Genomic DNA, 144,179 nt, shown 5'->3' with positions numbered 1-144,179 from the left:
GCATGATTCTCTCCAGAGTTGTCCATTAGGAGAAGTAAAACAATAGTTTCTACCCTAATTTTCGGAGTGAAAAATGAAGACAGATTCTGATTTGTCCAAAGTCAGTGTCAAGTCCATGAGTAGAATCCGGGAGTTACTAAGTCTTGGTTCTTGCCACCTTTTGATGCGTGTTTCCAGTTAAGATGAGTGACATGTAGTCAGTGGTCATGGTTTTTAAAAGATCTCTGTAAGGTCTGGCTTTTGCATCAGATCCTGGACTAAAATCATGTTTAAATTTTGTTTCCTCTCATCTTTTCCTGGTTTTGATTATTTTTTAAGAGTAGTTGATGGTCTCATGACACGAGCCTTCTATTTTGTGTCTTGTGTCTTGTGTTTTGAATTTTATGTGAAATTGTGGGTTTGATCTTTGACCCCTGTTTACTATAATACTGATTTGCCACTAATTTGATAGCAAGCCATAGGGACCTAGTGTAAACACGCTGCTCACTTTACACAGCTCTGCTTTACTCTTAAGTGAAGAAATATGTGCGTGGAATATAATTGAGAGGCTCTTGCAGAAACCTCTCAATTATATTCTACACACACAAAAACCACATAAATTTTCAGCTTCCCAGGTAGCACTCAGACTAATATAATCACTTTCTGCAACAGAAAGATCTAGTAAATCAAGAGGAAGTCATCAATGTACAGAGGTATAACCTCAAATTTAGTTGTAACTTGGTCAATGTACTCAGCCAGAAGTAGGGGGAACAGAATAGACCAAGAGTCCCCAACACTGTACCCCCCACCCCCTGGGGCTGCACAGCAGGAGGTGAGCAGTGGATAGCGGAACCAGCCAGCCTCATCTGTGTTTACAGCCACTCCCCATCACTCACATTACCACCTGAGTTCTGCCTCCTGTCAGATCAGCGGGGCATTAGAGTCTCATAGGAACACGGACCCTACTGTGCTCGAATCATCTCCAAACCATCCCCAAGTCCGTGGGAAAACTGTCTTCCACAAAACCAGACCCTGGTGTCAAAAAGCTTGGGGGCCCCTGGTATAGACCACATAGCCCTGCTGACCGGGCCGGGGCCCTGAATTCAGAGAATGCTGATCATAGGTGTGGTCTTTTCGTGCACCAGTCCTGGGGGTGGGGGTGGGATCAGTGCAACTGGGCAGGAAATGTGCAAAGTTGAGGGGGAATCACTGCACAAAGTAGGCTTCATGAAGGCTTAGCTAACCCTGCTCGGAGGCAAGTACCACCCACTCCCGTGAGGGGTCGCCCTGTAAACTGTATTTCCCATGTATCAGACCACAAAGAGACTATGTTAGTTCCCAATCTCACAACCAAAGAGAGATGAGCAGACTTTGGTGAAGCTCCAGGGAAGGTTTGCTTTGTTGCAGCTGCACCTTGGGTTCCTGGCCAGGAAAGCACAGAGTTGCACACACCTCCAGGAAGGGGGAGAAATGGCAAAGCCAGCCTTTTGGGGTGGAGGGGGGACCTGTTCCTGTTTCTTCCTGTTAGGTCAACTGCCTGTGAGTTGCTGGCCTTAAATGAAAGTTGTGAAAGAGTCGTCTTACCAGTGTGTATTCCAAGTCAGTTTCCTGTGGGGCTGGTTTTCCTTTTGTGCCCAGGTTAGGATCACTCAGCCCTTCTGAATCCAGGCCTCAGCTGAACATGGAGCGTCAGTGACTGTCCTTGGAATACTTTGATTCATTAGAAAATAATTTGCTGTTAAAAAGACAACCTGGTCTCCACTTTTCAATTTCATCTCATTTCTCTTCATCATATTCAGAGACAGCTTGAGAATGCAATGATTCATTTGTCCAACAAATATTTATGGAGCTCCCACCTTCTTGATGCATCACAGAAGGCATTGTGGAGGAGAAAAGGAATATATGCTATCTAGATGCTCCCTCAAAGAGCAGACAGTTCCATTGGAGACATGGGGCGTACACATGGGCAAAGCTGAAGAGTGATTCAAGAGTGTCAGTGCAGAGGACGAACACCCAGCAAAGGGGAGGAGCCATGCTTTGGCTTGGTAGGATCGGGAGGAAAAGGAAATGGTGTCAACGAAATGTATGTGAGCTCAGAGGAGGAGAAAGAGAGCACAGAACACTGGAGCTCAGGAAACATTTGCTAGCAGACCAAGAGAACTGGGGATTGAACCCACAACTCCTGCGTATCCTGCATTGCAGGCGGATTCTTTTACCGCTGAGACAGCGAGTAAGCCCCAAAGGGAACTGGAACTCAAAACGTGGCTTTGCACATGCAGAAGGGGGAGGTATTCCACGGCACAAGCAAATATCAGGCAAGCATCAGGCATGTTTCAGGAACTAGGCTAATCTAGAGGAAAAGATTCATGAACATGATGTCACACAGGGGACAGGAGTCCTAGCCCTGACTCAGCCCCCTCCTTCTGTATGGCCTTTAGCTGGGCCATTAAACCAGCTATGTGTGTGCTAAGTCATGTTCGACTCTCTGCGATTCTGTAGACAGTAGCCTGCCAGGTTCCTCTGTCCATGGGATTTCCCAGGCGAAAATACTGGAGTGGGTTGCCATGCCCTCCTCCAGGGGATCTTCCTGACCTAGGAATTGAACTCATATCTCTTGTGTCTCCAGCATTGGCAGGTGGGTTTTTTACCACTTGCGCCACATGGGAAGCCCCTAAACCAGCTATACCTGAGCTTAATTTATCTGTAAAATGGGAATACAAAGTCCCCTCTCTGACTTGCATGAGGATACTGTGAAGATCAAATGAGGTAGTAGGCATGAAAATGCTTAGTGATACCCCATAAGGGACATATTAGAGAAAGCCTGAAATACCAGCCGGGACTTGCCTTTAATCCTTTAAGTAATAAGAAGTCATTGAAGATCTTTGAAGAGGGGAGTGAATGACATGATGAACAAGGTGTAAGGAACCTAATTCCCTTCTCCAACTCCCTCCTACAGCCGGGCAATCAGTCTCTCTTCTCTGCTGACAATTTTCTGTGATGTCAGTTCAACATCTCCTGCAGGCACTGGGAGGAAAATCCAGCCCAGCTCTTGGGAAGGGCTGTGTGCACCTTGAAACAATCATGCTATGTAAATCAAAAGCCTTCCTGCAGCTCAGTCCTCCCATTCACTTGAGCATATCTATTGTTTTTGGAACTTCATCCAATTTATTCACATTTCAAGATGCTTCATACGGTATACAGAGCATTCTTGTATTGTATCACCAGAAAGCATCTTTGTTTTATGATGGCTGTCTCTGGCTCCTAAAGATCATTAGTCCTTTTCCTCATTTCACCGCCTTGCTGAATCCAAATGCATTTCTAAGCCCCTTTAATCTTTTAACATTATGCACCTTTTGAGATGAAAGGCTTATTTTTTCCTTATATTTGAATTTTATTTAAGCTGCTACTAAAATACATGCTATTACAGAGTTTAACTTGCCCATGGGTCCTTTTGCAATAAGTTGGAAAATCATTAAATATCCAAAATCTTAATCAAATACAGAATTTTTAAAAGTTAATTTTTAAAAAACATATTATTCAGCTGTTTTTCCTTTCTTTTTTGAAACAACTTAAAGGTTTGAAGAATATTAAAAGGTGATATCTAAAGTCATTTTTAACCCTCTCAGTGATTCTAAGAATTTTAGTTCCTATTTGTCCAGGCAAAGGAATGAATGAATGAATGAATGGGTGAATCGAAACAACTAGATCTGGAAAAACATATTTCTTTTTATATCATTCATCTCGCTCAGGAGTTGGCAAGCTTCCTCTGTGAAGGGACAGATAGTAAATACTCTCAGGTTTGTGGGCCATATGGTTTATGTCACAACTACTCAACTCTGTCACTGTATTGGGAACACAGCCACAGACAGTACAAAAATGATGGCTGTAGTCCTGTTCCAATAAAATGTTATTTACAAAAACAGTCAGTGGGTGTATTTGGCCTTTGGGCTGATCTTGTTCTCAAGTTCACTTGTTCTCAGACTTTGGTGTGCATCAGAATGACCTGAGCCACTTGTGACAACAAAAGCTGTCCAGACCCCAGATTCTGATTTCATGGATTTGGGCCGGGTCATGGAGCTCCCACCGTTATTCTGATGCCCCACAGTTAGAGAAACTCTGTTCTTCATCCTTAAGAAATGCAGCTCCCAGGTCTTATATTAACCACCACAATTTTAATGAGAGACTCATTAAAGGGAGGTTTAGACAAGAGAATGAAATTTGGCCCAATGAAGATTAGCATATTTTAAATTGTAAAAATACAACAATTTTGGCATTTCTGGAAATTTTAGGGACTGATCATTTAGTTCTATAATTCCAGCTAGCATCAATGTCTATACCTCATCGAAATGGTGACATTCAAATAAATTATATCATTTGGCAAGAGCCAAATGATACTTAAGGTTTTGTTCTTAAGGTATAAACTGAATTTAAACAATCTCAACTGGTCTTAAAAGGTTCATCAGCCTTCCACCCTGTAGAATAGTTTACTACTCTTATTATTAAAATTACCACAACCAAAAATTACTTAATAATAAGAGCTTTACAACCCATAAAATATCCTATTGTTTTAGCACAGCATCAGTTGATACTTTATAAATCTGGATCCAGACTTTTTCCAAAAGCTTGTTGAAAGCTACTCAGCAAAGCAATGAAAAGATAGAAAATATTTTTTTTCCATATAGAAATTGAGAGGCACATGGGTCCCACCCAGTACAAAAGCATTTCTCATATAAAGAAAAGACAAATTATAAACAGATGGCCAATCACATGGCAATCAATTAAAATGTATCAGGTGAGATCTGGTTCCAAATTTGAATTCCATTTTTGTTGGCTAACCCCAAGAGTTTCCTTCAAGTGGGATGTACTGCTACGTGGAACTGTAGGCTCCAGCCACTCCCTGTCCTCCCACCCTGGATGGCAAGGACAAAGATTGCTGCATAAGCAGAGAACTTGGCATCTACGCAGGAGTGCATTACTCTTGAGCCCATCTGCCAGATGGTGGTGATGGATGGTGGAGAGCCCTTCTTGGCTAGTGGATGAGTTTCCATTTGGTGCTCCTTTGTTATTTAACTCAAAGCTAATCATTTTTTGAAATTTTTTATTATTTTCCTTCTTTTCCCTTAACAGTAGGCTGCCTGCCTGGCATACTGTACAAATATAGGCCAGGTTAAAAAACAATCTGAGTTTGATTCTTGAATTTGAACACTGGATGGATGAGTACATATGCACAAATTGCTTCATTTCCCTGCACTTCAATTTTTGATAAATGACAGAATAACACTCTTTTTTTAATGCATTTAATTATAAGACAATAAACAGGTTAAGGCTGGCTGTGAGGCAATGGGCCATTAGAACAGAGGAAATTCAATAATCTGATATTTTAAATTGTTTTCGTAAGTGATGCAAAGCTGTTTTAAATATGTGGTTAATGATGCAAGACTTTAATGCCTGTATAATTAAGAAATGATTTTTATATTTGCGTTTGGCAAATATAAACTAACTTATAACTGCTTAATAACATAGTAATGATCTCTGTATGTGTCCAAATCCTCTTAAACCCAGAGCACCCCCTCCCAATGATGACACATTTAGTACTCTCTGGTTTTCATTTTGAAAAGCTGCTAATCCTCAGCTTGTCCTCAACTAAAGTGAGTGCTAGTGATCTCACTGGTTTCATTCAAAGCAAGGTGAACCACACTGAGATCATTTCTGAAGCCTCTGGTAATGCCTAATGAACAATTCTCAGCCACAGACAGGATGCCTGTCACACACTCTACTGCTGATCCAGTGCGTGGTCCATAAAGCCCATCGGATTCTGGAACGGATTCTGAGAGGTCAAATGTGTAACTGTATTTTCCCCAAAGATAGTGGAATGAAATGCCTTTATGTTTGCTTGATTTAATTTTCCCCCAAAGCACCAGCATCATGGCCCAAGAATGTTGGTTAACTACCAAACTGATATTTTATCTTAAAGTCACAATACTCTTAAACAATTTATTCCTCTGGATTGTATTCCCTCTGTGTCTCTCTTCAGTTTGCAATCAACTCCTGTTTTTCTCTATTACTGTGATCCAAGAAGATGCACTTTCATATCACGTCTAATATGCATCTCCCAGACCTCCATTCTGTGACTTTCACTTTTGATCTCAAAGTTAAATAAGTTGCTTATCTGTACCTCCAACTTGAAAAGTGAAGGGATCTTTAAGTGGTTGCTGAACTTTCTACATAAAGTACTGCTAATCTCCTTAACAAAAACATGATGCTAAGTCACTTCAGTCGTGTCCAACCCTTTGGGACCCCATGGACTGTAGCCTGCCAGGCTCCTCTGCCCATGGGATTCTCCAGGAAGGAATACAGGAGTGGGTTACCATTCCCTTCTCCATAACACTAACATAAGAAGCATCTTATGGAAACTTTTTCATGGTACATTTCTAAAATGAAAGTGAATAAAATGAAACATAGATTAACCCATTCATCCTAAAAGAAGGCTTGTCCTATATGTGCATACTTTGCTTTTTCTTCTGTATATACTATGGCACATCAACATTTCAAATACACAAGCCACATAAGTTCCAAAACAAGGAAAAGGAAAGCACAAAGATTCTCTTTTAGGAGAATTTTTGTCTTCAATTCTCTCTTCTACGGATGACAAACCCTCATTTTTTTTAAGTCACGTATTCTCCCTTCATTATTGTACCTGCCAAAATCCTATTCATCTTCTGACACTTCACTCAAGTTCTACATATTCAGTGATGTGCTCTGCCTTCCTCCGACCAGAAAGCTCTCCTCCCTCTGATTTGACATATTTCTGACAATATATTGCACACAGATTTTCCTGCAGCTGTTCTCCAAAGGCTTCATATCTGTGTTCTGTGGCTTACCCAAAGTCACATAACTAGTAAGTTCTTATGAGGAAATGAAAACCCATGGCTGCTGGCTCCAGATTCTAGGATCTTTCTCTCCACATCACGCATCTCCTTGAACATTTCTGTGTTATTTTTTGCTCAGAAAAAGAGAGGGAAGCTGTCCTTTCCCCCAAAGGACTATAAGTTAGTATTTCATGTACTGTCAAAGTTCCTTTCTTCTAACTGGTTCTCTGCTCCTTGAATGTCTCCTGCAAGGCTCCTCATCTCCCACTGCTCTTTCCAGTTTCAAAATTCCCCAAAGTTTATCTTGTCACTTTCTTCTATTGTGTTCTGTACATCATCGACTTAATTTATACCCATGAGTTCAACAATTGTTCCTATGTAGATAATTTAACTCAAGGCCCTAGGCCTGCACTCTCTCTGGTTCCACTATTATATTTTCTGATGCCTATTTAATATCTGCAATATGTTTTTTAAAATGACCTAATCATTTTCCTGTTTCAGCTCCTCCTCCTATCTTATCAGGTTCCTCTAATTGAGAATCTCAAACTAATCTTTTCTTTCTCCTATATCCACTCTCCGATCACCAGACAAATCTTCTGGGCCTCTTCCTGCTTTTACATTTGCAGACGCACCTCCCTGATTCGGGGCCTCCTCATCTCTCTTCTGAACAATTGCAATAGCTAGCTAACTCTCATTTCCCGTCCCCCCGCCCAATTGTTCCCATACATCACCAGAGTGATGCCAAAGCAGAGGAGGCAAGTCTAAGTAAGTACCTTGGCCTTGAACAGAGAGAAAATAGACCTAATTAAACTTAAAAGCTTTTGCACAGCAAAGGAAATCATAAACAAAATGAAAAGACAACCCTCAGAATGGGAGAAAATATTTGCAACTGAAGCAACTGACAAGGGATTAATCTCCAGAATATACAAACAGCTCATGCAGCTCAATATCAGAAAACAAACAAACTGCCCCCCCCCAAAAATGTACGGAATATCTAAATAGACATTTCTCCAAAGAAGACATACAGATGGCTAAAAAGCACATGAAAAGATGCTCAATATCACTAATTACTAGAGAAATGCAAATTAAAATGCAATGAGGTACCACTTCATGCCAGTCAGAATAGCCATCATCGAAAAATCTACGGACAATGAATGCTAGAGAGCATGTGGAGAAAAGGAAACCTTCCTACACTGTTGGCTGGAATGTAAACTGGTGCAGCCACTATAGAGAACAATATGGAATTTCCTTTAAAAAACTAAAAATAGAACTACCATATGATCTTGTAATCCTACTCCCGGGCATACATCTGGAGAAAACCATACTTCAAAAAGATTCATGTACCCCACTGTTCATTGCAGCAGTATTTACAATAGCCAGGACATGGAAGCAACCAAAATGTCCTTCAATAAACAGATAAAATATATACAATGGAACATCATCCATAGAAAAAGAAGGAAATAATGCCCATTTGCAGCAACAGGGATGGACCTAGACACTGTCAACTTAGTGAAGTCAGGCTGAGAAAGACAAACATCGTATGATATTGCTTACATTGGAATCTTTTAAAAGAGTACAAATGAACTTATCCGTAAAACAGAAATAGACTTACAGATATAGAAAACAAACCTATGGTTACCAGGGGATAAGGGAAGTTAAGGACATATTGGACGATTGAGACTGACACATACCCACTACCATACGTGAAATAGATAATGAATGGGGACCTACTGTATAGCACAGACAACTTACTCAATACTCTGCAATGGCTACATCAGAAAAGAATCTATAAAAGAGTGAATATATGTATAATTGATCCACTTTGCTGTACACCTGAAACTAACACAACACTGTAAATCAATCATATTCCGATTAAAATTTTTTTTAAAAACTGACTTTAAAGATTGAAGCAGAATAGAACAGTAAGTCAATATTTTTAAATATTGAAAAATATAGGAAGAGAGAGAGATTCTGAAAGGATATCTTGAAAGCCAAGGAGGAGAAGCAGGAAAGGGCCAAATACTGAAAAGATCAAAGAAGCTACTTCTTTATCTCTGATACATTCTACTTGCTTACCATCTATAGTCTTATCACTGCTGCTAAGTCACTTCAGTCGTGTCCGACTCTATGTGACCCCATAGACGGCAGCCCACCAGGCTCCCCCGTCCCTGGGATTCTCCAGGCAAAAACACTGGAGTGGGTTGCCATTTCCTTCTCCAAGTCTTATCACTAGCAATAAATAATTCTATTAAAGCATAAAATCCCCAATTGATAGCCACTTCATTTTGGTTTTTACAATTAGTTGCACCCATCAAAGTAATGCTTTCAAATAACTGGAATAGTAACTCAGAGCAGTATTAAATCTTGGGATATAAACCTAAATTCTGGGAATGTACTAAAGTGTTCTTTTTATGAGAGTAATAGTTACTACTGTACGAGTCTTAACACAGTACCTTTTATAAGGTTGTATTGTGTATATCTGGGCTTCCCTGGTGGCTCAAACCGTAAAGAATCTGCCTGCAATGTGGGAGTCCTGGGTTCGATCCCTGGGAAGATTCCCTGGAGGAGGGCATGGCCACCCATTCCAGTATTCTTGCCTGGAGAATCTCATGGACAGGGGATCCTGGTGGGCTACAGTCCACCGGGTCCCAAAGAGTTGGACACAACTGAGTGACTAAACACAGCACGAAAGAAAGAAAGTGAAGTCTCTCAGTCGTGTCTGACTGTTTGCAACCCCATGGACACCAGGCTTCTCTGTCCATGGGATTTTCTAGGCAAGCGTACTGGAGTGGGTTGCCATTTCCTTCTCCAGGGAAATTCCCAACCCAGGGATCAAACCCAGGTCTCCCACATTGTAGACAGATGCTTTACCGTCTGAGCCACCAGGGAAGTCCAAACACAGCATAGTGCGTATATTTATCCACCAGTGCTGGAGGGAAAGTGTTAGGTTTCATCAACTCCAGGTAAACATTTAGACTTTAACAGAGAAAACCAAATCAATCATATGTTTAATGTAATAATATACGTGTTGCATCCTTAAAACAGATCATCTGTCATTTGATTACACATTAAAATCATTTAAACTAAGCCAAGAAATAGCAGAATAAGCAGCTATTAAAGACTCCTGGATACATTTAGTCTCCAACCAAAGGTAATCAACCCTTCAGTTCATTTGCTCAGTCATATCCAAATCTTTGTGACCCTATGGACTGCAGTACGCCAGGCTTCCCTGTCCATCACCAACTCCCAGAGCTTGCTCAAACTCATGTCCATTGAGTCCGTGATACCATCCAACCGTCTCATCCTCTGTCATCCCCTTCTCCTGCCTTCAATCTTTCCCAGCATCAGGGCCTTTTCTAATGAGTCAGTTCTTAGCATTAGGTGGCCAAAGTATTGGAGTTTCAGCTTCAGCATCAGTCCTCACAATGAATATTCCAGATTGATTTCCCTTAGGATTGACTGGTTTGATCTCCTTGTAGTCCAAGGGACTCTCAAGAGTCTTCTCCAACACCACAGTTCAGAAGCATCAATTCTATGGTGCTCAGCTTTCTTTATGGTCCAACTCTTACATCCATACATGACTACTGGAAAAACCATAGCTTTGACTACACGAACCTTTGTTGGCAAAGTAATGTCTCTGCTTTTTTAATATGTTGTCTAGGTTGATCATAGCTTTTCTTCCAAGGAGCAAGTGTCTCTTAATTTCATGGCTGCAGTCACCATCTGCAGTGATTTTGGAGCCCAAGAAAATAAAGTCTCTCACTGTTTCCATTGTTCCCCCATCTATTTGCCATGAGGTGATGGGACTAGATGCCGTGATCTTCATTTTTTGAACATTGAGTTTTAAGCTAGTTTTTTCACTTTCCTCTTTCACCTTCATCAAGAGGCTCCTTAGTTCCTCTTCCCTTTCTGCATAAGGGTGGTGTCATCTGCATATCTGAGGTTATTGCTATTTCTCCTGGGAGAATTGATTCCAGCTTGTGCTTCATCCAGCCTGGCATTTCGCATGATGTACTCTGCATATAAGTTAAATAAGCAGGGTGACAATATACAGTCTTGACATACTCCTTTCCCAATTTGGAACCAGTCCATTGTTCCATGTTTAAATATTACAAAATGAAAGCATCTTCATTTAATGCAGGTTTTTGTCAACAGTAATTTCCCATTAGTGAGTTGCTAAAACCAATTTAATGGGTCATAACTAAAATTTTTTGAAAAAGGTGAAACAGAAGAAAATAAAAATGTTTTCGAGTTCATCACAAATTGTAAGGATATCTCATGAAAGTTTTATTTCAGTAAATATGTATGTATGTATGCACTGTTACAATGTAGAAAATATTTCTTTTGTGTATCATAGTCCCAAAACTTGGGAAAACCGATTTAGGGCAGTATATTATGCTTCCTGCTGCTTAAAAAGCAAACAGTAGCAACAACAAATTCCATCAGATTATACTGCCCTACATCATCCTATGTACTCCTGAAGTAGCTGCTTTAAAAAAAAATATCCTGACCCTCCTCTGTTCCCCGTTCAGTGCATTTCTTGTACCATGATTCTCAAAGTGCTGTCCACAGACTCCCGAGGTCTCTGAATAGATCTACAAGTTCGTTGTAAGATGAGGATGCTATTTGTATTTTCACTGTGCTTACATTTGCATTGGTGGAGCCAAGGTAAAGTGAATACAATACCTGGGCCTTTGCATCAGTTGAGGCAACGGTACCAAACTGTAATGACCAGTATATACGGCACTGCCGTGTAGTCCTGGATTTTTCTTAAAGTACCAATTTCACTTAGCAATGACCTTGATAAGGCAATAAAAAGTATTCACTGTATTAAATGTCAACCCTTGAGCACATAACATTTTAATATTCTGTGTGAAAAATGGGATGTTCCAACAAGACCTCCGTGTGTATCAGTTACAATGGGTGTGAGCTAAGCTGGCTGCCTTTTTAATGGAATATCATTTTTACTTGAAAACAAACTATGCTTATTCAGATGTAGGTATTTGGCAGACATTTTTTTTCTAAAATGAACAAAGTGAGACTATCACTTCAAGGAAAACAACTGAAAGTATTTATTGCCAATAATAAAATTCCAACTTTATAGCAAAAATGAAAATTTTAGAAAACTTGGCAGTATACCAATATCTAAAGAATTTTAGGATGAAATCGGTGGTGATATTGAACAAAGTGACTGTTTGATATTGTATAACAAAATGTGTCAACATTTGGAAGATTTACACAACTCAGTGAATCAATGTTTTCCAAACGACCAGTGCATGATACAAGTACAAGACAGACCAGTGGATTTTAAAGTAATGAAATGCAGGGACTCCCCTGGTGGTCCAGTGGTTAAGACTTCACCTTGTACTGCAGGGGGTATGGGTTCAACCACTGGTGTGGGAGCTAAGATCCCACATGCCTCATGGCTGAAAAACCAAAACATAAAACAGAAATAATATTGTAACATATTCAATAAAGACTTTTTAAATGGTCCACATTAAAAAAAATCTTTCAAAAGAGTCATTGATATAGTTGCAGAATCCATCAACTTCGAAGAAACCAACCTTTAGAGATCATCAGCTGTTGGTTTACAGTATCAAGTCAAAAAGCAATATCCACAATCATCTAAGAAGTCTATTAAACTACTCCTCCCTTTCCAGTTACATATTTGGGTGAGGCCAAACTTTTTTTTTTCATTTTTGCAACCGATGTATCACATCAGATTGGATGCAGAACCAGATATGGAGCTTCAGCTGTCTTCTATTAAGCTAAACATTTAAAAGATTTATAAAAACGTAAAACAATTTCACTCTTCTCACCTTTTCTCTTTAAAAGTCTCTTATTTATGTTATTATATCATGGGATTATTTTCAATGAATGTATAAATTAAAAAAAACTTTTTCTTACCTTTAATTTCTAAGACAATAAACATCGATAGATATAATACACATAAATAAAAGCTCTTTAGGATCTTTAACAATTTTTAAGAGTATAAAGAACACTGAGACTAAAATGTTTGAAAAACCCTATCCTAGACCTTATTTGATTCCTTTCTCAAGTCCAAAACTGTGAATACACTTTTGAGTTTCTGAGTCAACAATAAATTGTACTGTTTAAGAAGAGCTTGGGCTTCCCTGATAGCTCAGCTGGTAAAGAATCCACCTGCAATGCAGGAGACCCTGGTTCGATTCCTGGGTCAGGAAGATTCTCTAGAGAAGGGATGAGCTACCCACTCCAGTATTCTTGACTTCCCTGGTGTCTCAGATGGTAAAAAATCCACCTGTAATGAGGTAGACCTGGGTTCGATCCCTGGGTCGGGAAGATTCCCTGGAGAAGGGAATGGCTACCCACTCCAGTATTCTGACCTGGAGAATTCCATGTACAGAGGAGCCTGGCAGGCTCCAGTCAGTGGGGTTGGAAAGAGTCGGACACAACTGAGCGACTTTCCCACACACACAGGAAGAGCTTACTTACAGGTATGGATGGAGTAATACTTGAAGTCATTTTTTGATTTAAAAAATTAATTTCCTAGTTGAAGAGTATTTAATGTACATGTCATATAATAGGCAAAGAGAACATAGGGACCCAACTAAGATCCTTAGTGTTTTCTCTCATGCAAATCTTGATGATAAAATGTTTGTTTTTAGTTACTATACTGTCCAACTGGGTATTGTTACAAACATCACATTTATGTGTCAGTAGAAGTCACAATTCTCATCTGACAGTTTAAATGTCTCTTCTCACCTTATCCGTGTATCACATTCCATGCAAAATTCCTGCCACCATGCTCCAGTGTCAGAGCTTTTCCTGATGAAATGCCAGTATGAGAGCCCAAGTGCCCATGTCTCCAGAACACTCCGGAACAGGCATTACCCTGCAATCAAAGTTCATATGAAATCAGCATGACTTAACTACATCACACTGAAGATTCATCATACTGAAAATCAAATTCTATGCCAATGATACATGGCACTTGTAGCTTATTTTACAAACATTAACTAATTAAATTTGCAAAACATCCCTGAGCAGCAAGACATAATGATATCTGAGCTGACAACCTAATTAAGCCTAATTATTTCTAAGATTTCCCTCTTCCAAGTGGGTTCTATCTCCAGTTCAGAGAAGCGGGCTCGCTATGTGCTCAAACCAGATGTGGAAGTCAGCTATCACTTATTCCTTCCAAAATTCTCTTGCTATGAGGCGCCCACATTTCCTTTTAGGACAGCTCAACCTGTACCATTTTCCACTGGAAAGGCTCATAGAAACCCCAAAACCCCCAAACACTAATCTAGCCTTGAATTCATAGTTCTATATCTTAAATGACATTTTTTGCTCATTTTTTATCAGCAAGCAGTTTTGATTGTTATCCAAATTGCTTTGACCAGCTTCTCTCTACTGCCTTCCTTTTTTCCCCCCATACCGTCTTTTTCTACCGTGTGTGTCCTGATAGACACAGGCCCTATCTTCCACGCAGTTTCTTGCTTCCAAATTCTGTCATCAGGAAGTTGCCTTCTTTGTGCTTTTTTTCATATGGCCTCTCTGACTTGAACGCTCTCAGGTTTCCTCAAGTTCTCTGCAGTCCCTCTTTTCCATTCTGCTTAAAATTAGGCAACTTTGTTCCATCCGTTCATTACATATCAGCTTCTAAATTTTCTCTTCAGCAGCAAGCTAGGCCTTGAAAGTGAATGCCATACGTTTAAAAACATTGCTAGAAGACATATTGTGAAGGGGAATGTTACTGTTTGTGGGGGGAAAAAAGAAAAAGGTTATACAAGTATGCTTAAATATACACCTCGGGAGTGGGAAATAAATAATTCTTATGAGGGTTGTATTAGAATTCTTCAGAGAGAAGAGAGAGAGATTTATTTTTACGGAGTTGGCTCACAAGACTGTGGAAAATGGTAAATCCAAACCCAGCAGGGTAGGCTAGTAGGCTGGAAATTCCCCTAAGCGTCGATTTTGTAGCCTTAAGTTTGAAGGCTGAATTCCCTCTCCTTGAGGGGAATTTCAGTCTTTGCTCTTAAGGCCTTCAAATGATTGAAGGAGGCCCATTTATGTTACGTGGCATAATCTGCTTTATTCAAGTCTACTTATTTAAATGTTAATCACATCTAAAAAATTAAGGACTGATGCTGAAGCTGAAGCACCAATACTCTGGCCACCTGATGAGAAGAAGTGACTCATTAGAAAAGGCCCCGATGCTGGGAAAGATTGAAGGCAAGAACAGAAGGGGATGACAGAGGATGAGATGGTTGGATGGCAACTCTGACTCAATGGACATGAGTTTGAGCAAGCTCTGGGAGTTGGTGATGGACAGGCAAGCCTAGCGTGCTGTAGTCCATGGGGTCGCAAAGAGTTGGACATGACTGAGCAACTGATCTGAAACTGAAAACAGCAACATCTAGAATAGTGTTTGACCAAACAACGGGGCACCATAGCCTAGCCAAGTTGGCACATGAAATTAGCCTCATATGGGCCTACCTGAAGAATGCATTTAAAGTGACTGTATTTTTCATGTTTGTAATCTTACCACCTAAGAAAATACCTCCTATACTAAGTGTTCACTATTTAGTGGTGGAGTAAATGACTGTGTTAGACTTCTATTTCCAATAACACTGTGAACTTGAGGGACAATATTTCTCTTGCATTTCCTGTAACTGTGGCAGTCACATAACCCACATTTTCCAAGGTAACATTGATTTCAAACCCTCTGTCCCATTGTTACACCATGTGTCCTGATTTTAGATGTAGCAGACATGATGACCATACCTCTAAAAAGCAGTTTCATGCTGAGCACACTGCTTAAACCTCACCTAACACTTAACTGATTGAAATGGAATTTCCAGCCAGTGGACATTTTGTTTAAAATATGACAAAATACAACTGGGGGAAATTATCATTTCTCTTCTCATCTATTCCTGAGACACAAAATGCAATCTGGTTCTTGTGTTTTAAATTTTCTGTGTCCAGTTCTTAGGGTGTGGTTATAATGAATTGCTGAGCCGGTATGAAGTAAGATACTTGGTAATCAGGGCAAGTTTAAACAGTGTTGAACATTTTTTTAGGGTGAGTGAGCATTCAGGTTAATGCATCCAGGAAAGACCTTGAATAGAAAGGGAGGGACACAATTAGACAAGTAAAAATCCCAACTTCTGAATTCTCTATGCAGGTAATAAAAGCTTCAGACTCCAAGAGGAAGGTTGATGAATTTTTTTTAAAGCTGATGGTAGAATCCAAGCTAAATAAAACATTAAGAATTGCCTTTTTTCCAGTAAAAATTACTTGAGGCTTTTCTGGACTGCAGAAATTATTTTCCTACTTTATAATCTGATGTGATCTTTAAAACTGCTGCTTTGTTCCAGAATGATATCTCAAAGGAGTACAAGTTATACCACTTGGAGTTCAGATAGCCTTGGTGAAAATTTAAAGCTATTATAGAAAGATGAGTGATGAATTCAAGGAAGCCAGAAAGTGCTTGAACCAAAAGCTTTCAGCTATTCAATCAAAAAATTAGCGAGAGTCAGTGACAGCTTGGGTACCAGGGACGAAGATATAGAAGGGATGAAAGATGTCTTAGCTGGGTAGGAGACTAGAATTATGCTGATCTCATTATGAGGGATAGAGAAATTAGGACACAGAGCCAGTTTGGAATATTTAGTAGAGGAGTGAGGGTGATGAGTGATTTCTGAGAATGTTGATCTTACGTGGAACAGGGAGATATCCTGTAAACAGCTAGAAAATACAGATTAAGAAGGTAGGTGGAGAAATCAGAACCAAAGTTGAAGTTTCCAGTATCTTTACTGCAGAATGTAAATAAAGTCGAAACTGTTGACTGTGCCTTCCCTATATCTACCCAAGCCAAAGATGTACTTTTCCTGGACTCGAGCTGGATGGAATGATTTGCAGACCCCCTACATTGTCCTTGATCCTCTGGGACATGTTCCTACTCATTCCTCACCTGTCTGGAAGGCTCTCCTCCTTTCCCTGCCCCACACTCCCCAATAATTTACACCCCAACTTCAACCCAACCTTCAGGTATTTATCTTTTCTGGATATATGCCCAGGAGTGGGATTGCTGGATCATTTGGTAATTCTGCTTTTAGTTTCTTAAGGAAATTCCATATTGTTTTCCATAGAGGTTGCATCAATTTCCATTCCCACCAACAGTGTAGGAGGGTTCCCTTTCTCTATACTTCAGGCCTTATTTTAGATATTGCCTCCCTGACTGCCCCCTTGCACGTGCATGCACGCACACACACACACACACACACACACACACACTCCTCTGTTAGGTTAGCTGCTCTCCTATAAACTGTCAGAGTACTGAATATTTCCCCCGCTACTCTCTGTTATAAAATCCTGTTTCTTGATATGCTCATCCAACTTGAGTTTAAGGTTCCCAAGGGCAGGCCTTGAATCCTTCCTGCATATGATAACATTCCTAACTCCATTACACATGAGAGGCACTCCATAAATTGAATGAACAAATGAATTATCAGAGAAGGTTGAATGTAAGCCAAGATCACAGTAAATCAAGCTCTCCAAAAAGCATGTCTGAAAAAGAGGATGATAGTTGACATTTGATGATAGTTGATACTTCAAATAACAAGCTTGAAGGGCCTAGAAAAATTTATTCTCATGGTATACATGTATCTTGTGGAATGGATATTATGGTTATGGTGTCATGCTGTGATTTTTCTAGTAAGACATGTAAGACTGAAGCATGCCCATGTGGGTGGTGGGTATGTCTTCAAAGAAGCCCAAAGCCTTTCTCAGGACAGCCACCTGGGAAAGACCTGGGTTCTCAAACAGGATGTAGAACTGAGGAATGGAATGGATAGTGGAAGGCTAGGCTTCATCAAGCTAACCTGGAGCTACACCTTCCAATACAGCAGCCATTCATTAAACATATGTGCCTTTTGTGCCTTGAACTGTGCTGTCCCAACTGAGACGTGCAAATGTAAAATCCAAACCAGATTTCAAGCGCGTTATGAAGAAATTAAATATGTAATTATCATTTCCATGTTGACTCTGTGTTGAAATGGTAATATTTTGTATGTTGTTGTCGATTTTCAGTCACCCAGTCTTGTCTGATTCTTTGCGACCCTATGGACCACAGCATGCCAGGCCTCTCTGTCTTTCACCATCTCCCGGTTTGCCCAAGTTCATGTCCATTGCATCAGTGATGCCGTGCAGCCATCTCATCCTCTGATGCCCTCTTCTCCTTCTGCCCTCAATATCGTTGTATATAGTAGGCTAAATAAAGTGTTATTAAAATTAATTTCACCTGTTCCTTTTTACTTTTTTCACATAGCTACTAAGATTTTTAAAATTCCCATGTGTGTCTTGCCTTATAGTTCTTTGGGACAGTGCTGGTCTAGACTTAAGAGGAGATCTAGACATCTCTGAACATCCTCCTGGGTGAAGCCATTAAGGCAGCAGGTAGAATAGACCCGAAAGCTTGGCAGCTAAGCCATGTCTTGTAAAAGTAGGATGATGTATGAGCATGTTTGTGTTGGTTCCACCATAAGTAAAGGCTTTCTTCACAGTGACTGCCACATGCGAGCATACTGTGCTAGGCATTGGAGCTTCAGGATAAACCAGATGGACATGGCCCTACGCTCATGAAACGTACTATCTGGCCACATGATTTGGCCCTCTCCCCACTCAGGAGATTCTCCTTCCCCTACTGCCATCCCTGGAGGAGAGCCAGTGGAGGAGGGATCATGACATTTATTATTACTATTGTTATTTGTTATTGTGATTAAATTATTGAATGTTTACTCTGTAAGCGGGCTAAGCACTTTCGATGCCTTGTCTCCCTGAATCTTCATGAATAATCCTACACAGCAGGAACTATTATTTCCATAAAGAGGAAGAAACTGAGGCTTGGGGAAGGAAAATAAATTGCCCAAGGCCACACAAAAGGGACAAAGCCCAGAGTGAAACTCAGATCCACCTGCTCGGGTGCCCCACTTTTAACCACTGTACGTCACACCTCATCACCTCACAAACACACAAGTTACAGGCACCCTCGTGGCTTCAGTCTGTGCAGGTACTATTCTCAGGACCTAGCTTACATATTTAAGTGTGGCTCCTATTGTTCGTATTATTCCTATTGTGTGCTAAGTCGCTTCAGTCATGTCCGACTCTTTGCGACCCCATGGACTGTCATCCGCCGGGCTCCTCTGTCCATGGGATTCTCCAGGCAAGAATACTGGAGTGGGTTGCCATGCCCTCCTCCAGGGGATCTCTCTGACCCAGGGATCAAACCTGCGTCTTTTACATCTCTTGTATTGGCAGGCAGGTTCTTTACCACTAGCACCACCACAAAAAGGGAAACTGAATCTCAGAAAAGTGAGATAACTTGTCCAAGATCACAGAGCTACTCAATTATAGCATTATTGAATATTAGTTCTCCTTTATTTAAAGTTCTCTAAATATTCCATCTCTCTAAAATACCCATACAAGATATTATTTTAAGCGTGGCTGGTAGGTAAAAGCCAACCCTCTTTGGTTGGAGACTGTCAGACATCCCAAGACATCTCAGGGAGACGGATTAGTCCCTTCTCAAGTGGCTCTCTCTTCCCCTAAGTAGACAGAAGAGGGAAAAAAAAAAACGGTATTTGTTATAATCCAAGGAAGATAAAATTCTCCTGGACTCATCCTTCAGAGTTGGAAACATTCTGCACGGTCACCTAGTCCAAACCTCTGATTTCACAGATGAGAAAACGAGGCTGACGGAACTCAAATGACTTGCCCAAGATCATGCAGCTGATTCCTGGCAGAGCAGAACTGGAGCTTGTGTGGTTTCTCAGAGAAGATGACTCTCTGCAATCCACACTGCCTCCTGAGGACTGAGGGAGGCCTGGGGGAGATTCAGGGTGGGGGCGCCGCCTCACTGGCTGCAGGAGGCACAGTCTGCACTGTCTCCCGGCTCACACGGTTTCCGTCCCATCCCCCAAGCACTCACTAAGAACCGACAGTGATGCGGGCCCAGGTACACTGGGCTGACCGTGTAAAACCAGCACAACTGCACCTGCGAAAACAAGTTGAGGCTTTTGCTTTCATTGCTTTTCTTTCTTTTTAATCATGTGCAAATCCAGGAGAAGGGCTTTGCAGAGGGTGTGTGTATCACTCCATGCAGCAGCTTCAATGCTTGACCTGCTGGGCTGGTTTCAGAAGGCGTGTTCGGGAGGAGACGCCTCCGGGAGATGCAGCCGACACTCTGTGCTGATCCTGGAAAACTTCACACACAGTCAAAAGATTTTAATGAGCAAGCTGGGCCTAAAGCTGTTCCTGGAGGCTGCACCCCAGGCATCAAGCTGTTCCCTGGCGCCCTGTCGGTCCCCGCCCACACCTGCACTCTCCGCTTGCATCCGGTGGTCCGTACTCCTGACATAGTCTTTCTCCTTCCCAACACCCGTTTTGGTCACACTCTTCCCTCAGGCCCTGCCCAAGGATCATGACCTCCTTGAAGCTATTCCAGACCATGGTCAGCCTGCTGCTGCTGCTGCTTAGTCACTTCAGTCATGTCCGACTCTGTGCGACCCCATAGATGGCAGCCCAGCAGGCTGCCCCGTCTCTGGGATTCTCCAGGCAAGAACACTGGAGTGGGTTGCCATTTCCTTCTCCAATGCATGAAAGTGAAAAGTGAAAGTGAAGTCGCTCAGTCATGTCCAACCCTCAGCGACCCCATGGACTGCAGCCTTCCAGGCTCCTCCATCCATGGGATTTTCCAGGCAAGAGTACTGGAGTGGGGTGCCATTGCCTTCTCCGGGTCAGCCTGCTAAGCACTCCTTTTTCTGGAATCTAAGATGAACCTACGCATGCTCAGTTGCTTCAGTTGTGGCCGACTCTTTGCGACCCTGTGGACTGTAGCCCACCAGGCTCCTCTGTCCATGGGATTCTCCAAGAAAGAAGACTAGAGTGGGTTGCCATGCCCTCCTCCAGTCTAAGATGAATATCCTCCTGCACGTTGCACTTAGTTATCCAATTCATACTTGATTTGTACCTTTTATGTACATATTCTGGCTCCTAAACTGGCATTTAGCCACTCAAAACAAGGGACAGATATAGTTTCCCCTGTGGATTCCAAAATTCTTCCTACCACAGAGCCCTGTAAGCAGCAGGCACTTAAGAAACCTTGGATGTTGATGACAAGGACAATACAATGATGATAACATTGCTGGAGGAGGAGAGGGGGAGGACAAAGACAGAAAAGAAATTCTATCCAGGTAGAATGGCCTACAAATCAGATTACTACAGAGATCAAACTTCAGGCCAAAGGAAAACGGTAGAAATAATCAAATTTCTGCCTGGGAAACTTCTGCCTGCCACATTTGTCACTGCCGGCAGGCCATTTTATCAGTTTTAAAAGCAAACAGGACTGTCTCTCTTATTCCCTTTCTTGCGGAGCCTGCTATATATGGTATCTAACTTCATGTGTCAATTTGGGCCACAGAATAAGCAGGCATTTGGTCAAGCATTCCTTTGAGGGTCTCTGGGTGAGATTATCATTTGATTCAGTAAACTGAGAAGAGCAGATTGCCCTCCCTCATGTAGGTGGGCCTCATCCCATCAGTAGAAGAAGAGGGAATGATGCTGACTGCTGAGCTGGGATGCGGTTCTTATCCTGTTTTCAAACTTGAACTGAAAAATCAGCTCTTCTTGTGGTAAGATTTGAAGGAAAATTCTGCCTGCCCCACCTCCAACAGCCCCAATTCTTACTCCCTTGACAGAAATACTCTTTTGGATGAAGACATCACATTACCAGGACTCTATTTAAGAAAGCAAATAAGCAAAAAATAAGAAGAGCTGTTACTTTAATATCTTCGCATGGATTCATCCCCAGATGAAAGTAGAGAGCAAAGGAATGGGACCTGGGATGCTACCATTTACGATGAGACAGAGGGAGAGATGCCGGGGACCAGGCCTGAGGGGACACAGCCTTGGGAAGTTGTACAGAGTCCGACATCAGTGAAAGCAGGAGGGACAGGGAGCATATGGAGGACGGGGCATGCGGTGGGGCTGGGAAAGAGGTCTTAAAAGAAGTCAAGATAAAGTCAGACTCCTCCGAAGGGGTGGGCACTGGATGAACATTCCATCAGTTGGATACTTGTGTTACAAGGCTGGCTGTGTTCCTGTTTCTCCAGGCCTGGGACCAGAGACTCTTATCAGCCCTCCCCTCCCTTGGCCTCTACCACCTCCTCCTGATCTCTCACTAAACTCTGCTGTTTTAAATTTCCTATTGCTTGGATCCTGTCTTCACGTCTGGTTCTGCCCACAGGCCCTGAGGGTCAAGCCGGGACGGGGCCTCCACCTTTCCGCCTGGTTCCACCCTCGAGATACCTCTCACACCTTGAGAATCGTGTCTTGTCGAGTGTGGATGATCCCTGTCCTAAGCCTCCTGTGGCTTCCAAGTGATGCACAATTAAATAAAACTCCTAGCTCTCCCTTAACAGACTCCTAATCTGCTCCTATCGAAGGTCCTTTTTGGTTACAACTAGCATTCCTATAGTGGATTGGAGTTGACGGAAACATTATTGTGAGCTATAATCCGGCTGTCATCTGATACTCAATTGAAACTGCTCGAGCAAAGATCACCAATGACTTTTATCGGTTGTTATTGCCAAAACCAAAGACTCCGCTAGCCACTGCAGGAGACGCAGGAGATGTAGGTTCAATCCCTGGGTCAGGAAGATTCCCTTGGAGGAGGAAATGGCACCCCACTCCAGTATTCTTGCCTGGAGAATCCCATGGACAGAGGAGCCTGGTGGGTTACAGTCCATGAGGTCACAAAGAGCTGAACATGACTGAGCAACGGAGGATGCACAAGTGCACGTTGCCAAAACCAAGAAACACATTTTGTTTGTTGTCTTGGTGTTCTCTTTGCTGTTGGTGGAATTATTCACATACCCCTGTTTTTATTATTCTCTCCTGCCCGAGTTTCCATGGCACCACTCTATGCTGGTTCTCCTCAGCATGGTCTCCTCTGTTCAGTATCCCTGCGCCTCAGCTTGGTAAGTGCCCCACTTCCCTGAAGAATGGGCATGTGACCTAGGTGGGCCAATCATAATACCAAATCTCTCTGTCCTCACTGATTGGTTCAGAGATGGGTCACGTGTCCCAAATCAGGCCAATCAGAGTTTTTTGCCAGGATTTGCTAATGAAGCTGGTTGGAAATACCTTCTGGAGAAGGTAATGGCACCCGACTCCAGTACTCTTACCTGGAAAATCCCATGGATGGAGGAGCCTGGTAGGCTGCAGTCCATGGGGTTGCTAAGAGTCCGACATGACTGAGCAATTTCACTTTCACTTTTCACTTTCATGCGTTGGAGAAGGAAATGGCGACCCACTCCAGTATTCTTGCCTGGAGAATCCCAGGGATGGGGGAGCCTGGTAGGCTGCCATCTATGGGGTCGCACAGAGTTGGACACAACTGAAGCAACTTAGCAGCAGCAGCAGCAGCCGCAGCAGCAGGGAATACCTTCAACCAATCACTTTAGTTACATAACAAACACTCTCAAAATCTCAGTGGCCTGTGACACCCATTATTTGTTTTGTTGCCAATAGCCCACAGTCAGATGTGGCAAAGGCTGCTTTTGGGTATGTTTCACAGGTTTCTTTATTCTCTCTGGACCGGTGGCTACTTGGGACACACTCTTCTCAGGACAGGGCACCAAGCAAGCAGAAACATTTGACATTTCTTCAAGCCTTGGCCAGAACAGTCACACTGTGACTCTGTCCACACTCCCTAAGCAAGTCATGTGGCCACATCCACAATCACTGGGAAGATACCTCTTGTGGGAAGAATTGCAGGTGTGTCATAAAAATATCCCTGCGTGTAGGGGCATGAAGAACTGGGAACAATAGTCAGTCTGCGGCATTCCCTTTACCTTTCTGAGCCCAGGCTCTAAAGATGGACACTGGGAGCTGCTGTGGCCCTGCCCCCCTCATGTGAAGCAGATTTGAGGATGAAATATACACCCAAAAAATCAAGTTCCTCGACCCAGTGGTGTGACTCCATCCCCCGCTTCCCAGATATTAGTTATGAGCTATTGAATTTCCATTTGAATTGGTATTCTATCATTCACATGCCAAGAGGCCTGGAAAATATAGTCCCTTCCCTCTCAAGTGGTCCTTCTGGGCCTTGTGTTCTGTACTCAGCTCTTCTGTCTCTAGAATAAGGATCAGCAAACTACTGTTCATGGGCCAAATCTGGCCAGCCAACTGTTTTTGTGAATAGCTTTATTGCAACACATCCCCATGCCCTCACTTATGTATTGTCTGTGGCTGCTTTCACACTATAATATCAGAAGTAAATAGTTATGATAGTGGCCACAGAGTCCACAAAACCTGAAACAGTTACTACCTGGCCCTTTACAGACAAACAGCACTGAGCCCTACCCTAAAAAGGGGAGGCCATGTGCTCGCCTGGTCAGTCTCATTCACCTGCAAGCTGGTGAGTCCCAAATCTATCTCCCTGGCCCTGACCTCACCTTGCATCTTGGGATAACTCTGTACACCCTTTTCTGCACAGATGCCCCACAAAGCACCTCAAATTCAGTAAGTTTCTGACTTAAACCAAACTCATCCCTTTTCCCCCTAAATCAGCTCTTCCTTCCAATTTGCATCAGCAATGGTGCTGGCTTGGAACCCAGCACCCAAGCTAGGCTCTTCTCTCTGCCTTCCTCCTCTGCCCCATAAACAGTTTGCTCTGGTTTTTATGTCTAAACTTTTCTTAAACTCTCTGCTTCTCTCCAGTCTTTCTATATATCCTCACTTGAGCCATTGCAGTCTTCTCACTTATCTCTTTATCTCTGGCGTTTTCCACTTGTCCTTCCAGCAGAGGATCTTTTACAGCACCAATCTTGTCCTGCAGCTTCTTATCTAAAGTTACTCCATGGCTTCCATTAAGAATCAAGTCCAACTTTAATAAACCAACGTGTGAAATTCTGAATCTCCTGGCCCTGCCAGTCTCTCTATCCTTACTTTAGGGTACATCTCACCCAACCTGAGACTAACGTGAAAACGTACAAACTATGCTGTTTCTTGCTTCTGGCCTTTGCTTATGCTGTTCCTGCCCTGCTCACCCCCACCTCTCTCATTCATTTGGCTAACTCGTCCTTCGGGATTCCAACAGACATCATCCCCCTCTAGGAAGCCATCTCAGGCTTGCACCTGCCTTTCGGAGCTGAACTGAGTGCATCTTCTTTGCTCTTTCCTAGCTCCAGGCAGAGGTTAATTCAAGTTTACCAGCTTCCCTGCCTATCTGCTCACTACAGTGCAAGCCCCAGGGACAGGGCCCACGCTTCATTCATCCTTGTGTCCTTGGATCCTGCACAAAGTGTTTGGCGAACTGAACTGAACTAAAAGATGTTTTTCACCAGCATTACCTACCACTGAATTTTTGCAACAGTCTTTGAGAGAAATGTTATTATTTTTGCTTTATGAATGAAGAAACTGAATCCCAGAGAATTTGTCCAAAACCGTGTAACTGATGAAGAGCAGAAGACTGAACTTAAATCCAGGTCTAAGGACCCTGAACTTTTGGAAACTTTGACCACAAAACTGTGTGCTTTCCTGAATTATTTATAAAATATACATAGAAACATAAAAAATACATAGAAAGTTGTGTCATATTACACATAAATGTATATCTTTAATAATAAAATGAATGCCCGTGCCCAGTTTAAGAAATAGAACATTGCCAATACCTTTGAACCACTATCCAAATTTTTTCATTCCCTTGCTTTTCTTCAAATTTTCCCACATATGGATGTACTCAATGTATTGTATTTCATCATATAAATGTATCAAAGTTCATTTGCCCACTAATTCTGTTGATAGACACTTGAGCTGCTTCCAGGTTTGTTTGCTGGTTTGTTATTACAAAGTGTCCTGTTATCCTTGTACATTTCTGCTATCCACACACAGAAGTTTCTCGGGGGTATATTTATAAGAGTGAAATTTATACGTGCACCTTCGTCTTTACCAAACAATGTCCAATTTCCAGTATCTATAGCATCAGCAATGAATAGTAGTTTCTGATGCTCCGTATCTTCACCAGTATTTGGTCTAAATGCTTGTGTCCTTCCAGAATTCTTATTTAAAATCCAACCCCCTCAAAAGGGGCTAGTATTAGTAGGTGAGGCTTTAGGAGAGGAACCCTCATGAATGGGATTAATGCCTGATAAAAAGGCTCCAGAGGGATCCCTAGCCTCTTTCAATTCACCATATGAGGGCACAGCAAAAAGGTGCTGGCCATGAACCAGCAAGAGGGCTTCCCTGAATATGACCTTGCTGGCTACTTGACCTTGGACTTCCAGTCTCCAAAACTAAGAGTAATAAATTTCTGTTGTTTATAAGCTACACAATCAGTAGTGTTCCCAAATGTACCAAGACAATTTGTAAATTAAAAAAATTTTTTTTTCTTTTGCCAAACCAGCAGGTATAAAATGGTTCTTATTGGGATTTTAACTTGCCCTTTCCTGATTATTGATGAGATGGAAGCATTTTATATGTTTATGAGTCATTTGTATTTTCTCATGAAAAATGCCCTATTTATATTTTTTGCCTGTTTTTCCATGAGGCTGCCTGACGTTTTTTGTTATTTACCTGTTATTTATATTTTCTGGATATGAATCATCTGTCAATCACATGTGCAACAAGTAAACATTCTTAGTTTGTGACTTATCTTTTTATACTTTATGGTCTATTGATGTATAAAAGTTCTTAATTTTATCTTAATGGTATGCATCAATTTTTTCCTCTGTCGTTTGCATTTTTTTCTCTTTGTTTAAGGAATACTTCGCCATCCTAAGGTAATAGTAGTACCCAAGGTAATAGTAGGGCTTCCCTTGTAGCTCAGTCAGTAAAGAATCTACCTGCAATGCAGGAGACCTCGGTTCGATTCCTGGGTCGGGAAGATCCCTGAAGAAGGAAATGGCAACCCACTCCAGTATTCTTGCCTGGAGACTCCCATGGACAGAGGAGCCCTGTAGGTTACAGTCCATGGACTCACCAAGAGTCAGACACGACCTAGTGATCAAACCACCATCAAGGTAATAGTAAACACCAGCACTTACTGAGTCCTTTCTTTCTTTTTTATAAGATTTCTTGGGGGTTTGATTTTACTGTGTTTGTTTTTCATTTAGACTTTTTATTTTATATTGGAGTATAGCTGGTTAACAATGTTGTGATAGTTTCAAGTGCACAGAAAAGCCACACAGTCATACATACACATGTATCCCTTCTCCCCCAAACTCCCCTCTCATCCAGGCTGCCACATAACATTGAGCAGAAGTCTATGTGCTATACAGTAGGTCCTTGTTGGCTGTCTATTTTAAACATAGTAGTGTGTACATGTCCATCCCAAACTCCCTAACCATCCCTTCCCTCCGCCTTCCCTCAGTAACCATAAGTTAGTTCTCTAAGTCTTATCCATTCTTCTGTCAATGGACATTTAGGTTGCTTCCTTGTCTTGGCTATTGTAAACAGCGCTGCAATGAACACTGGGGTGCACGTGTCCCTTCAGACCATGCTTTTCACTGGATAGATGCTCAAGAGTGGCATATATTTATATATTTGGCTCTGTTGGGTCTTAGTTGTGGCATGCAGGATCTAGTTGCCTGACCAGGGGTTGAACCTGGCCCCTTGCCTTGAGGGCTTAACCATTGGACCAGCAGGGAAGTTCCATACTGACTACTATGTTTCAGTACTCTTAACTCCCTTTCATGGATGATGAATGTAAGACACAGAGAAATTAAGCAACGTGATCACTGTCACACAGTAAACACAGCGGTGGAATAAGAATGTGAACCTGACCATCTGCCTGTAGCATTTGCATTTTAAAAACTGTTCATACTGTCAGCTGTAGAGATCATCTGGTGAGTCCAAAAGAATTAAGAGATTTACCTTTCTCATTATTTACTCTGAGGCTGGCATTTGTATATGATGTAAGATACCTGAATTAATCTTTACCCTAATATCTACCTCATCCCCTTAGACATTCATCATTAGTGAAACTATCATTGACTGACTCATGCTAAAGGGGAATTAAAAAAACAGAACTATTTTGTAGAGGCTATAAGCAAGTGATCCTAGGCAAGGCGGGCAAAATGTAACCTTGCTCGCTAAGTTCACAGTGAAGTCCAGCTTCAAATGATGTGGCTCCAGAGTGGAATCCTTTGAATTAACTGAGGAAGGCAGACCTCCACTGTTCCAGCGCTGAGGACAGGAGGTTGATCAAAGGCTTCTGGCATCTTGTAAAGTGAACAGAACAGCCCCTGAAGAAACCCTGCAGGAGGCACAGGCCATCACAATGCCCGGAACAGCCTCCGGCGCTGCCTACACTCCTGGGACCAAAATAGCTCGCACGGCATTCCTGCTGCCTCCTTGTGAACTGTGTGGGAAGGAGCGCTGGTCACGAATCCTTTGTTTCAACCACCCCCACACGCTAGGACAGTCACAGCAACTGCAGGGACATCTTGGCTTCTAGAGCAGAGCACATCACGGGCTATATACATCATACCTATTCTGCACCAAGTGCCATCATCCTCCAAAAGTAAAGGTTTAAAAAAAAATGCCAAGAAACTGAAAATGATTTTTTTATTTCAAAAATAAAATGAGCTGAATGTAGCAGAGAATGGGGGCCAGATCATAAAGGGTCTCCTACTGATAGACTGAAGAAGTGTGAACTTTATTGTGGCAGTGGGCAGGTTAGGAAAGTAACACGATCCATTTATTAGTTTGCGCATTACAGACCCTATGAGTTGTTGCAATCTGGCTGATAGAATACACTATAGAATGGTTGTGCCAAGCTCTGCCAGTGATGCCCTCCCACCCCATCCCACTCCTTCCTCACCAGCGGGGCTCACCTCCACTCCCAAGGCTGGAAATGCCTACCAGTCACTTTCCCAGCCTCCCTGCCATGTGATCCAGTCCTGGCTAATGGAATCGGAGAGGGGGAGGCAGCTGGGGGGATTCTGGAAAAGCTTTCCTGTCTAGCAAAAAGATGCCTAAGGAGAAAAGGCCCACTTCTTTTCTAAATGTGATCATGTTTGCATGCAGTGTCTGGAGCTGCCACCACGAATAGCACAAGGCCAAGACCTCAGGGATGGCAGAGCAGAAAGATGGAGGTGACAACGTGATAGAACCGCACAGAGCCACCCTCCCGCTGGAGATAACAGATGGTCATTGCTTAAGCCACTTTTACTTGGATATTCTGTTACTCGTACCCCAAACCATCTCAACCGAAAGGAACATTAATAAAGTCCCGGCACAAAGTAATATAACGTTATAGGAAATATTAAAAATAGACACTGTTCCCTTCAGATACTTAATGGAAATAAATGAGCCTCGAAATTGGAAATAGTTAGCTACCATATTAACTGTTCACTGAATATTTTGAGTGCTGAAGCAGGAAACGACAACTTCAGAGATGTCCCGTTCTTCTTCTATCTGAAATTACTTTTTTTCTCATTTTATTCTCTCATTTGCACATTTCCCTGCTAAGCAGCGATTCTCTCTTCTTATAGGTCTATCTTTGATGAAGTCAGGGCAGTCAAAGCACCTTATATAAGAAGACTCAGCATTGTGCCAATGAAAGAGTCGCAAGTTCCAGGGCAACAATAGAGAATCATAGAGTTCCCAAGGCCAGAGGGACCTAACATCAGATGTAGTAACTCAGTATTATTTGAATACAGATAAAACCAGAACATCTGGTTAGAGTTCCTTAAGCCCATTACGAATTATCTCCCAACCTAAACTGTTACACGCAATGGTTGGCAACTTTCCAGCAAGTTCTTCTGGTTCCATCGGAGGGAAGCCCATCCAGTCCCAGATATGTACCAGAGTCTTCCAGCTACCACTGGAGAATCCTTCTTTCCTTCTAGGAAATTTGATAAGGTTCAGTCAAGTGTTGGCCCTGAGATGTAATCTCTCCAATCTTTATTCTCCTGTTGCTTACAACATTTGCTGGGAACTCCTGAATTTTCCATATGTAAACAGTTTTAAAAACATAAGTGAGAAACACTGCATCTGAGATAGACAGCTGGATTGCCAGCTACTGAAGAAGGTGGCTGCTTTGGGTTCACCAACAAAGGTCTGTCTAGTCAAAGCTATGGTTTTTCCAGTAGTCATGAATGGATGTGAAAGTTGGACTATAAAGAAAGCTGAGCGCCAAAGAATTGATGTTTTTGAACTGTGGTGTTGGAGAAGATTCTTGAGAGTCCCTTGGACAGCAAGGAGATCAACCAGTCTATCCTAACGGAAATCAGTCCTGAATATTCACTGGAAGGATTGATGCTGAAGCTGAAACTCCAATACTTTGACCACCTGATGCGAAGAACTGACTCACTGGAAAAGACCCAGATGCTAGGAAAGATTGAAGGCAGGAGGAGAAGGGGACGACAGAGGATGAGATGGCTGGATGGCATCACCGACTCAATGGACATGAGTCTGAATAAACTCTGGGAGTTGGTGATGGACAGGGAGGCCTGGCTGCTGCGGTCCATGGGGTCGCAAAGAGTCAGACACGACTGAGTGACTGTACCGAATTGAATGTCTCCTTTCACTCCTGTTCACTTTAGTTTTAAGTGTTGACTCGGCGCTCCTGGGCTTGGAAGCGTTTTGGCCTTGAGCGCATCCCGACCCCGCGCGCAGAGGGGCCCGGCCCGGGAGGCCGCAGCGCGGGAAGGCCCCTGGGGCACCTGGCACCGCGCGGGGGCGGGAACCAGGTGGCCCGGGCGCGCCCGCTTTGCCCGGACACCGAGCAGGAAGTGGCTCCGGCGCGGCCCGGGCGCGGCCTCCGCAGGGCGCGCCTCCTCCGCGGCGCCTGGCGGGTGCGGCTGGGCCGGGAGGCGGCCGGAGCCAGAGCCCCGGCGAGCGGGCAGCGAGTGCTCATGGCGGCGCCGGCGCCGGGGGAGCCCGGGGCCGCCGCCTCGGCCGTCCTGGACGAGCTGGCTCGGAACTTCACGTATGGGGCGCAGGGCGCCGGCAATGGCTCCCTGTCGGGCGCGTGGTACCGCCGGAACCAGGTAAGGTCCGGCCGCCCCGCCGCCCGGGGGGGGACCGGGTTGGGGCCGCCCTCCGGCCGACGGTCCCGAGGACACCGGGCTGCCCACGTGGGCAGAGCTGACACGCAGTTTCCACACGTGGACCTCACTGCCCGGCGTTCGGGAGAGCGGGGAAGCCCTGGGCAGCAGCCCCCGGGAGTGGGTCACACAGGCCGGCGGTTCTGGGCCTCTGTGTCCCCACACATCCCTCCTCTCCAGCCTCTTCTCCCAGATGGACTCTAAGGCGTGTGGGGGCAACCCTCCTCCACCCGTATTCGCCCCCAGGATCATTTTACAGTTAAAAACATGAGTGACACTGTTTCTCAGAATCAGAGAACTGGTTCAAGGCCACCAGATAGCACCTCTGTGCAGATGCTCTGAGCGTGACTGTGTGTGTGTCCCCAGCGTGTCAGCTCAGCTCCTTCCATTTCCGCACAAGAACACTGACATTCTCAGGTTGCAGTTGCCAGACTCTCTCCTTGCTCACCGGCCCTGCGGGAAAACGTCGTCAGCCTCAACAACGCCCATGTACGCTGGAAACACACATTTAACAAGATCAAAGGGGATTGGAGCTGCCCATTTATTTCAGGCTTGGTTTAAGAGCAGGAGGGGGAAAAAAAGCCCTTCCTCTAGCCACATTTATATTCTTTCAAGAACGAGCAAGTGATCTTGATATGGTGGATTCTAGGCTCCCTTCTGTTTTCATAATGTGTTACTTTGTTCTTGTTCTTTAACAAATCAATAGGTCTTTTTATTTTACAACAGTGTAATTATAAAATATCTGTTGTTGGTCTAAATCAGGGGCTTTAACCGTAATCAAACACCTGGAAGCCTTTATGCTTGCCAAGTGTTTTGAATGTTAGTTTCTGAAATGTTAGAATTTTGTTTTCGAAAATTTAGCTCAGAAGATAACTTACTTATATAAGGACAAAATAAACGTGTCCACCTTATTAGTTTTCAGCAGAGGAGAGAATGTCACTTTGAGTGTGCTTTACCACAAAACATACTAAAACAGGAAAAGTGAGAGGGCACTGAGCCTATTAGATTCCATTTCTCCTTCCTTCTACCAAGAAGAGTTACAAAGACTGCTTTTCATGGGGAGTTCTTTGAGCATATCTGTTATACTATGCTTATGCTAGCTTATGTTATAAAGCATATTATAATATGCTAATGCTAGAAACAGTCCCAAGAAAAGTCAACTGATTTTTTTGGTCTTTTTGGTAAAGGGATTAAAGAGTTAGTAAATGTGACCTGAGATGGCATCATCCAAAACAGGAGAAAACATTGTTTGCAGAACGGAAATCTCTGTAGACATTAGTTTTCTTTAATGGTTCCTGGAATTCAAGATTGTCTTGGCTCTCTGACACCGAACATAGCTTATCATGTGACGTAAATGTGAAAACTTAACTTTATGTTTGCAAGGCTTAACTTGCCTTTGACAGTATAGGTTTGTACAGGTTAGAAAGAGTGTATCAGGAATATGCTAATTGAAACTACTCAGTTGACACGTGAACCATAGCTAGTTTGAGGTAAGACTGTATCAACTTTTCCCATTATTATGCAGATTTAGACTATCTTATAAGATTTTGGGATTTTAACTTTTCATTGATTGCATTTGTTTTTAAGCAAAAGTAAAACTTGATTTTTAAAAATTCATTCAGCAAAAATTTTATTGAGTGCCTCTTGTGCTGAGCAGGCCAGTAGAAATAAAATGGAATCTAATTTTTCTTTTCTTTTTAAACATTAACTGATTATGTACTGTGCTTAAGTCGCTCAGTCGTGTCCAACTCTTTGTGACCCCATAGACTGTAGCCATGGGGATTCTCCAGGCAAGAATACTGGAGTGGGTTGTCATGCCCTCCTCCAGAGGATCTTCCCAACCCAGGGATTGAACCCAGGTCTCCCATATTGCAGGTGGATTCTTTACTATCTGAGCCAGGAGGGAAGCCCTAACTGATTATAGATAGCTGCAAATGGGAGTGGCTTCAAGAAAACGAAATAAGGGATATAAGTTTAGGACTTCCACACTCAAAGTTAACCATGGTTATTGGATGGTGGTTTAGTCACTAAGTCATGTCCAACTCTGGTGATCCCGTGCGCTATAGCCCACCAAGCTCCTCCCTCCATGAGATTTCCCAGGCAAAAATACTAGAGTGGGTTGCCATTTCCTTCTCCGGGGGATCTTCCCGACCCAGGGATCAAACTCCGGTCTCCTGCATTGCAAACAGTACTCCTGCATGCAGATTCTTTACTGAGTGAGCCACCAGGGAAGCCCTGATTACTGGATAGCCAGAGTTTAAATTTTATCACTACTGAAATACTTGGACAGTGTCTGTTCAGTGATAGCTCAGCTCTCTGTGGTTTTTTAAGAGATAACCATCAGATCTGATAAATTAACCTTACTCACAGAAAAAGAGCAACTTCCCTGAAACACATTTCAGGTGACAGATGAATATTTAACAGTGCCTTCTTAGAATCAGTGACATCTAAAGCAAAGATGTGAGTGGTTTTAGAGGAAGAAATCTCCAAACAAGTAATAAGTGGGAGTTCAGAGGGGAAAGTGTTCTAGGGAATCAGGGAAGCAAGGCTTTTGCCCAATCTGCATCATTTAGGCATCTGCCTATACAAGTATAAGTGCAATTAAGTTCTGCCAAGGTATTTTCTTTATGTTTGATCCACAAGTTTTCAGTATAAAAAGATAATGCTTCTAAGATTATTATTGAACTCCCCACTTTGTATAAAGCACTGTGGAATATTCAACACAGTCTTTAGACACAAACTCTTCCTTCCTTCTTGTTATTAGATGCTTGGGGAAACGAGCTATGTAGGTAACTCTAAAGCAAGGCAGTATGTTTTAAGTGTCATGTGAGGGATATAAAGTCCTTTGGGAATTCAGAACAAGGTGGGTTTTAGCAGGGGCCATCAGGGATGTTTTCCAGAGAGGTGCTATTTGAACTGGACACTTAAAGACAGAGTTTCATTAATGAGAGTGCACAGATGGAAGGCACTGCAAGAAAGGAGAAAGTCTGCAGACGAAGGAGCAGCCCACATGGTCTGGACAGGTGCCCTTCTGAACGTTTTTGTACGTAGAGTAGAATTCAGTGGCCGTTCTGGTTGCAGTGGAAAACTGACAGTGACCGGAAAGTGGAAGTACAGTTTCAGGTCTTAGACGTCAACATGAGTTGCCTTGAAGGACAACGGGTTAAGATGTCTGGACTCTGACTGGTAGACAGTGGGGAGCCAGTGAAGGTTTTTTTTTGTGAACAGAGAGTGAAGCAATCAAAGCAAATGCTGTTGCTGCTGCTGCTAAGTCACTTCAGACGTGTCTGACTCTGTGTGATCCCATAGATGGCAGCCCCATCAGGTTCCTCTGTCCCTGGGATTCTCCAGGCAAGAATACTGGAGTGGGTTGCCATTTCCTTCTCCCAAAGCAAATGAAAGACATTTGAATTAGAGTTGGCAGTGTGAAGGAGCCTCAAACAGGCCAACTGTGGACTGAATCCAGCCTGTAGATGTGTCTTGTGTCAAACTGCACAGAGGTTTAAAAATGTTTAATACATTGCCAACATTTAAAAAATGAGTATGTAAGGTTTCAAATTTCCATGATCTTTTTAAACATCAGAAGTGCTAGCAACTTGGCCCTTTTCCCCACATGATAACTGTGAGGGGGAGTTCACAGCGCAGAACATCTGTGCTCCCCACTTGGGCTGCCCCCCTGCTGTCTTCTCTTTTACCTACTGACCCCTGTAGGTATTTAATTTGCAACAAGCGTCAGAGGCTGTTGTCTAGTTTCTGCTGTCAACTAGCTCAGTGCATGTAGGCAAGTCACACTGGGCTTCAGTTTTCCTTGCTGGTAAACTCATGCTTAGAATGAAAGACCCACAGTCTTTTTCATGTTATCTGGTTGAATAAATAAGTGCTAATCCAGCAAGGCTGTAGAGGGAATGGCCAGGAAAGAATGAACATGGGAAATATTGTAAAGGAGGGGTTTTGTGGCTGTTTCTTTAAGTTTATGCACGTTGCTAAATGTCTAAATTCGAAAAGATACTGTCAGAAAGGTTTCTTCTGCATAGGGTGGATGAAGAATTCAGATTTAATGTCCTTTGTTTGAACTTTTGATTTTCAATGGCTTGAATTTTTAAAGTCAACATATTTAAAGGAAAATTGATACATCTTGGCAGGGAAGAGGGGAATGGAAGAGACTGACATTTGTTATGCATTTGCTATGTGACACTTTATAGCTATTATCTCATTCGAGCCCCCCAACAACCTTGTAAGATATGTATTATCCTCACTGTTCATGTAAGGAAATTTGTGTTAAATCACTTGCCCCCAGATCTTACAGCAAGTAAGGTCTAAACCTAACTGCAGAGCTATTTTTATTCCATGCCTGAAGGCCATTGCTTAGAAACTAAAGCTTGAAAAGAATGTGGTAAGGGAAAATGAATATGGCTTGTCTCACTGGACTAAAGAAAAATCACACTGCGTTTTATAGTGCCCTTTTATTGATTTTGCTTTGCTACCATTTATCTCTTTTCTGCTGGTCACTGCATCTGATTGCCTCTTAGAGACAGAAAAGTGTCAAAACTTAGAAATACCAAAGGGCGAGGTGGAGGTTACTGGTCCTTTCCATTTCATTCCCAAGAAAAGCCTCTTTTTAAATTTTGTTTATACTTATTGACCTTTTTTTTTTTTTAAGCCTTCCTTATATAGCCAATGTGGCATTTCCCCTTTACCAGGTTTTCTTCAAGAGGTACAATATAAGGCAGCAAAAAGGAGGAAGGAAGAAATCAATTACCTCCAAGCAATTGTATCAAAGCTTTTCTAACCATTATCATCATTGTAGTCACCCCATGGTCCTCAGTTGAGGAACAGATTCTTAATGCTGTCGTGAATTTGTCACACCACATGTTTGCATTTAAATCTACCTGTCACTCTCACTCTTTGTGACCCCACAGGCTGTAGCCCACCAGGTTCCTCTGCCCACAGGATTCTCTAGGCAAGAATGCTGAAGTGGGTTGCCATTTCCTCCTCCAGAGGATTTTCCCAGCCCAGGGACTGAACCCGTATCTCCTGCTTCTCCTGCATTGCAGGCGAATTCTCTACCACTGAGCCACCAGGGAAGCCGATTCCTACTAACTAGTTATAAAGTTGCATTCATGCAGTCAGCTAAGTTCAGGCTGTGGGAAACTTCTCCAGTTTACAGGTTTATGTGGCTCAGCTTCTTCGCAAATCACTTTTACGAGGAGATAAAAGGGGGAGAGCAAGGATAGAGATTCTCCTTGCAGATTAAAATACAACTAGAAGAGATATTAGACAAAACAGACAGTCTCCCTTCACAGTGTTCAGGGATGCACACTTCTGTGGTGAAACCGTAAGGGAAAGGAAGGAAGTGATTGCCACGAAGTCAGACCAGGGTTTTCTTGGGCAACGGGAGAGGCTGTGATGGGATGAAGCAAAGGGAGGGCTTTGGGTGGGCACCCAGTTTCTGTTTCGTGATCTGGATGCTGTTATGAGAGTGTTTGCCTTATAATAATTCATTTTAGTAATTTGTTTGTCTATATCATTTTCTTTGCAGTTGCCTGTATCTATTATATTCTACAGTTTAAAAATGTTTAAAAATATTATCAATGCTATGACTGTTCAACTTGCTTGTTTTACCCAGATAGTGTGGGAAATGGTACGCTGTATTCATTTTGTTTGCTTAGGAGAATTATTTAAACAATTTCTTTTTAAAGTGTTGGTGATTGTTCAAATTGGCATTTGAGAGTTTACTGTGGAAAAGATGACTTTCCCCTAAGCTATCCATTTTGTTCTAGGATAGGGTGTTTTAAAAAGCTTGGCCTCTTTACTAGATGTGTTGGCAATTTTCTTAATTTCTCCAAATTTTGACTTTCTCTATCAAAATGGTAATAGCAATAACACTAATAACACTATATACCTTATAGGGTTGATGTAGGAATAAAATAAGATAATGTATATCAAATAGTTAGCAGTGCCAGACACATAGAAAGCACAGAATAAACACTAGCTAGGGACTTCCCTGGTAGTCCAGTGGCTAAAACTCCTTGCTCCCAAGGCCCAAGTTCAATCCCTGGTCAGGGAACTAGATCTCACATGCCACAGCTCAAAGACAACTAAGACCTGGCCCAACCAATTAAAGGTAATCTGCAAAACTGTTTTTCAAAACTAGCCATTATTAGAAGTATTACAGTCAACCTATGCTACAGGAAGTATCATAAAATATATATTTCTAATGATTAGTCATTACTGAATTTCAGTCAGTTCAGTTGCTCAGTCGTGTCCAACTCTTTGCAGCCCCATGGACTCCAGCACACCAGGCTTCCCTGTCCATCACCAACTCATGGAGCTCACTCAAACTCATGTCCATCGAGTTGGTGATGCCATCCCACCTTCTCATCCTCTGTCATCCCCTTCTCCTCCTGCCTTCAATCTTTCCCAGCATCAGGGAAAGAGTCAGTTCTTTGCATTAGGTGGCCAAAGTACTGGAGTTTCAGCTTCAGCATCAGTCCTTCCAGTGAATATTCAGGACTGATTCCTTTAGGATGGACTGGTTGGATCTCCTTGCAGTCCAAGGGACTCTGAAGAGTCTTCTCCAACACCATAGTTCAAAAGCATTAATTCTTCGGCGCTCAGCTTTCTTTATAGTCCAACTTTCACATCCATACATGACTACTGGAAAAACCATAGCTTTGACTAGATGGACCTTTGTTGGCAAAGTAATGTCTCTGCTTTTTAATATGCTGTCTAGGTTGGTCATAGCTTTTCTTCCAAGTAGCAAGCGTCTTTTAATTTCATGACTGCAATCACCATCTGCAGTGATTTTGGAGCCCCCCAAAATAAAGTCTCACACTGTTTCCATTGTTTCTCCATTTATTTGTCATGAAGTGGTGGGACTGGATGCCATCATCTTCATTTTTTGAATGTTGAGTCTTAAGCCAACTTTTTCACTCTCCTCTTTCACTTTCACTTTCTTCTTCTTTTTTTTTTCCCCTCTTTCACTTTCATCAAGAGGCTCTTTAGTTCCTTTTCATTTTCTGCCATAAGGGTGGTGTCACTTGCATATTTGAGGTTATTGATATTTCTCCTAGCAGTCTTAATTCCAGCTTGTGCTTCATCCAGCCCAGCGTTTCACATGATGTACTCTGCATGCAAGATATATAAGCAGGGTGACAATATACAGCCTTGACGGACTCCTTTCCTGATTTGGAACCAGTCTGTGGTTCTATGTCTGGTTCTAACTGTTGCTTCCTGACCTGCATACAGGTTTCTCAGGAGGCAGGTCAGGTGGTCTGGTATTCCCATCTCTTGAAGAATTTTCCACAGTTTGTTGTGATACACAGTTACAGGCTTTGGAGTAGTCAATAGAGCAGAAGTAGGTGTTTTTCTGGAACTCTCTTGCTTTTTCAGTGATCCAGTGGATGTTGGCAATTTGATCTCTGCTTCCTCCACCTTTTCTAAATCCAGCTTGAACATCTGGAAGTTCACAGTTCATGTACTGTTGAAGCCTGGCTTGGAGAATTTTGAGCATTTAACTCATTGCAAATGGAAATAAGAGAAATTTTGTCAATTATTTGATGCGACTCTCTTTTCTTTAATCCAGAACCAACTGTTTATCTACCTCCACTGCCTTCCTCACTCCATTTGGTCTTTGGCTCCCCTTCACTCTCCAGACATAGTCACATTACAGAGCACTTCTTGATTGCAGTAATTTCCTAGTTGGAACACTTGTCATCTAAGGCAAGTGTACTAAGGCAAGGATTCCCCCCATGTCTTCGGCCTCTTTCCAGACTTCTGGATTGGGGAAGGATAGAAGTGTGGCCCTGGGAACAGCTGACAGAATTTGGTGTCAGAAGTGTGATGACATCTTCAGATGCTGATGGTAGTTTAACCGACTAAGGACCAGCACCCCAGCTTGGGAAAGCTCATGCTGTGTCAGCGTTAAGACTTAAATGCTGTTTATTTTAGCTTGGGTGTTTTGGTTTGTTTGTTTTGGCTTGTTTTTTTCTCAAGGTCCAGTATTCCTCCACTCAGTTCACGCCTTTTATATTGCACTTTACATAAAGTCAGAGCTCTTCAGCACTCTGTCCTGGTCCACAGCCCAGAGGCTAGCAGGTACCACTCCACTTTCCCCTCCACCTAGTTCTCAGCACGTGCACACCTGTGCGTTTATTTCATCTTGTCACTTGGCCTGATGGCCACTCCCAGCGTGTTCTCCTGTCGTCTTTAGCACACGCCAGGAGATGCAGAGTAAACACAGGCTTGTGTAAACACAGGCTAGCTTATATTTAGTCATGAGCTCCACACCTCACCAAATATTGTGTTTGTCCTGGCGTGGCTCCTTCAGAGACCCACCCTGGTCTTGGCGGGTTGTTCCGAGGTCTGCCAGCAGCCTCAACTCTGTGGCTCCCTAAGCCACCCCCTCACCTTCTCAGCACCTCTCAAATGGTTTCCCCGTTTCAGTGACCTGGGCCTGACCTCTGTGGCTTGCAACAGGGGTCCATCTCTCTTCTGGCTTTGACACTTGGCTTCCCGACGAAGAACGCTTTGTAAACTAAGAGGCTTTGGTTGGCGAGTCCCTGGAAATCTAACTTTAACTGGCTTAAATAATAGAGGAAATTAATCAGTCTGGATGACATGGAAGGCCGGAAGAACTCCGGGTCCACACCAGCCTTGATCCACAGGCTGCAGTCGCATGGCAAACACAGGGTCTCCCTCTCCTCTTCCACTTCTGTTCCTCGGGGCTGTTGATCCCACTTTTTGCAGGCTCACCCCTGTAGCCTTCATCCTGCCTTTTCATTTTCAGGAAGGAAAGCTTGACTTTCTCCACCAATGAAAATCCATTGCCTTTAGTCTGACTGGACAAGGTTAGGTCCATATCCTTTCCTAAACCAGTTGCCAAGGCCCAAAGAACATGAGCCCTTGGGAAGGGCTGGATGAAAAAGAGGTCCTGTAGCTAGGATGAGAGGTACTACGTGGCCCTAACAGCAGTGACCACTGGGTAGGCTGGAGTCCTCCTCCTCTGGTTCACTGTCTTCTTGGGCAGCCACCTCTCCCCCCAGCTCATCAGAGACCTTCACTTTCTACATCCTGCCTCAGAGGAGCAGCCCCAGAAAAGTCACCCCAGTGTAGCCCGCCTTGTCGTTGTGGGTGAACCAGAGCAGTAATCTTCTTAAAAGCTTAGTTATAGGATCAGTTTCTGAAATATTTTCCTTAGCGTCAACTCTAAGCTGTGACTTATCTCTAAATTCTAGACTTACCACCCTCACTCATGCTCTCTCCCCCAAGAGGGGCTTCTAGAAAAGCCTCTTGTCTTTCTGCAGACAGAAAAGTCAGAGGGTATCTGCTGGCAAAAGGAGTATCTCGGTCTTGCCTCTACCTGCTTAGTGATGTCTTTACCATCAACAACCACCTCTTCAGAAGGTAGGAGCCTCCTAAAAGTTTAGTGGATTTAGGTGAAATAGGTGTGGTATGTGAGTGCAACGCTGTGTGGAGTCCTAGAAGCCATGTCAGCATTGCTGATAATGTCATTCAAGGTTGAGGTCAGTCCTGTGAATTCTGGGAGGTCTTTATTTCCTCTTCAGCCTCTGGACTTGCAGGGCTCTGATTGTTCCAGGGCTATTTGGGAGACAGAGATACTCTTCCCTCATTACAGCCCACACTGAGTTTGATCAGCCAGTCAACAGTGACGGCCCAAATGCAGCCAACATTCCACTCAGTAAAAATCACAAGTAGAGAGCCCTACTCAAGAGCGTTGGGCAGTGATACCAGAGAAATCGGAAACATGGACTCTGTCCTCAAACTGTAGCCATATATGGGGTGTGATATATGTAAATTAGATCACATATCCATTATCCAGGGCTTCCCTGGTAGTTCAGCTGGTAAAGAATCCGCCTGTAATGTGGGAGACCCCAGTTCGATTCCTGGGTCAGAAAGATCCCTTGGAGGAGGGCATGGCACCCCACTCCAGTATTCTTGCCAGGAGAATCCATGGACAGAGGAGCCTGGTGGGCTGCAGTCTGTGGGGTCACAAAGAGTTGGACGTGACTGGGCAACAAAGCGCAACACAGCACATACTTTATACGGGGCTTCCCAGGTGGTGTTAGTGGTAAAGAACCCGCCTGCCAGTGCAGGAAACAGAGGCACAGGTTTGAGCCATGGGCAGAAAGGTCCCCTGGAGAAGGGCGTGGCAACCCACTCCAGTATTCTTGCCAGGAGAATCCATGGACAGAGGAGCCTGGAGAGTTACAGTCCATAGGGTCACAAAGAGTGCACACACACAGGCATACATTATACAGTGTACAATGTGTGTGTGTGAAAGATGTAGACAGAGAATGAGAATGCCTTAGAAATACTTGAAAAACCACAGTTGAAGGACTGGTGTGAAGCTGCCCTTGCTTATACAATCTGATGGACTGCTTCCATTGTGCTTCCAGGACTAGCATAGTACAGTTACATAATTGTACGTGAAGAGAGCCAGAGCAGAAGAGGAGACAGTGTGAAGTGCCTTTGGATGTGACTGCCTGAGCCGCGGCAGTGGAGAAACGAGTGGTTCTTTGCGAACAAGGTACAAGTGGACCCCCTGTCACAAGCGGCGGCCACAGCCACGAAGTCGAGAATAGTCCTGAGTTCCATGCTCAGCATTTTATTAGACTTCTGAACTGTTCTCTCAGACCCAAATCACAGTCACCATCTATGAGTTCTTTGGGTATCAGAGGTGGGCTGACCATAAGGTGGGTTGGGACCTGGTTGCTGGACCAGTGGGATGTGAGAATTTTGCCAGGAAAGGGGGAACTTGGGGTTAGGGGGATTTATTTGGTAACGAGTACTGGCCCTTTAGAGGCAATGGAGTGTCCAGGTCCCAGTGTCCCAGAGGAGAAAATCTGCACTTGATTCCTGCCTTGATGTCAGAAAGGTCTGGTCTGGTGGGTGGAGAGGGCCGCAGGAGTCTCGGGCAGATGCGTGTCAGTAAGAGGCAGTGTCACTACCCCTCCCCCATATCGAGGCAAAAACTCACCCAGGGGCTGGGGCCTGACGTACACAGTGGAGTTTAGTCTCCAGGAGGATGGAGCTGGCAAAATACAGCCCAAGTTCAAGGCTGGCATTGCTCTCAAAAGAGTCATGCACTCTTGAAACCCAATCAGGTGCGGGGGAAAGAGCTGTAATTCAGCGAGCTCCCAGGTTTTCCAGCTCAAGGGAGGAAGCCTCTCGCGCATCCTGGGATTTCCCTGCAAAAGGCAGCCGGCAATCCTGCTTCTTTGAGAACAAAGAATGACCAATTTAGTTAAATTATTATTAAGAGTATGTTCTTGCAAAATTTGAAAGGTATGGGACCTCATATCTGGATGCAAACAATAGCATTCTTTGTGTTCAGCCTGTCAGTCCTTGTTTCAAAGATCCCCTTTCCAACGTTAAACAGGATTGATTTGTTTTCTAATAGACCCAAGTTTAAGATTTCCTTAAGTGATATCTCACCTTTCTTGACGATTGTTGTTCTCCTTTTAATGAAGTGTTAAAAGCCCCCAAAGGATGTCTTATTAAATTTTTCCCATAAATTTGTTCTGCTACAACTTAAATTTCTCAAAAACAACAAACATGGTGGCTTAGTAAGCTAAGTAAGGCTTATCGTTAATGGGGTTCAGTTTTTTAAGATAACAAATGTATAATCATGTAAGTAAATGTGTTCCCAAGTAAAAGACAAAATGTAGCAGTGCTTAATTGTATGGGAAGGCAGTATGTTGGGCTTTTCTGCCTGGGTTTTTGAGGTTGATTAAAAATTGGCATAGACTAGCTTGTAGAATAGCAACGATACGCTGTGTTTTGTAACCCTGACCTTTTCTGTTGGCTTTAAATCACCAGATTTGGATCCAATGCTATGAGACTTTCTCAGGATAGAAAGGCAATAACCTTGTGGCATACAAAAACCAAGATAACAAATTAAAAATCTCTTCTGGAATGAAATTTTTTCTTTCTTCATTTTTACGTATGGGATTATAGCTTTAACTTAGTTTGGGTTAGTACTGCAGACAATGCAATTATCTACAAGGGCAAAGGAGATTAGGGGTAAGAATAGTCCAACCCATTCAGCATTCTAAAAAGCATTACATATTTCCAGCGTTTGCTGCAATGAATGTGAATATTGTTTCTTCATGGCCCTGTTGTAGTTAACTCTCCACATTTACCCTCCTTCTTCTGAGATCCCAAAGAGTCTCCTAACTGGTTTTGCTGTTCCCTGGCCTTGCTCCCTCCCACTCCATCCTCCACACTGCGCCAGGATGTCTAAATGTCTCCTTTGAACCTATCCTTCTCTGCTTTAGCATCCTTCGTGTTGCAGCACCACCTGCAGACCCATGGCGTAAAAAGGCTGCTGCCTGCCCCTCCAGTCCAGCTATACTGGAGTCATGCCAATGTAATTAAGATAAAGATCTTGAGACAAGAAGATTAACCTGGATTATCTGGATGGACCCTAAATGCCATCACATGTTATCTTTTTTCTTTTTTTATGAGAGGGAGACACAGGGAGATTTCACATGGAAGAGGAAAGCAATGCGGCCACAGAGACAGAGGTTAGAGTGATGCAACCATAAACCAAGGATGTGTCAGCAGCCACCAGAAACTGGGGGAGGCACGGAACAGATTCTCTGCTAGAAACTCTAGAGGGAGTGTGGCCCTGCCATCTTGATTTCAGCCCAAAGAAATTGATTTGGAGCTTCCAGGCTCCAGAACCGTGAGAGAGTAAATTTCTGTTGTTTTAAGCCACCAGGTTTATGCTGATTTGTTACAGCAGCTTCAGGAAGCTAATATACTCTCCAATCTAGGCAGACTTGTGCTTTGTCCCTTCTGTTCGCATGGGTTCTATAGAGTGTACCTCTATTAGAGATTTCACAGGTGGTAGGCGGGGGGCTTCCCTCATAGCTCAGTCAGTAAAGAATCTGCCTGCAATGCGGGAGACCTCGGTTCAGTTCTTGTGTGAGGAAGATCCCCTGGAGAAGGAAATGACAACCCACTCCAGTGCTCTTGCCTGGAGAATCCCATGGACAGAGGAGCCCAGTGGGCTACAGTCATGGAGTCCAAGAGTCGGACACGACTGAGTGACCAAACCACCACCAGCCTGTTACTGGGCTTCCCAGGTGGCGCTGGTGGTAAAGAACGAGCCTGCCAATGCAGGAGACGTGAGATGCGGGTTCGATCCCTGGGTCAGGAAGATCCCCCTGGAGGAGGGCATGGCACTCTACTCCAGTCTTCTTGCCTGGAGAATCCCATGGACAGAGGAGCCTGTTGGGCTACAGTCCACAAGGTCGCAAAGAGTCGGACATGACTGAGTGACTTAGCAGCAGCAGCTGTCTGTTATTGGTCACTTTTTCTACCTCTTCTGAGCTTCTCGAGGATTCTTTGCATCCTTTGGTCCTGAAATAGGACCTAATATTTATTAGTTGCTAAATAAATACCAAATGGGTTCATGACTGAGCAAATAGCCTCTGATGTGGACTTTGTCTGTCTCCCATATCCACCATCTTCTCTGTGGTCACTTGCATTTCATGTCCTTTTCCTCCACCTTCATATTTTTCTCAACCAGTGTCTACATGTGGTTTTAAGTTGTGCAGTGGTCTTATTTTTCTTATTAATCTCTTTCCTTAGTTCAGCCAGCTTCCTATTTATTTCTTGCTTTTTTTTTCTTTCCTTGTTATCATCTCCTCTTTGAACTCTTTTAAAATGAACCCATATTCTCTTTAAAAAATTCATTGAGCCTCTAAAGCAGATTTCTTAACTTCTTAGTTTGGAATTTTTCCAACCTATAGAAAACTCAGAAGAATAATACAGTAAACACCACATGTCCTCATCTGGAGATTCACTTGTTAACACTATACCACATTTGTTTGTTCTGGCTCATTCTCTTTGTCTCTCCCTCTCTCTTCCTGTTTTTTATTTATATTGTCACGTATCATTTGAAAGTAAATTGCACACATTATGAATCTTTACTCCTACAAATTTAAGGATGTATTGCGAAGACTTTGGATGTCTCCTATCCCCTCCCAACGTTCTGAAAGTGAGATTGCACCTGTTTACTAGGTGCAAATACAAAACCACCCCAGCTCACTCCTGAGAGTTTCCCGTGAGATGAGATGAACTGAATACTCATTTCTCAGGCATATCATCCCCTTTAGGTTCAGGTTCTGTAAGATCACTCCTTCAGTGATGAGTTGACCTAAATCCCTTAACCTGTGATGTTTCCCATACTAAAAACTGGACCTCTCATTTCCATGTTCAGGGATATTTTACTGCCTGGAACAGGAGATAGCATTCTTCTACTTGTGAGTTGAATATGACTATTATAGTGTTCAAAACTAGCTCTCACTCTATGGTTCTTTTGAACCATCTACTGGCTCCACCAGGGTCTGATTCCAAATTTATGTTTTGAAGGCAGAGCCAGAGACTGGAACAGACTATGACCAATTCCACACATCCCTATTATCATATCCCATCACCATCTGGCCAAACTCCTCCACCCATGGTTATAGGTCAGTAACTTTATGTGAAATATCTAAAGACCATTCTGGCACCAAAAAGTAGGATAGAAGATTGTTGTTCCAAGTAAAACAAAAATATCCTGAGTACTTATTAGTGCTGATATTTTCAAGCTCATTCTCCAGAAATTTTTGCTGTGGCTCCCACCATCTTTTTGCCAAAACATCCTGGAAAAGCCAGACCTTAAGCTGCAGTAGTGACAGGAGTGAACCCTACAAAAATAAAGGGCACCTTTCTGTGTTTCTGGTCTGCACTTGTAATCACATTGTTAAGATGTCGAGCCCCCTTTGCTTCTTTTATCTTTGCTTTAGTTTATGTGCACTAGGAAAAAGAAACAGATTCTGCTAAGTTTAAAATTGTGGAAAACGAACATTGACTAGCCAGACAGTTACCTATTGCAGTCTATGAAGAAACGGTGATTCAGACGTGAGCTGGGTGCCTGGGGCCAAAATTGGTCTGGTATCTATCTAGCTGTGTGACTTTGTGCAAGTCACTTTCCTTCTCCAGCTCTCTGTTCTCCTTCCTGACCACCAGTCTCCAGATCAATAGGGAGGGGAGAAAAGGGGGTAGGGGGAGGAGAGGAACCTGAACTTCCATTAATTCTAGTATGCTGGAAGGCAGAGAGCACTCTGAATAAAGTAATGAAGTAAACTAGATGTCTCTTAATTTATTAAGTGGCAAGTTTATAAGGGCTGCTCGCTATATGCAAATGACACCACTGATTTCTGATGAGGATTCTGTAATCATTAAAGCACATTTACCAGAGGCTCTAATTGGAAATAGGGTTTAGTAGTGCTTCAGTTCAGTTTGCTTCAGTTCAGTAGCTCAGTTGTGTCCGACTCTCTGCGACCCCATGAACCGTAGCACACCAGGCCTCCCTGTCCACCCAAACTCATGTCCATTGAGTCGGTGATGCCATCCAGCCATCTCATCCTCTGTTGTCCCCTTTTCTTCCTGCCCTCAATCTTTCCCAGCATCAGGGTCTTTTCAAATGAGTCAGCTCTTCACATCAGGTGGCCAAAGTATTGGAGTTTCAGCTTCAACATGAGCCCTTCCAATGAACACCCAGGACTGATCTCCTTTAGGATGGACTGGTTGGATCTCCTTGCAGTCCAAGGGACTCTTACCTCAAGTTATTCTAAGTCCTTGAAGGTAATTAAACCACCTTTTCTGGGAAAACATTGCAAATTTGAACCTCCCCATCGCAACCAATTAGGGACATTAATGAGGATTTACTGAATTACTACTATTTACAGGTATGTGTCAAATGAATTTAATGAGTATTCAATTAACCTTGAATAACTAGGTAAAATTTCAGAAAAACAAAGAATAATATATACCAGTTTATACAGTGCACAGGCATACTTCTGAGATATTACAGTTTCAGTTCTAGGCCACTGTAATAGAGCAAGTATTGCAACAAAGTAAGTCACATGAATTTTTGGTTTCCTAGCATGTAAAAGTAATGTTTACACTTGCATTGTCTATCAAATGTGCACTTATGTTACATTTTGCATTGTGTCTTAAAAAAAAAAAAAACAGTGTACATACCTTAATAATTCATTGCTGGGACTTCCCCGGTGTTCCATTGGTTAAGATGCCATGCTTCCAATGCAGAGGGCCTGGGTTTGATCCCTGGTCAAGGAACTAGATCCTGCATGTTATAACTAAGACCTGGCACAGAAAACTAAATTTATATATATATATCAGATCAGATCAGATCAGTCGCTCAGTCGTGTCCGACTCTTTGCAACCCCATGAATCGCAGCACGCCAGGCCTCCCTGTCCATCACCAACTCCCGGAGTTCACTGAGACTCACGTCCATCGAGTCAGTGATGCCATCCAGCCATCTCATCCTCTGTCGTCCCCTTCTCCTCCTGCCCCCAATCCCTCCCAGCATCAGAGTCTTTTCCAATGAGTCAACTCTTTGCATGAGGTGGCCAAAGTACTGGACTTTCAGCTTTAGCATCATTCTTTCCAAAGAAATCCCAGGGCTGATCTCCTTCAGAATGGCCTGGTTGGATCTCCTTGCAGTCCAAGGGACTCTCAAGAGTCTTCTCCAACACCACAGTTCAAAAGCATCAGTTCTTCGGCGCTCAGCCTTCTTCACAGTCCAACTCTCACATCCATACATGACCACAGGAAAAACCATAGCCTTGACTAGATGGACCTTTGTTGGCCAAGTAATGTCTCTGCTTTTGAATATGCTATCTAGGTTGGTCAACTTTCCTTCCAAGGAGTAAGCGTCTTTTAAATTCATGGCTGCAATCACCATCTGCAGTGATTTTGGAGCCCAGAAAAATAAAGTCTGACACTGTTTCCACTGTTTCCCCATCTATTTCCCATGAAGTGATGGGACCGGATGCCATGATCTTCATTTTCTGAATGTTGAGTTTTAAGCCAACTTTTTCACTCTCCACTTTCACTTTTATCAAGAGGCTTTTGAGTTCCTCTTCACTTTCTGCCATAAGGGTGGTGTCATCTGCATATCTGAGGTTATTGATATTTCTCCTGGCAATCTTGATTCCAGCTTGTGTTTCTTCCAGTCCAGCGTTTCTCATGATGTACTCTGCATATAGGTTAAATATGCAGGGTGACAATATACAGCCTTGACGTACTCCTTTTCCTATTTGGAACTAGTCTGTTGTTCCATGTCCAGTTCTAACTGTTGCTTCCTGACCTGCATACAGATTTCTCAAGAGGCAGGTCAGGTGGTCTGGTATTCCCATCTCTTGAAGAATTTTCCACAGTTTGTTGTGATCCACACAGTCAAAGGCTTTGGCATAGTCAATAAAGCAGAAATAGATGTTTTTCTGGAACTCTCTTGCTTTTTCCATGATCCAGCGGATGTTGGCAATTTGATCTCTGGTTCCTCTGCCTTTTCTAAAACCAGCTTGAACATCAGGAAGTTCACGGTTCACATATTGCTGAAGCCTGGCTTGGAGAATTTTGAGCATTACTTTACTAGCGTGTGAGATGAGTGCAATTGTGCGGTAGTTTGAGCATTCTTTGGCATTGCCTTTCTTTGGGATTGGAATGAAAACGGACCTTTTCCAGTCCTGTGGCCGCTGCTGAGTTTTCCAAATTTGCTGGCATATTGAGTGTAGCACTTTCACAGCATCATGTTTCAGGATTTGGAATAGCTCAACTGGAATTGCATCACCTCCACTAGCTTTGTTCATAGTGATGCTTCCTAAGGCCCACTTGACTTCACATTCCAGGATGTCTGGCTCTAGGTCAGTGATCACACCATCGTGATTATCTGGGTCATGAAGATCTTTTTTGTACAGTTGTTCTGTGTATTCTTGCCATCTCTTCTTAATATCTTCTGCTTCTGTTAGGTCCATACTATTTCTGTCCTTTATCGAGCTCATCTTTGCATGCAATGTTCCTTTGGTATCTCTGATTTTCTTGAAGAGATCCCTGGTCTTTCCCATTCTGTTGTTTTCCTCTATTTCTTTGCATTGATCGCTGAGGAAGGCTTTCTTATTTCTTCTTGCTATTCCTTGGAACTCTGCATTCAGATGTTTATATCTTTCCTTTTCTCCTTTGCTTTTCACTTCTCTTCTTTTCACAGCTATTTGTAAGGCCTCCCCAGACAGCCATTTTGCTTTTTTGCATTTCTTTTCCATGGGGGTGGTCTTGATCCCTATCTCTTGTACAATGTCACAAACCTCATTCCATAGTTCATCAGGCAATCTATCTATCAGATCTAGACCCTTAAATCTATTTCTCACTTCCACTGTATAATCATAAGGGATTTGATTTAGGTCATACCTGAATGGTCTAGTGGTTTTCCCTACTTTCTTCAATTTAAGTCTGAATTTGGCAATAAGGAGTTCATGGTCTGAGCCACAGTCAGCTCCTGGTCTTGTTTTTGCTGACTGTATAGAGCTTCTCCATCTTTGGCTGCAAAGAATATAATCAGTCTGATTTCGGTGTTGACCATCTGGTGATGTCCATGTATAGAGTCTTCTCTTGTGTTGTTGGAAGAGGGTGTTTGTTATGAACAGTGCATTTTCTTGGCAAAACTCTATTAGTCTTTGCCCTGCTTCATTCCGTATTCCAAGGCCAAATTTGCCTGTTACTTCCAGGTGTTTCTTGCCTTCCTACTTTTGCATTCCAGTCCCCTATAATGAAAAGGACATCTTTTTTGGGTGTTAGTTCTAAAAGGTCTTGTAGGTCTTCATAGAACCATTCAACTTCAGCTTCTTCAGTGTTACTGGTTAAGGCATAGACTTGGATTACTGTGATATTGAATGGTTTGCCTTGGAAACGAACAGAGATCATTCTGTCATTTTTGAGATTGCATCCAAGTACTGCATTTCAGACTCTTTTGTTGACCGTGATGGCTACTCCATTTCTTCTGAGGGATTCCTGCCTGCAGTAGTAGATATAATGGTCATCTGAGTTAAATTCACCCATTCCAGTCCATTTGAGTTCGCTGATTCCTAGAATGTCGACATTCACTCTTGCCATCTCTTGTTTGACCACTTCCAATTTGCCTTGATTCATGGACCTGACATTCCAGGTTCCTATGCAATATTGCTCTTTATAGCATCGGACCTTGCTTCTATCACCAGTCACATCCACAGCTGGGTATTCTTTTTGCTTTGGCTCCATCCCTTCATTCTTTCTGGAGTTATTTCTCCACTGATCTCCAGTAGCATACTGGGCACCTATTGACCTGGGGAGTTTCTCTTTCAGTATCCTATCATTTTGCCTTTTCATACTGTTCATGGGGTTCTCAAGGCAAGAATACTGAAGTGGTTTGCCATTATCTTCTCCAATGGACCACATTCTGTCAAATCTCTCCACCATGACCTGCCCATCTTGGGTTGCCCCACAGGCATGGCTTAGTTTCATTGAGTTAGACAAGGCTGTGGTCCTAGTGTGATTAGATTGACTAGTTTTCTGTGAGTATGGTTTCAGTGTGTCTGCCCTCTGCTGCCCTCTTGCAACACCTACCGTCTTACTTGGGTTTCTCTTACCTTGGGCGTGGGGTATCTCTTCACGGCTACTCCAGCAAAGTGCAGCCATTGCTCCTTGCCTTGGACAAGGGGCATCTCCTCACTGCCGCCCTTCCTGACCTTCAACGTGGGATAGCTCCTCTAGGCCCTCCTGCGCCCATGCAGCCGCTAGCCATCATCTGAGCCTTCAGTGAATCATAATCTTTTTGCAATAGTAGCATCAAATATCACTGATCACAGATAATCATAACAAATACTATGATAATGAAAAAGTTTGAAATATTGCAAGAATTACCAAAATGTGATATACAGACATGAAGTAAGCAAATACTGTTGGAAAAGAGGTGCTGAAAGACCTCAATGCAGGGTTGCCACAAACCTTCAACTTGTGCTTATCTGTGAGGCACAATAAATGAAGTATGTGTCTATTAGCAGGAAACTGCTTCTGACACCTGCTTTATACCTAAATATTTCAGTAGATATGAAATAACTAGACTTTAGAAGACAGCAGGCAGCTTTCTATTACACACAAGTGGACCCTTAATTGTTGAAATCTGAATTCTGGGACAAGCTTGTTTTCTCATGAAACTGAGTGTTTACTGAATTCCAACCCCAGTTGATTATAAAGTACTCCGTTTGAGATCTTCCTAAGGCCAAAGGTCAAAATTTACTATTTCTAGACAGTTTTTAATCAATCTGAGAGTAGTTAAGTTCAAATAGCCTTTAATAAACAACTTCTCTGTGCCAGAGACCTGTGCTAGTCATTAGGGTTACAAAGATGAGTTGGTAAGTCACAGCTCTGCCTTCAAGGAGCTTATAGTCTCCAGGGAAAATACACCTGTAAAGAATAATTATAGGGACTTCCCTGCTGGTCCAGTGGTTAAGAATCAGCCTTGCAGTGCAGGGGAGGGGGCTTCAATCCTTGGTCAGGAACTAAGATCCCACCTGCTGTGGAGCAACTAAGTCCACGCCACAGCTAGAGAGCCTGTGTGCTGCAACAGAAGATCCCACATGACGCAACTAATACCAATCAGTTCAGTCCAGCTCAGTTGCTCAGTCTTGTCCGTACTCTTTGCGACCCCATGGACTGCAGCACGCCAGGCCTCCATGTTCATCACCAACTCCCAGAGTTTACCCAAACTCATGTCCATTGAGTTGGTGATGCCATCCAACCATGTCATCCTCAGTCATCCCCTTCTCCTCCCACCTTCAGTCTTTCCCAGCATCAGGGTCTATTCAAATGAGTCAATTCTTCGCATCAGGTGGCCAAAGTATTGGAGTTTCAGCTTCAGCATCAGTCCTTCCAATGAACACCCAGGACTGATTTCCTTTAGGATGGACTGGTTGGATCTTCTTTCAGTCCAAGGGACTCTCAAGAGTCTTCTCTAACACTACAGTTCAAAAGCATCAATTCTTCGGCACTCAGCCTTCTTAATAGTCCGAAAATACAACCAAATAAATATTTTTTAAAGATAATGATTATAGTACAGTTTAATATATGTACTGATGGGCATGTATATTCTGACCTCAAAGGGATGTCAGAAACGCTGAACTTGAGGATAGATCTGAGGAACTTCTCCATAATTCAGTACAAAGAGATAAGAGTTGGAAAATATGAGAGCTATTTTAGGGAAAAAAGAAATAAAAAGTCTAACATACTTGTAAGAGGAGTTCCACATGGAAAGGATAGAGGGAACCATAGATACTGGACTGTGATCGTGTAAAATGTCAACATCGAGGGGAAGGCTGGAGGAAGGGTGCGTAGACCTACCTCGACGTTTCTTTGTAGCCTACCGTGAATCCATAACTATTTCAAAATTGAAAGTTAAAAACCATTTAACAGTAGTTACTAACAGAATATAAATAAGATATGTAACTTCCCTGGCCAGAAGAACAGGGGAAAGAAAAGAATAAAGAAAACTCAGTCATTTCAACAGGATTCAGGAAAAGAGAAATTAGAAAGCAAAATAAAAAAAGTAAGATAAATGCAAAAACAAAAATGACGTTGAAATAAATGAAAATATGTTTATAGTCACAATAAACAAAATGGACTCACCTCCCCATTTCACAAAGTGTCAGGGTTTTTTTAATCCAGTTATTTTCTGGGTATTAGAGATGACTAAAATATGACACACAAATGTTAAAGTGATGTGGAAAATGGCAAATATCAAAAGAAAGTATATTAATATCAGCTAAAATAGATTTTAAAGAAAAAACATTGAGATTAGTACTTAATGATAAAAGGAACAATTAGCTGGGACGATAAAACAATCCTGAACCTGTATACACCTGGCACTATGGTCTTAAAAACATAAAGCAAAGTTCAATAGATTTAAAAGGAAAAATGGGTAGGTACACATTTGAGTGTATTTTTAACATAAAGACCTTACTCCTTGAAAGGAGATTATGACCAACCTAGACAGCATATTGAAAAGCAGAGACATTACTTTGCCAACAAAGGTCTGTCTGGTCAAGGCTATGGTTTTTCCACTAGTCATGTATGGATGTGAGAGTTGGACTGTGAAGAAAGCTGAGCACCAAAGAATTGATGCTTTTGAACTGTGGTGTTGGAGAAGACTCTTGAGAGTCCCTTGGACTGCAAGGAGATCCAACCAGTCCATTCTGAAGGACATCAGCCCTGGGTGTTCTTTGGAAGGAAGGATGCTAAAGCTGAAACTCCAATACTTTGGCCACCTCATGCGAAGAGGTGACTCATTGGAAAAGACTCTGATGCTGGGAGGGATTGGGGGCAGGAGGAGAAGGGGACGACGGAGGATGAGATGGCTGGATGGCATCACCGACTCAATGGACCTGGGTTTGAGTGAACTCCACGAGTTGGTAATGGACAGGGAGGCCTGGCGTGCTGTGATTCATGGGGTCGCAAAGAGTCGGACACAACTGAGTGACTGAACTGAACTGAACTGACACATTTGAATGTATTTTTAACATACCTCCCTAGGTAATTAATAAACAAACAATCCAAAATTTAGTAAGAATAGCAAAGATTTGAGCAATGAATTAATGGAGATAGATGAATAGATAGAATATATAAAATATATTAACTCAACTATTAAGTAATTTTTTTTGAAACATACATGGATCACTTGTTTGACCTTACACCAGCCAGTCACAAATTTTAATTTACACAGTATAATAGGTGAAAGGCAAATGTTAATTTATACACAGCATGTTTTCTGCCCACAACTCAGTAAAATTAGAAATTAGCAAGAAAGTGAACATCAGCACCCCATTCATTTAGAAATATTGAAAAATACACCTTTTAATAATATAGGCTCAGATTAAAATAAGATGATCATAAAATATTTAGAACTAAATGCCAGTGAAAACTGTGGATGCCAAAAGTATGCAGGCAGCTAAAACAGAAGATATACTTAGAAATGAGTATCCCTATTTGCATATATCACTGGATAGAAGCAGAAAAAGCTGATGAGTTAAGAGTTCAAATGAAGAAGACAAAAAAGGAAAAATGGAGTAAACAAAATGAAGATATTAAAAATAAATCAAGGAAGGAAAGAAATATATTTATGTTAACTTCATAAAAACAGTCATTTATCTCTGGGAGGGAGAAGAGACTGAAGTAGAGCTTGTTACATTTGTAGCATTTTATTTCTTTGGACAAAAAAAGTAAATGCCTGTGTTTTTAAAATCATTTTTTTTTTTGGTAACAACTTTATTGAAATATAATTCACATAGCATATAATCTACTCATTTAAAGTGTACAGTTCACTGAGTGGTACAAACATCACCACAATCAACTTTAGAACATTTTTATCACCTCAAAAAGAAAGCCCCAGCCTTCAGCTGTCATGCCCAAGCCCCTCTTCCTTCCCACCCCTAAACAACCACAAATCTGCTTTCTGTCTCTATAGTTTTGCCTAATCTGTACCTTTCATGTAAATAGAATCTTAAAATATGTGCTCTTCTGTGACTTAATTCTTTCACCCAGCATAAACTTTTCAAGGTTCACTTAGGTTGTAACATATGTCATTACTTCATTCATTTTTATGGATGAACAGTATCCCATTGTATGAATATACCACATTTTGGTTGTCTGTTCACTACTTCCACTTTTGACTAATCTGAGCAATACTGGTATGGAGATCTGTGTACAAGTTTTTGTATGGACACATTTTCATTTCTATTGGATTTATACCTAGGAATGGAATTGCTGAGTCAAATGTAAATTCTGTGCTTAACTTTTTGAAGAACTGCCAGACTGTTTTCCAAAGTGGTTGCACCATTTTATATTTCCATGAGCAGTGTGTGAGAGTTCTGATTTATCTACCTCCTTACTAATGCTTGTTATTATCTGACTTTTTATTATAGCTATCTCATTTGGTATGAAGTGGTTTATCACCATGGTTTTGATTTGCAATCCCTAATGACTAGTGATGTTGAACATCTTTTCAATGTGCTTATTAGCCATTTGTCTTTTTTAGAGAAATGTCCATTCAGATCCTTTGCCCATTTTTAATTGGGTCATTTGTCATTATTACTGCATTATATGAGTTCTTTATAGATTCTAGGTATAAGTGCCTTATCAGATATATGATCAGATGTATGATTTCCAAATATTGTCTCCCATTTTGTAGATTATCTTTTCACTTTCTTGATCGTGTCCTTTGAAATACACAATTTTTTAATGTTAATGAGTCCAATTATTTTTTTCTTTGTTGTTTATGCTTTTGATGTCTTATCTATGGGAATTCATGGCCAAATCTAAGGTCACAAAGATTTACCCTTGTGTTTTATTCTGAGAATTTTATCGTATTGGCTGTTACATTTAGGTCTTTGGTTGATTTTGAGCTGATTTTTTTGTATATGACATGAGATCGGCAGCCATCCCATTTTACATCTCCACTAGCAGTGAACAAGAATTTCAGTTTCTCCACATCCTTACCAAAGCTTACTATTATTTTTTAATTGTTTTTGATTTGCCTTTTGCTAATGATTAGTGCTATTGAGCATGTTTTCATGTGCCTATTGGCCATTTATGGATCTTCTTTGGAGGAAAGTCTATTCAAGTTCTTTGACCATTTTTCAGCTGCATTGTTAATTTTTTTGTTGCTGTTCAGTTGTGGGGGTTCTTTATCTATTTTAGATACCAATCTTTATCAGATACATGATTGGCAAATATTTCCTCCCGTTGTGTGGGTTGCCTTTCACTGTGCTAATAGTGTCCTTTGATGCACAAAATACTTCACTGTTGATAAAGTCCAACTTATCTATTTTTTCTTCTGTTGCCTGTGCTTTTCATGTCATATCCAAGAAATCATTGCCAAATCCTGCTAACCAATTTCTAAACACTGGGCCTGGTGGTGTTTAAACTACTCAGTGAATCATTTAAAGAATTTTGAAGTAAGTTATTTCTATTCACCAATTTACTTTTATAATTACAGAAGATTTTCATAATTACTCATTCAATCCCAAACTTCTTCTGAATTTTTATTTTCCTGATTACTGCCAAATGTACTCAATTGTAAATCGAAAGCATGGAAATAGCACATTAGATTATGATACAATTGTTCCCCATGAGGAACAGTGATCAAAATTGTTGCCAACTGCCTTTATTAGGAAAAGAAAATTCTTAACTGATTAAAGACTATGGATATTATATGTCAGCTATTAAATGGGTTTTCAGCTTTTCTGCTTCATTTTTTAAAAAATACTGAATTTCACTTCAGCACGCATAATAAAGTTCTAAAACTTCAAAGGCATTTTGCATACTGAAAAGGGTTCCTTGTGCTTGTAATGTTCATTTGAAATTCAAATAATGCTTTGGAATTTGAAGCTAGTTAAAAGTTCTGTACTAAAGAAGAAGAAGGGGGAAGAGCCCTTCTATCATTACTAATTCTTACTATTAGCAGATATTACATCTTTGTACCTAGATGCTAAGTCACTTCAGTCGTGTCCGACTCTGTGTGACCCCATAGATGGCAGCCCACCAGGCTCCCCCGTCCCTGGGATTCTCCAGGCAAGAACACTGGAGTGGGTTGCCATTTCCTTCTCCAATGCATGAAAGTGAAAAGTGAAAGTGAAGTCACTCAGTCGTATCTGACTCTTAGCGACCCCATGGACTGCAGCCTACCAGGCTCCTCCATCCATGGGATTTTCCAGGCAAGAATACTGGAGTGGGGTGCCATTGCCTTCTCCGTGTACCTAGATAGTAGCAGTAAATACATCTTTTGAAGTTATCAAATAATACATATGCTATCTATAGTAAACATCTTGGACAATGTGTCAAAACTTATTTTTTTAACCTCTGTAGTTCTTGTTTTAAACCACTATATGCTTTTTCAAGCAAGTGTTTTTTTAAGCCGCTCATTGTGTATAGTAGATGATGTAGAAGACTTGGTGGAAGCCTAAGACACGATCCTCTTCCCTTGGAGAATTTGCCATCTCTTGATAGAGCCTGATGATACACAGGACAGTATAAAAGAAGAAATAGGGATGTGCACCGTTTAGATTCTGAGACAGTAAAGATGGGCTGTGGTGTCTGAGACGGTTGTAAGGCCAGGAGGGTGAGGTCTGTTTGGAATGACATCTCCTTCGGGGAAGGAGATGCTGCCTGGGTGAGAGGAATGACCTGAGCAGGGTATGACATCTGACCGGAGAAGACGAGAACCAGGTTACCCAAGGCAGAGAGAGCACCTTGAGTGTGCTGTGGACAGCAGGCGTTCAGGATGAGGATGGATTATGGGGAGCTGGAATAGTAGTTTTATATTCGATGTAGTTGACTGTAGAGAGGGATTGTGGGTTCTTGACCAGGGGAGCAGTGGAAAATTTAGTCTGTCTTCGGTAGAGTTCATAACACTTTAGAGATAAAAGGATTTTGGAAACATCTTATCCAACAACCCCTGTCTACTGGATCCAGGGATCTGAAATAGCTTGCTCAAAGTTGCCCATCAGAAAATAGCAGATCTGAACTTCAGATTTATCCTTTAATTCCAAAGCCAATGATCTTTCTTTCATACCACAGTTTCCCAAAATATCTTCCCGTCTACCAGAATGTCTTAAGAAAAAGAAAAGAAAAAAAAAAAGAGGGAGAAAAGCATTCACATACTTGAGGCAATGAACACCCCAATCAGAGGAGTTGCTGAGGAAAATTGAAAACAGGATAAGAAGCATCTTACTCCAGTACTCTTGCCTGGAAAATCCCATGGATGGAGGAGCCTGGTAGGCTGCAGTCCATGGGGTCGCAAAGAGTCAGACACAACTGAGTGACTTCCCTTTCACTTTTCACTTTCAGGCATTGGAGAAGGAAATGGCAACCCACTCCAGTGTTCTTGCCTGGAGAATCCCAGGGATGGGGGAGCCTGGTGGGCTGCTGTCTCTGGGGTCGCACAGAGTCGGACACGACTGAAGCGACTTAGCAGCAGCAGCAGCAGAAGCATCTTAGTGGGAAAAAGTGAGAACCTGATGACGATTTATTTTAGTAAATGGAGCAAGTACCTAGAGAATTAAATACAGATTGAACTAGTTCTAAAAAATAATATTTGACTAAAGTGAGAAATTAATCCTAATAAAACCGTTGTCCGTATTCCAAATGACCCTGGCAAATGGGTGCTATGGAAATATTTGCAGAATGAATGAACAAAGGAATGAATGTATCAACTTAAATTTTTGTAGTTTTTTTTTTTTCTGGTAAATATCTTACAAGTGCTATTTAAAGAAAGCATTTTCTTTTATAGATTCACCTTTTTGGAGTTTTGCTGGCCATTTTAGGAAACCTGGTAATCAGCATTTCCCTAAATATTCAGGTAAGAAGAAGCTTATTTTTCTAACTCTGTTGTTTGATCCAGGAACACATTATGACTTTAATAAGCCTCAGACACTCTTGCCTTCTTCCTCCATTAAAGAAAGTGTATCTTATGTCCTTATTGATACAAAGACAGATGTATTACTGATTGGATTGTATTCATGTTTTTTCTTCTGATTTTAAAAGAAGTTAAAAGTTTTTGTGAACCTCTTATTAATATTGTATACCCCAGTCAAACTTCATGTGAATTTGTATCACACTGAGAAAAGATGTTCATAATGTTGGCATAAACCAAGATTTATTTAATGTTCTACATTTTCTTATAGTACTTTTATTATTTTCTGAATAACTTCTGAAGCTTTTAAGAAAAATTTAAAGAAAAAATTTTAAAGTCATCTAGAATTGAACATACTTCTTAAAGAAGTGAGTTAAGTTATCATAAAAATCAAGAGGGAAATAGGGCTTTATTTAATGGCCAGTTTTTCAGGAATTCACATGTTTGCAATAAAAGAATATATTCAAAGCAGATAGAAATGAGTTCCTCCATCCCAACCCTCTGCTACCAGAGCTTTCTGCCCTGTAACATTTATTGTGGTAGCTACTTTGACTCATCCTAAGATATGCTTTCTTTAAATCCCTTTTCCAAAGGTGTTTCTTTAATAATTTAGCATATTTATTTCAATGATGTTTATTTTGGGAACCTGATTTTTTTTTTGACAATCTAATAAAAGAAGTATTTTGGTGTGGTAGAATAAAAAGTCACTTAACTCCTTAACATACATCCCACCTTTAGATAGTAATAATGATATTTATTCACAGAGCTATGAGAATTAATTAATATTGAAGAAGGCCCTTTAAACTATAAAATACTGTGTCAGTATGAGTCACTTTTAGTATGTTTGGAACAAAACAGAAAATCATAATAATTGCTCTATTATAATCGGCAAATAAATTTAAGAGCCATGAAGCAATTTTATAGGACCAAAATTTTCAAGGCAAGTTTTAGTTACGTGGAAATGTTTTCTTATTTACATTCTGTTTGACTTCTAGAAGTATTCACATCTCCGGTCGGCACAGCAGGAACACCCAAGGCCATACTTCAGGAGCGTGTTGTGGTGGGGCGGAGTCATACTGATGGCCCTGGGAGAGACGGGAAACTTCGTGGCCTATGGATTCGCCCCCATTACTCTCATCGCTCCCTTAGGCTGTATGTCTGTTACAGGTGGGCCATTTCTCTGTGTTTTGACAAATAGAAATTTTAAGAGATCAGAATAATCGGTGAAAAAACATCCAACTGAACACAGGCCCAGAAGAAAAAACTCTGTTCCCTTTTTTCTTAGCATGCTCACTTGGAACAATTATACTCCTAATTTCAGTTATTCATTGTCATGGTGCCCCATTAACCATGAAGAAACGCATTTTGTAGCTGTAACGTTTATGTTTAAAAGCCTGATTCCCGGTGTCTGAGTCAATAAATCAACAGCCACAGCAAATGTTATACATGCTTTTTAATCATTAATGAATTATCTTAAAACATTTGTGATAGAAGGACATATTTTATTCATATGTTAAACTGACATGACATGTAGAGTCCTTGATGCCTGATCCATAGTTTAGCATCTCTTTTACATTCAGAGTTAGATATATTACTATCTCTAAGAATGTGTAATTTTACAGTAATGTCATAATTAACCTACTTTCAAAATTTTTTATGACTTGCTAGATACATTTAGACAAGAGAATATGGGATGTTGCTAAAGACTAAAGAAAAAGCAAAAATTACTGCTAAAAAAGAGAGCAAATTCTCTAAGCTGTGTTAAAATCAATAAAATCTTTTGAGTTTCACCCTTTATCTGCTGCTACGAAAACAGCATGTTTCTAAGTTTCTGTGAACTTGGAATCTTCATTGAAATAGAAACAAGTTGATGGTTATTGTCTGGTAGCAACTAGATCAGGCATATTATCCCAGGTGTAATATTTTCCAAAAAATTATATGATATTCTCTTTAAAAACATAATTTAAACTGAAATAATGTATACTCAAAGGGAAGTTTGTTTCATTTTGAAAGCAGTCTCCCCTTCTTAATCATTTAAAGTATCTTATTTAAAATAATTTCATAATGTACAATAATAGAATGGTTAGCAAAGAATGCTTTTTTGGCTTTCTAGAAATTGTTCAGTTAAAATCACCCTACTCTGAATAGGCACACAATTTATATAATCATTTGACATTTTTAACATTCAGATAAAATCAGCAATTTGAAAGTATCTTATCAAAATTAAAAAAAATAAAACAAAACCTGCTTCAGATCAGATCAGTTGCTCAGTCATGTCCGACTCTTTGCAACCCCATGAATCGCAGCACGCCAGGCCTCCCTGTCCATCTCCAACTCCTGGAGTTCACTCACACTCACGTCCATGGAGTCGGTGATGCCATCCAGCCATCTCATCCTCTGTCATCCCCTTCTCCTCTTGCCCCCAATCCCTCCCAGCATCAGAGTCTTTTCCAATGAGTCAACTCTTCGCATGAGGTGACCAAAGTATTGGAGTTTCAGCTTTAGCATCATTCCTTCCAAAGAAATCCCAGGGCTGATCTCCTTCAGAATGGACTGGTTGGATCTCCTTGCAGTCCAAGGGACTCTCAAGAGTCTTCTCCAACACCACAGTACAAAAGCATCAATTCTTCAGCGCTCAGCCTTCTTCACAGTCCAACTCTCACATCCATACATGACCACAGGAAAAACCATAGCCTTGACTGACGAACCTTTGTTGGCAAAGTAGTGTCTCTGCTTTTGAATATGCTATCTAGGTTGGTCATAACTTTCCTTCCAAGGAATAAGCGTCTTTTAATTTCATGGCTGCAGTCACCATCTGCAGTGATTTTGGAGCCCAAAAAAATAAAGTCTGACATTGTTTCCACTGTTTCCCCATCTATTTCCCATGAAGTGGTGGGACCTGATGCCATGATCTTCGTTTTCTGAATGTTGAGCTTTAAGCCCACTTTTTCACTCTCCACTTTCACTTTCATCAAGAGGCTTTTGAGTTCCTCTTCACTTCCTGCCATAAGGGTGGTGTCATCTGCATATCTGAGGTCATTGATATTTCTCCTGGCAATCTTGATTCCAGCTTGTGTTTCTTCCAGTCCAGCGTTTCTCATTATGTACTCTGCATAGAAGTTAAATAAGCAGGGTGACAATATACAGCCTTGACGTACTCCTTTTCCTATTTGGAACCAGTCTGTTGTTCCATGTCCAGTTCTAACTGTTGCTTCCTGACCTGCATACAGATTTCTTAAGAGGCAGATCAGGTGGTCTGGTATTCCCATCTCTTGAAGAATTTTCCACAGTTTGTTGTGATCCACACAGTCAAAGGCTTTGACATAGTCAATAAAGCAGAAATAGATGTTTTTCTGGAACTCTCTTGCTTTTTCCATGATCTAGCGGATGTTGGCAATTTGATCTCTGGTTCCTCTGCCTTTTCTAAAACCAGCTTGTGCATCAGGAAGTTCACGGTTCACATATTGCTGAAGCCTGGCTTGGAGAATTTTGAGCATTACTTTACTAGCGTGTGAGATGAGTGCAATTGTGCGGTAGTTTGGGCATTCTTTGGCATTGTCTTTCTTTGGGATTGGAATGAAAACGGACCTTTTCCAGTCCTGTGGCCACTGCTGAGTTTTCCAAATTTGCTGGCATATTGAGTGCAGCACTTTCACAGCATCATGTTTCAGGATTTGGAATAGCTCAACGGGAATTCCATCACCTCCACTAGCTTTGTTCGTAGTGATGCTTCCTAAGGCCCACTTGACTTCACATTCCAGGATGTCTGGCTCTAGGTCAGTGATCACACCATCGTGATTATCTGGGTCATGAAGCTCTTTTTTGTACAGTTCTTAGATATTAAAAAAAAAAAAGGTATCTTATCTTCTATTTACTACTGCATATACTGTGTACAGGGACATTCTTTATATTTTTTCCTTCTCAAAATCTAAGAAATAATAGATAAAAAGATATAGCTATATTGTGCTTCCCCACTGGCACTAATGGTAAAGAACCTGCCTGCCAATGCAGGAGACATAAGAGATGCAGGTTCTATCCCTGGGTCAGGAAGATCTCCTGGAGGAAGGCATGGCAGCCCACTCCAGTATTCTCTTTTGGAGACTCCCATGGACGTAGGAGCCTGGAGGACTGTGGTCTGTAGGGTCGCAAAGAGTTGCACATGACTGAAGTGATTGGCACGCACACATAGTTATATTGTCACCTTGAGACTTCTGTAGGCCCCGGTTGTTCTGAAAATGTTGTATTATTTTTCATAGCGACTGTCTGTTCAGAGCTCATCTCTAGTTTCGGTTCTTCTGCTTCGTGCTGTTTCAGTGCAATAGCCTAGAACAGAAGTATCCAGGCAGATCACACAGAGGCCCGGGGGAGGGCTGAGTGCACCACATTGTACTGAAATTCTCCGTTTATCTCAAATCCCCTGCTCCTGGGAAGCTTTTTTCTGGGAACAAGAAAAGAGCCATTCCAACTAGCACAAAGGAAGGCGGGTGTGCCGGATTTATTATAAACACCAGAGATCTCACAGAAATGAAGATAAGCCAGGCCGCTTGAGACCCGAAGTGAGAATTCGGAAATTATCAGAGATGAAGGGCCAGCCCTGATAAACTCCTCACAGACCTTCAGTGAAGCCGCCTGTGAAGCTGCTTGTCTCAGCCTGACTTGCTCGAAGCTCTCATTAATAATGGGAGGTTTTAAGTTTAACTGCCTACCCCTCGGACAGTGTCCTGCCAGCTTTCCTGGAGGGGTGGGGCAGCCCACCCACCTTCAGACTTGGAGGTGGGCTCTTCTCCACGCTCTCCTTCGTTTGTCTTCGTCTACCCCTAGCCTGGATTAATGCTTCAACTTTAGAGCATTTTTAGCAACCTCCCTCTCTACCCATTTAAAATGATTCCAAGAAGTAAAGCTATAGCCTCAAACAAATTGTTTCTTGCTTTGCAGTCTTTGCACACGGTAATATGTGCTCATAAATAATATTCCCACAGCACTCTTGCTTTGAATTCAGGTCACTGTGCAGTGCTGTGGGTGGGTAAGGGATGCTGGAGATGGAGGATTTTCCCCAGGACAACCCCCTACCACTTTTATAATTCTTTATAAAGGTTCTAGAAACTCTAGAAAACGTGAAGCGAAGGGGACAGTATTTTTTCATAAATACGTTATCCTAAGGCTGTATCTACAGCTGAGGCAGAAAAGGATCTACACTTCACTAATTTCATTTTCCCTATTATTTCTTGGGAGCTTCAAGAAGGAAATCAAACCTTCCTATGATTTTTTTTTTAAACAAAGGTAATATTTGTTGCAATGTTGCTTGAGAGACTGCATATTCTTTTCTGGCTTTTCTGCTGTCTTTTGTGGCTTTCAAAGTTTGAAAAGAAAAAAAAAAGAAAACTGAAGTCCAAACTTTTTTTTTTAAGTTTTAGCTCTTAAGTCCAAGTGAAGGAACTTTCTTCCATCTTCTTCATTCTCCTTGGGTAGCCTGGTTCATACCAACACACTGTGTTCCTTTTCCTCCTCTCCAGAAGTAAGGCGATACTGTGTGGGTCACTAAGCCCAGGCTGCTAATATGTCAGTCCCACTGCTTTGTCTTACATAATCAAATTCCTCCTCCCTTTGTACCCTTCAGTGCAACAGATTTTTTTTTAGGACTAGCACGTAAGAAGCACTACAGTAACCACCAGGGACATTTCAGTTTGTACTCCACCCACGTTCTCGCCTTGAACCATCTTCCCTTCTAGTCTTTCTTTCCTTCTCTCTATGTGTCCTGCTGCTCTACACGGACATGCTTACCTGGAGGTGGCATCTTCTCAGGCACGAGTTTTACTGATGGTTTCATAGGCGTTCTAAGAAACAAAGAATTCTGTAATCAAGCAGGTTTCTGCAATATTGGATTTAAAACAGTACACAGGTTTCCTGAGTAGAGGATTTCTTGAGGCTCTGGGATAGGCCCAGGCATGCTGTCAATTTTTCAGAAGCAAATGCAGTAAGCCAGCTTTCCAAATCTATTGTCCACAAGATGCCTTTATAAGAAGCATCTCAAGGGACAACAGTTCTGCAGAAAACCCTCTAAAGAGTCCTTACGGCAACGCTCACAAGCAGTCAGAGCGTTCAAGAGACTCAGACAGGATAGATACCTGGCCGGTACCTACAGCAGGGTGGGGAGGTGGATAATGGGAGTAATCCTGATACACAGGCAGCTCTGAATGCCCAGGCCTTGGTCCTCTATTGGATAAAGAGGCTCAGAGCCCTCATATTCTTGTATCACCTTCTACTTTTACCTTCCTTTTCTCACTGGAGGGCTTTCTCAGTGAATAATAAGTATAAAAGCTTGTTCTGGCTAAAATGCTGATTATATGCTGGCAGGCCTCCCTGGTGGCCCAGACAGTCAAGAATCTGCCCACAATGCAGGAGACCTGGGTTCGATCCCTGGGTTGGGAGAAGGAAATGGCTACCTCCATTCCCTGGAGAAGGGAATGGCAACCAACTCCAGTAATGCCTGGAGAATCCCATGGACAGAGGAGTCTGGTGGGCTACAATCCATGGGGCTGCAAAGAGTCAGACATGACTGAGTGACTACCAGTTTCACTTTTTTTCATGGTTAATTCTAGGAGTTTGTTTTTCCATTAATTAAGAAATCTTAAGAGTTGGTGTTTCAATTTTGTCTAAAGCCTTGGCTGGATACTCTTCCCAATAAGACAGGGCAGTAGAATGGTGACGAGTACAAGCCCTAGGAGCTGCGCCTGGAAAGCTCTGTAACCTCAGGCAAGTGGCTTAGATGGGTTTATGCCTCAGTTTCATCATCTATAAAATGGGAATAGAAGCAGTTCTTCCCTCAGAAGTTGTCATGGGAAAGAACTGAGCAAACACAAACACTGAAGAACAGTGTTGGATACACAGTGCAGTGTTTGACACAGTCACAAGTCTGGCCATCGTCACTGTGACTTATATTTTTAATTAACTAGAAGTAGAGTACATTATTCTTTATAAGGGACTTTACTTCTGTGCTTATGAAGACGGCTGGTTGTTAAATTCTCAAAAATGAATGAACCACTCAAGAAATGCCTTTTATTGTCCTTACCATTGTCGTTGTTCATCGTTCAGTCACTAAAGTCATGTCCGACTCTTTGCAACCCCATGGGCTGAAGCACACCAGGCTTCCCTGTCCTTCACTGTCTCCCAGAGTCTGCTCAAACTCATGTTCACTGAGTCAGTGATGCCATCCAACCATCTCATCCTCCGTTGCTCCCTACACCTCCTCCCCTCAATCTTTCCCAGCATCAGAGTCTTTTCCAATGAGTCGGTTGTTCACATCAGGAGACCGAAGTATTGGAGCTTCAGCTTCAGCATTGGTCCTCCAGTAATTAATTCTCAGGGAGAAGAAGGGTAGGCTCCTCACAGCTCATTTGTTCAGCCTCTAAGCAGCAATTATCTTTTGACTCTTCCACATATTCCCCACCAAAATGTGTTGGAAACTACCAGAATTTCCAAATAACCTAGCAAAACAAAATACATATAAAAAACAAACACAGAATTTTGTCCGAGGGAAAACAGTCTGAAATGTGCGTGCAACTTTCTGTCTTCTTGCTCTGGCTTCAGAGCACTTTTGTTCACTTCCTAATTAACTTCAGAGAGACATTCAGATCTAACTGCAATTTGAGAAAGTGTTTTTCTGAGAAACTATTTATTACACCAGAAATCCAATAAAGAGAAATAAGTTGGATATTCTGTGCAGTTTGTAATAAAATTTTAAACTGCTGCTAATCTTTCCTGTCCCTCTTCCCCAGGAGGCCTTTTTTTTTTTTTTTTTTTTGGCTTCTGTGTTAAATTAAACCGGCTTTTTCTCTGCTCCCTTAGCACCCTGCATGGGCCCTCCTCTCATCTATTGGTGCCCTTTTGTGAATTAGAAAAAGGCAGCCTTTCTCATACTTTATTTTGGTCTGCAGATTATGTTAAGACAATAATGTCATCGGAGCAGGACACGCTAGTGCCATCTGTCGGAAAATCGTCCTGAGAAATATACGAAGCACCAAGACCTGAGCTGTGGGTGGTGCCCCCTCACATGTAGTGTCTTTGTGCAGTGCACAGCCTGTTCAACTGCATGTAGAAGCTTTGACCCTTACTTCCCCTTTGGTGATGCTCATCATGCAACGCATGAGCTGCTTAATGTTCATCTTGGCCATTCAGCTGAGACCCGGAGATTGGGACTATGTGTCATGTTGCTGGCTGTCTGATTTTTTCAGGACAGCATGATACAAGAAATCATACAGCCTCACAGAATTGGTTTGAATTTGAATTTTGATAAAGTGAGGATTGAGTATTCTAGGACATCCTGTTCTAGGATATAGGAAGAGAAGTGTTCTGTTCTAGGGTGTTGCTTGTTTGTTCTCTTACTTGTGTCCGACTCTCTGCAATCCCATAAACTGTAGCCTGCCAGGCTCCTCTGTCCATGGGATTCTCCAGGCAAGAATACTGGAGTGGGTTGCCATTTCCTTCTCCAAGGTGTTATTTAAAAGATTTCAATTCCTGATGAAGTGCAATGGTTAAACATTTATTGCAAAGAACTTGTGAATATTCACTTCTGTAAAGACTTACAGGTTTATAAGCCTGTCCTTGGGGGGTTGAGTTAGATTATTTGTGCATCTATTAATACAAAGTGTGCCCTTACATTTTATGTTTGCTTTTTTCTGTTTATCCCCTGATGGTGATCTATGCTATGCATAACCATTGAGAGATGAGTGAAAATAATAAAGTTATCAATAAACTGAAGAGTTGAAGCCACAGAAAATGAAGGAGGTTCATGGTAGACTTCTCTCAGTATAAAATTGACTTGTCTAGGGGTAGCTAGGGAGTGGGATATGAAGGGATGTTGTTGCGGGGGCAGGAAGGGTGGGAGAAATAAAACATGATGGACATTTTTCAGTTCTATACCTCTGAGTGTATTGATTGAAAGTAATTAGAGTTCAGAGAATAGATCCACTTTTTCCAAATTAAATTCAGGTAACAGTTTAGAAATAGTTAAAGGTAGGAAACTAATGCTGAATGAACATCCACCGTGCCGGGAACTGTATGAGACATACAACCTTGTTATTTTACTTAATTACTGCCCAGGTGAATAGAAGTGAGTAATAAGTAGATTAAATTCACGATGAATTATATGAGATCAAACACTTGAAATTTTATATGGAATGATAAAATTGATAGCAGTGAGGTCTCCTTGGCCCTGGGATAATTTCCTAAGAGAAGTAGTCACCCTGTGACTCGGCTAATTTGAATTAAGGCTGGAGATCTGAACTGCACTGAGAAAATGAGGCGAGAATGAAGCAGATGACTGGTAAGTCTTTTCCATCGTGCATTTTCCCTAACATGCTGGCTTTTGTTCAAATTGAAATTCATGATGTGGAAATATATGTTGTTTCATGTATTTCTGTGTGCCGTTATGAAGCTGTAAGCTGCAATGTGTCTGTATTCCATTAAACAATGGTCATAGCGCAGCCAGAAAACCCTGGTGAGGCCTTTTGGAATTCCAGAGAAGTCATCTCAAGCAGTAACTTTGGTCTCCAAGATTTTTATTAGAAACAAATGAAGGAAAACACAAACAGGCCCATGAGCGAGTGACCTGTAGCGTCCCACAAGCCTCAGTGTGGCGGATTCTCTGTCCTTTAATGCCCTGTGCTCGGCGCCAGCCTGAATGAGGTTGTCAGGGCTCATGGGCTGCCTGTGATGGTGGCACTTCACACGGACGCTTGTTTTTACTCTGGAAATATGCGGAAAATATCCCTTTTCTCGGTGGCTTGCTGGGTTGTCTGCCGTAGCACATTTGTCCCAAAAACCTGCCTAAATAAAATGTGTGGAATAAATCCCTGAAGTCCTCATTTTATGTCTGCTCATGCACTCTCAGCTGAAAGCATTCCTAAAACCCAAAAACCTTTATTTGAAACATCTTTTCCACCCATCCTTACTTTTTGAGGACACCACAGTATTGCTAAAGAAATTGCTGATGATGATATATTGTGCTATTACATGTATAATACACAGTTAATCCTGTCAGAGATCGTATTTTTGGAGTCCTTTCATTCAATTTAATCACTAATGTATATCAAGAAAAATGTAGAAAAGATGTTTGTTCTTAATCCAGGTAACTTTCCTCATGTGAAATTATGCATGTTACCTATAATTTCATTATCTTCAATAAATGACAATAGCAATTTTTTCTCTTTTTAAAAAAACTGAGGTGTAGTTAACTTACAATATTGTGTCAGTTTCATGTATACAGCAAAGTGATTTAGTTATTTATGTGTGCGTGTTTTTCAGACTCTTTTCTGTGATAGAGTGTTATAAAAATATTGAGTGTATCTCCCTGTGCTATACTGTAAGTCCTTGTTGTTTTCCTGTCTTATATTTACATCTAGAGTGTAACCATAGTTTATTTTCTGTGTCTGTGAGTTTCTTTCTGTGTTGTGAATAAATTCATTTGTATCATTTTCTTAGATTCCACAAATAAGTGATAACACAATATTTGTCTTTCTCTGTCTGCCTTGCTCTACTTAATATGAAAATCTCTAGGGCCATCTACGTTGCTGCAAATGGCGTTATGTTATTCTTCTCGTGGCTGAGTAATATTCCATTGTATATGTGTACCGCACCTTCTTTATCCGCTCACCTGCCAACTCATCTGTCAGTGGACATGTAGGTTGCCTGCATGTCTTGCCTGTTGTAAGTAGTGCTGCTATGAATGTAGGGGTGCATGTATCTCTTTGAATTGTAGTTTTGTCTGGATGTATGCTCAGGAGTGGAGTTCCAGATCACATGGTAACTCTATTTTTAGTTTTTTAGGGAGCTTCCATACTGTTCTCCATAGCGGCTGTACCAATTTACCTTCCCACCAATGGTGTAGGAAGGTTCCTTTTTCTCCACACCCTTTAGCGATTTTTACTAACGTGAATTACTGGATACTTTCCTGCCAATATAGGTGGTGGGACAACTTTTTCTCGGTCAAGAAACATTTTTCAGAGTGTCACATCCTCAGATTTTCGAATCCTAATTCCTTGGAATTCATTGTAATTGACATACTTCTCTCCTCCAATTCTGCAACTAAAGAGGAGTGATCCTTTTGGAGAAGTCAGTACCTCAAAATGGCTAGAGTTGCTTGAGCCTGTGAGTGCACTCAACATTGCCCACGTATTTGAAGTTTGATTGTGACTGACATGAAAGTGCTTTTGTGGTTTGCTTTTTAGCAGCACAATAAAGTTGCCATTTTAAGCGGTCAGGAACCACAAGCCAGATATTTACATGTGAGGAACTGTTTGTAGCATTATTGTATAAATATGTTCTTTTCATGTCATGGGATCTTTTTTTTATAAAAGAGTGTTTTCTTTAGTACTTTGTGTTCTGCTTCCCTGTATTATAAACATATACCCTGGTTTCTCTTCGGATTATAGAGGTTAAACAATAAACTGAATATCTAGGCAGGCGAGCTGATGGAATTTTCATTTGCGGACTAGATCAGAGTTTACAAAGGGGTGGCCTGTAGACCAGATCTGGCCTCTGCTGTGTTTGTTTGGCTCAAAGAATGCTTTTTAAGAATACAAATTGATTTCCCGTGTTTAAAAATTGGACAGTGATGCACAAAAACTGGATTTTTGTCTTAAAGAATCAGATCCGGTAACATTGGACTTAAAGTTGGCTAGGACTGAGTTCTGGCTACCGCCTTTCATTGATCTTGTGTACGCCAGGTCACCACAGGCCCACAGCCCCTGATCAGCACAGCCCACCACCCTCATTATTCCTTCTTCTTTAGAGAATTACCCAACTGGCCCCTGTAGGCATTTGGGTTTGTGACCCTGGAACCAAAGGTTTTTCCTTTCCAGCTGAATCAGATAAGAATGTCATATACATACTCACATTTAAATAAAGTATAATTGATTTTTTAAAACTTTGGGTTAAATCTGTCTTTATAGCAGTGGTCATAAAAGGGTAAAACAGTGGAGAAAAGTAAATAAATGTGAATGAAAAAATAGCCATACCATAACACATTTGAATAGTTACTGAAGCCTCTTTTGTGTTCTTAAACCCTTAATAAAAAAAAAAATATTGTTTGTGTTGGAGGGGAGAATTTAAGTAAAATGTGCAGATATATCATCATGCTGCAAACTGAAACATGTCTACACTTGGGACTGACAGCTCCTCATACTTATACCTGGTGCAGCTGAAGCACGGGGATCTTGGCTTGGCCTCTGTTTTCATCTGGAAATCCAAGGCAGAATGTCCGTGTATCTCACCCTTGTACACAGCCATGACAGGAAATCGTTTCCATTCTGCCTGCAAGCCAGGTGACGCTTCATCACCAAAAAGAGTATAGATGACTTCCCAATAGGAGTCAGCCCGTTGTAACTGTGGTTGATTCTCCTGACCATGAAGTATTATGATCGAGGCTGTGTGAATACATTAATAAACGGCGCCATGAGAGCACGCTTTTGCACCAAAGGAAATACAAGAAGACACTTTTTTGTCCTTCTCTCTTACGTAGTATTCCCGCTGTATTTTTTCCCGTGATTCCTACATAACCACTGTTTGAACTTGGGCGTGTTATCTTCCATAGGCTACCTTTTTTTTTAATGCATTTAATCATTGTGGCCCACAGTGCCTCTGGAGTCACTGTGTTCACCATGCAATGAATTAACTCCTGTGCCAGGAGCACTGTGTGTAGGCCTGTGTCTGGGAGCATTCTCTGTGTAGAAGCATGACCTGTGAAAGCCAGCATGGAAGAGGATTTATGAGCCTCTGCTCAACGATGCCTTTAGTCAAAAATGTCCATAAACTGTGAGTGCTGCAGTTAGGGCTCCGTAGTAACTTCAGTTTAATATACTTAGTAAAAATCTGTTCAGTTACCAGCATTATCTGTTTCAATGCTTTTTAAACTATTGCTCTTTAGATGCTCTATTTTTAAATATTAATTTTTACTATAGAAATAAAAGCGTAATAGTTTTCCCTTCCTTGTACATGTTTAGAAGGCAAGGTTGTTGTTATAGCAACAACTAGACAGGGCTGAGTTTGACAGATTTCTGATTGCAGATGTATATGGGAACAGTGCAGTTTGCTTATTTTTTTATCATTAAAAAAATTTACTACTGTTCTTGACAGCCTGAAAGGGTGGGATGGGAGTGGGGAGGGTGGCTCAAGAGGGAGGGTGTGTATATATAATTATGACTGATTCTTGTTGTATGGCAGAAACCAACACAACATTGTAAAGCAATAATCCTCCAATTAAAAAATAAATAAAATTAAAATTTACTGCTGTTCTTAGAAATCATGTTATTAGCTGTTGCTCAGAAACTGTCTTTTTGCTCAATACAGATCTCATTTTAATCATGTTTTGCAAGATAAATTAGTTATAAGTAGATGTATCTTAAGAGAATGTTCTTTTCATTACTTTCTTTGCTAGATAAATTTTAAAAAATCTCATTCCCTTATCTTAGCTAAAATTTTGTAGCAGATTACATGTTCTCTCAAAACTTATGGAAAATACACCAGGCACATAAATTATTTCAGAAAGTAAAAGTAGTATATTTGTGTTTCATAAGACTCTGATAACTATTTTATGGCAATTGATATAATTTGATGTATATGGTGTATTTCAAGTTTATCGTTACCAATCATGTCCTTTTTGCTTTTAGCAATGAAATTGTCTACTACGTAGTGTTCTTCTGTCTTCCTTCTGAAAGTGACATTATTTCTGAAACTGTGGCTTAGCAATGAGAAGGAAAATGATGCCTTTCTTACTCTAAGGAAGGAAATGGAGTGTAGTATGCTAGAAAGTGCTGTGAAGTGGGACAAGGAAATGTGGGTGCTGGTTCCAGCTGTGCTGTAATATAAATGTTTGTTAAATGAACGGATCAATAAATATGAGACCTTTGGACCTCAGTTTCCCAACTGTAAAGGTTAGAACCTAGAGTAGATTATCTCTGTATCTCCTGCTGGCTCTAAAATCTCCTTATTCCATGTAAGCAGTGTCTCCCTTCTTGATGGAATCCTTCACTGTGAAATAGACATCTCAAGGATTGTTATAATGGAATGCATTTAGTGTGTGTTAGTATAATGATACTTAACCTATTTTTTTATTGTTACCTATTGTTAATCCATCTCCCTCTGCTTGGAAGGGCTTTCCTAGTAGGTTAGCTGGTAAAGAATCCACCTGCAATGCAGAAGACCCTGGTTTGATTCCTGGGTTGAGAAGATCCCCTGGAGAAGGGCTGCTTGGAAAGATTCCTTACATATACACAGGATGTTAGTAATGGGAGTTGGGAGTGAGATCTTGATTTTTTTATACCTTTTCTAATGCTCTAAAATGTGAAATTAGTTTCCCTGAATTATTTGGTCCAAATCTGAAATAGAAAATTTTCATACATTTTTATGCTAGTCCCAAACTCAGTTCTTAATGCAATGAGCTATGCATCTATACATTAATTTATCTGTAGAAAATATTGCTTTCATGTTCTAAAGCCACTGCTGTTGTTGTTCAGTTGCTAAGTTGTGTCCAACTCTTTGCGACCCCATGGACGACAGCACACCAGGCTTCCCTGTCCTTCACTATCTCCCGAGGTTTGCTCAAACTCATGTCCATTGAGTCAGTGATGCCATCCAACCACTTCATTCTCTGTTACCCACTTCTCCTCCTACCCTCAATCTTTCCCAATTTCAGGGTCTTTTCCAATAAGTCGGCTCTTTGCATCATGTGACTAAAGTAGTGGAGCTTCAGCTTCAGCATCAGGTCTTCCAATGAATATTCAGGGTTGATTTCCTTTTGGATGGACTGGTTTGATTTCCTTGCTGTCTAAGGGACTCTCAAGAGTCTTCTCCAGCACCACAGCTCAAAAGCATTGATTCTTCAGCACTCAGCCTTCTTTATGGTCCAGCTCTCACATCCATACATGACTACTGGAAAAACCACAGCTTTGACTATACAGACCTTTGACGGCAAAGTGATGTCTCTGCTTTTTAATATGCTGTCTAGGTTTGTCATAACTTTTCTTACGAAGAGTGGCCATGCCATACAATCAAACTCATGCTTGGTGGACGTTTCCCATGCTCTGTTTATTTTGTGTGAAACCTCTGTTTCTATAAGTACCTGCCCAGGAAAGCTCTGCAAGAACATGTCTCCCTTGAATGAGAGAGAGCTAGGTTGAAAAAAAGATGGAGGAAGCGGAGATTCTAGCTTATCTTGAATGAAGGTTTCTGGTGTTTTTATTTTTATTTTGTGCTTTTATTTTAAATCAGTTGCCAAAATACCAGATATGTGTGTGTGTTAGTCGCTCAGTCATTTCCGACTCTTTGTGATCCCATGGACTGTAGCCTGCCAGGCTCCTTTGCCCATAGAATTCTCTAGGCAAGAATACTGGAGTGGGTTGCCATTCACTTCAGAGGATCATCCTGACCCAGGGATTGAACCCAGGTCTCCGGTATTGCAAGCAGATTCTTTACCATCTGAGCCACTAGGGAAACCCCAACACCAGATAGAGTTACATTCAAATGTAACTGATTTGGTGGATTATAATTCAGACTCATTAAAATTATATCTATGAAGAATTTTTAATGACATGGCAAATTGTTTTTAGTACAGTAACTAAAGAAAATTTGCATTATGATTTGATCTCAACGAAAGGGAAGTAAACACACAAGTATATTAACTGTGGGTTTTTTTCTAGATGATAATATTATTTTATGGTGATTTTTCTTTCTGTATTTTTGCTTTGAGAAAACAAAAAGTTCAGCCAATGGTTTTTAAAAAATTTTAAATGCAAGTTATGTTGTGAAGTTTTGGTTTTTGTGTTTGTATTATTGCAAATTCGGATGTTCCCATTGTCTCATGATTCCGGAGGAGGAACAACTCAGATTCAGCTTACCCCACACATCTTAGTAGGTCATGGTTCGGTTGTAAGGTTGAGGGTTAATTAGCATCAGTAATGGGAAAGAGGGTCCTAAATATCACAAGGGTCAACAAATGCAGGAGATCCCACCAACCCTTTTATTTATGTGTTGGGTACTAACTCCTTGGGCTTCCCTGGTGGCTCAGATGGTTAAGAATCCGTCTTTAATTCAGAAGCCGTGGGTTCAGTCCCTGGGTCAGGAAGATCCCCTGGAGAAGGGAATGGCTACCCACTCCAATATTCATGCCTGGAGAATTCCATGGATGGAGGAGCCTGGTGGGCTACAGTCCATGGGGTCCCAAAGAATTGGACATGACTGAGCAAGTAACACACACACCCTAACTACATATAAGAGATCTTCAAAAAATAAGACATATCTCAGGACTTCCAGGTCTTATCTCATAAGACATATCTCAGGTTCAGTAGTTAAGAATCTGCCTTCCAATGCAGGGGTTGTGAGTTCAATCCTGGTTAGGGAACTAAGACTGCACTCACTACAGGGCATGCCACAACTAAGACCCAACACAGCCGAATAAATAGTTTTTAAAAAGACATATCTTAGAATAAAAGAGCCTAAATGTCTTTTGCAGAAAACAGGCAAAAATAAAAGTCTTATGTAATGAGAAAGCTGTATGAGGGGTAATGACACATATGTGGAGTGGTCAACTCAGTCTGGGAGAATCCAGAGGTGATGCTTGAGTCTAGAGTTGGGTTAAAAGATGGAGGCAGAGATGCATAGGGAACCGCTTATAGAAAAGTCCTTTAGCATGAAACTCAGTGGTGCTTCTGGGGATTATGATTAATTTAGTGACAGTGGACACTGAATATAGAAGAGATGAAGAGCAAACACGGTAAGGAAATTGTCAGGAGTAAAATCATGGCTGTCTTTGAATGTTATGCTTAGTAGTTTGGCCTTTGTCCTCTGTATGACAGGAAGCCATTAAGAGGTTTTAAGCTGTGGATTTACACTTGATTTGCCTCTTAGAAAGATGCCTCTAGTGCTGTGGGGAAGGGGTAGTGAAATGAGAGGCTCCAGAGGGGAGCTGCTACCACCATCTGAGCCTGAGGTGAAGCTGGCCGGAATCGTGACAGAGGGAATGAAGAGGCAGGTGTGGACTTGAGAGACAGTGAAATCCCAACCTAACCGGCCCAGTAGGCTGTTGGGGGAGTCGCGTGAAGGAGAGGGGAGACCGGGAGGAGCCCTCGGGTCCTGGTGCTCAATGGAGGTACCCTTGGAAGAGGGATTTTGGGAGGAGGTAAGGGGAAGTATGTATCAGTTTGAGATATGAAGTTAAGGGGGGTTTTTTGTCCTTTCTTTTTTCCTTCCCTTCTGTCTCTTTCTGCCTTTCCATCCTTCCCTTCTGTCTCTACCTTCCTCCTTCCTTCCTTATTCCCTCCCTCCCTCCCTCTTTTCTTTCTTTCTTTTCTTTTCACTCAGGCATTTAGTCATTCAGTCAGCCTTTATTAAGCCCTCACTGTATACCATGCGCCATCCCGGTCACTGCTGTAGGTTCATTATAAAGCAGGCCCATTTCTGTGAATCCTCAGCCATGAGGGGGACAGAGGCCGTTTCCACGGCCACAGTCACCAGGTGTCTCTGACCAGGACACAGCTAGTCAGACCGGAGACTACTTAACTCCTTTCAAATGGTGTTGCGTAATATGTGCTTTTATATTTGGAAACACCTCTAATGGCCATTTTCTTTCTAGGTAGTGCTATTACTTCTGTTATGTTTCTGAGAGAAAATTTGAGAGCCTCAGATTTAATAGGTAAGTAATTATTTAATTCAGATAATTAAAGCTCGATTTGATGAGGAAATAACTAATCCTATCCATTAAAAATGTGTGCTTTAAAAGCAAGGAACAAATTACTGCAATGGATATAGTGTCATCTAGAGGCGAACGTTATTCTGCCTCGGAGTTGCCGTCTGCTCTTTGACATGAAATACGTGCGTCTTCATTGAGGCCGCTGCCCAAGCTATTGACCACAGCAGATCATCATTACAGTATTATTACTATTGTGAATGTTATGAAAATTTTAGGAATGTAATAAAATCCAAGAAAACATCTGTGTTACCTAATAGAGTATTCCACTTCAAAGGACATAACTTGATAGATTGTTGCATGAAGGGACTGCATGAAAATGAAAACCACATCCAAAAATTAGATGTACCAATTAACTACCTAATTTTTTGTTAGCCTTTTCCAAAAGTAACATAGAATATTGATCTTCAAAATTTTATTTAGAGGGAATTCCCTGGCAATCCAGTGGTGAGGACCCCACGTACTCACTGCTAAGAATATGGGTTCAATCCCCAGGCAGGAAATTTAAGATCTCATAAGCCGTGCAGTATAGCCAAAAAAAAAATTTTTTTTTAATTTAGAAATACAGCTATTAATGAAAAATCACAGTAGCCTTACTGGCTGTAAAAAATGTTTCTGCTGCACGGCAAAGCCATCACATATTGATTGTATCTTCTACCTCTTGTTGGAAATATCACTGATGAGAAGAATTATAAAAATTCATATTTTCTTCCTTGACAAAATCCTGTCTGAATTACTGCCAACATATGATAATGAGTATGAGAGTTTAGGCACTTTAAATAAAGCCACATCTACTCAGTTCCAAGGAGATCATATTAAAGAAAAAACTGTTTGAGTTTAAATGTGACACCAGTGTTGGTATGTTGAACATTTGTTTCCCTGATCCTGTTTCCCTTGAGCCTAGTGTCTTGAAGTTTTCACTTTTTCTTTTTCCTCCTTGATTTGATTCTGCTAGTAGAGTTTTTTAGTCAACACTGTCAAATTTTCATGGTTAAAATGTTTTTCCAAATGCATTCATATGTGGATTGTGGCTTTTCAAATACATTATTTTCCTATACTCTTTTTTTGTACTATGGTTATGGCCTCATTTGGGGACGTTGTATGGAATCAGAAATAAGAATGAGCAATGCCTGAGTTTTATAGATTAAAGCAATTAGGTCCTACGTTATGTTTCTCATTTATCAAAAATCTTATGGAAACTTTAAGTCGCTTAATCTTACGTATGTCATCTTTTGTAATTAATGGCTGATTAATGTTTAAATAAATGTAAGGTATTTAATGAAGTAATACAGATGGATATAGAGGAAGTCTTGCCAATTATTATGAACCCTTGTGATAAAACGATGATTAAGACAGAATCCCTGCCTTCAAGTAATATGGTCAATGATCAAATGTATACAAAAATACATTTTTTAAAGCAGAGAATAATATGTATTATAATGCCTGAACCGTTATTTAGAACAGAGTTTCTCAACCTCAGCGCTACTAACATTTTAGGTTGGCTAATTCATTGTAGGGGGACGTCCTGCACATTGTAGTGTGTTTAGCAGCATCTCTTTTGGCCTTTACCCATTAGCTGCCAGTAGCACACTCTGCCCCAGTTATGACAACCAAAAATAACTTCAGACATTGTCAAATCCCCCTTGGTGGGCGGAGGGCAGGCAAAATTGCCTCCGGTTGAGAACCACTGGTTTAAAATAAAGAGAGATTACTCTAGCTAGAAAGCTTAGAGAGGATTTTCTGTAGCACAGATACCTATTCACAGCTGAATAGGACAGGCATGGACCACCTCCCAGCATTTGGAGGATGGCAAACAGAGGGAATAACGTGAGCACTGTTGACAAACGTACGAAAGTCAAGACGAGTTTCTATGTAGTACTGTGCTACAAGCACTGCCAATGAGGATTAGGAGAAAAATCAGTGAAAGTCATAGCTATAGGAAGGAAAGAAATAGAAATAGCAATATGTGCCAGTGATTTGATTATATTCTTAGAAAACCCAAGATCAACTGAACATTACTAAAAGCAGTAAACTAGTTCAACATCAAAGGATATAAAATAAACTCACTCTCAAGGATTCAAAGCTGGATTCAACTTCTGCTATCAACTGTGTGGCCAACATATTACTTAACTTCTCTAAGCCAGTGTGCTGACAAATACAGAAGACTATTTTAAGGGTCAAATTGGATAATTGATGCAAGCACTTTGAGACATGGAAAGCCCTGTTATTAATAATAAAATTATTATTTCTATGATTAACTTCATTCCTAAGAGGTAATACTAAAAATGTAAGAAATAGGAAATACACTCACATACACATGTAATTAAAAAAAACACCTCTATTAATTCTTTGATTCTTTGCTAATTTTTCTTACTTTAAAAATAGCCAAGATTTATTAAATATCTACTTCTCTCAGGTGCTATAAGTGTTTTGCATGAACCGTCTCATTTAAATGTAGGAACATTCATTTATAGATTGGCTTTGTCGTTGTTGGTTAGTCGCTAAGTCATGTCCAACTCTTTTGCAACCCCCTGGACTGTAGCCCACTAGGCTCCTCTGTCCATGGGATTTCCCAGGCGAAAATACTGGAGTGGGTTGCCATTTCCCACTCAAAGAGTTATGTCTTTTTTGCTAAATTACTTAATCCCTTTAAGCCCCAAATTTCCTCATCCTTAAAATGAAGATAGTATTACCTATGTCATAGGATTAAACAAGTATATAAAACTTGTGCATGTAAGACTCTTGGAAGAGGGTTTGTCATGTAATATGTCCTCAATAATGGCCACTATTATTATCATAGCTATTAATACCACCACCCACCACTTTGTGCTATTTCTTTATGAGAGAAAACCTTGATTAGGATATTTTAGTGAACTTTTAATAACATTAAAGTTAACATTTCCTTCAACTCTGAGTTTTTTTGCCTTTTACCTGAATGCTTGGGAAATATTGAGAGCAGGAGGAGAAGGGGACGACAGAGGATGAGATGGTTGGATGGCATCACTGACTCAATGGACATGGGTTTGGGTGGACTCCTGGAGTTGGTGATGGACAGGGAAGCCTGATGTGCTGCGGTTCATGGGGTTGCAAAGAGTCGGACACGACTGAGTGACTGAACTGAACTGAATGCTTTTTGAGCAGGGATTTATCTGTTATCATATTTGTATCATACTGTAGTTAAAAGTGATCAATTTTTGATTAACATCACAGGAATAAGAAAGGATATAGTCACTGATTCCATACCCATGCCTCCGACAGCAATACCATATGATTATCATGATTTGAGGTGTAATAACCCTTTTCAGGCTTAGGGAAGGACTCTACCCCAACCATCCTCAGTAGTGTCTTAGGTCACATACATTTTCTTGGGACCTATATTGTTGTTGCCTTGAGAAAACTTGGCTTTTTCTGTTAAAAGCTAAAAATGCATTGTTTTTCCTTTACAGGGACTAAAACCAAACAGGGAAAAGAGTAGTTAGTGGCATTTTGTACAAAATTAATATATAAGCATGCTAAAAATTAAATTGTCAAAATGTGTAAAAGAAAATCATTTATTTTTCCCTGCTTCAAGCAAATGAAAGTTTGTTTTTCATGATGGAACAAATGAAGATTTTTTTGGACCATGTGGAAACAAGCTGAACTAATTTATTGCCAAATGTTGATCTGTGGCTATGAAGCTTTTCACCACTAACCTCAAAAAAATGACCTCACAAACGCTATGTCTGAAAGAAATCGCCAACTATTATTAATTCAATGACAGGCTTTGGACTGTGCTCTGATTCTTAGTGGATTAATAACTTTAAATTATTGTAATGATTATTTTTCCTCTAAAATGCACCAAAATTCTCTCCCCTTCAATCAGCCAAAACTATAGTATTTCCCCCTCTCGTCCCTTAGTCATCAAAAATACTGAATCTAATAGTCTGTGAGATCCTAGTTGACTTAAGTCCAGATATTGTCATCATAAAAATAAAAATTACATCAGCACTCTCCAGAGACCAGTAACTTGATTATTTCAAGTCACCTATACATGGTTTCCCCATTGATAGAATGTCACGAGATTAATAGTGAGACAAAGACCACTTCCTTCCTTCCTTCTCCCACACCAGAGGTCAGCTTGGTTTGAAGCCAGGACCTAGAATACTAATCTAGCCAAACAAAAATCATTTCTGGTTGAGAGGACAGATTGGTTATTTTGTTTTAAAACTGCCTCAAGAATGGGAGACTTTATGATGGTAGATTCAGAACTATTTAAATTCACTATATTATTTAGATAAGTTAAATAAGCAGGATGACAATATACACCCTACTTAGTTAACTTATTGAAAGGACTGACACTGAAGCTGAAGCTCCAATACTTTGGCCACCTGATGTGAAGAGCTGACTCATTGGAAAAGACCCTGATGCTGGGAAAGATTGAAGGCAAAAGGAGAAGGGGATGACAGAGGATGAGATGGTTGGATGGCATCACCAACTCAATGGACATGAGTTTGAGCAAACTCCAAGAAATGGTGAAGGACAGGGAAGCCTGGCATGCTGCAGTCCACGGGGATCACAAAGAGTCAGACATGACTGATCGACTGAACAACAATACTTTTGAGACTTGCCAATCCAGGGCTACTTCAGGACTTGGCTGCCTTAAGCCTGAGGAATCTGGAGAGACTATACTGAGGAGAAGGCACCCTTTGGTGTGAAGGAATCCAGTTTATGCTGTGGTGTTTAGTGGTATACCACCACTAAAGCAATAGCTAGACCGCCATTGATCAGGCGGCATATTGCAGGCTCTAAGAAAACCAGACAGTGATGTAGGGTAAGGTCAGGTTAGCTGAATTTTTCAACTCTTGAGGCTATCAGAAGTCCGATCAAGCCAGATTCCAGAAGCTAGCTAAATGGCAGTTAACACTAGCTGGCATTGAGCTGGAGAGTGGGGACACAATTAAAAGCAATTTCAGGTTTTACTTAAGGAGAAGGGTGGGCTGGGAAACTGGATGTCTTTTGAGGAAGAACTCTGCAAGGATTCTAGAATCCAAGGGTTGCGCAGGTGAGGAACTCAGCAGGCTGTAGATGCCGGTGAACAGACGCATCAGAAGGAGCCTGACTATACGCTGTTTTCCCTTCCTCCATCTTTATATGTCAGCCTCCATCCACAAGCATCTATAGGAGACTTTGCAACAGAGCTTCAGTAGCCTCTTGAAACAGAGGCTGTATTCTCACAGCTGGATCCAGTTAAATGTCAGGCATTTCTCAGAGTATAAAATATTCCTCCAAACACTACTTCAGGATGATATAAATGGTCAAATATGTTTAGAAAATATTACAACCATATCCTCCCCAAGGAGATTCACAATGAACACTAACACATTCAGGCTCTCAGGGGTCTTCCAGTAAAATAGCTATTTAAATTTGTTTAACTCACCTCTTTCCAAATAGATTTGAGTTGAAACTTTTTGTGGTGGTGTGTCCCTCTTATGACACTGGGTTCTAGGGAACACCAGTTTGGAGACGCTTTTCTCAAGGAACTTCAGGGCCAGTCGGGGCCTTCAGGAACAGCTGCCAGAAGGAGTGCATTCCTTCTGTCCCCTGTGGAGACGCTTCATCCAGCCTCACGTTGTGTTCAGTACAACTCCTGGGGTGCCACTCACTGAGACTACAAGGTGAATGACAGGCTTGTGTAGTCCATTTATCAGCCCCGGTCCGTTATGCATACAAGAGGCAGAAGAGTATAATCATTAAGAACAGGTTACCTAGGGACTTCCCTGGTGGTCCAGTGGTTAAGACTCCACACTCCCAATGCAGGGGGCCCGGGTTTGATCCCTGGTCAGGGAACTAGATCCCACATGCCACAATTAAGACCCAGCACAACCAAGTAGATTAAAAAAAAAAAATATATATATATATATATATATATATATACACACACACACACACACACACATACATATATAAAAAGAGAGTACGTTACCTAGGTTCCAATTCAAGCTCTTCACTTAGCCCAGACAAGATAGTTATTCCCTCTGTGATTCAATTTTCTCATATATCAAATATGGCTAGCAATAGTTTAATAGTATCCAATGTTATATATTATACAGTATACACATACTATATGTTGGTATAGTAACATGCAGTATAGTTATTTTTGTAGGCTTTTTGTAAGAAATATTAGTTATGTTTGTATAAAGCATTTAGAGTATGTTAAGTATTAGCTATTACTATTATAGTTCTTATTATCATCACATTTCTGTGTGATGGCGATCATAATGTAACTCTCATGTCAGCCACAATTGTCTATGAAATCTATAGCTTTGGACACGTTGCTTAAAAAGAATGATTACCTTCCCTTGGCATATGCCCTCCCAGTACACCTAGTCCATCTACTCCAAAGAGCAGGGATGAGCCTGTTTCCCTGTTTTGTATATGACAAGTTTATAGGAAGAGATTTTATTAATACTTGTATCAAGCTGAATCTGAAACGCCCACCAGATCATTGTAGATTTTTATGTGACTTCAGTTATATTTGATGAGAAAATGTATTTGGTGCAGGTCTGGGCATAAGGCTGGCAGATGAGCCCACATCCCTATATCATGGATTGTATCCAGCATCCCGTGGTTGACGACCACCTTCAGCTTACTCACTGCTGCCTGACTGCTCCACCTCTGGACCCTACCAATAGTCAGCTCTCAGTGCTTTGTGTACTGAACAGACGGTTAGGGCTTCCCTGGTGGCTCAGATGGTAAAGCGTCTACCTGCAATGTGGGAGACCTGAATGGCTACCCACTCCAGTACTCTTGCCTGGAAAATCCCATGGACGGAGGAGCCTGGTAGGTTTCAGTCCATGGGGTCGCTAAGAGTCTGAACCGACTGAGCGACTTCACTCCCTGAGGTCGGCAGTGGGTAGCAAACATATGCTGGTGTTTCTTCCTCTCTGTGTTCTGTCAGTTACATGATTTCCTTTCTTCTCTGTTTTTTTAAGACCAACGGAGAGAGGTCTTCACTAGATAATCAGAAAGTGCTGAGTCCTTCCTGCCCTGTCCTTTCATTTTCAAATTGAGTTGTTAACCCTGTACAGACAGCCCCAGGGACACTCCCTCTAGTCATCTGTAGACCAATATTAGAGATACAAGTTTGGATTAATTTCGAAGTTTGACTCAGATGGCCTTTGACCCTTGGCAGTCAGCATCCTAAGTTGCATTTGTCCCAGGGTCCTTTGTCACAGGCCTCCAGATGAGCTTTCAAACATATTCTGCTTCCCAGGATGGCCTCTTCCAGAGCCAAATTCCTGGAGTCTAGCAGGTATGAAAAGTTAATTTGTGCCTAGAAATGAGGAGACTGTGTCACAGAGGGATAAACAACTCACCTGGCCTGTGCAACTAGCAGTAGCAGTGAGATTTTAATTCTGGGGAGCCAGTCTCAGTTCAGATTAGACTCCCACTGTCCAAGTCTGGACTTGAAATTTAACCATGTCCGTGGGCCAAGGGCATGTCAAGTGCTGCTTTCCTTCTTTTGGTATCTTACACTTCCAGAGCACTCCTTTGGTCAAATGGGCCAACAGAAAGTAAACTAGCAAGTTTTCTAAGTCAAAAATGTGTACCTTTCCAAAGATTGGTGGCTTTACTGAAATAAAAATAGTAGGAACTGTGATGTTTCATATTAGCTTCCCAGGTAGCTCAGTGGTAAAGAATCTGCCTACCAAGCTGGAGACACAGGTTCTATCCCTAGGTTGGGAAGATCCCCTGGAGAAGGAAATGGCAACCCACTCCAGTATTCTTGCCTGGGAAATCCCATGGACAGAGGAGCCTAGTGGGCTACAGTCTATGGGGGTCACAAAGAGTCAGACACGATTTAGCAACTAAACAGCAACAACAACGTGATGTTTCATGCCACTTTTAGGAAACGGTGGAATATAAAAATATTTTGCAGAAATTTATTGAAGCAACTGCTAGTGGCTGTCTGCAGCACTTTTAAACACTTATGAAAAATGTGCACATGACTCATGAAGGAGACAGTAAGTCACATAGGAAAATAAAATGATGCCAAAGAAATAAGCAAATAAGAGCAGTTATCCAGAACTGCCTTCCTAAACGTAGGACGTTGCTGAGATTAAAATTATTAGCAAGAAAGAATGTGTGACCTCCTGAGCTGCCATAGAGTTACTCACTAGACTTGCAGTGATGTGAGGTTCACGTGAGAGAATACGTGTGAAAAATTACTTTGAAAGGGAACTCGCAAAACCATCAGTCGTTATATTTGTTTTTAACAAACTTTGGAAGGCAGAGAAGATCTGCACTGGTGGAAATGGGCACAGGCCACACGTGAGAGAGCAGAGGTGGGACAGGGAGGGGTGTGTCAGGGTGTGAAACAGGGACCATGCTGGAAATAACGCCGCCTCCATAAATGGAACACTCTGCAGACTCTGAAAGAACGAGGCTGCCCGACATATAACGTGAAACGTTTTCCGAGATGTTCTTGGAGTAGAAAAAGATGTTCTGTTCAGTAGGAAAAAAGCAAGATACAGAAAAGTGTGTATGATATGCTAACATCATTCTGTGTAAAAAAATCAAAACGCATGCACTCTCACCCACGCCTGCCTAAAGCGTCTCTGGAAAGAAAATCGCAAGCACCAGCAGCAGTAGCTCACTTTGAGGAGGGGACCTCGTGGGCCACAAGGACGTGAGAAAGAGTTTCCTTTCACTGATCCCTCTTGTATGGCTTTTGAGTTTTTTACTGTACGCATGTGCTATATATTCAAAACTAAAATTTCAAGGTTTTCCCTGCTGGCTCAGCGGTAAAGAATCCACCTGCCAATGCAGGAGACATGGGTTCGATCCCTGATCTGGGAAGATCCCACATGCCGTGCCACAACTATTGAGCCTGTGCTCTAGAGCCTGGGAGCCACAGCTACTGAGCCACTGGCCACAACTGTTGAAGCCCACGTGCCCTAGGGCCCCTCCTCTTGCAGCAAGAGAAGTCACCGCAATGAGAAACCCATGCACTGCAACTAAAGAGTAGCCCTCACTTGCCTCAACTGAAGAAAAGCCCACGCAGCTATGAAGACCAGCACAGCCAAAGATAAATAAATGAAAACCAAATTCTTGAAAAATTAAATTTGACACTAGATACAGCTAGATGAGATAAAGAAATAACTGGCAGAGGAACTCAATATAAATAAGAAATTTAGATTTCACAAGAATAGGTTGGAAGTCTCTGAGATTGTGAAATTGTATTCAATGCATTTATTCTGCTTTACTAAGTTTAGAAAACTGGGTTTTTAAAATATTGCTTCTTCCTAGGAATGTAATATTGGACAATTATCTTATAAGATCTTTGGTTTCTTCTTTTTTTTTTTTATTTTGGTCAAAGAAAGGACAGACCTGACCAATAATTTTTCCCAAGTTCTTATATATGGTTTTTATTGTTTCCTTTTATTACAATGCTTAATAATGTATATTGTTTTCTTTTTAAAAATTCTCATTAGAAAATAGCTTTTAAAATTGTGTGTATAGAGGTTTTTCTGGGGAGGGCTGGGCGGAGGGGCCGCGGGGAGCCGTGACTCCCTCGGCTCGCCTGTAAGGGCTGAGGAAGATGCTGCCCGCACGCAGAACAGGGCCAAGGTTCTGGGTGCCACACGCCCGCGCTCAGAACTTGCAGACACAGTTAAAAAGTTCTCGGGGCCTTGGGAAAAAAAAAAAAAAACAAGAAAAAAAAAAATTGTGTGTATAATTTCTGTCTTCACAAAGTAGTACTGAATAAATTGTTACATTAGAGTAAGCTTATTTTATAGCTCGTACTATACCATGAATAGCTATTGTCTAGCTTGTATAAAAAATCAAATGGATTCTCAGAAACTAGAGTTCAAAACTCTAAATCATTAGGTTGAGAACAATAGGAAATTGATGTCTTCAAATTATGAGATTGTTTAGACAAACCAAATTGTTTCAGGTTGGAGTGTATGCTGGTTGTAAATTATATACACAACAATGCTGACCTCAGTGGTGAAACAGGTTGAATTATGTTTTTAAGTTGTGCTACCCAAAAAATGCTACATAAATCAGTTTTTCTCAGGCTGCTAATTATTAATAAATAAGCAGTTTCCAGTGTTATTTGGAAAGCCAAATCCGCTTCTCTGTGGCCACTTCTCCCCCACATTTTCCATCCTTCCATTATTATAAGTAATGTTAAAGTGATGACAGTAACACATTCCTACATAGGTTTATAATGTGATATTTTACCAAGCTATCCCTGGAATTCTAGATTTTAAATTAGATCAAGTCAATCTGACTCAGAGTCAGCATTCACTTTGTTATTTCTCCTAAAAAGACTCCAAAAAATGACAATGATTATGGTATTCATTTACAAGAGTTTCAAAGTGTAAAATACCCAAGTACGTGTGTGTAAAGGATCCAAGGTGAGTAAGTGCAGAGTGGACCATCAGGTGATGGATTTCCCCACTCTCTGGGCCCTGCCATCTAGATCTAGGTGGATCCAGAGTCATCATGCACTTCCTGATCCACATGGAAACAAGCAGCCAGGTTGGATGTGTTTCCATGTCTTCATATGCATGTGTTCTGATCGTCCCCATCTCTGAGGAAAGCTTCTCTGTAGAGGTCAAGATTCATCTTGAAACGACAGAGAAAAATCAGAAGTTATATGCTACCCCATCCATCCTGTGGCCCTTATATTATCCCCTTCTAAAGGTAATGTTGTTGGGTAAATGCGTGAAGTTCTTGGGATGGTTTGGTAGATTGTATTTTCATAGGCATCCCTTGGAGAAGGGAAAGGCTACTCACTCCAGTATTCTGGCCTGGAGAATTCCATGGACTATATAGCCCATGGAGTCGCAAAGAGTTGGACATGACTGAGCAACTTTCACTTTCGTGACTTTTACAAGTAATGCTCAGTGTATAGGAAATGTTTACATAAACAAAAAGACTTGAATGGCCCTTTTCAACATGGTTTGTCTTTTCAATTTAAAAGGTATGACGTTGGCATTGGCAGGAACATATCTATTGGTGAACTTTGCTCCAAATATAACTCAGGCTATCTCCGCAAGAACAGTACAGTATTACTTTGTTGGCTGGCAGTTCATGATCTACATGGTAAGAATTCTAAAAATTTTACTATCCCAGAAGCGATATTGTCTAGACCACTGGTACATGGAGATGTTGGAGAGCTAGTATAATCTTTTCTTCTCAGTGTTAATAACTCATTAAAATGTAAATATACTTGACCAATATTTGAAACACTAAATCAAAAATAGAAGTACCCCTGTTCCTTGGGTATTCTGTCCTTGGGGATAACTTATCACTGGAACAGTTTCCACAATTTATGGAATTTAATCCAGCAAAGTCCAGAGTCACATATTTTAGGACAACTCAAAAACACAAAACAAAAAAAAAAAAAACAAAAAAAAAACCTCTCTTCCCAAGTCAAAGGAAAGTACCTTAAGATATACTTTACTTCACTGAATTTTATTTAAGGTAGGTATTCTCTTCAAAAAAGCACTCATAGAGACCCATGCAATAGGCTGTCTGAAGAGAAATTGGACAATACTGAGAGGTGGGGAAAAGAAAAAACAGAATGAGCTGATGTAGAAATTGGAAGCCACTAATTGCGATTTTTTAAAAATTTGATGCAATGACTATGTCTGGTGGGTATTAAGAAAGAATGTGATTGAAATACTTGGCCTATAACTTGTTATGGAAGTCAGTTTAGACTGGAAAATAAGAATATTCTAGGAAAGACAGGCAGGAAGAAGAAAAATTGGGTTGTCTAGATCAGCATTTAACCAAGAACTGAATTGCTAAAATAGTTGTGAATTCAATAAAAAGAATCAAGGCACACAGAATCATACATTTTTAGGGTTAGAAGTGACCTCAAAAAGCTATCGGGCCCAGTGCTCTGCCTTTAAAACAGGTTCAGTTCAGTTCAGTTCAGTCACTCAGTCGTGTCTGACTCTGCAACCCCATGGACTGCAGCACACCAGGCCTCCCTGTCCATCATCAACTACCAGATGATGACTTTACTCAAACTCATGTCCATTGAGTCGGTGATGCCATCCAACCATCTCATCCTCTGTTGTCCCCTTCTCCTCCCGCCTTCAATCTTTCCCAGCATCAGGGTCTTTTCAAATGAGTCAGCTCTTCACATAAGGTGGCCAAAGTATTGAAGTTTCAGCTTCAACATTAGTCCTGCCAATGAACACTCAGGACTGATCTCCTTTAGGATGGTCTAGTTGGATCTCCTTGCAGTCCAAGGGACTCTCAAGAGTCTTCTCCAACACCACACACAGTTCAAAAGCATCAATTCTTTGGTGCTCAGCTTTCTTTATAGGCCAACTCTCACATCCATACGTGACCACAGGAAAAAACTATAGCCTTGACTAGAAGGACCTTTGTCGGCAAAGTAATGTCTCTGCTTTTCAATATGCTGTCTAGGTTGGTCATAACTTTCCTTCCAAGGAGTAAGCATCTTTTAATTTCATGGCTGCAAAAACCATCTGCAGTGATTTTGGAGCCTAAAAAAATAAAGTCTAACACTGTTTCCACTGTTTCCCCATCTATTTGCCATGAAGTGATGGGACCAGATGCCATGATCTTCGTTTTCTGAATGTTGAGCTTTAGGCCAACTTTTTCACTCTCCTCTTTCACTTTCATCAAGGGGCTCTTTAGTTCTTCTTCACTTTCTGCCATAAGGGTGGTGTCATCTGCATATCTGAGGTTATTGATATTTCTCCCAGGAATCTTGATTCCAGCTTGTGCTTCTTCTAGCCCAGCATTTCTCATGATGTACTGTGCATATAAATTAAATAAGCAGGGTGACAATATACAGCCTTGACGTGTTCCTCTCCTGATTTGGAACCAGTCTGTTGTTCCAAGCCCAGTTCTAACTGTTGCTTCCTGACCTGCATACAGATTTCTCAAGAGGCAGGTCAGGTGGTCTGGTATTCCCATCTCTTTCAGAATTTTCCACAGTTTATTGTGATCCACACAGTCAAAGGCTTTGGCATAGTCAATAAAGCAGAAATAGATGTTTTTCTGGAACTCTCTTGCTTTTTCCATGATCCAGTGGATGTTGGCAATTTGATCTCTGGTTCCTCTGCCTTTTTGAAAACCAGCTTGAACATCTGGAAGTTCATGGTTCACATATTGCTGAAGCCTGGCTTGGAGAATTTCGAGCATTACTTTACTAGCATGTGAGATGAGTACAATTGTGCAGTTGTTTGAGCATTCTTTGGCATTGCCTTTATAAAATAGTTTAATCCTGCTTTATACCTATTATTTATGCCTGGTGTTTGCAGGGACATGGCAAACTGCTCTCAGCGTGATGTGACTCAGGATGTTACAGCAGGAACCGTAGAGTATTGCACTATTGTGTAACCGTTCCTAGCGAGGTGACCAGAAGCCTGTATATCTTACCATCTCTGATACATAGTTCTGACCACTGGGACACAAGTGTTTACAGGGCTTTTCTGTTTATATCTCCCACTCTTCTCATGTCTCTTACTCACCTAAGATCTGTTAAAAAAAAATAAATTCCTCATACACTGCTGCTGCTGCTGCTAAGTCGCTTCAGTCGTGTCCGACTCTGTGCGACCCCATAGACAGCAGCCCACTAGGCTCCTCTGTCCCTGGGATTCTCCAGGCAAGAACACTGGAGTGGGTTGCCATTTCCTTCTCCAATGCAGGACAGTGCAAAGTGAAAGTGAAGTCGCTCAGTCGTGTCCGACTCTTAGCGACCCCATGGACTGCAGCCCACCAGGCTCCTCTGTCCATGGGATTTTCCAGGCAAGAGTACTGGAGTAGGGTGCCATTGCCTTCTCCGCCTCATACACTCAGTTCAGTTCAGTTGCTCAGTCGTGTCCAACTCTTTGCAACCCCATGAATCACAGCACGCCAGGCCTCCCTGTCCATCACCAACTCCGGGAGTTCACTCAGACTCACGTCCATCAAGTCAGTGATGCCATCCAGCCATCTCATCCTCTGTCGTCCCCTTCTCCTCCTGCCCCCAATCCCTCCCAGCATCAGAGTCTTTTCCAATGAGTTACCTCTTCGCATGAGGTGGCCAAAGTACTGGAGTTTCAGCTTCAGCATCATTCCCTCCAAAGAAATCCCAGGGCTGATCTCCTTCAGAATGGACTGGTTGGATCTCCTTGCAGTCCAAGGGACTCTCAAGAGTCTTCTCCAACACCACATTTCAAAGGCATCAATTCTTTGGCACTCAGCCTTCTTCACAGTCCAACTCTCACATCCATACATGGACACTGGAAAAATCATAGCCTTGACTAGACGGACCTTTGTTGGCAAAGTAATGTCTTTGCTTTTCAATATGCTATCTAGGCTGGTCATAACTTTCCTTCCAAGGAGTAAGCGTCTTTTAATTTCATGGCTGCAGTGATTTTGGAGCCCAAAAAAATAAAGTCTGACACCGTTTCCACTGTTTCCCCATCTATTTCCCATGAAGTGATAGGACCGGATGCCATGATCTTCGTTTTCTGAATGTTGAGCTTTAAGCCAACTTTTTCACTCTCCACTTTCACTTTCATCAAGAGGCTTTTGAGTTCCTCTTCACTTTCTGCCATAAGGGTGGTGTCATCTGCATATCTGAGGTTATTGATATTTCTCCCGGCAATCTTGATTCCAGCTTGTGTTTCTTCCAGTCCAGCGTTTCTCATGATATACTCTGCATATAAGTTAAATAAGCAGGGTGACAATATACAGCCTTGACGTACTCCTTTTCCTATTTGGAACCAGTCTGTTGTTCCAAGCCCAGTTCTAACTGTTGCTTCCTGACCTGCATACAGATTTCTCAAGAGGCAGGTCAGATGGTCTGGTATTCCCATCTCTTTCAGAATTTTCCACAGTTTATTGTGATCCACACAGTCAAAGGCTTTGGCATAGTCAATAAAGCAGAAATAGATGTTTTTCTGGAACTCTCTTGCTTTTTCCATGATCCAGCAGATGTTGGCAATTTGATCTCTGGTTCCTCTGCCTTTTCTAAAACCAGCTTGAACATTAGGAAGTTCATGGTTCATGTACTGCTGAAGCCTAGCTTGGAGAATTTCGAGCATTACTTTACTAGCATGTGAGATGAGTGCAATTGTGCGATAGTTTGAGCATTCTTTGGCATTGCCTTTCTTTAGGATTGGAATGAAAACCGACCTTTTCCAGTCTTGTGGCCACTGCTGAGTTTTCCAAATTTGCTGGCATATTGAGGGCAGCACTTTCACAGCATCATCTTTTAGGATTTGAAATAGCTCAACTGGAATTGCATCACCTCCACTAGCTTTGTTCATAGTGATGCTTCCTAAGGCCCACTTGACTTCACATTCCAGGATGTCTGGCTCTAGGTCAGTGATCACACCTTCGTGATTATCTGGGTCATGAAGATCTTTTTTGTACAGTTCTTCTGTGTATTCTTGCCACCTCTTCTTAATATCTTCTGCTTCTGTTAGGCCCATACCATTGCTGTCCTTTATCGAGCCCATCTTTGCATGAAATGTCCCCTTGGTATCTCTGATTTTCTTGAAGAGATCTCTAGTCTTTCCCATTCTGTTGTTTTCCTCTATTTCTTTGCATTGATCACTGAGGAAGGCTTTCTTATCTCTTCTTGCTATTCTTTGGAACTCTGCATTCAGATGCTTATATCTTTCCTTTTCTCCTTTCCTTTTCACTTCTCTTCTTTTCACAGCTATTTGTAAGGCCTCCCCAGACAGCCATTTTGCTTTTTTGCATTTCTTTTCCATGGGGATGGTCTTGATCCCTGTCTCCTGTACAATGTCACGGACCTCATTCCATAGTTCATCAGGCACTCTATCTATCAGATCTAGGCCCTTAAATCTATTTCTCATTTCCACTGTATAATCATAAGGGATTTGATTTAGGTCATACCTGAATGGTCTAGTGCTTTTCCCTACTTTCTTCAATTTAAGTCTGAATTTGGTAATAAGGAGTTCATGATCTGAGCCACAGTCAGCTCCTGGTCTTGTTTTTGCTGACTGTATAGAGCTTCTCCATCTTTGGCTGCAAAGAATATAATCAGTCTGATTTCGGTGTTGACCATCTGGTGATGTCCATGTGTAGAGTCTTCTTTTGTGTTGTTGGAAGAGGGTGTTTGTTATGACCAGTGCATTTTCTTGGCAAAACTCTATTAGTCCTTGCCCTGCTTCATTCTGTATTCCAAGGCCAAATTTGCCTGTTACTCCAGGTGTTTCTTGACTTCCTACTTTTGCATTCCAGTCCCCTATAATTAAAAGGACATCTTTTTTGGGTGTTAGTTCTAAAAGGTCTTGTAGGTCTTAATAGAACCGTTCAACTTCAGCTTCTTCAGCGTTACTGGTTGGGGCATAGACTTGGATTACTGTGATATTGAATGGTTTGCCTTGGAAACGAACAGAGATCATTCTGTCGTTTTTGAGATTGCATCCAAGTACTGCATTTCAAACTCTTTTGTTGACCATGATGGCTACTCCATTTCTTCTGAGGGATTCCTGCCTGCAGTAGTAGATATAATGGTCATCTGAGTTAAATTCACCCATTCCAGTCCATTTGAGTTCGCTGATTCCTAGAATGTCGACATTCACTCTTGCCGTCTCTTGTTTGACCACTTCCAATTTGCCTTGATTCACGGACCTGACATTCCAGGTTCCTATGCAATATTGCTGTTTACAGCATCGGACCTTGCTTCTATCACCAGTCACATCCACAACTGGGTATTGTTTTTGCTTTGGCTCCATCCCTTCATTCTTTCTGGAGTTATTTCTCCACTGATCTCCAGTAGCATATTGGGCACCTACTGACCTGGGGAGTCCCTCTTTCAGTATCCTATCATTTTGCCTTTTCATACTGTTCATGGGGTTCTCAAGGCAAGAATACTGAAGTGGTTTGCCATTCCCTTCTCCAGTGGACCACATTCTGTCAGATCTCACCACCATGACCCGCCTGTCTTGGGTTGCCCCACTGGCATGGCTTAGTTTCATTGAGTTAGACAAGGCTGTGGTCCTAGTGTGATTAGATTGACTAGTTTTCTATGAGTATGGTTTCAGTGTGTCTGCCCTCTGCTGCCCTCTTGCAACACCTACCGTCTTACTTGGGTTTCTCTTACCTTGGGTGTGGGGTATCTATTCACGGCTGCTCCAGCAAGGCGCAGCTGCTGCTCCTTACCTTGGACGAGGGGTATCTCCTCACCGCCACCCTTCCTGACCTTCAACGTGGGATAGCTCCTCTAGGCCCTCCTGCACCCACGCAGCCACCGCTCCTTGGACATGGGGTTGGCCCTCCCTACCGCCGCCCCTGGCCTTGGGCATGGGGTTGGTCCTCCTGGCCAATGCCCCTGACCTTGGACTTGTGTAGCTCTTCTCAGCCGTTCCTGCACCGTTGCAGCCTGGCACTCTCGGCCGCTGCCTCGACCTCGGATGTGGGGTAACTCCTCTTGGCCACCGCCCTTCGGGCATGGGGTTCTCCCGGCTTCTGCCCCTGACCTCGGATGTGGGGTAGCTCCTCTCGGCCACACTTAGTGCTCTGGTTGCAGCTGCCCACCTCATACACTACACACCCTTTAATAAACTAACCGATTTCCCCTCTAAACACCACCAAAAATGTATTCCCCTCTACCCTCTCAGCTCCCAGTCACTCCTCACTCATCATAATGTGGTAGATCCCTCCCCAAGAATTGCTGGATGGAGGTGCTGCGTTGGTCGTGATCCTTCTTGCCTCTTGTGCAGCGTTTTCTGACAGCCCACTCTCTTCTCCTGGCATCGCTCTTGTCCCGGGCTTCTTCAGTTTGTTTTCCCTGTTTCTCTTCCTCTTGTCTGAGCAGTCCATCCCAGGCTCTTGGTGGGCACCTCCTCCCCTTCAACATCCTCTTATCTTTCCATGCTGCACAACCCTTCCAGGGTTTTCTGGAGTGATCTCATTGCCTACTCCACCACCATCATTCTTTAGAAAGACTTTCAAATCCAGACTTGCATCTCCTTCTCAGATCTCTCCTGACCCCAAAGCTATGTTTTCATCTGTCCGCTTATTACCACCGATTCAATGAGTTTGAGCAAACTCCGGGAGAGAGTGAAGGACAGCGAAGCCTGGCATGTTACATTCCAAGGGGTCTCGAAGAGTCAGACACGACTGAGGGGATGAACTACAGCAACTTATTCCTTATTCCTTTTTGGATATCCCATAGAGTCTGCAGGACTAACATCTCAAAAACTGAACTCAATATCTTCTCCCCTAAACTCCCTCCTCTCTTAAATTGGAAGGTTCCCCTTACCCCCATCCTCCAGCAAACTTTAGGAGTGGGCTTTCCAATTCAGAGTAGGCTTCCTCAGGTCTATCGTACTTTGTCCCCCCTTCCGTCTTTTATCTTCCTACTTTCCACTGTACCCAGTCCTTTAACTATTAAAGCTTTCATTAATCATATCTAAGCACTAGAAGGACTCTGAGTATTTCGTGATAGTCTAGACTTGAAGTCCTACCAACACATTATTATTCTTTGCCTACAGGCAAAACAAATTCTTCATCCGGTAAGAAAAGGGTCACAGAGTCTGTAACCAGAAAATTAAAAGCCTGCACTGAATCCTTTGGAGATTAAAGATGCATCAAGACTTATTTCCTGGAATAAACAGCATTGTTTGATGATGATGTATTTTATATTGTTTTAGTACCAGAGAAAACATTTTAAAAGAACAAAACTACTTTTTTAAGCCTTATAATTCCACAAAAATGTACGCTGAAGTAATTGCATTTTTCTGTTTTCCAAAGGTAAATCTTAAGTTAATTTATTCACAAATTCATCCAACTAAGTTAGTCACCTAGAATATAGAGGAGAATTCCTGAAGCAGGAATTTTACAGTCCTGGGAGAGACTCATATTTCTGTAAAACAATGAAAGTATATTTGAAAATAAATGTCACCAAAAATGCAAATAATTACAGATATTTATAAGACAGCATAAAATGAACCTTAAATAGAGTCACCTTTGAATAACAATATTGGCATTAGACTCTTAGGGGAATAGATCGATATTATCTTAGTTTATCTCAGTTTGGAATTTAATCCATTATATGTTACATCTCTAAAGACTCTAGAAGTTATCAATTATATAGTAAGATCTTGACTTGAAGTTTGGTTTTAAGTCTGTTAACATGTACATGATTAATATTTAATCCTTCATCGTGCCAGGTTCTGTACTTTTTCTGCAAACCATGATTGCAGAGATCATAATGATAGTAATTAAGGCAATTCTTTGAAGAAACGTTCATCTAACTGTTTTTATATTGCATATTATTTATATGGTGGTTGTATTATATCTTGTATTTGTATATTACACCAAGTATAAATACAACACCTGAACTGCCTTTTGAGACTGATCAAATAAGCAGTAAAATGAATGACAATATTTTACAATCTAAACAAATTTTACATATCTCAAAAGGGGATTGTAAAGTCATATTATCGGAGAAGGCAATGGCACCCCACTCCAGAACTCTTGCCTGGAAAATCCCATGGGTGGAGGAGCCTGGTGGGCTGCAGTCCATGGGGTCGTGAAGAGTCGGACACGACTGAGCGACTTCACTTTCACTTTTCACTGTCCTGCATTGGAGAAGGAAATGGCAACCCACTCCAGTGTTCTTGCCTGGAGAATCCCAGGAACTAGGGGAGCCTGGTGGGCTGCCATCTATGGGGTCTCACAGAGTCGGACACGACTGAAGCGATGTAGCAGCAGCAGCAGCAAAGTCATATTATAGACCAGCTAAGGGCATCTCCTTTAATCATGTGTTTAGCTGTCTCAGGTCAATATCCATCTTCCCTTTAGGGATTACATGAAGTGGAAGCCTCAGAAACAAGGCCCAACCTCTGAGCTGGGACTCTTTGGGGAAGGAAGACAATTTGAGAAGCCTGGTGTCTACTACTCAGAGAGGAATGAAATGTCCTTTGCTCATCCACTAAAACTTACTTTCCCACCTGGTGCTTGCCAAAAAGCAAAAATCAATCAGGTTTTCAAGGTCAAACTAGCTTGGAGAGATGCTGTGAAACATACGTGGCCCCCTGAGAAATTCATCATTTCCGTTAGCACGTTAAAAACTAGAAGTCCTTTAGGGAAGAGTTAGATTTAACCTTGTTAATCCTGCCCTGCCCAGGCTTATTTGACCACGAGGCCCTTTTCTCAATGGGCCTTTTGTTGAATAGCAACTATGAATACCTCGGCAGAACCCACATGAGGGGCCGTAGCTCTGAGTCTCAGTTACTCTGTGTTCTTTGGCAGGCTTGATTGTGGCTGGCTAATTTTTTTTTTGCATACCCAGATTTCCCCACAGACTATTCTCCTTCACAAAATAATCTGCATGGTGCTCATTTTCTCTCCACCAGAAAAAAAATAAGCAGAAGCAGGGGCCCAGCCAGTCATTTGGTGTGATTTTCTACCCCAAAGCCCATTATTAAGTCAGCCTTTCCGGCAAAAGCTGCTTCAACCCACCAGCAGGTGTTAAAACCTGAAAGGAGAAAACTCTGTTTGTGTAAGCCCTCTGTGTCTGGTGCATGAGGTTCACCTGCTTGGTTGTCTGAATGTAAGAAGCACTCACAGGTCTGCACTCAGACCCACTTCTGCAGCCGAGGTCACCAACCTCACTGAGCAGGTTGAGCCCTGTGCCCGCTCCGACCATGTTGCGTCCTTCACCCGGGCTGCAAGCAGCCCTAGACATTGGCAGATGGGGAAGCCCAAGTAGCGAGGTTCAGTAACTTGTCTGAGGTCACATAAACACTAAGTGAAAGAGCCAGAATTCAAAACCAGGTGGACCACTTCTGGGGTACACGCTCCAATTCATTCCCCACCCACCTCTCCATGCAGAATCGATACAGGCTGACCTCCAAGCATCAGACCTTTTTCCAGACTGGGCTTTAGAGAGAATCTTTGCAGAGCCCATTTCTTTTGGACAAGGACACTATATCAAAAGCTACACTTTCAGAGAGAACTTGAGAAGATGAGATGACTGCAGGCTCGGAATTTGGTACTGGGAGTGGGGTTTCCAGTGGTGAAATGTTGTGTATCTCTCTTGTCACACCATCCCATGGACTGCCAGTGCTCTTTTTGCCACTGAAAACAAAGTGATTGTTATTGTTGTTGTTGAGTCGTTAAGTTGTATCTACTCTTTGTGACCCCATGGATTGCAGCACACCAGACTCCTCTGTCCTTCACTATCCTCCCAGAGTTTGCTCAAATTCATGTCCGTTGAGTTGGTGATGTTAGCTAACCACCTCATCCTCTGCCGAAAACAGGGTGAGGAGTGCCTTTAAATTCAATTAGAGAATGAATCCAGAAAACCCAGAATCAATTCAGAAAACTCATCCTGAAGATTTTGTTCCTCTGGAAAGACTTCAAGTACCCAAACCTGAATTAGTTTCCTATGTTTCCTATAACCAACTGTCACACAATTTAGTGGCTTAAAACAATGCGATTTTATTTTCTTAACAGTTTTGAAAGTCAGAGATTCAACATGGGTCTCATGGACTAAAATCAAGATATTGGCAGAGCTGTATTCCTTGCTAGCGCCCCTGGGGAAGAATCTGTTTCCTTGCCTTTTCCAACTTCTAGAGGCGGCCAGCATTCCTTGACTTGGGTCTTTCTCATGTTACATCTCTCTCTGACCGCAGCTGGGAAGGTTCTCTGCTTTTAAGGACCCTTGTGACTACTCTGGGCCCACTTGGACAATCCAGGATAATCTCTGCATCTCAAGGTCCATAGCCTTAATCATGTCTGGGAAGCCCCTTTGCTGTGTAATATAACATGCACACAAGTTCCAGAGACCAGGGCATGGACATCTTGAGATGGGGTGGGACATTACCCTACCTACCAGTGGAAACCCCTCTGAGCCTTGGTATCCTTATCTGTAAAATGAGGATAATAGTAGCACCCACCTTCTGAGACGGTTGTGAGAATTAAATGAATTTGTACAAGTAAAGCATGTGGAGAGCGTGCACCCTGTGCTGTTATTACTTCTGGCCTCTGAGATAGCAGTGAGCAAAGCTGCTTCTTCTGGGTTGCAGCAACCTGCAGAAGTCACAGCTTCTTTAATACTGAATTTTTGTTCAGAGAGGAGGGAAAATGTTACTAAGAAAAAAATTAACATTAACTCATGCGGCTTGGATATCTTACTCCTGGGAGCTCTGTGATCTCTTGCCACAGGACAGAACCCAGGGGCAAATAACAGTCATTCTGTGAATAACAGAAACTCATATTTTATTGATCTGAAATCATAGAGATGAAGTTTGCAAAAAAAGTCACATGTGATTTTTTAAACTGATAGCTACCAAAATCCCCCGCAAAAAAATAATCGGCATGCTAACAGGTTGAGCTAACATGCTCTATGCCTTGGTGTAGGAATGGCTGCCTTCCCTCCAGCCACAAATACCATGATCCCAAAGGCTGCTGGGAGCTGTCTGTAACTGCGTCACGTGAGAAATGGACTCCTCTGGTTGAGGGGAGACCAAGCTGAGAGGGATGTTTCGGTTTTCATGGCAGCTTTCGGGAAGGTGAAGAGATAAGAGTTGAAAAGATTTTGTAGCACAACCTGATTAAATTAAAGGTCTGGCAAATAAGTCCTATAAGAAAAAGTTAAAATAATTGGTTTCATTTGCCAGGAAAAAGACAAGACTAAGGGATGAGTTAATCTTCCGTATTAGATGAAAAGGTTTTAAGTGAGAAAGATATGATCCTGCTGCTTTCCATACCCACAGAGGATTAAAGGGAGAAACAAAGCAATGGGTGAAACCTTGAGTTGGAACAAGAGACATTTGTGTTTATTTAGAAAAGACTCCATGAGTAAAATGCAATCCTGAAAGTAGTGAAATCCCCAACTGCCGGGGTCCAGCCCCGGCTGATCCAGGGTATTAGAAGGAGAGACGGCTTCAGCGACCTATTTATTTAAATATTCATTAAAGATATAAAGAGTAATAGAATGAGGATAGCTCAGTAGGAAAATTCAGTGGAGAAAAGAGGCTGAGTAGCTTGGTTTACGCGGAAAATCAATATAACCTGTGACACCAGGTTAGCTCTGACCACGGAGGCCGCAGGCACCCTCTTGAATAGCGGAAGGTGCCCCACCTTAGACACCTTCTCTAGTGGGTCTTAGAAGCCCAGGCAAATAAATGGTCGCAGAGGACCTTCGCGCTCCAGATGGAGACTCAGCTGGAAATTGAGGAGGAGAATGACATGGGGAGACCAAGCTTTGGTGAGCAAGGCCCGTAGCTTTATTTTCAACGGGGGGTTTTTATACCCTAAGTTACACATAGAGGATAATAGGGGATGCCAAGTCAGCAGTCTTTGATCCTTATCAAAAACCAGGGTTTCTTTCCTGCAAATTTATCGTATACAAATGGTTTAGGTGATTTACATCATCTTCTGGCCAGAAGGCCTATTAACATTTTATGACTCTTGACAAAGACTTGTTTTCTCTAATTATTTTAAGGTTTGGCACCATCTTCCGAAGGTGTTAGATAAAATTGCATTCCTATAAGGCGGATGTGTAATGGGTTTACAACAAAGGAAAGAATTTATTACCTTAAGGATATAAAGTCGCTAACACTAAGGCCACTACTTATTTTTTCTACATACCAACTATATTAATTAATACATATTCAAGGATACAATACAGGGGATGTGAAAACTTGGCAACAAGCATTGGTTCATCAATGAAATCTTTTACTAGTTTTAATCTGACAGTTTCTAACTCTCTGAGAGGCTCTAAGCTATTTGAATATCTTAAGCTTCCCATGCCCCTCGAGGCTGGGAGACTGTAAACAATCGTATGCATAGCTGTAGGAGTCCGGGTAAACTTGTCAGGCGAGTTAGAGAGCTATCTGAGGGGTTTGGATTTAAACACTCTTAATTGCCCAGGAACTTTATTAATTGGAGCTGTAAGTTAACTCTTTGACAGAGAGAGCGAGATGGTGGTGGGGGACAGCCCCCAGTAAAGTCAGAGGTGAGAGCACAAAGCAATAAAGTAGGCAGACTCTGGTTTTGGGGGGTAGATGCTCGAGAATATCCGGGGGGACTCCCGAGGCTCGATCCCGCCTTTGCGTATGCCGAGCCTCCTTCCTCATGACCTTTGTCACGAGTGGAATGCCTCACCGGCTCCTGGCACCCAACTCTCATCATTTTTAAGAAAGAAAAAAAAAAAAAAACTAGTGCTGATATTTTTACGTGTCCAATGTAAACATTCATATTTATAATTTCAGTCCAGAGATACTGTCTCTTTGGGAGAAAGAAAAGAGCTTTGCTTCAGGTATCTTGTTGTGGTTGATCAGTCGCTAAGTCATATCTGACTCTTCGTGACCTCATGGACTGCAGCACACCAGGTTTCCCTGTCCTTCACTATCTCCCTGAGTTTGCTCAAATTGTGTCAGTGATGCCATCCAACCATCTCATTCTCTGTCACCCCCTTCTCCTCCTGCTCTCAATCTTTCCCAGCCTCACTGTCTTTTCACTGAGTCAGCTCTTCGCATCAGGTGGCCAAACTATTGGAGCTTCAACATCAATCCTCCCAATGAATATTCAGGATTGATTTCCTTTAGGATTGACTGGTTTGATCTCCTTGTTGTCCAAGGGACTCCCAAGAGTCTTCTCAAGCACCACAGTTCAAAAGCATCAATTCTTCAGTGCTCAGCCTTCTTTATGACCCGACTCTCATACTTGTACATGACTACTGGAAAAACCATAGCTTTGACTGTAAGCACCTTTGTCGGCAAAGTGATGTCTCTGCTTTTTAATATACTGCCTAGTTTTATCATAGCTTTCCTTCCAAGGAACGGTCACCATTCGCAGTGATTTTGGAGCCTGAGAAAATAAAAGTCTGTCACTGTTTCCACTTTTTCCCCATCTATTTGCCATGAAATGATGGGACAGGATGCCATGATCTTAGCTTTTTGAATGTTGAGTTTTAAGCCAGTTTTTTCACTCTCCTCTTTCAACTTCCTCAAGAGGCTATTTAGCTCCTCTTCAAGTTTTTCCCATTAGAGTGGTATCATCTGCATATCTGAGGTTGTTGATATTTCTCCTGGCAGTCTTGATTCCAGCTTGTGATTCACCCAGTCTGGCATTTCATATGATGTACTCTGCATATAAGTTAAATAAGCAGGATGACAATATTCAGCCTTGATGGACTTCTTTCCCAATTTTGAACCAGTCCATTGTTCCATGTCTGGTTCTGTTACTTCTTGATGTATATACAGGTTTCTAAGAAGACAGGTAAGGTGGTCTGGTAGTCCCATCTCTTTAAAAAATTTTCCATAGTTTGTTGTGATCCACACAGTCAAAGGCTTTAGCATAGTCAGTGAAGGAAGATGTTTTTCTAGAATTCCCTTGCTTTCTTTATGACCCAATGGATGATGGCAATTTAATTTCTGGTTCCTCTGCCTTTTCTAAATCCAGCTTGTACATCTGGAAGTTCTTCATTCACTTATTGCTGAAACTTAGCTTGAAGGATTTTGACCATTACCTTTCTAGCATGTGGAATGAGTGCAATTGTATGGTAGTTTGAACATTCTTTGGCATTGGCCTTCTTTGGGATTAGAATGAAAACTGACCTTTTCCAGTCTTGTGGCCACTGCTGTGTTTTCCAAAGTTCCTGATGTATCGAGTGCAGCACTTTAACAGCATCATCTTTAAGGAATAGTTCAGCTGGAATTCTATCACCTCCACTAGCTTTGTTCATAGTAATGCTTCCTAAGGCCCACTTGACTTCACACTCCAGGATGTCTGGCTCTAGGTGAGTGACCACACCATCATGCCTATCTGGGTAATTCAGATCTTTTTTGTATAGTTCTGTGTATTCTTGCCCCCTCTTCTTAATCTCCTCTTCTTCTGTTAGGTCTTTGCCATTTCTGTCTTTATTGTGCCATCCTTGCATTGCTCCCTTGGTATCTCTAGTTTTCTTGAAGAGATCTCTAGTCCTTCCCATTCTATTGTTTTCCTCTATTTCTTTGCATTGTTCACTTAAGAAGTCTTTCTTCTCTCTCCTTGCTACTCTCTGGAACTCTGCATTCACTTGGGTATATCTTTCCATCTCTTCTTTGCCTTTCACTTCTCTTCTTTTCTCAGGTGTTTGTAAGGTTTTCTCAGACAACTTTTGGATTATCTTAAGGACCTCAAAAAAGAAAAAAAAAACTAAAAAATAAAATTGAGGGTTCAAAATTATACTCGTTTTCTTAAAGGAAGGAAAATTTTAGACATTCAGTCAATTAATACTTATTGAATACTCAGTTTATTAGACATTTGGTCTGTTTTTTGGCAAACTGTTGATAATAAATTTGATGTATAATTGACTCATTAATTCCAAAAATACTTATTGAGTGACCAACTGAGTGCCAGGCACTGGAGGCAGAAAAGGTTCCTGTTCTTACAGAGCTGATGTGCTGGTGGAGACAGACAAGAAACAAACACATGGACAGGTCATGGTTAAGACACTCTACAGTTGCCACCTGAAGTCGAGGTTGTGAAAGGATGACTAGGTGACTCTGTTAGAACAGAATGATCTAGGAAGACCTCTCCAAGGGTCTGAGTGACTAGGAATCATTGTGCAAACAAAAGCTCAGGGAAAGCGCATTCCAGGCAGGGCAAACTGTCAGTGCAAAGGCCCAAAGGCAGGAGCAGCCTGAGAACCACAAAGAACCGAAGTGGGGCGGTGGGGAAGCTGTTGTAGCTACTGCAGGTGGACCATCCATGAGCCAGCCATACCCGATGATGAGGTCCCAGGAGTCTTAAGCAAAGGAATGACTAGGTCTAATTTATATTTTTACTACATGTATCATCCTGGATGAATCTTATAATACACAGTGGGAAAAAAAAAGCAAATGAGCAAAGGCAAGTATATGACTCCACTTGTATAAAGAACAAATGTGTAAAAATAAATGGTATCATTTGGGAATGCATAGAAACATAATTAAAGAAAATGAATGGTAAACACAAAATTCAATATAGTGGTTCCTGGGGAGGCCACAGAAGGGGAGAGCAGCTGTGAAGGGAAGACTTCACGGAGATTGATGGGTTCTCGTCTCAGGTTGGGTAGAGGGCACAGTGGTACTTGTCATAGTACTGTAAATACCTAATATGTATATCAGACAAGTAATGAGTCTCCATGAATGAAATAGTTCATTATCCAAATTGCATTTTTAAATGACTCCTCTAGTTGCTCAATGGCTGGATGATTAAGAGACAGGAGTCAAGTCAAAGACAAAGTAGAAGCTGTTGCAACAGTCAGAGAGGGTGGGGGGAGGGAGGGAAAGAGAGGACTTTTCAGCTTGTGCAACAGGGCACCTCCTAAGGGGGTGGGGGCCCAGTAGGAACAGGCAGAGAAGCTAGGCGATCATGAATTAAGTGTTACCCAAACCAGTGAAGAAAATGTGTATTGAGTCCTGGTTTCCATCCTATCAGCTACCTTGGGCATAAGTAAAGTATTACAGATAGTGGTATATTATTTTTATAACAAGAGTCAAACTGTGTTTCCAGGGGCTTCCCTGGTGGTCCAGTGGCTGAGATTCTGCGCTTAGTATAGGGGGCAGAGTTCAATCCCTGGTCAGGGATCTAGACCCCACTTGATGCAATGAAAGATCCAGCATGCTGCAACTAAGACCCCACACAGCCAAATAAATAAATTAAATATATTTAAAAAGAAAAAAAAATTTGTTTCCAAAACCACACACAAAAAAATAGTCTTCTAAATGTTGTACCATTGATTCTTTATTTTTGTTATCACTGGAATGAGCCATAACAATTCAACCTTGTTGATGGAGAGGGGGAAAAAAAGAGTTAAGTGTTGGGATTTCTCTGGCAGTCCAGTGGTTAAGATTCCGCACTTCTACCGCACGGTATATGGGTTCCATCCCTGGTCAGGGAACTAAGATCCTACAAGCCCCATGGTACAGCCCCTCCCCCTCAAAGAGTGTTAAGTGTTGCCCATATTCATATGATATGGCTGTTGAACATGCCCGTGGGAATGTCTGGTCGATGCCTGGGTAAATGAGACTGGAGTTGCAGGGAGAACTGGAGATCTAGAGCTGGGTGTCATTGCCCTGTAGGTGGTGGTAGAACTCTTGAGTCTGGATGGCTGAGGCTCCTTATGTTGTTCTCATGTATTTAGAATTGTCCTTGGGAACTCTAGTCACCCTCAACCCTCATATGATACTCATTGCAAAATCAAAAAGTGGCATTCTGAAGACTTTGTGTAGAATAATTTAAACTTTACTCTTCCTATTTCCCTTTCTAGATTTTAGAAATATTAGTTTTCTGCATTCTCCTGTATTTCCATAAAAGAAAAGGAATGAAACATATTGTGATACTGCTAACCCTGGTGGCACTCCTAGGTAAGGATATGTCTTATTTTCTAATTCTCTAATCTAGCCATGCTAAGTCATAAAGGAGTTTAGAGGAGAAATATTTGAGCATTCTGTTTTTTCTCATTGTTTCTACTTTTGAATTCTGATCTGTAGAAAGAAACTCCCAGTTATGCCAATTATACTTTGCATGTCCATTGCTACAATGGATATGTGTTTATTTTTTTTAGTATATTAAAGGAGTTCTTGCCTGGAGAATCCCAGGGACGGGCAGCCTGGTGGGCTACCGTCTATGGGGTCGCACAGAGTCGGGCACGACCGAAGCGACTTAGCAGCAGCAAAGGAATTTTATTTCTTGATAATTCTCTTTACTCTCTGACAATTTGAGGGTGTTTTTTTTTTTTTTGGCAGTAAATAATTAAAGAAACAACTGAATCAACCCAATTGAAACTTTTATATCAGAAATGAACTATCAAAGCCTATCCTGTTTACATTTTTTAAGAAAATTTTAAAACATGGCTAATATGAAACACAAATGTGAGCAGTATGATTTTTTTTGTTCTTATTTATTTATTTTTGGCTGCATCAGGTCTTAGTTGAGGCATGCGGGACTTTTCATTGTGGTATGCAGGCTCAGAACATGTGGGTTGTCTAGCTGATGCCTGCAAGCTCAGCAGTTGAGGCCCATGGGCTTAGTTGCCCCACGGTGTGTGGGATCTTATTCCCCAACCAGGGAATCAAACCCATGTCCCCTGCATCGGAAGGCAGATTCTTAACCACTGGACCACCAGGCAAGTCAGTGATTTTCTTAAATACAACATTTCTCTCACTCATTTACCTACCCATTTCCTTTTTTCCAGATATACCTTATAAGATTTGAAAACTGATGCCTACGTAAGCCCTCTCTATATTTTAAAACCTATTTTCCTTCCCCACTCCTCCATCTCTGTCTGTCTGTCTGTCTCTCTGTCTCTGTCTCTGTCTCTGTCTCTCTCTCTCTCTCTCTCTATATATATATATATAAAATATCTCAACACTAGGAAATCTCACTAATAATTTGGGAAATTCCCTTTTTAAAGATTTTTATTTATAATCCTCCCTTTGCCTCTTCTTTGCCAATAAGATGACCCATCCATCCTGTGTTGTTTGCCCTGACTTTGAATTGGAAGATTTGCATTTGTGGTAGTTACTATATAGAAACAAATTTACTCTAGAACACATTCAAGTATGCAGTTGATCAAAAGAACAGAAAAGAAACTTTGTTTTCTTCCAAATTACCAGACAGGGAGAACAAAAGCAAACTGAGAAGATGTACACTACCCAGAAAATATTGAAAATAAAGGGAATTTTAAATCTTCTTGAAAAAACAAAGTAAGATAACAGAATTAAGACCATATATATCAGCTTTGATCATAAAGATAAATGGGCTAAGTTTACCAAGTGAAAAAGAAAGAGTTCCAAATTGGACTTCAGAAAAATTCCACTATTGATTTTGAAAACGATTCTCAAATTGGATTCAGCCTGTTTGCTCTGGTTCAGCTCCATAAGGATTATTGAAATAGCATCCTGATTGGCCCTTGCTGGTTGTGAAATATTTTGACTTCATATATAATTTCATCTAAAGCAAGGTAACTCAGATTGAAAGTAAAAGAAAGCAGAAGGTTGTGAGATTACCATATAAGTTAAAATCAAGGCAGAAGCGTTAAGTGCAGTGGAGGATCCTGGAGGCACCCTCTTGGTGCAAGCGTACTCAGTCACGTCTGGCTGTGTGACTCTGTGGACTGTAGCCCGCCAGGCTCCTCTGTCCATGGAATTCTCCAGGCAAGAACACTGGAGTAGGTTGCCATGTCCTCCTCTGTGGGGATCTTCCTGACCCAGGGATCAAATCCACGTCTCCTAAATTGCAGGAGGATTCTCTACCCTCTGAGCTGCCTGGGAAGCCCAATCAGGGTAGAACTGGAACTTAGAAGGGGAGGCCTTAGGGGACTGAGGCCTTCAGTAGACTGGGCAGCAGCTATTTCAGAAAGTACATTAACAGAAATATAAGTAGAATATTACTCTTAGCTCATGGAAATAAGTAGACAGAAAAATATGTAAAATTAGAGAAACTGAATGCTTAATTTTGATCTGGCAGTTCTATTGTTGAACTCCAAATCCAGAAAGCAGAGAATATACCTTCTTTCAAGTGCCTGTGTAACATTTACAAAAGCTGATCTTATAATTGGCCACAAAGACATTTTTGATAAATTCCAGGAAGTTGAAATAGTACAGACCACATTTTCAGATCACAGTGAAAGAAAAGCCGAAAATAATAACAAAAATAGAAACCAGTAAAGCAATACCGCCTGGGAATGTTAAACACTACACTTAAACTGCAGCTGGGCTGAAGCAGAAACCTCAATTTCATTACAACATTTATTTCTTAAATTATTGTGAAAACAATATTAAACCTATAGTTTATGACTAATGCTGTATTCAGAAGGAGATTCATTGCTTTAAATGTAAGTCTGTTAAGCACTCAACTCAAGAAATCAGGGGAGGGCTTCCCTGGTGGCCCAGTGGTTTGGCATTCTCCTTGCAAAGCAGGGGGTGCTGGTTCAATCCCTGGTCAGGGAAGATCCCACATGTCGTGAGGCAACTAAACCCGTGAACCACAACTATTAAGCCCAATGGCACCCCACTCCAGTACTACTTGCCTGGAGAATCCCATGGATGGAGGAGCCTGGTAGGCTGCAGTCCATGGGGTGACTAAGAGTCAGACACGACTGAGTGACTTCACTTAATTTTTTCACTTTCATGCATTGGAGAAGGAAATGGCAACCCACTCCAGTGTTCTTGCCTGGAGAATCCCAGGGACGGGGGAGTCTGGTGGGCTGCCGTCTATGGGGTCGCACAGAGTCGGACACGACTGAAGCGACTTAGCAGCAGCAGCAGCAAAGCCATCAAGTCACAACTGCTGAGCCCACGTGCACAACTTCTGACGCCCACGTGCCTGGAGCCCAGGCGCTACAACAAAAGAAGCCACTGCAATATGACGCAACTACAAAATAGCCTCCACTGGCCACAGCTGGAGAAAGCCTGAGAAGAGCAACAGAGAGCCAGCGCAGCCAATAATTAAATAAATAAGTTAGTAAGAAGTCAGGGAGAAAGCCCTGAAATAAAGCTGAGGCCAGCAGAAAAGATCAATTAATAAAAGTAAAGGTAAACGTTAACGAAATAGAAGACAGGAAAGCAATGGACAGGTAAATAAGCCCAAGAATCGGTTCTGGTGAAAAACTAGGAATAAACTGAGAAGGCTGACTTTTAAACATGGCTCAGTATAATGTCGGGCAAAAAATGGAACTGTTGTAATGATGAAAGTAATACACATCTGTTGTTAAGAATTAAGAAAACAGAGAAAGACACCAAGAAAATATAAAATGTTTTCATGTAAAACATAAAAATCCATGTAGTTGAGCACTGTAGCATGACATGAAGGAAGTCTGTCTGTTCCCCTGTAGAAGATAGTTTGCCAATAGATTTCAGAAGAACAGTAATTGTTGCCCTTTAAGTGTTTTCCTACAGATACTGGAAGAATGATATACAAAGATTTGTATTCAAGGATATTCATCACAGCTTCATTTTTAATACCAAAAAAAAGGGATACAATCTAAATATCCACGCACACGGAATTACCAAAATATAGTATACATTTGTACAAATCGTGTGTTAGAAGAATATTTACTGGCGTAGAAAATACTTAATGGCAATGGAAAACAGGTTCCTAAGTAATATATATTGTATGGTTCACATGTTATGATATATCTGTGCTTAGCAATAGAAAAATAATTACAAGTCTCAAATGTTAAGAATGATTTGAGGATGACTGCTGAGATGGCAGGTGATTTTTATTTTTCTTTCTAGACTTCTCTGTATTTTCCATTTCTTTTTGAATGAGCGTGTATACCTTTATAGTTTGAAAAAATGAGTTTAAAGTTTATTCATAATCCTAGTGCCTAGAGATAATCATTGATAGTATCTTGATGTCGTTTCTTCGGGTTTTTTTCTGTGCAGATGTAAGTACTTCCTATTTTTATATCTACAGCATTAGAATGATACTGCACTACAATTCGGTATTCCCACCCATCCTCATTAACCATGCTCCCCAGCCACCCCCCTCTCTCATTTAGAACTCAACACCAGCCTAGAAATAACTTGGAGAGTTACAATAAACAGTGATTAATCAGGGGGTGATGGTGCATGCTTTGAAAATATAATGATTAACTCTAGCAACTGATAGTTGGTTTTGCTAAAGAATTCTAGTTTTGTTTTTGTTTTGTATTTAAGTATAATTTAACATCAGATGGTGATTGAATTAGGTGGCCTTTACAATTCTAAGGTTCTGAGAGGAAGGAACAGTGTGTTCAACTCTTTCGCAGTTAATGATCTGTTTGGGAAACCTGGCTCTTCGGACCACAAACCCCTCACCACATCACGCTCTAGTTTCAAGCCAAGTGTTTAAGAGGAAATCTAAGTCCCTCAAGAGCTAACCTTATAAACTGAAACTGTCAAGTGGCATACATGTCTATAGATATTGTAAATTTCTGGATTAGCTAAAGTATGACTATTTTCATAATCTATAGAAAATATGTAAAATGATTCAGTTGAAAATGTTTAAGGTGAAGAGGGGCCCAGCTGTAAGGGCCTGTTTGTTTAGGTAGAGGGTTTATTTTTAGAATTTATCACCTGGTCTCTTATGTTAATTATGACTTTTAACAGAGAGAAAATGCCTGATTTGGAAGTATGCCCTAGTACCCTTCAAGTCAAAGTATAGTTTTAGTATTTTTAAAATTAGGCTTTTTCTAGTTGGCCACCACCTGTTATTTTAAACACTGTACACACAGACACTCACACTCACACACACACACACACACACACACACACACATATACTTTTCAAGAGCTAAAAGGAATAAAGCTCAGATATATTATGACCAAGTAAATCAAAGGTAGTATTTCTTCTTCACATTGCCTTTGACTTACAGATATTTGATATCAGATAAAAATTATTTTCAACTTTCTGTGGGTTTCAGCTAAATTGTAGAATTATATGCAACAGTAATTTCAAGGGACCTAAGACAAAAGCTTGGAGAAATATCAATAACCTCAGATATGCAGATGACACCACCCTTATGGCAGAAAGTGAAGAGGAACTCAAAAGCCTCTTGATGAAAGTGAAAGAGGAGAGTGAAAAAGTTGGCTTAAAGCTCAACATTCAGAAAACTAAGATCATGGCATCTGGTCCCATCACTTCATGGCAAATAGATGGGGAAACAGTGGAAACAGTGTCAGATGTTATTTTTTTGGGCTCCAAAATCACTGCAGACGGTGATTGCAGCCATGAAATTAAAAGATGCTTACTCCTTGGAAGGAAAGTTATGACCAACCTAGATAGCATATTCAAAAGCAGAGACATTACTTTGCCAACAAAAGTCCATCTAGTCAAGGCTATGGTTTTTCCAGTGGTCATGTATGGATGTGAGAGTTGTACTGTGAAGAAAGCTGGGCACCGAAGAATTGATGCTTTTGAACTGTGGTGTTGGAGAAGACTCTTGAGAGTCCCTTGGACTGCAAAGAGATCCAACTGGTCCATCCTAAAGGAAATCAGTCCTGGGTATTCATTGGAAGGACTGATGCTAAAGCTGAAACTCCAGTACTTTGGCCACCTCATGCAAAGAGTTGACTGGAAAAGACTCTGATGTTGGGAGGGATTGGGGGAAGGAGGAGAAGGGGACGACAGAGGATGAGATGGCTGGATGGCATCATCGGATCGATGGACATGAGTTTGAGTGAACTCCGGGAGTTGGCGATGGACAGGGAGGCCTGGCGTGCTGCGATTCATGGGGTCACAAAGAGTCGGACACGACTGAGCGACTGAACTGAACTGAACTGAAGACAAAAAGAGAACACTGTCTTCTTCCTGCAGAAAAACTATGTTTCCAGAAAATGCTTCCTTGCTATCATATTGACAGAACCTTAGCAAGTCACTTTTTCTTTATTGATATTTGGAACCTATGGTCTCATAGAGATAGGTTTCTCTTCAACATAGAAAATAAATAGACACTGCTTATGTAAATCTTAGACTTCTGATTGACTCTGAGAAATGAATACTCAGCTCTGTGCTGTACTGTGTGTCTGTCTATCAAAAAATATTTTTAGTGAAACTTCTAAGCCTTTACTAGCAAAAGGGCTCAACAAGCATTGTTGTACAGTGAATACAATACAACATTGTAAAGCAATTATCTTCCAGTTAAAAAATAAAGAGAAAGTTTAATAAAAGAGCTCACGTCTGGACTTTAGTACAGCTCTTAATAAACTCACTGAGTGAGTTGCTTTTCACTTTCCAGTCTTCTCATCTATTTGCCTTCAAGTCTTTTCAGTATAGTTTAGTGGTTATTTTCCCATTAACATCACATGGGCAGTCTGCCTTTTCTTATCTCCTCCCTTCATTGTTTTTCTCCTTTCTGTCTACTAGTAATTATAACCTCCACAGCATCCTTTCAACAGTGAGAGCTGGAAAATAAGCATCTTGCTCCAAAGATAAGAAGCACGTTGATTTAAGCAAATGGAAAGCCCAGCAGAGCTTGAGCAACAAGGTTACTGCTTGGCCTGCCTCTCATTCCTCCCTACACCTCTCACAGCAGTCTTCATTCTTAAAGCATACCAGGAGTATTTACTACTCTACCATATAAATTTAAGATACTTATTTGCAATTCTCTCTCAACTATGATTTTTATTTGTGTTTTGTGTTTTCTTTTGCAGCCTCGGTGACTGTTATTTCCGTAAAAGCCGTCTCAGGCATGATCACTTTTTCTGTGACGGATAAAATGCAACTAACTTATCCCATCTTCTATATCATGTGTATCATCATGATCGCATCTTGTGTTTTCCAAGTCAAGTAAGTTAGCTCCTGCACACTCACTGATCTTTCAACATTCCTGTGCTTCTCTGAGCAGTAATTCATATTGGCTTCAGATGATAATTAAAATTAGCTGCAACTGATTTCTAAGGGTGAGGGGTCTAAGCTTATCCTCAGCCAATGTGCCTGGCTTTATCCTTCACATCCAATAATAAGTTTTTGCAAAGCATTGCCTCCACATTTTGTGAGTTCTAAAGTGTGGCCCTAATCCAGCCAAGTGCACTTTGATACTTTCCTGATGCTCTTCTGCTTGTAATTAATATCCATCGTACACAGGTTGTCATTAGCAATAAATCAAAGGGGCAGGTCCACATCGAGGATTTCATTCTAAATATGGAAAATACATGAACCCTTCACCTTCATCTCTTAGCTCATGCTCATTAATTGCCCAGAGATGGACAAAACCAGACATTTGGCTGGGAGGGAAATCCTTTCTCCAAAACTTTGCATCTTTAGCCAGAATTTTCTTTGCACCCATGGGATTGCAGAATGATTGTTTTATGTTTCTCTTGGGGCCTCACAGTGGCAACATGGAACATTTCTAATTTCTGCTCTTCTCTTCCCTCACCTCCATCGGCTCCAATTACTTCCCACCCATTTCACATTGTGATTTTGCCTTCAGCTGCTCGATTCTCCTGAGTCTACCCGCTAAGTTTTTTGTTTACTCTAAAGTGCTATGCAAGCGCACCAGCCGGGAAATCAGAGCCCAAACCTTGAAGAGAGTGGTTCCTGCCTTAGGTGCTGGAAATCAAGTCTAATTGTTATGGGTTGACTATGGACCCTGTTACAAGGAATGTGTTACTGGAGAAATCCAATGTCACGTCACTGTTTTGTATGTCATAAACAAACTGTTTCTTTTGTTTGTTTATAAGATCAAGTGTGTTTCTAATACTTGCGTCTTGCTATTTGCTTCATCTCCCTTCTTCTGAATTAATCAGTACTGTTATAATAGCTTTCAGAATTGAGTGATTAGCATCCTTAGCTTGAAACTCTTGCTTCATGAATTTAAAAGCCAAACACAATTGAAGGTAAAGTACATTCCTGCCTCCTTGTTTCAGTCCCCACAACTTTTACACTAGAACTGTATGACCACAGTAGAACTGTGCAACTGTGGTTCTCAGCCCTGCCTGCCCATTACACTTATATTACCAAGGAGGTTTGTTTGTACATGTATGTATATACTTACATGCCTGTATACATGCATGTGTGTGTATTCCTGCATGCGTGTATACACACACGCACGCACAAAGGAGCACTTGGGTTCTACCCACAAATTTTATCTCCCAGTTGCTCTAGAATACGACCTAAGCATTAGTGCTGTTTTGAGCGTCCAGGTGATACCAGTCTGGTGCACTGCTTTGGAAAAGGTCTAGTCCCTGGCAAGGCCACAGCATGCCATTGTGGGAACCTGAACCCTGTTGGCAACCAGAGTGGGAAGCCAAGCTCCCACATGTGCTCTGCAGCTGGAGGGCTGAGCATTGTTTTTGAAACCTTAAACATTGCTTTGCTTCTCCATCTTCTCTCTTGGCACGTGGCATGTCAAGGGATAGCTAGACCATTCCCCAGATATGATATTTAACAGATTCTAGGGTCTATCCTAATGAATCAGCCGCAGTGTGATACCGGTCCAGCAGCTTGAATCGCTTCCAACTCAAACTTCTGTGGCCTCCAAAGATGATTAATTGCTTTTCATTGTTACTGTTGTTGGTTTAAACAGACCGTAAAACCTGACATCTGATCTCATACATCAGATGCATGTGAGCTATGACTGCTGATTGGAAATGCCCTTTCACTGCACTTCCTTTCCCTTTGTAGTCGCAGCTAAAGAACATGCATTTCTCATTGTTAACTTATTGTTGAGCGTCTCGTAAAGACAGAGCTTCAGTATGTGTCTTCTGCTCTAGGCTCCTGAATCAAGCCACAAAACTCTACAACACAGCGACGGTGGTGCCTGTTAACCATATTTTCTTCACCATCAGTGCCATTATCGCAGGTGAGTTTGGGCTTTCTACGCTTAGGTGACTCTACCCCTACAACAAGGGTAAATGAAGTCTCACTCAGAGTAATAAGGAAATCAAAGAATCTTTGGTTAGAAGGGATAAATAGCCCAAATCCTCCTAGCCACCACCCGTGTCTGACTTTCTTCCACAGCATCCTCTAGGAGAGGTTATCCTGCTTTGCGTGAATGTTCCCCAGAGCTCTCTGCCCCCCAGAGGCAGTTCAGTCCCGGTTCTAATCACTCGAATTATTTGGAGAGCTCTAATCATTAGAAGTATTACCTTGTATTGGGGCTGAAATTAGCCTCCCTGTGAATTCAAGATGCTCATCTTAGTCCTGCTTTGTAGAGTCTTCTCTGTCAGTCCTTCTGATAATCAGAGCAGCAGAAGGGTCCTCTTGTGTCCTGTCTCCGTGACTCTCCTCTCCCTGGCCCTCACCGCCTGAATCAGAGAGTGGGGTCCTAAAGGGAATCCAGTGTTGCACAGAAGGCCAGACAGATGAGAATAGGAACTACTGCCTTTGCAGTGATGGCCTCTGTTTTTCTACTATTGCACTTCTTTTCTTTCTACGGATAAGAATGTCCATAGAAATGTCTAAATATATCAGACGCAACACTATTACAAAAACATAAGTCCAAAACTGGTCCAAACAAAACTACAGTAGATTCAGGTATGCCACTCCTAAGTTTGGTACTGGTATGCCCTAGTTCTTTAGCTTATTGGCTGTATTTTCTACCTGGTTGTATTGGGACTTCATTTCCCCATGCAAAATTTATGTATTTTGGAGGGATTATTTTTACCTAATGGATATGTCCTTTTTATTTCATGGCAAACAGGGTTCCTGCCAATAGGAAATTTTAAAATGTAATTAACTTTTCATTTCCCAAAATTGAACCTTACTTTTAAAGAGACAGGTTATATCTGAAGACATCTACTTTTTTTTGCATTTTTGACAAAAGAAAGTAACAAAAGACTGTATATTTATGTGCTCTAGAATTATTGATAAAGGAAAAAAGCAAGGCCAAAACCAGTTAGAAGCATGACATACAGCATAATAGTTAAAATTACTGTGCTAAAGATCTGTAAAACATATAGTTCCCCTGAAAGAAAAGTTTTGCGAGAGGATCAACAGGGCAGAATCTGAATACTTAGCACACCTATGAGTACTTAGCACACACTCACACAATCGATGAGTCAGGGGAGCTGGAACTTTCAGGAGTGATAACAGTTCATCTGATGTTACTCAAGTATGGAATGGAGGTGAAGCTTCTTGACTTACTTCTTCTCTTTGCCTCCATCAAAAAGTATAGCTTAAAATTAAAATGAGATGCCATATTTTGTCTGCTAAATTAGTAAAGCTTTTGTTTTGTTCTTTTTATTACAATAAGCAATGCTGACATGGCTAAAGTGTTGCGGGCAGTCTTGTGGAGTCGGGTACCAGGGTACCACCTTCCTAGAATTGAGTTTCATAGTTTTTATCAAGAGCCTTAAAAATGTCTCTCCTCTTTGATCCTGCAACTCAAAAACAAAAAACAACCCAATTAAAAAATGGGCAAAGGACTTGAAACATTTCTTCAGAGATGTCCAACTGGCTGACAAGTACATGGAAAAATGCTCAACATCCCTAATCATTCAGTTCAGTTCAGTTCAGTTCAGTCGCTCAGTCGTGTCCTAATCATTATGGAAATTCAAATGGAATCCACAAATCACCACACATCCATTAGGATGGCTACTAGCAAAAACAAAACAAAAACATAAAATAGCAAGTGTTGGCAAGCATATGAAGAAATTGGAACCCTTGTGCACTGTTAGTGGGAATGTAATGTGGTGCAGCCACTATGAGAGACACTGTGGCAGTTCCTCAAAAAATTAAATATGGAATTACCATGTGATCCAACAAGTCTACTGCTGGGTGTATGTCCCAAAGAATTGAAAGCAGGGACTCAAACAGATATTTGTACACCTAGGTTCATAACAACATTATTCACTGTAGCCAGATGGCAGAAGCAACCTAAGTTGATGAATGGATACAGAAAATGTGGTGTATATATATATACAGAGGAATATTTTCAGCCATAAAAAAAGAAGGGACTTTTGATACATGCTACAACACAGGTGAACCTTAAGAAGGACATTATCTAACTGAAACAAGCCAGTCATGAGATGACAAATGCTGTATGATTCCACTTACATGAGGTATCCAGAGTAGTCAAACTTACAGAAATGGAAAGTTGAGTGGTGATTGCCAAGGGCTGGGGGAAGGTGGAAATGGGGATCTGTTTAATGAGTATAGAGTTGGTTTTACAAGATAAAAAAGTTCTGAAAATTGTCTGCACTCCAATGTGAATACAGTTGGCCCTCTATATCCACATTTCTGTATCTGTGGCTACCACCAATAGTAGATAGACTAATCCCCTCCCCCCCAAATTCCAGAATATTCCAGAAAGCAAAAATTTAATTTGCCAAGTGATAGCAACTATTCACATGGCATTTATGTTGTATTAGGTATTATAAGTAATCTAGAGATGATTTAAAATATTTGTGGAGAACGTGTATAGTTCAGTTCACTTCATTGGGTCAGTTATGTCTGACTCTTTGCGACCCCATGAATTGCAGTACACCAAGCCTCCCTGTCCATCACCAACTGCTGGAGTTCACCCAAACCCATGTTCATTGAGTCGGTGATGCCATACAACCATCTCATCCTCTGTCATCCCCTTCTCCTCCTGCCCTCAATCTTTCCCAGCATCAGAGTCTTTTCAAATGAGTCAGCTCTTCTCATCAGGTGGCCAAAGTATTGGAGTTTCAGCTTCAAAATCAGTCCTACCAATGAACACCCAGGACTGATCTCCTTTGGGAGGGCCTGGTTGGACCTCCTTGCAGTCCAAGAACTCTCAAGAGTCTTCTCCAACACCACAGTTGAAAAGCATCAATTCTTTGCAGTGGAAGTAAGAAATAGATTTAAGGGACTAGATCTGACAGACAGAGTGCCTGATGAACTATGGATGGAGGTTCATGACATTGTACAGGAGACAGGGATCAAGACCGTCCCCAAGAAAAATGCAAAACAGCAAAATGGCTGTCTGAGGAGGCCTTACAAATAGCTGTGAAAAGAAGGGAAGCAAAAAGCAAAGGAGAAAAGGAAAGATATACCCATTTGAATGCAGAATTCCAAATAGCAAGGAGCGATAAGAAAGCCTTCCTCAGTGATCAATGCAAAGAAATAGAGGAAAACAATAGAATAGGAAAGACTAGAGACCTCTTCAAGATAATTAGAGATACCAAGGGAACATTTTATGCAAAAATGGGCTCAATAAAGGACAGAAATGGTATGGACCTAACAGAAGCAGAAGATATTAAGAAGAGGTGGCAAGAATACACAGAAGAACTGTACAAAAAAGATCTTCACGACCCAGATAATCATGATGGTGTGATCACCCACCTAGAGCCAGACATCCTGGAATGTGAAGTCAAGTGGGCCTTAGGAAGCATCATTACGAACAAAGCTAGTGGAGGTGATGGAATTCCAGTTGAGCTATTTCAAATCCTGAAAGATCATGCTGTGAAAGTGCTACACTCAATATGCCAGCAAATTTGGAAAACTCAGCAGTCTCAGCAGTGGCCACAGGACCGGAAAAGGTCAGTTTTCATTCCAATCCCAAAGAAAGGCAATGCCAGAGAATGTTCAAACTACCACACAATTGCACTCATCTCACACGCTAGTCAAGTAATGCTCAAAATTCTCCAAGCCAGGCTTCAGCAATACATGAACCGTGAACTTCCTGATGTTCAAGCTGGTTGTAGAAAAGGCAGAGGAACCAGAGATCAAATTGCCAACATCCGCTGGATCATGGAAAAAGCAAGAGAGTTCCAGAAAAACATCTATTTCTGCTTTATTGACCATGCCAAAGCCTTTGACTGTGTGGATCACAATAAACTGTGGAAAATCCTGAAAGAGATGGGAATACCAGACCTGCCTTTTGAGAAACCTATATGCAGGTCAGGAAGCAACAGTTAGAACTGGGCTTGGAACAACAGACTAGTTCCAAATCAGGAGAGGAACACGTCAAGGCTGTATATTGTCACCCTGCTTATTTAATTTATATGCACAGTACATCATAAGAAATGCTGGGCTGGAAGAAGCACAAGCTGGAATCAAGATTGCCAGGAGAAATATCAATAATCTCAGATATGCACATGATACCACCCTTATGGCAGAAAGTGAAGAAGAACTAAAGAGCCCTTGATGAAAGTGAAAGAGGAGAGTGAAAAAGTTGGCCTAAAGCTCAACATTCAAAAAACAAAGGTCATGGCATCCGGTCCCATCACTTCATGGGAAATAGATGGGGAAAAAGTAGAAACAGTGGCTGACTTTATTTTTCTGGGCTCCAAAATCACTGCAGATGGTTTTTGCAGCCGTGAAATTAAAAGACGCTTACTCCTTGGAAGAAAAGTTATGACCAACCTAGACAGCATATTAAAAAGCAGAGATATTACTTTGCCGACAAAGGTCTGTCTAGTCAAAGCTATGGTTTTTCCAATGATCATGTATGGGTGTGAGAGCTGGACTATAAAGAAAGCTGAGCGCTGAAGCATTGATGCTTTTGAACTGTGGTGTTGGAGAATGTGTATAAGTTATATGTAAATATTATGCCACTTTATATAAGGGACTTGGGCATCCTCAGATTTTAGTATCCACTGAGGGGTCCTACAACCAAATTCTTTGTGTACTGAGTGATGACTGTATACTTAACACAACTGAACTGTATGCTTTAAAATGTTTAGGACAGTAAATTTTCTGCTATGTATGCATGCACGCTTGCATGCTCAGTCATGTCCAACTCTTTGTGACTCCATGGACTGTACCCCACCAGGCTTCTCTGTCCATTGGGATTTTCCAGGCAAGAATACTGGAGTGCGTAGCCATTTCCTTCTCCAAGGGATCTTCCTGACCCAGGGATCAAACCTGCGTCTTTTGTACCTCCTGCATTGGCAGGTGGATTCTTTACCACTGCACGACCTGGGAAGCCGCTATTATTGTGTGTATTATGTGTATTTTGCTAAAATTTTTGAAAAATTTTTACTCTTGAAGACAGAAATTCCTCTTTGAGCGACGACAATGAAAAAAGATCCTAAAATACCAGGAAGAAACCTTCCTGATACTATGCCTCAGGAAGAAACATGTGCAAAGAAGTTTATTAACATCACAAAAGCAAAAGCGTTTGAAGCAATTTAAAATGTCCTTCGAGAAATGAATATTATGGGGCACTGGCTTAGAATAACAAGAAAACATTCAAATGACTCCAAGGACGTGTGTAATCACAGGGAAAAATGTTTTAGCAACATTATTCACTCAACAAATATTCACCAGAATGCGACATGGCTTGTTCCCACAGGAAGTGACCGACAGACCTCAGACTGAGGAAGCCCTCGTCTTGGTCTCTGTGGCACCGGCAATACTTAAGCAGCAGCCGGCACTCACGACTCTCAGTAAATACTTGTCGACAGGATAGCAAGGCTAACACCACACACGCACACACACAATGTGATTCCAGGTAGTAGATAATTAAAAGATAATTTATTTAGGACTCCCCTGGTGATGTAGTGATTAAGAATCCACCTGCCAATGCAGAGGACATGGGTTCGATCCCTGGTCCAGGAAGATTCCACAGGGCAACAAGGCCCACGTGCCGCAGCTGCTGAGCCCAGGCACCCCAACTACTGGAGCCCACATGCTCTAGAGCCTGTGCTTGGCAATAAGAGAAGCCACTGCAATGAGAAGCCATGCACCACAACTAGAGAAAGCCCACACGCAACCATAAGTAAATACAGAAAATGTAAAACAAACATAAAAGGTAATTTATTTAGTAAAAAAAAAAGTCTGTGAAGGCTTTGGGACCATAGGCCAAAAGGGAATCACTGATACTAAGAAGGAGAGAAGGAGGGCTCTCTGGAATCAAGGACAGATGCACATTTCCCTTAACCCAGAAGGAAAGATCAGCAGAGGTTAGATGGGAGAGGGGTTGGCAGTGAGAAATGGAGCTCGGGCAGCACGTTAGCATCCTCCAGTGCACACGTGAGCCTGTGACGAGACCCGCAGACCACAGGGTGAGGCCCAGGCCAACAGCGTGGGGAGCAGCTGGCCTGAAGTGCAAGTGCTATGTGAAAGGCCCAGCGTCCACTCAGACGCTCAGGCCAGGCTTGCTGACCCCCGGCTTAAACAACTGGAGGTGGGAAATGTCACTCTTCTTGCACGTTCCAGTGGTACAAATCTTGCACTGGACAGAAAAATTCTGTTGGCGAAAGCTATGTTACTGGTGCTGCTTTTATAATAATGATACTTGCATTATGTAAAGTCTACAAATCTGTGTTATTTGGAATCATTGAAAACTTAGTATCACATGCAAATATTTTTTAAACTAAGCTACTGAATGTGCCTTTTTAGGGCTTCCCTGGTAGCTCAGTGGTAAAAAACCCACCTGCCAATGCAGGAGATGTGGGGTTGATCCCTGGGTCACGAAAGTCCCCTGGAGAAGGAAATGGCAACCCATTCCAGTATTCTTGCCTGGGAGAATTCTATGGACAGAGGGGCCTGGTGGGCTACAGTCCATGGGGTCACAAAGAGTAGGACATGACTTAGCGACTAAACAGCAACAACTGGATGTGCACTTTAAGGGTAACTATTTACTTCGAAAAAATAATATAGGAATTTGAAAAACAATATGTAGCTATTGTAAATATTCTTACCCTAAAGTTAATTTTATCTTCTGTCCCTATTGTAGGGATCATATTTTATCAGGAGTTTCTTGGTGCAGCTTTTCTCACTATATTTATATATCTTTTTGGGTGAGTAAATGTCTCAGAGGTAAGGCATGTGAAATCCTATTACTTTTACGTGAGATTTTTGGCATTGGACCTGAGGCATGGAAAATTGGAAAATAATATAAGAAACATCAGTTTCCCGAGCTCTTAAAAGAAGCATATTTTTCAACTTAACACCCTACCCAGAGCTCAGTGTCTTTGTGATTTAAATATCTCTGTGAGGAATCTGAAACACTGGAGATTTTCAGTTCCAGCCAAAGTCAAGGTAAATCAAAGGCCCTTGTAGCTACTCCACCTTTTTATACTCCATCAGACCTATCCCAGCCTTAGGAACCTTTAGGTTAGATCTCAGTCAGGGAACCACAGATACCTCTAGGATCACCTAGGATCCAAGGCCAAGACTGGGGCAGATCTCTGCCTTGAGACCTAATAACATCAGATTGGTGCCATCCCTCTCTTGGGTCTAGGTGCCCAGCTTTAACCCTGCCTCGGAATTTGCTGGACAATCATTGCTGGTGTTCTGGCAGATAGAGAGTAGAACCTTGACAGAATATCACCGATGTACTGATTCTTCCCTTGGCTCCCACCTGGAACTCTCTGAATGCTTAGTTGCTTCTTGATGTGGTATTCTGCATGACCATTGTTATGCAAACTTGAGCCCAGACTATTTTCAACATAGAAAGCTATCTATCTTGAAAATTCATTTTTGTGAGATTTTTGGGCGAAGCTAAACTTCTGGGGTCTGGAAACTATGACTATGCTTATGGCCAAGGACAACGAAATTTCTTAGAAAATTAAAGAATAAATTATTTTTTTGCTTGTGTTGCATGCCAGTAATGGGTCTGAGCATGCATGGATAGAAAATGAGACTTAGTGTCTACCCAAAGGGTTTAGAGCCTGAATTAACCTCCAGATGGTAAAAACCTGGGGCAGAGACTTACTGGAAGCTGCCCAGGTCTTGGTTCTGGGGACAAATATTATTGGCTGCAGCAATTAAGACAATTTCTAGGCAGCTTACCATGAGAAACAGAAAGAACAAAACCAATGGAATGTATGTCATCATGTAGAAGATGGAGTTCAGTTACTTAATACCGCGCGTTCAGTTATTTAATACAGTGACCTTGTGTTCTTTGTTAACATTACTCTTACAGGTGTTTTCTGTCATTCCTTGGTGTGGTTTTGGTCACAAGAAATAGAGAAAAGGAACATCTGCCACAGTCTTACATTGATTTTGGAAATGTTCCTGGTAAGATGTATATTCCTTAATTTATAATAGAAAATTTTATCCTACAAATGAATTATTGCTGGTATGATTTCTGGAGTTGAATTAATATAAAACGTAATTCTTACCCTCAGAAAATGTACATTTAATGATGAAAGCAGAGGTGATAGTTTAACTGTAAATGTTAATAATCATTTATTTGATTATCAGTTTTGCACAAAACACTGGGGATAGAAAAGGACTGACCCTGTTTTCTTGATTTGGGTGGTAGTGAGAATTTCTGTTTTAGATTTCTTTAAATTGGAAAAGGGTAGGGAAAAGAGTGGGAATGGCAGGAACAGACCCTTGTTGCTTGGAGAACCTTTGAGGGGAATTCTACATCTAAGACCAGACGCTTAGGAACATCATTCCTTGGGAAGCGTGAGGTGGCCCTTGTACTGGGTCCAAGAGTGACGTTCTTCTTGGTCACCTGAACGTGAAGAGCTTCTTCCCCTGCTCCTCACCTCATCCATCCAGAGGGGTTTCACATGCATCGTCATCCCAGCTCTCCACTCCCACTGAGAATAACACTTCCGTGATGCAGGCTTGGGGCTTCCCTGGTGTCTCAGATGGTAAAGAATCTGCCTGAAATGCAGGAGACCTGGGTTCGATCTCCGGGTTGGGAAGATCCTCTGGAGACGAGAAAAGCTACCCACTCTAGGGGGGTTTTCCCTGGTAGCTCATCTGGTAAAGAATCCACCTGTAATGCAGGAGACCCCGGTTCGATTCCTGGGTCGGGAAGATCCCCTGGAGAAGGGATAGGCTGCCTACTCCAGTATTCTTAGGCTTCCCTGGTGTCTCAGATGGTAAAGAATCCAACTGCAATGCAGGAGACCTGGGTTCAGTCCCTGGGTTGGGAAGGTCCTCTGGAGGAGGGCATGGCAATCCACTCCAGTATTCTTGCCTGGAGACTCCCATGGACAGAGGAGCCTGGTGGGCTACAGTCCATGGGGTTGCAAAGAGTCAGATAAAACTGAGGGACTAACACTTTCAGTTTCATGTAGACCCAACAGAAGCGATGTCCAGAACAAAGGAAACAGGTTTCTGTGTCCTCACTTCCTTCCCTGCTTACCACCCCCAACAATCTCTGGCTTTGCTAGGGGTTTGGGGTGACCTATAGGCTTCTAGGCAAGGAGTAGTTATGTTCTCACAGCTTCCTCCACCATGCAGTTAGGACCAAGCCTTTGAAGCAAAAAACCATTAAAACCTTGTGCCTATGACTGAGAAAATATGGCCCCATGAGTTCTGTGTTCTCTTTCCCATTTGAACCATCTTATCAGCTAAGAACACTCAGCGCAAGAATCGGCATTCGTGGCAAGGCTGTGCCTTAGAGAGGCCTCCTATGGTTAGGGGTTCTTTGGTAGGAAGTGAAGTTTACTTACTTTTAACTTTTTTTCATTTCACACAGTTGTATATGTAGAATCAGTAAGAGCTTTAGAAGCCATTCCGAAAGTCTGTTTTCCTCTGTTGTTACATGCGTTAGACTAAACATGGACCAGGAGACAGAACAGCGGAGAGAGAGGTCTGGAGATGCGTACACACTTCATGTTAGTCTCCTGACTGATCCAGCCTGATTTCTGTCCCCAGCATGGTCATGGGGACAGCACATGCTCCCCGGGTGGGAAGACGGCTTGCTCATGTGGACAGCCACGATCTTACATCAGGGGCACGGAACTCTGTGGGCCTTTCTTCCCTGATGTTTATGTCTTCTATTTAGAGGGCGACCACATTGTCCTTTTTAAAAAAGGAATAAAATCTGGCCTAGATAGAGGAGAAATTATTAAGACTTATTATTCTACAAGAGCTCAAAAGATTCTTTGTGATTATTGTCTCCACAGGGAAACAAATTTTGGATAAAATACAACCAGATTCAAGCGGCTTATCCTATGGAACTCTGCCTGATGGAAGTGACTCCATAAAGAGCCCGAATGAAGAGAAGAAAGGGGTCTGAGATGCCGAGAGGGATGGCTGTGGGCCTGTTATTCAATACCACCTTTTAAAAAATTGCACATGTTCAATTTATGTCAGCAGCTAGTTTATGCTGACATGTGCTCGCCTTCGTTTTGGTCCCTGACCCCAACTCCATGTCTATGGATGATCAGCGCCTTCCTAAGCTTTGACAGTTTAAGGTTTTCATGGAATGTAATATGAAGTGTTCCCCAGCCCCTGGACCTCTCTCCCTGGTGATCATCTAACTGGCTAGATCTTAATTAGAGCCTGGCTGCCCAGGCAGGAATGTCACACAAAAATGTGCGTTCACGATTTGGCTGCAGAACGCGTAGGTTGCTTTTCCCATACAGCTTGCAAGGTCAGTTGCTTTACTTTAAAAAGACACTTTAGTCCCACAGCCTCCTCCCTAAACCAAAGGTTTGAAAGCATTCATTTTTCCTTAGACATCTTTTAGGAACCTTCCCATAAAGATTTCACCTTTCTGTTCCCAGATGAGAGTGGTGAATCATCTTTTCTGAAAACTAGCCCTATCGTATTTATCCTTTGAAAAGTAAAAGTGTCTTTTTTTTTTTCATAATTAAGCATCTGTGTTTTGACTACACTTAGGTCACTCTTTCGTTTTCATCTTTCCTTTTTTTTATTGGAGTATAATTGCTATACAGTGTTGTGTTAGTTTCCGCTGTACAATGAAGTGAATCAGCTATGAAAGTGAAAGGCGCTCAATCGTGTCCAACTCTCTGCGACCCCATGGACTATACAGTCCATGGAATTCTCCAGGCCAGAATACTGGAGTGGGTAGCTGTTCCCTTCTCCAGGGAATCTTCCCAACCCAGGGCTCGAACCCAGGTCTCCCGCATTGCAGGCAGATTCCTTACCAGCTGAGCCACAGGGGAGGCCCAAGAATACTGGAGTGGGTAGCCTGTCCCTTCTCCAGTGGGTCTTCCCAACCCAGGAATCGAACCGGGGTGTCCTACATTGCAGGCAGATTCTTTGCCAACTATATGTATACATATATCCCCTCCCTCCTGAGTCTCACTCCTACCCTGCCATCCCACCCCTCTGGGTCATTGCGGAGCACCAAGCTGAGCTTCCTGTGCTTTATAGCATGTTCTCACTAGCTGTCTATTTTACACATGGTATAGTGTATATATGTCATCCTAACCTCCCAGTTCAGCCCACTTTTCTCTTCCCCTCCATCCTGCCCCAGGTCCATGTGTCTGTTCTCTGCATCTGCATCCGTATTCCTATCCTGGAAACAGGTTCATCGGTGCCATTTTCTGGATTCCACATATATGCGTGAATGCACAATACTTCTTTTTCTGACTGACTTCACTCTGTATGACAGATTCAAGATCCAGTTTATACCCCATTTGATGATGGGGTATACCAAAACCAGAAGACCTTGGCTGGTGAACTTTTTAAGCTTAAGAAAGGAAAAACTTAAGAATTAGTACCAAAAAATGAATCAGTATCAATTTTTTTAAGTAAGAGTGTAGAGCAGTGATGTTTTCCTCAGTGTATGATCCTATTATACTTGAAACTGAAGAGAAACTTCATATCCTATGCCTTTATTTGTTTAGATCTTATAATTCATCAAGTTTAATGTTTTTAACTTTCAACGTTAAGTCTCAAAAATCATATTTAAATTTTTAGTGATATTTTCATGAACACTCTATCTTTTCCTCAAGTCATTACTTCAAGTTTTAGAATAAAATCCTTCTAGGTAAAAGAACTGCTATGATTAGAGAACTGGATTTCAGCCATTTTCAATCCACAGGCATAGCACACAGCCAGGTGGTCCAGCCTGAGTCTAGTCCAGGTTCTCCTGTGCCCTGAATGGCTCTTCTGCTGCCATAGATGCAGGTCTACAAAGACACATTTGCAGGTAGAGTCCATAATTGTATCTGTTATTATTTATGATCTCCTAATATTGAAATGAGGCAAAAAGAGCTAGCCTTCATTGTAAGCAACATGAAATAATAAGCCCCATCCTTAATGACATTTCAAAACCTTCAGATCACAGGCCAGTCCAATACTGTCCCAGCCAGTTGTCTTGCATTTGTTTGATTGTTTAACTCAGGGCTATCGAAACTGTAGTCTCAGCTGCTTTAGGTCTTTAATCTTTGTACTTTGTCATGACCTGCACTCCTGACCAGACCAACCAAACCTGGCCACAAAGGTGAGATTCAAATCTATCACTGAAGTATGAATAATAACCTAGAGCCCATGTCTGGCTTTTGAACTCCTGGTAACAATTCCTGCCATTGTAGAAAGTGTCCCATTAATTCAAATAACATAGTCATATAATTTATGGCATGCTTCACTGAATTGGTCCAGCACGTCAGCATTGGAAGGCTCAGCTAAGAAATGTGTCTGGTGTCTTAAACTACAGCTTTCTGGTGACTCTTACGACTGGTTTCAAAGATTTGGAAAATAATTAGACAGAAGAGTTTGACTTGAAGTGGGACTGTATTTATAGCTACAGCACGTGGTTTGCACATTGTAGAATTTTGCACAGAGACAAGCATAATGCCAGTACTTAGTGGTCGCCAACATTTGTATCTTTTAAAAGTTGTAAGAAATGACATTGACTTATGCACAGTTGGGCAACCCAGAAATGCTTTAGAAGTTTAGGCAACATATAAAATATAGTTAGGTAACATAAAATATAGTCAGACTTAATTTTACTTTCCATATTGCTTCTCCAAAGTAAGGTGAATAGGAGTTTTACTTGTACCAGCTTGTAAAGATTTTTTAAATTACTCACTGCGTGACAACAACCAAAGCCAATCCAGTCCGTCTCTTGGCATTGTGAGTTGGGGACCTTTAGCCAACACTTGGCTCCACTGACTGTCTAGACCAGGGGTCTGTGAACTCTTCCTGTAGCAACACAGAGAGTAAATATTTGGGAGTTTTGTTGGCCATACGGTGTCTGTCGCAACCACTGAGCTCTCCCACTGTAGCACGGAAACGGCCATAGACAAGACATAAACAAATGAGCGTGGCTGGTGTCAGTAAAACTTTATTGACAAAAGCAGGTGGCCAGTTCATGCACTACCGTTTTCCAACCCTCAGTCTAGACTGCTCTGCCCTTCTTTCTTACTCCTTGAGCATTCAAGAGTTTGGAAAACAAATTGGACACAATGGGAGTGTTAGCCATGTGTTGATATTTACATTAGGATCTTGTTGCTCGTGTAAGATACAAACAGAAGCAATGAGTTCATCACTGGTGCCGAGTTCTTCTCTCTCGAAGGCAGTGGTTCTTTTGTGAGCACCACTAACTGCACTGGAGGAACCTCTCCAGTCCCACACTCCCAAGTGGATAATTGCTTCATAAACAAGTAGAAGTCACCTCTCATGCAGTGGATTAAAGCAGAGATCCTTACCATTTGATTGTTTTCAGTTTAAATGTTTGCTTGCCCTGTGACTATACTACTTTCGTCACCAGAGTCACTTGAAAAAATAAAAAAATGTCTCAAGCAGTGACTTGAGAAAGTAGTTTTCAATCCCTCAACCCATCCCCACAAGCTCCTGGAGATTCTGTTCTGTGACAGAGAAAGAAAGGACAAAGACAGATTTCGTAGATTGGTGTTGTTTCAGTACTATTGAATGAGTGATGGTGATAATGTGTACGTCTGGCTCCAGAAGAAGCTGGTGCAATGGTGGACGTGGCTCAGGTGGATAGAACCATTGAGCCAAATTCCTGAAGCCAAGAACCCTCTTTACACTCCCTGTTTCAAAGCACACAGGTCATCCAGAGGTGGTGACTATACAGGCTCGCCCACACCGAAGGCTGCCTCCTACTTGCCAATTTAATAGTGATATTATGGACATGAATACAACCAGTTATTAAAGTGAAACTTTACAACAGCCTTCCAGACTGCTTGATTTTAAATTCCAGGGCTGGTTATAGAGCCATCCTTGAGCTGGGCAATAGCAAACCGAATGCACATGTCTGGCACCAACCAATGTGAGTGCTTTAGTGAGGTTGCTAGATAAACACCACACGGTTTGAACTTTTAGAACGAGATCTCAGAATTGAACCCAAGATGACTGTGTTGGGAAATTTAGAAGCTGCTTCTAATTGTTAGACTCATCAACAGTCTGGCTCCTATTATGGCCATTTTGAAGTTAAAAAATAAAATAGAATTCCACATATATGTGGTTTCCATGCAAATACAGACCAGTCTTGAGCTATTAAATGTGGTGTTTTAGTAATTGTGGTAAATACAGGGTAGAGCCTTCCACCCAGGAATTCTTGACTCTGTCCCCTTTCTCACCAGCCTCAGGGTACCACACAGCACGCTGTCCCATGCCAGCAGACCAAGTCAGTCACAGGAGCTGTGGCCCGTCCAAAGAAACTTTTTTTTTTTTCCCCTAGAAGAGGAGGAAACTCTGCCTTCCATGTTGGTCCTTATTGAGTTAATGAGGACCAACCACAATGTAAAAAGAGGAATATCAATCCCAATATCAAATAAATGTGATGCTTAGGGGGTGTGGGGGGCATGCAGCCAGGGCAGATGCTGCCAAGAGTTTCACGGGATTCCAGGCAAGATGCAAGATAGGCTCTGAGTTCCAGGAAAGAATCTGCTTCCCAGGGAGCTGGCAAGTGTGTGTAACGAGGCAGGAGCCCATCCATCCCTGACCAACCGGCACACATGGACCCATGCCACTTAGCACGTTTGAGCCGCTGCTCTCCAGACACGAGCTAATACTCCAGGGCACACGCATCCCGCTCTGGGAGCCTCTTCCCTTATGGCTCTAATTTGAAAACCAGCCTCAGCGACTTTCTGAGGCTTTGGGCTCTACTCCCGCTGTCCAGAACACCTCACCTAAATCTGCTAAACAGTGAATGTGAACAAGGAAATGAATCAGTTCAAGAAGTCTTGATCCAGGCCCTCGGAGCTTGACTTGTCTGCCTGGTGATAGACGCTAACCCAAATTACATGCCTCAGACAGCAAGCCCGCATTAATGTACTCACACATAATTGATCACATGCTCCTTTCAATGTAATGTGTTTAAAGTTATTAGAAACATAAAAACGAGTTAGACATAAAGACTTCAGGAGCTTAGGTCAGAGAACAAACAGCCCTCATCTCTGGAGCCCTTACTGTGTAAGTCTTTGACTTTGGCCCTTCATTCAGTTATTATCATCTCTCTCTCAGGGAGGTTGCTATCCCTAGTTTACAGATTAAAAGACCAGGGCAAGAGGCAGGACAGGGGCAAGGGTAAGACAAGAGAGACACCTGGGGGACAACGTGTAAGGAGGCTTATGGAAATCTCCCTCCCAGGATAGAGAGAGGGCCGACTCTGCACGCGCAGGCCTGCAGAGGAAGGCCCCCTTCAGCCGTGTGCCCCAGGGGCCTCTCTCTGTCCTGGCCCTGGATGGAGGAAGTTAAATGACTTGACAAGAGCCATTCAGCTGGCAGGTGGCCCAGCTGGGATTTGAACCCAGGACAACCCTGCAACCCACACTGTTACCACTAGTACCAAAGTATCTAAATTGCATAGTAGAACGTCAAAAGGCCTTTGAGATTCTTGAATAAAGGGCTTTGGAACCCAAAAGCGAAAAGGGTCACTTATGGCCAGGTGACAGTCTTCAAGGGAATGGGGGACTGTGATAGATTAAAGGATGCCCCACACCCTAAAGAGATATGTCCACCTCCCAACTCCTAGAACCTATGAATATGACCTTATTTGGAAAAAGGGGCCTTTGCAGATGGAATTAAATTAATCTTGAGATGCTATCATTCTGGATTTCCTGGATAGTCCCTAAATCTAATGACATAGATCCTCATAAGAAACAGAAAAGACACAAACAGAAGAGAAGGCTACATGAAGACGGAGACAGAGAAATGCATAGAGCCTCCAAAAACCCGAAGTGGTGAGAAAGAGTTCTTCCCTGAAGCCTTTGGAGGGAACACAGCCCTGCTGACACCTTGATTTCAGCTCAGGCCTCCAGAACTGCGAGAGAAGTTGTTTTAAGCCACCAAGTTCATGGTAGTTTGTTGAAGCAGCCATAGGAAGGGAACATAGGTATTGAACTAGCTTTTGAGGCACAGGCAGAAAGAGGACGTTACAAGAAGCCCTAAAAAAGAAGCTGATTAACTCAGGGCGAGCTTGGGAGACGTCTGGAACGTGGCTCATGTGAAGAGGAAGATGGGTCCACAGGACTCGAAAGGCAGCTAAGACAGCCTTTGGTGGCCAGCTCTGACGGAGACTTGAGAATCCAGACTTGATTTGGGAGATACCCGATGGCATTAACCTTCATTCCTGGAGGTGTGGGCTGGACCTGTGGATGTCATTGGTGTCTCTTCAAACACTCACCTGTCAGAATTTAAGGACGTCTTCGCTGTATCTTTCTTAGTCACTTGTGAGCAATATCAGATGGTATAATTGCGGTACATCAGGTCTTATTCCCTTGTGACTCAGCTGGTAAAGAATCCGCCTGCAATACGGGAGACCTGGGTTCAATCCCTGGGTTGGGAAGATCCCCTGGAGAAGGAAAAGGCTGCCCACTCCAGTATTCTGGCCTGGAGAATTCCATGGACTGTATAGTCCATGGGGTTGCAAAGAGTTGGACACAACTGAGCAACTTTCACTGAGTCACTCACTCAGGTCTTATGAGAAATGACCAAGTGAAGCAGGGCTGTAGGCTGGACAGTGACCACTGACAGGGTCTGGGGGCAAAGAAAGCTGTGCCCAGAGGAGGGTGAACTGGGCCAACCAGAGCCAGGCACTCCAGAAGCTGAACTGGAAGTCCTGGAGACAGCTGAGGAGTCAGGAGTGGGAGCTAAAGTTGGAAGGCTTCCTAGAGTATGGCAGAAACCAACACAATACTGTAAAGCAATTATCCTTCAGTGAAAAATAAATACGTTTTTTAAAAAAAAGAAAGACTTCCTCGAAAGGTATAAAGGTAAAAAGACAGCAAAGGGCCATGAGTAAGCCATGCTTGTTAGCAAATTAAAATTATAGCAGAGAAGGGATTGTGAGAGTAAAAGAGCTAAGAGCCAAATCTGTTAGCAGAGGAAGGGCAATCAAGCAGGTCTGACAAGAGAAGCAAAGACTCAGAGGCTGAGAAGCTGACCAGGAGAGAGCCAAGGCCCAGACCTGTGTCAGGAAGGCCCAGGTGTGTGAGGCTCACCACCTGTGCTCATGGGCACACTTACAACACCGGCCAAGCCCTTCACAACTGGCCTCTGAGAACACGTGTGCTGGCCGCTCCCAGAGCCTGATTTCCCCAGGGCTCTTTGGGTTTCCTTCTGGACATGCACTGGATGTGGCTGCAGCACAGAAAGGGAAAATGTGAGCCCACTGGAGAAACACTTCATTAAAAGCAAGAGGACATTCTTTCAAGTATTCAAATGATAATGCTGACCTGTTCACCGGGAGTCCATAGCAGGCAGGGTACAGTCTTCAAACAGGAGGCGGAAGAAGGCGGGCCCAAGAAAACGACCAGGCTTGATGACATCTTCAGTTCGGTTCAGTCGCTCAGTCGTGTCCGACTCTTTGTGACCCCATGAACCACAGCACGCCAGGCCTCCCTGTTCATCACCAACTCCCAGAGTTTGCTCAAACTCATGTCCATTGCATCGGTGATGCCCTCCAACCATCTCATCCTCTGTCGCCCCCTTCTCCTCTTGCCCTCAATCTTTCCCAGCATCAGGATCTTTTCCAATGAGTCAGTTCTTCATCAGGTGGCCAAAGTATTGGATTTTCAGCTTCAACATCAGTCCTTCCAATTAGTATTCAGGACTGATTTCCTTTAGGATGGACTGGTTGGATCTCCTTACAGTCCAAAGGACTCTCAAGAGTCTTCTCCATCATAACCTTGTTCTTTTTTCAAATGTGTAGTAATCCTGAAAGATGGTGACTGAAGGATGGCCAAGGCATCTACTGAGTGAGAGAGGGGAAGAAGAAAAGAAGTGCTGAGGGGAGACGTAGGTGGAGGCTTCTCAATGTAGAGAGAAGTCACATAGACAGGATAAAAACTGAGGAGCTTGACCACAAAAGAGCCCTTTAACTATCTCATTCCTCAACTCTTTCACCAGGGCATGCGGATCTGAGCAGGTGGGCCCTAGGGCAAAACCGGCCATGCATCACACACACCCCAGCCCAACCTCTGGCCGCATCCTTAGGCCAAGTTCGCGGCCTCCAGGAAGGCTTGGGTGTCCTTACAGACCAGGCGGCCACGGCCATCCTTTCCCCACGGCGGCCCCCACCTAGCCCCCCGCTCAGTTGCCTGGTGTGGGACCAGGAGCAGAGCTGACCCCCCGTCAGCGGCTGACTGACAGGAAGCAGGAGGCTGCAGAGCAGCAACGTCTGCCCCCCTCAGTCTCCTCTAAAGCAAGCCACCTGCTTCCCGCCCGCCTGGCCGGCCAAGGTCTCCCCACACAGGAGAACCGGCTCCAAAACCACCAAGGAGGAACCACAGCCTTGGCGCTGCCTCCCCGTCTGTTTGCTGTTCACTCAGGAGTCTGTGGAATGCAGACTCATTTTCCACTGAAAGGAGGGAAAGTAAAGACTGCCCCAAATAAAACAGATTCCTGGTGTTTCCTGTTTACTCAGCACCGCTGCTCTGGGCCCCAGGCCAGGAGGCCCGCTAGGACCGATGGGCCCGGCGCCCCCCTCAAGAAAGCCCTGGAAAGAGGAGAACTTTCCTCCCGTATTTCTATTCGCCTTCCTCTGGTGGCAGGTGGGTTCGTTTGTGGAGGGGGGTGTGGTGTCCGCTGGCTTAAGTCTCAAACCTCCCATTTCTCTCCCTGTTTAGAAGCATGCCGGTTGCTGGGACGAGATGGTGGGAGGGCATCACCGACTCAGTGGAAATGCATTTGAGCAAACTCAGAGGTGGTGAAGGACAGGGGAGCCGGGCGTGCTGCAGTCCATGGGGTCGCAAAGAATAGGACACGACTGAGTGACTGAACAACAACAAGCTGTTGGGTGTTTTTCTGCCTCTGACACCCCATTTTCCTGTTTATATAGCAGAGCTCGTATTCCCTTGCTGCTGGGCCTAGAAGGAAGATGTGGAAGAAAAGGCAGGTGACACATAAACGGATGGCAGAGAAAGTGAAAATGTTAGTCACTCAGTCATGTCTGATTCTTTGCGACCCTATGGACTGTAGCCCACCAGGCGCCTCTATTCATGGGATTCTCCTGGCAAGAGTGGGCCTCCGTTCCCTTCTCCAGGGGATCTTCCCTTCTCCAGGGATCGAACCCGAGTCTCCTGAATTGCAGGTGGATTCTTTACTGTCTTAACCAGCAGGGACGCTAAAGGGATGGCAGAAAGAGGGGACTTGACGCCTGCTACCACCAAGGCCTCATAGCTTCCTTCAGGAAAATGCTCCTGAGAGAGAGTGGAGCTGAATGGCAAAGCCTCAGGTGACAAGATGGGAGAAGCTCTTCCAGACGGACTGAGCAGAAGCGCCCAGACGTCGGGTCTAACACATGTGCGACTTGAGTTCTTTCTGGAAACCACAGGACGTCAAGTACGTGTGGGGAGAAGGTCTGACTGGCGAGGCGGCCACCCCAGGTGGGCCAGGGTGATGGGTCTCTGCTGCAGACTGGTGTTTGGCCCCTAGACACAGCCCAAATGCTGAACATGTTTTCTCGGTCCAAAAGCAGCGGAACGCCTCCACTTCCTTCATTTATGCATCACCACAGTAAAAATCACTGGAAAATATCTGTCCCACGGCCAGAGACGCTCCACAAGCAGGGCCTTGGCGCTCCAACTTATGAACAGAAATTGCTGCGGGCAAACCCGAGCTGGTTAACTGACTTCCGTGAATGATTGAAACAGCAGAGCAGATTTATTTCATTTCCATAATTTAAAAATTGACAATTACACATTTATCTTCCTAAAACCATCAGGATGAAAATCATCCACTTCTGGAGAAGTGAACTGAAGTTACAAAAAGCTAAACCAACATGCTATCGCCGTGGGCTGAATTGTGTCCCCCTACTGCCCCACCAGGGATTCCCTGGTGGCTCAGATGGGAAAGAATCTACCTGCAATGCGGGAGACCTGATTTCGATCCCTGGGTTGGGAAGATGCCCTGGAGGAGTCATGGAAACCCACTCTAGTATTCTTTCCTGGAGAATCCCCATGGACAGAGGAGCCTGGCGGGCTACAGTCCATGGGGTGGCCAAGAGTTGGACAGGACTGAGTAACTAACACTAGTCACCCCTGGAAAATACACTCAAGTCTTACACCCCACTGTCTCAGAATGGAACTGTATTTAGAAATAGGGTCTATTTTTTAATTTATTTGGTGGTGCCAAATTTATTAGATGTAGCATGAGGGATCTAGTTCCCTGACCGGGGATTGAAACCAGGTCCCCTGCATTGGGAGCACAGACTCTGAACCTCTGGACTAGCAGGGAAGTCCCAGAATTAGGGTCTTGACAGAGGCAGTCAAGTTAAAAATGAGGTCATTAGGGTGGGCCCTGATCTGATATATACTTTGCTGGTGGCCCAGATGGTAAAGTGTCTGCCTACAATGTGGGAGATCCAGGTTTGATCCCTACGAGGGGAAGATCCCCTGAAGAAGGAAATGGCAACCCACTTCAGTACTCTTGCCTGGAAAATCCCATGGACAGAGGAGCCTGGTGGGCTACAGTCCATGGGGTCACGAAGAGTCGGAAACGACTGAGCGACCAAACTTTCATGTTTCTTTCACTGATCTGATATGACCAGTGTCCTTAGAAAAACAGGGAATTTAAATACAAAGAGGGAAGACACACAGAGGAAGACTGTGAAGACACAGATGGGAGAAGACAGCCATCTACATGCCTAGGAGTGAAAGCCTGGAGCCACCAGAAGCTGGGAGAGATGTGAAGATCAGAGCCTTCCTTGGGGCCCTCAGAAGCAGCCAACTCTCCCCACACCCTGACCTCAGACTCCTAGACCCCAGGACTATGAGATGATACATTTCTGGTTGTATGCCCCAGGCCCACAGTCCTTCATTACAGCAGCCCTGGTGAACCAACACAGGGACTTTCATCTCCTTCAGCTTCCAGCACGTGCCCTGTGCCCTGTGACTGGGGAATTGACCATGGAGAGAACCTTGCTGTGGAGCAGACACCTCCCACCCTTCCACCATGGAAGCCGAAAGGCAAGACCCCCTGTCCCCCACCTCTGGCAGTTGACACTTCCTCCAGAACATTGAGTCTAAAGCAAAGGCCCGTTAAAAATGTCTTTTTTTGCCACCAGCAGGGGTGGCATCCAACGTCCAGCTGTGAAGGTGCCAGCGACGCTACCCAGCATTTGCCGGAGGCCTGACCTTGGCCACTTGGTTTCATTTGGATTCTGTCTTTTTCCCATCCCCTGACTCTGCAGGCTCTCCACTGACCCTGGGAGCCCCCAACAGATTAGTGCAAAGCAACCAAGAGCCAAGTGTGGGCACAACTCCTTGACCGGTGTTTCGATTCCTGCCTGACCGCTGCCTCCTGACATCTTGCTCTCAGTGTGTTCAAAGGCAAAGCCTTTGCCTCTCTCCTCTCCTGTTTTCTGCCAACTACCCATTTTAGTGGTACCCCTGGCTGGGCCTCAGGGCAGTCTCCAACTCCAACCTTGGCCAACAGCCAGCATCCTACCTTCCCCATCTCCCCAGGCCCCCCAGCTTCAGACTTTGTTCCATGTCCTCCTGACCTCCCACCTGAAGTACCAGCCCTCCAGCTTCCCCACTAGTCAGCCTGGCCCAGCTGTCTCCACTTTTTCTGCTGCCCCACATGCTTGGTGCCCACTGTGGGCTGGGGGAAGCCTGAGACAAAGGATAGATGGAGAAGGCCTGGTTCTGTCCCTACCTCTCCCACCTTCACACTTTGCCTGGATGCCACACCTGCCCTCACTGCCCTCCCAGCCCTACTCCTGGTTGGAATCTATCCATCCTCCAAAGCCCGTCCTGAACACTTGAAGACTTCCGTGATTTCATCAGCCAGATGTGTTCCTTCCCTCCCTTCTACATTTTATTTTATTATTTTTTTTTATTTTTGTGTGTGTGCAACTTGGGTTGTTCCACTTTGAGTCACAGTCATCTTTGTGCTCATCTGACTTCTGGTATGCAATGTCAGCTTTTTGTGGAAAGTGGCTTGCCCTGGACTCGTCTCCAATGCCACCACCATCATCTCCCACTGGATGAGCGCCGCAGACTGATAACTGGTCACGGAGTGGTGGTGGTTTAGTCACTAAGTCATGTGGGAATCATGTGACCCCATGGACTGCAGCCCACTGGGCTCCTCTGTCCATGGGATTTCCCAGGCAAAGATATTGGAGTGGCTTGCCATTTCCTTCTCCAGGCAATCTTCCCCACCCAGGGATCGAACCCTCATCTCCTACATTGCAGGTGGATTCTTTACCAACTGAGCTACCAGGGAAGCCCATAGGAAAGCCCATCAGATGACTGGATGTGGTCTGATGTCCCGAGGGCCCCTCCTGCCTTCTTCTCTCATCTCCCCAGCCTCACAGCCTCCTCCCTGCTCCTCGAACACACCATGCACACTCTTGCCTCAGGGCCCTTGCACATACTGTTCTCTCTCTGCCAGGCTAGTTCCGGAAACTTCTCTAAGTCTGGCTCAAATGTTCCCTCCACAAGGAAGCCTCCTCTGACCACATGATTCCAGTTGTAACCCACCCCACCTCCACCCAGCTCTCATAGTTCCCATTACCTCTTTCTCTTCATACCATGGCTCGCCTCCTAAAACACTGTATAATGTATGTGTTGATCACACTTCGTCTTCATTGCCTGCCTCTCCACCCCACCTGCCACGTCGTGAGTGCCTCGGGAACAGGATCTCTGTTATGCTCACCGATACACCCCATGTGCCTGGTATGTGGTAGATGCTGAATAAATATTTGTTTTGTAAACGAATCTCTGTATTTTGCACACACAGAGCTATGACAGTCACTAGGATCCCAAATCGTGCTACCTTTTTTTTTTTTTAAGCATAACTGCCTGGTTGCTTGGCTGCTCTTCCCTGTGCTGCCATGGAAACCAACAGCCCAGGGACAGGTTGCTTCTCATCAAGTCAGGCAACGTGTATCACCCCCCAGAGAACCCACAGATGTGTGCCCATGCCCTCCACAACCGGGGGCTTGGCTGCTGTGGCCGGTCAGCTGGAGGCACCCAGGATGGCCCCTGGGACCAGCACCCTACCCTGCTCAGCAGGTGGCCTCGGGATTTCCCCTGGGGGGTTGAGGGGAGCCCCATGCTGTGAGCAGTGGAGACTCCGGGGAGGACTCACCCCTGCCTAAGGTGTGCCCACACAGACCACACATTCCAGATGTCCCCACTGCCTTCCCCAGGCATCGTTTGTCTCTATCCCTGATACCAGCAGGCATTTATGGAGCAGCTACTATGGATGAGGTACTTGATGTATATATTACTTCCAAGCCTCACAGCTTTGCAAAGGACCTGTGATTCTTCTCCCATCACAGATGGCAGGACTGAAGCTCAGGGATTCTAACCAGCCTCGCCTTACTTAGGTCACAGAGCAAATTAGAGGTAGGTGGAATTGAATCCAGGCACCAAACTCTGCAGACTTTTCACACACCCAGCTGCTCACACCTTCTCTGTCCTCTGCGCTCCACGGCCGCCTCGTCTCAGACCCTGTGCCTGCAGAAGGGGGCAGAGGAGGAGTCGCCAAAATCCTAGTGCGGGCACATTGCACACACACTCGGTTCCACGTGGCCTAGGGAACATTGGATCACCCGAGTGGTTTCCGAAGGAGGCTGAGCTCTCTCTGGAGGTCTTTAAAAACTAACAACAAATAAAAGATAATGCCTTCTCTCTGGAATGATGTAGGTGTGGTCATGCCTTTTAAAAGCAGAGATTAGTTGACCCCTAATCGTCCCATTTAGCTTTATGACTATGATGAACCGTTACTGGACAGGGGGACTCGCTGCTTGGAACATTACTAAATCTGTTTTTAATAACGTTGCCAACCCAGGACCAAACCCTGACCCATCGCTCCAGTAAAGGTCCATGATCGCTGGAGAGAGCTGCTGGGTCACGGAGGGCGGGGGCGGGCGAGTGGGGACAGGCTGTTTGTTCCCAAGGATGGGACTTGGTGAGTCATAAACCAGCTCAGGGAGGGGTGGAAAGCTTGAAGATTTATCTCAGATGAGGGCTGAGGAATAAAGAAGAAAACAATGGCAACAAGACCAGAGCCACAAAGATAACAGCTCAGCCTGAAAATTGCTCAGGAAAGGGTTGTCACTGGGATCTGTGGATAAAACGTGCAAACCACAAACACACAAAGAGAACACCCAGTGTGTACATGATGATCTGACAAATTTGTCTCGGGCTATGTCAAAAGCGACCAAGCACCTAATATGTGACTCCGAGATTAAACATTAAATTAAACGTTAAATTGAAGGCCCACCAAGTCCGCTGGTAGGAGCTGAGAAACAAGAAGGACCTACAGGGGAGAACAGGACCCAGGAGCCACCTTCCAAGAGCAACATAAGCTCATTTCTGGCGTAAGATGTTTAAAAATGTGTCAGCATTTGCAGCCCTGGCCTCCAGATTCCAAGCACAAAATCCCATTGATCTCAGCCCTTTATTCCAAAACAGCTGTGGCCCATGATGGAAACGCTGAAGGACTCAGGAGGAAAGTCATCTGCTGTCTCGTGTTTTTTGCCCAAACCAGCCAGCCTGGGGCCGGGGTAGAAGGCTGACAGCAAGCAGAGCCGACGTGCTGGTGGTGCTGAGCACTGGGGCAGCCGCTGAGGAATGTTGGCGACACCCAGGCGTGGGGACCACAGAGCAACACCGAGGCTGTGAAGAGGAGGGCTGGCGGGGTGACAACGTGGAGCACATGTGGCCACCGTGCGATTTTAAAATGCTTCCAGGCCACGTGGCAACAGCCTCGCTCCAAGAGTAGGCAGCTCAGTTCTAGAAAGGGTCTTCATGTCTGAAATCCCACCCTTTGAGTGCTGTCTGTGAAAGTGAAAGTTGCTCAGTTATGTCCAACCCTTCGCGACCCCATGAACTATACCATCCATGGAATTCTCCAGGCCAGAATACTGGAGTGGGTTGCCTTTCCCTTACTCCAGGGGGATCTTCCCAACCCGGGGATTGAACCCAGGTCTCCTGCATTGCAGGCGGATTATTTACCAGCCGAGCCACAATGGAAGCCCAGTCCTGTCTGTATTGGGTAGTTAATGCTATGTAACAAATCACTCTAAGACTTAGGCAAACACCAGTAGGACTTCCCTGGTGGCGCAGTGGACAAGAATCAGCCTGCCAGTGCAGGGGAAACACATTCAGTCCCTGGTCCGAGAAGATTCCGCATGCTGCTGAGCAACTAAGCCCCTGTGTCACAACTGAACCCACACACCCTAGAGCTCTGCGACAAGAGAAGCCCCTGCAATAAGAAGCTCCAGCGCCACAACCAAGAGCAGCCCCCGCTCGCTGCAACTAGAGAAGGCCTGAGCACAGCAATGAAGACCTAGCATAGGGTAGCCAAAAATTCAATTAAATTTTTATTTTAAAAAATACCAATATCCATCGGTTATCTCTCATCATTTCTGTGCATCAGGAATCTAGGAGCAGCTTGGCTGGACGGTTCTGTCTCAGAGTCTCTCATGAAGTTACAGTTAGGTTCCCATTAAGGCGGCGGCTACCTACAGGCTTGGCTGGGAATGGAGGATCCACTTCCAAAGTAGTTCACACACATGGCAAACTGGTGCTGGGCTGTTGGCCTAGGGCCTCTGTTCCTGCCCGTGTGGGCCTCTCCACAGGACCACAGGAGTCTCCTCCTGGCACAGAGACCGGCTTGCTCCAGAGCAAGCTATCCAAGGAGCAGAGCAGAAGCTGCAATGCCCTTCTGACATAGCCTTGAAAGTCACCCATCATCATTTCTACCATGGACCAGTCCTCACAGGCCAGCCCTGATCCAGTGTAGAGGGGCTACACAAGTTGTGGATACCTGAAGGCGAAGGTCATTGGGAGCTTTCTCGGAAGCCAGTGAGCACACTGTCTTTTGTGACATCAAGTCATCTCCCTGAGTTGAAGTAAATGGGCCTCTGGTTTCAAGACTGAGTTAGAATTGGAGCTGTGTAGCCCACAGGTCATTACTTAAATTTCCTCTGCCTCCATTTTTCATCTGGAATGTGGGTCTAATGATGCTGTTGTGGGGATTCGAGGATTCGGTTAGGCAACTGTCTTTGTTGGCTTGGGCTGCCATCACAAAATACCATGGACTGGGTGACTTAAACAACAAATACTTATTTCCCGTAGTTCTAGAGGTGGAGAAGTCTGAGATCGGATGTCATGGGGTGGGTTGTACTCTAAGGCTTCTCTTGGTGTGTAGGTAGCGTCATCTTGCTGGTGCTCTTTGTGTGAGCATGGCGAGAGAGTGTCAAGCAAGCTCTCTGGTGTCTCTCCTTGGACGCGCACCAATCCCATCATAAGGGCCCCACCCTTGTGACCGCATCTAACCCTAATTAATGCCCAAAGGCCTCATCTCCAAATACCATCACATTTGGGGGGTTAGGGCTTCAACATACTAACGAGAGAGTTGGGGGCAGGAAAAAAGCTTTCAGTCCACAGCAGTAACATACACCGAGGAGTCCCTAAGAGCCAAGCGCTAATCCGTGACCCGCGTGACCTCCCTCGACTCTCCTTACAGCCCAGCTTCCTGGCTAACAGCCCCGCTCAGAAACTACCTGCCTGACACGCAGAACAGGCCTGCCAGGTTTTGCCATCACTTGCTCTACTTTATGGATAATGTGAAGTTGCTCAGTGTCTGACTCTTTGAGACCCCATGGACTGTAGCCTACCAGGCTCCTCCGTCCACGGGATTTATGGATAAGGTAATTGAAAGGAGAGAAGACAAGAAACTTGCCCAAGAGGTGAGCTGGGCCATCCGTCCGGGGTCCACATGGAGAGCCCTTGGTGTGACTCCCGGCACGAAGCAGAGACACAGAACAGGACACCCAAGTGAAGCGCCGCCAGTGCTGGGGACCACGGTTTCCTTCTCAGGCAGCCACCCAGCCGCTGTTTCAAAGGCACTGAGGGACACCCCCCAGGGACAAGCCCCTGTCCCTGAGCCATGGCCACCCCTGCGAACTGTGGTGCCACCTTCCGCCTTCCCTCACTCCCATCAGTCGCAGCCCAATTGCAAGACGAAGCTTCTCCCACTGGTGCCGGCGTGGGGACTTCAGGCCCAAGGAAGTCAGGGCTCTGGTATGTAGAGCAGCCTTGGCCACGGCTCCAGCCTCCTCCCCACCCTTTCCATGCACTTCCCATCAGGGGTCGGCTGCTCGGGTGGTGCTGAGCAAGCTCCCATGTGCCTGAGTCTGTGCTCCTTCCCGTCAGAGCTAAGTGGAACCTCATTCCAAGAGCTGGTGTGAAGATCCCCAAATCACCCGGTTCCCCCCTACACATCCACCACCACCTCCTCCACGGGGTCTCCACCTTCCTCTTTGTCTACCAGTCACCAGAGTACGTGTGTTCTTTCTCTCACCAAATTGCAAGCACCCTGCAGGCAGAATCCAAGAGAACATCATATTCTGAGCATCCAGGGATGTGCCAGGCTCCCCTGGCATTTGCTCCAGGTATGTTTATCAAACTGGATTGAGCTGTTGGAGTGAAATCCAAAGCTCTCAGGGAATCTCATTATCGCCTGAGCAGGGCCAGAAACGCCCCGCGAAGGAAGGTCTCTGTGTCCCAAACACTCACTCCAGGCCTCCCCGGAGAGTGGAAAGGAGAGATAAATCAGCACTGTAGGCTTAAAACCTTGGCTTTTTAAAATTTTCCCCTTAAGGCATGTTTATTTTTATAATCGGCTCCAAAATCTTAATTCCCACAAAGACATGTCACCTCCAGTCTCTATAATGTCAAAATGTCATCGGGTAATCTACCCAAGTCACTCGTAACCTTGGCGTCAGCCATCAACACCTGCGGGACAGGCACAGCAAAAGCCACGGGGAGGGGCAATGTGGTTAGCCTGTCTTCCTGCCTCTCCTGTTTCTATATATACACGAAACAGTTATCAAAAATAAGACCACTGTCTCTGGTGCTCAAGCTAAATCTTGCAAAGATGATGCCCTTCTGCTCCCTCCTTAAGCCACGCAGGAAGGCTTGTCTCCAGAGCTCTGTCATCCTCAAAACACAGAGACCACCTCGTCTCTCTGTGTCCTCCTTGCTTTCATCCGCTCGTCTGCTGCACTGTAAATGTGACACTTTGCTAAATAATGGTGACGCGGGTTCCATCGCGGGGTCGGGAAGATCCCCTGGAGAAGGTCATGGCAACCCACTCGGGGATTCTTGCCCAGAGAATCCCATGGGCAGAGGAGGGCTACACTCCAGAGGGTGGCAAAGAGTCTGACACGACGGAAGCGACCGAGCCCACAAATAATAGTGAGAAAGCTGACTTCTTTAAGAAATGCAGCCCTTTTGGTTTTCCAGCTTGCAGATTCTTTTAAATCCTTTCTTTGGAAAATGCATGGTGTTCTGCAGGCTCTCTGTGTCTGTAGAGGCGCTCTGCCAGGACTTGAGCCACGGCACGATTCAGAGGTGTGTACGCTCCTGTATGCGCATCTGTATGTGGGTACGTGTGTAGTCCGGTCTGTGAGCACATACCCAGCTACACAGCGTGATCTTGTAGCAGTTTGATAGCCTCACCAGATACACAAGTGCTCCTCACATTTCTTAGCTCCCCTGGCTGTATTTTGGCGCCACATGCTAGTTTTGACCAATGAATTGTGAAGAGAAGTGACTTCTCGGCCAAGGCAGGCCATGTGTCCATGTAGTGGAAGCTGTTACTAATCAAATGTTTGCATTCCCCAGACTCCTAGTTGAAGCCCTAATCCCGAGTGCGATGGTATTTGGAGGTGGGGCCTTTGGGAGGTGATTAGGGTTAGATGAAGTCATGAGAATAGGGCCCCCACTATGGGGTTAGTGTTCTTCTAAGAAGAGGAAGAGAGACCAGAGCACTCTCATTAATATCTCTCTCTGCCATAGGAAGACACAAGCAAGAAGATGGCCGTCTGCAAGTCAGAAAGAGTCCTCACCAGGAACCAAATCTCCTGGCACCTTGATCCTCCAGATCCTCCAGAACTGAAAATATAAATGTTTATGGTAAAAGCCACTCAGTCTATGATATTTTGTTACAGCAGCCCGAGCAGCAGTCTTGGGGAGATATAGTCTAGACTAAGTAGCTTTGAGGTTGAAGAAGGCTATAGCTGTGATGTGATACTTCTGGTGTGTTAGGCCTTGAGATTTCAGGGCTGACTTGTTGCAGCAAGTAGAATCATCTCTTTTATAAAATAATGCAGAAAAAAGCAAGTTCACAGGGTGTTATTAGGCCTGAACAGGTAGTCGCTGTTAAAAAAATCCTGCCTGCATTCTCTCTCGGGGAACTCAATTAAATTCAGCAAGTGCCTAAGGAGCACATTCTACCTGCCTGGCGCTGCGTTGGGTGTAAGGAATGCAAGCCCAGGGACCCAGCTCTCAGGGACATGTTAGTCCAGCAAGTGAACAGACAGACTCAGTCACTTCAGCCTTGTCCGACTCTGTGCCACCCCATGGATTGCAGTCTGCCAGGCTCCTCTGTCTGCTGTCACATGGCAAATGTCCAATTATTGGAGGGTACGCAGTGCCCAGGAAACAGTGCTTAATTCTGGAGGATTCAGGAAAAATTACACCAAAAGGACAGATGGGTAAAGATTTGAGGAAGAACCAGAGCTCGCCAGGAGAGAGGAGACAGAGGCCCCGCCCAGGTGAGATGGGGACTGATCAGGACATGCTTAGACAGGAGGGCCATTGACGGGCCTCTAGAAGAGTCATCTAAGCCCCAGGACACCCAGATTCCACTTCCTATGGGGATGGGTCACTCCCAGTGAGCAGGCAGGGCTGGTGGGGGCTCTGGGACACGTGAAGTTGCCATTCGTTTGTGGGAAAGAAAATTTAAGGCCGTGAAAACTGTCCCGTTTTCTTTGTGTTCGTATTGAAGGGACCCGTGGCATCTGCATCTGCCTCCACAGGTAGATTATGAACTCCCTACAGGCCTGGTCGCACATGCTTCTGGGTCCCCAAAGCCCAGGGCCTGGTCTGCAGCCAGAGCTCCTCAAAGGCCTGTTGAATCCAAAGGAACCGCAGTGCTCAACAGCAGAACGGAATGCCCCTCCAGGGTCCGCTTTCCTGAATCTCCATACAGGGTGGTTATCAGTGATGTCAGTTCAGTTCAGTTCAGTTCAGTTGCTCAGTCGTGTCCGACTCTTTGCGACCCCATGAATCACAGCACGCCAGGCCTCCCTGTCCATCGCCAACTCCTGGAGTTTATTCAAACTCATGTCCATTGAGTCGCTGATGCCATTCAACCGTCTCATCCTCCGTCGTCCCTTCTCCTCCCGCCTTCAATCTTTCCCAGCATCAGGGTCTTTTCCAATGAGTCAGTTCTTTGCATCAGGTGGCCAAAGTATTGGAGTTTCAGCTTCAGCATCAGTCCTTCCGATGAATATTCAGGACTGATTTCCTTTAGGATGGACTGGTTGGATCTCCTTGCAGTCCAAGGGACTCTCAAGAGGTGGTGTCAGGACTGAGCTAAGGTTCCTCTCCTGGGGACCTGGGGGAATCTGTGTCGGTCCATGGCGCCACCCTGCGGCCAGGCCTGGGAACTGCCTCGTCTCGGACCACAGGCGCCCCGCTCTCTCTTATTGGTAGGGTCATCTTCATCCCACACGCCCCTCGACTCCCGCCCCAGTTTTGAGGGAAATAGGGTTTCTGAGCTGGTCATCCTCCGCCCCACTTCCTTCCCCCTATGAAGTCTCTGAGAACGGACAGGCAGTGTTGACCTGGGTTATTTTGACCCTTGATACCCAAAGTCCCTGTTCACTAAGAGGTGGCCGTGACAATCCTGTTAAGGATGCCAGCAGAAGT

At 42.8% G+C, this 144,179-nt stretch overlaps 1 protein-coding gene across 11 annotated transcripts; it reads left to right on the top strand.

The window, feature by feature from the left end:
• The first annotated feature begins 30,724 nt into the window (after positions 1–30,724).
• NIPAL2 (NIPA like domain containing 2) lies at positions 30,725–123,874 on the top strand. 11 transcript variants are annotated; one of them, XM_086336053.1, is made up of 13 exons: positions 30,725–30,889; positions 41,365–41,495; positions 46,429–46,606; positions 58,138–58,206; positions 59,256–59,427; positions 75,884–75,943; positions 86,970–87,091; positions 104,244–104,340; positions 111,111–111,246; positions 113,172–113,260; positions 120,047–120,110; positions 121,238–121,332; positions 123,186–123,874. In XM_086336053.1, exons 3-13 carry the CDS (start codon positions 46,499–46,501, stop codon positions 123,296–123,298), a joined length of 1,125 nt encoding a protein of 374 aa, XP_086192179.1. In that variant the 5' UTR covers positions 30,725–30,889; positions 41,365–41,495; positions 46,429–46,498; the 3' UTR covers positions 123,299–123,874. The 11 variants fall into 11 exon arrangements, with proteins under 11 accessions (XP_086192179.1, XP_086192185.1, XP_086192182.1 ...); XM_086336059.1 differs by lacking the exon at positions 46,429–46,606; XM_086336056.1 differs by lacking the exon at positions 120,047–120,110.
• Positions 123,875–144,179: the final 20,305 nt, after the last annotated feature.

This window comes from Bos grunniens, chromosome 14, assembly GCF_055505025.1.
Source record: "Bos grunniens cultivar Pamir isolate PY7600 chromosome 14, Bosgru_T2T1.0, whole genome shotgun sequence".
Classification (NCBI taxonomy): Eukaryota; Metazoa; Chordata; class Mammalia; order Artiodactyla; family Bovidae; genus Bos; species Bos grunniens.
Note: the sequence above shows the minus strand (reverse complement) of the source record. Positions and strands in the feature narration are given on the sequence as shown.

Coding starts and splice junctions, on each gene's coding strand:
- NIPAL2 (XM_086336052.1), top strand. CDS start 30,755: ATGGCGGCGCCGGCGCCGGGGGAGCCCGGGGCCGCCGCCTCGGCCGTC. Junction 75,944..86,969: donor GAGAGCCTCAGATTTAATAG/GTAAGTAATTAT, acceptor TCAATTTAAAAG/GTATGACGTTGGCATTGGCA. Junction 104,341..111,110: donor AACCCTGGTGGCACTCCTAG/GTAAGGATATGT, acceptor TTTCTTTTGCAG/CCTCGGTGACTGTTATTTCC.